Source organism: Lampetra planeri, chromosome 32, assembly GCF_965212315.1.
Source record: "Lampetra planeri chromosome 32, kcLamPlan1.2.h2, whole genome shotgun sequence".
NCBI classification, from domain to species: Eukaryota; Metazoa; Chordata; class Hyperoartia; order Petromyzontiformes; family Petromyzontidae; genus Lampetra; species Lampetra planeri.
Window position 1 is genome coordinate 6,706,633 of NC_136138.1, and position 115,848 is coordinate 6,822,480.

The 115,848-nt window shown below is 46.8% G+C and overlaps 3 protein-coding genes and 1 long non-coding RNA gene across 13 annotated transcripts; all 4 read left to right on the forward strand.

Moving 5' to 3' along the window:
• Positions 1 to 13,658: 13,658 nt before the first annotated feature.
• LOC144729379 (adiponectin receptor protein 1-like) lies at positions 13,659 to 53,711 on the forward strand. Of its 3 annotated transcripts, none has more exons than XM_078609609.1 (8): positions 13,659 to 13,763; positions 18,822 to 19,005; positions 30,432 to 30,575; positions 34,507 to 34,678; positions 39,547 to 39,733; positions 44,953 to 45,140; positions 48,918 to 49,111; positions 49,813 to 53,711. In XM_078609609.1, the coding sequence occupies exons 1-8, from the start codon at positions 13,747 to 13,749 to the stop codon at positions 49,939 to 49,941; spliced, it is 1,215 nt and encodes a 404-aa protein (XP_078465735.1). In that variant the 5' UTR covers positions 13,659 to 13,746; the 3' UTR covers positions 49,942 to 53,711. The 3 variants fall into 3 exon arrangements, with proteins under 3 accessions (XP_078465735.1, XP_078465733.1, XP_078465736.1); XM_078609607.1 differs by having other exon boundaries at positions 13,705 to 13,772; XM_078609610.1 differs by lacking the exon at positions 13,659 to 13,763 and adding an exon at positions 16,646 to 16,855.
• A 3,591-nt stretch (positions 53,712 to 57,302) lies between these two features.
• Positions 57,303 to 58,417, forward strand: LOC144729250 (uncharacterized). The gene is made up of 2 exons (XR_013587671.1): positions 57,303 to 57,467; positions 57,953 to 58,417. It is a non-coding gene; the product is annotated as an uncharacterized LOC144729250 (long non-coding RNA).
• A 2,100-nt stretch (positions 58,418 to 60,517) lies between these two features.
• LOC144729380 (protein FAM3A-like) lies at positions 60,518 to 77,523 on the forward strand. 3 transcript variants are annotated; one of them, XM_078609611.1, is made up of 10 exons: positions 60,518 to 60,669; positions 65,520 to 65,607; positions 66,906 to 67,016; positions 67,672 to 67,701; positions 68,442 to 68,562; positions 69,435 to 69,493; positions 71,950 to 72,000; positions 73,504 to 73,588; positions 75,705 to 75,831; positions 77,324 to 77,523. In XM_078609611.1, the coding sequence occupies exons 2-10, from the start codon at positions 65,595 to 65,597 to the stop codon at positions 77,426 to 77,428; spliced, it is 702 nt and encodes a 233-aa protein (XP_078465737.1). In that variant the 5' UTR covers positions 60,518 to 60,669; positions 65,520 to 65,594; the 3' UTR covers positions 77,429 to 77,523. The 3 variants fall into 3 exon arrangements, with proteins under 3 accessions (XP_078465737.1, XP_078465739.1, XP_078465738.1); XM_078609612.1 differs by lacking the exon at positions 60,518 to 60,669 and adding an exon at positions 60,697 to 60,788; XM_078609613.1 differs by lacking the exon at positions 66,906 to 67,016 and having other exon boundaries at positions 60,568 to 60,669.
• Positions 77,524 to 87,542: 10,019 nt separating this feature from the next.
• Positions 87,543 to 108,403, forward strand: LOC144729381 (protein FAM3C-like). Of its 6 annotated transcripts, none has more exons than XM_078609614.1 (10): positions 87,543 to 87,674; positions 94,062 to 94,155; positions 94,773 to 94,883; positions 97,515 to 97,544; positions 99,424 to 99,568; positions 101,950 to 102,008; positions 102,823 to 102,873; positions 103,542 to 103,626; positions 104,813 to 104,939; positions 108,124 to 108,403. In XM_078609614.1, exons 2-10 carry the CDS (start codon positions 94,143 to 94,145, stop codon positions 108,211 to 108,213), a joined length of 711 nt encoding a protein of 236 aa, XP_078465740.1. In that variant the 5' UTR covers positions 87,543 to 87,674; positions 94,062 to 94,142; the 3' UTR covers positions 108,214 to 108,403. The 6 variants fall into 6 exon arrangements, with proteins under 6 accessions (XP_078465740.1, XP_078465746.1, XP_078465741.1 ...); XM_078609620.1 differs by having other exon boundaries at positions 87,614 to 87,670; XM_078609615.1 differs by having other exon boundaries at positions 87,625 to 87,699.
• The last annotated feature ends 7,445 nt before the right edge of the window (positions 108,404 to 115,848 follow it).

Here is a 115,848-nt window from a genome sequence, read left to right on the forward strand (position 1 = left end):
TGCAAGGCCCGCGGGCCACCGGCTGTCCCTCGTGGCCTCTTCCATTGCGGGCCCCTCACGATACACACATGTGAAACCACCCCCATCGTATCACGTGACCTTTATGTCAGTATCAAAGTATAAGGAGTGAGAGTAGGTTTTACCCTTTCTGGCAGTAAAGCAGGTTGATAAGATGTGCAGGCACTTTTTTCAAGAATACCTTTAGTAGGCCAATCGGCTACAAACACAATCCGTGCATATTCAGAGCACGTTTGTTTGCATGCTCACCGCAAGTGCTGTGTGTGTGGTTAACGCAAACCTGATTCCTCGCGAAATGTATCTGTTTTGTGTTTGAATATCTTAACACATCCTGTTTTATTGCCAGGAAGGGTAAAGCCTATTCTTATTTTCACCTCTATCGTGCTGTCAAACCCCCAATGGTTTCAAATGTGTGGTGGTCCTCACACGGATGTCGTATCGGTGAAAGTGCCCCCCCTCTGAAAACGAGTGAAGAACACTGCCTTACAGTCTGACGAGTAGTCATGTAATTGAGCCTGCTTAGCCTCACTGAGCTTTATGGATAAATTTTTTTCAGGATCGCCCTGCATTGGGACGTCTGGCCAATTCCAATGTCAAGAGTGCCGCTTTTCACGTGTGAGAAGAAGCTGCAATGTCTGGTGAGAGAAAAAAAAGGATAGGTTAAATAAACCCACTTTCTGCACTGCCATCTCCTGGACAAATCACAGCCCACCACAGTTTTTTTGGCAGTTTCACAATTATCGACGTGACTCGCCGCGGAGATGGAGCAATGAGAATCGGCTCGTGTCCAGGTGCTGGGTGGATTTTCACGTCGCGGGACTGTGACGGATGGCGACGGCTTGGGGGAGGCGTTCATCCAGCAGTGGATAAACCATGGCTGGCGATGGACATGATGATGACGACGGTGATGATTTGAGCGATGGGATCACCTGCGCGTTTCGCGTTACGGATCCCAAAAAAAAAACCCCAGGGGAATGGGTCAAAGGTTGTGAAGCCCTCTTGCAAAGAAACGCTCGGTGACCCAAATTCAATTCCGCTGCCTGGCCAGGTCCTGCGCTCAAGTGTGAAATTAGGTGGGGTTTTAGTCGTGTTTGCGCGTGTGTGTGTGTGTACCAGTGCATGTCTATGTATGTTTGTATCTTTGTGATAGTGCAGTGGTTAGCGCAATGTGCGGCCCGAGTTCGATTTCCGCTCACAGGCCAAGATCAGTGGCGAGCTATATAAACCGGTCCTGGGCTTCCCCTAGGTCCACTCAGCCTGAGATTAACACAGTACCTTGTGAAATTTTGACTTAAAACAATCGTGACTGCAGGAATTCATATCATTGGTTATTTCGGTAAAGTCACGTAGATAAAAAATAAATAAATAAAAATTAAAAAATTTATTTTGTTGCGATCGAAACGTCGTGGTTTTTTGCTTTTAATTTTAACTAAAACAAATTTCTTAAATTTTTATATCTACGTGACTTTACCGAGAATACAGTACCTGGTGATTCTGATATAAAGGCATCTGAGCTTGGCGCTGGCCACCGATCCACCGCCTCGTGTGCCGTGCCGGCCTTCGTAGGTGCTCGCTAACAGCACTTGCCCCAGCAGTATGTTGATGCTATATGGGGGACATGTGGCGTGGTGTGTTTATGAAAGCCAGGTATGCTCGGGCTACGCGCCTTGGCCTTGTATTCACTACAAATCCGCCGCTGAACTGGGAATGACCTAAAAAGCAGGGGCAGCTGTGAACACATTTCTCCATGAATGGGATTTTCATTCGCGGTGTTTTCTTAATATTTATATTATAATTACTGAAATAATATTACTGCGACTAACTACTTATTACTTTTTTTTTCATTATTTTACTTAATTATACTCCGCCGAGTTTTTACTTACAAAAAATAAAACTGCATGGCCGACACGACACCTTCCCCTCCGCCTGAAATCAATAAGCCCACTGTTTCTGTACAGCGCCCTTACCTTGAGACGTGGTCGCGTTCAGCCGCGGTATAAATCTACATTCGTGTGCCATTAAAATATGCTTGTGCTCGCAATCCACCACAACGCTGCGGGGTTTTTTTTACATAAAAAGTAAATACCGCAATTACTTGCACGTGTCTGCTGCAATCGTAACTGGCAAAGGCATCGCCCTGCAAATGTCTTGCTCGCGTCTTTGCTTGTGGGAGAACGTCCGCCACTAGAGAAAGGCCCTCGAGAAATGGGTAAGACGTCCACGGTCTTCTTGGTTCTTTCGGTAAAGTCACGTAGAAGGGAAGTAATAAAATGATAAAAATAAAACATAATAAAATAAAATAATTCTCACGACGTTTCGGCTACAACGCAAGCAGCCGTCTTCAGGTGAAGGTCCACGGATTAATGCACAGCTGGGTCGATGAGTCGATACATGCGATTGGTAATTCAAAGGTAGAAGGTCTCGTCTGTTTGTCTATCCCCGGTTTTTCGTAGCTGCGTTTCCATTATTTCCTCTGTTAAACTAATTATTTGATGATGATGATGATGCTGCATTGGACGTGCTGCACAAGCACAATAAACAACAACAAACCTACCCAACACATTCCTCAGTAACACTGTGTGCGGCCTTGAAGGAAAAACACATCTAATAGGCGACGTTTCGGGCAATGGCCCACCCTCGTAGCACATAAATATAGAGGCCAGAGAGAGAGCGATATATAATAAGGGTTGGAGATTGAACTTTACATGCTGCACTCAGGCCCAATTGTGCTAAGTGCAGTCTCTAACCCGTATGAACTCTCTCTCTGTGTGTGGCTTCTCTACGTGATATGACCAAGGGCCATTTCCCGAAAGAACGACGCCTTTAATATATTTGTTATTTATTTTAAGGCCACGCAGTCTTTTTGGACGAACGCGTTAGGGGTTAGAGAGTAGTTGTGTGGGGTTTTTTTTAATTCTCTCGTGTCACACACAAAGTCACCACTCCAAGACGCGGTCGCTCGTATTCCATCTGCAAACAATCACCTAACTGGACCTCTCCTCCCCGTGTTCACACACACGGCGGACACATCAGGATTTGAATCTCGGAAGTAGCTCTGAGAGATCTGCTTCTGCGGACCGTTCTCCATCTCGTGGCGTGACGCCGATCGCTCAATCGGGGTCAAATGTGGCGACAAATTGCCAAAAGAATGTAAGATATAATTTATTATAAAAGTTAAAAAAAGAAAAAAACCCTTGAAATGATTGATGTCACTTCAAGCGGTCCATATACAGAAATAACTTAGCTTCACGAGGGTCACGCATTGCTTTATATTTCAACCCACACGGAAGTTTCAACCGCACCTCCGATTAAGCACGGCTGGCTACGTACGGTGCGAAAGAGGAGCGACATACAGTCCATACACACGCACCACGCAATTGCGTTGTGAATACCACGCTCAACTGCGATTGCCCCAGTAGGGGGCGACACTGGCCTTTAGATGGATGATTCTGGTTGCACGGTTCCGTGATGCGCTTTTGGATTGTACCGCGTGATGTTTGGCATGATGTCCGACGTTCCGCTCCAATTGCGGGCGACTTCTTGCCAAAGAAGCTCAATTCGTGCATCGATTCCTAATTGCCAATTGGGCGACGTGCGCTTTGAGTGACTTAGTGGTTTAAGAAGCGAGACAGGGTGTTCTTATGGGCAGAGGTTGGGATGGTTCAGAGCTCAAATTACTGAGCCGGCACCGCTGAAACGTCGGACATCATGCCGAATACCACGTGGTGCAACTATGGTTGCCAACTCTGACTGAAGCTATTCCGAAGAGATTGATATTTATTTATTTATTTTCATTTTTGTCTTTAAATCTACCGGATTACTTTCAATCGTCACCGGGAGATCGATGCCAATTCCAGTGAACACTCCCGGTACAACCAGAAAAAAAAACAACACAGCAACACAGCCGAGACAATCTACGCATTATTAAAAATTGTGGCTGTGTACGAGACTTGTTTGTTCGTGAGCCAAACCACACATCACGAGTAATGCATGACCTCTCCCGGCTGGTTCGCGGTTTGGCCACGGGTGAGGGACACGGGGACACATTTAATTGGGCGAAAGTTATGGAACTTTACCCAGGGCCCAAACATCTCCAGAGGGATCCCATAAACAAAAAACATTGCACTTGTTTTTTTTTTTCAACATGTCTGAACGTGGACGCACGTCTCCTGGAAGGGATGAGGGCCGATGGGAATAACTACTGAGTGGCAGATGAAGAAGTTACTACAGTACCCCTATTTACATTTTACGAGGTAAGGCCCACTGAGCTATATATAGCTCTTTTTCAGAAGTGACCTGGCCACAAATGATAGCTCAACGAAGTGGCTTCCTATCACGTGGAAATTTACAGCAGCCAAATACTCTCAACGAGAACCCGCAGAGAAATCCACGAGACCACGCGGAGACAGCATGCAAACGTCAAATACACAGGCGTCGGGGTCGGCATCAAAAAACACGACACCCTGTGTACAAATCGACGCATTTAACATCTCGCCACCGTGGCGCCCCAGTTGAATGGACGACCCCTGCTTTGGGTTACCCAGGGACAAAGACGCCTCCCACGCGGGAATACAGTTCCTGTGTCGAGAATCGGACCATCACGGCCGATCGGCGTGCGTGCCCGAGTCGATATCCGGCTCTCTCTCTCTCTCTCTAGCCTTGAACTCTGCGCGCTGATAACCGCTCACGCCTGCCGATAACCGCCCATCACGCCATACACGGACGACCGAACAGGCGGTGGGGAAATCGGGGTAAAGGTGCAAGCCCCTGCAATTGCTCGCACACGCCACTGCTGGAGGAAGGGCCTCTGCTCGGAGGAGTCCTACATGTACGTTGGACTTCTTTCGCACCGTACTAATCGGAGGCGCGGGGGAAGGACAACAAACTGAACACAAAAAATCAGTTCGAAAGAAACGAGTTTTCAAATTCGATTTTAATGTGCATGGCTCCAGTGGCTTCCCAGTAAAGAGCCCATGTGAAGGGTATTTGGTCTCTTTTGCCCACGCTAGCAAGATGTCTTCGGAAGAGGCAGACGACTTGGGGCAAGTTTGTTAAATTCCCAACCAGCCCACCTTGCCCGACCCATCGGCAGGCCGCGTGCGGTGCTGTAAGACGTGGGTACTCCCACTGCATCTTGGCGAGATGTGAACTCCCTCGCCTGGTACGCAGTAGGTCGTGGGTTCGATCCCGACCCTGACGCCTGTTGTATATTTGGAGTTTGCGTGTCTCTCTCCCCGTGATCGCGTGGATTTTTCTGAAGCTCCTCCCCTTGTTCCCTCTACATTTAGAAACATGCCTTTGAGAGTATTTGGCTGCTACATATTTCCACGCGATAAGCCACATCGTTGATCTACCATGTGTGGCCAGGTTGCTTCTGAAACATAGGCATATAACTCAGTGGGCCTTCATCTTCTTGGTTCTTTCGGTAAAGTCACGTAGAAGGGAAATAATAAAATAATACAAATAAAACATAATAAAATTATTCTCACGACGTTTCGGCCACAACGCAATCAGCCGTCCTCAGGTGAAGAACAGGTCTGTCGGAAAGACAGCGTCTGAATGAACACCACCAGGCTTGGCAACCCAGCTTAAATATACGCTACCAAGCCTGGTGGTGTTCATTCAGACGCATTCAGACGCTGTCTTTCCGACAGACCTGTTCTTAACCTGAGGACGGCTGCTTGCGTTGTGGCCGAAACGTCGTGAGAATTATTTTATTATGTTTTATTTTTATTATTTTATTATTTCCCTTCTACGTGACTTTACCGAAAGAACCAAGAAGACGAATCCCTGCAAGTCACGAAAGCTTTAAATCGAAATTCAGTGGGCCTTACTTGGTGAAATAAAAATAGGGTTATTTTAGTCTGGCCAGCGTAGCAGAATAGGCCGAATGCCTTCTCGAAGGGCTCCCTCTGGTGGAGGCTCTGTTGCCAGCAGTAGCGTGAGCAAACAATTGCAGGGCTGAACCTTTACCTCCTTTTCACCCTTTCAGTTTCCAAAAAAAAAAACGAATCTAACACGTGCCATGTTATTTCATTGCAGTCGTTGGTGCCCGGGCTGAGAGACCGTCGATTTTTAACGCTCCAGAACCCAATTGAATCATCAACCACTAAGAACCTGGTGATTCAATTGTGTTCTCGAACCCAGGTTCTCAGTAGTGCTGGGCCTCAGCGTCTCTCACCCCTGTGCCACTCGGCCACGTCACGTCTAGTATTCGTGTTGAGCATTGGCTTAAGATCTCGGAGCCCAGAGCAACAATGCGTTCACTTGATATGAACTCGTTGTTGCAAGCAGTATAATGCATTTCCACGCTATACCATAATGCAGTGGCTTTTCAATGGTGCAGAGAATAATACAGCGGATGCACATTTATAACATTAAACATGGCTCATTTGATAAAATACAATAAATTAATTACGCTCCAAATCTCCGGTGTGCGACGGTGAACGATGCAAATTAATGTCGACGTGCGCGAAAATGAACTAATTGGCTGTTGTGTGATTTTTGTCATTTGTTCCTGAATTTATTATTAATGAATAAATTATAAATAAATTCCTGAAATGATAATAAATTAGTAATGATGATGATTACGGCGTCTTTGTAAGCTAAAATGTTCACAATCAATTAATGCATTTATAATTGCATATTGTCGCGACACATTTTGAGTAATGGGTTATATCGAAATGTGTTTCTAGAAATAAATAAAGAACATGGTCTTAAAAAAAATAAGAGATTGAACCTAGGGCAATTATTGAGTGTGACTGAGAGATAATAAATGTCTAGGCTCATTTCTGAGGATGGGTCGGCATTCAACTGCTTACATGAAATGTATTATTATAATAATGAGCACGTATTTATACAGGAAAGTCACACTGATTCCAAGGACAATTTGTCAGGAGCGTCCTGGTTTTATATTACGACGAGAATTAATAAAAAGGAACCTCTATTTTATAAAGCACTGTACGCAAAAATGAAATTACACTCACATAATGTAGACACAATCGAAGCGAAATGGAAAGCTGATAAAAACAATATCAATGACCACCAACAAAATGAAGAACTACGATGAAAGCGACTATTCATAATAATAATAATTGCAGAGCAACGCAAATTAGACAACAACATTGTTTTTTTAATCTTAAGCTCCAGGGGAAGCCTGCAGTACAAAGAGGTGAGTTTTAAGACGTGATTTAGGAAGTGAAACAGACTCATAATCTTCTTGGTTCTTTCGGTAAAGTCACGTAGAAGGGAAATAATAATAAATTAATAAAAAATAAACATAATAAATACAATTCTCAGGTGAGAATTGTATTTTATTATGTTTTATTTTTATTATTTTATTATTTCCTTCTACGTGACTTTACCGAAAGAACCAAGAAGATGAATCCCTGCAGTCACGAAAACTTTAAATCGAAATTTTGAATATTAAATAATAAATGTGTTCAGTTTGGGCGGGGCGTTGTCTCCCCCCCGTTCCGTGCCCCCCCCCCCCCCCCAAAACTTCGCCATGAATAATTGTAAATTACATTTATAAAGTGCATTTGAACGAAGGTGCTCAAAGTGATGGACGTCACAAAACAAATAAACACATTTATGGCAAGGAGTTCATTGAGACCCAAAGGCACGGGGAACGTAGTGCGTGGAAAGTGCACATTATAAGAGACGCAGAGAGGAACGGACATTTAGTGATTGATGTGCGATGAGCACTCTTGGCAGGGCACATTTAAGGAGTGCTCCAGAGTGGTCGGTTGAAGTGACTTCAGAAATCAGAGTATTTCTTTATTTACTCGCCTTTTGCCCGTCCAAGGACGGGTGTATTGCAGTAAATCTAAAATTTGCAAGCAAAAAGCAGACCGCGACGTGATTTTCACTGCATCAATTCGCGTGTAATTTGTAAGGGCGCGGTGACACAGACTTATTTCATTTAAAAGTTATAATCCCTTGTTCATCACGACGTCCTTTTTACTTTGATGTCTCAACAGCGTTACGGAGATCACGTGACGTGAACGTTCTGCCTCTGCGGTGAGGACTGTAAGTTGATGCCGATGAGGTGGGAGGAGCCCCCCCCCCCCATGTGGAGTGACGTCACGGGGTCCATTTGGAGGATCTCACCTGCTCATGAATATTAATTACGGGGGCTGGTCCACGTGAAGTGACGTCACGAGCGTTAAGGACAGACATTGCTGGGTGATTATAGTAGGTATACTCAGGGCCGGCCCGAGGCATAAGCGAACTAAGCGGCTGCTTGGGGCCCCCTGGCCACCAGGGGGCCCCCGAATCGTTTTTTTTTACAATTAAATAACTTAAACAAGTGAAAACCTCACTGTATTCGTTTATAATATTCGCTATAACATTATAGTGTGACATTTGTGTCAATAATCTTCTAGCACAGATGAGTCTGCGTGGTGGGAGGGGGGCCCCCAAATCAAATTCTGCTTAGGGCCCCCAAGAGGCTCGGGCCAGCACTGGGTATACTGGAGAGAATCCGATGAGCGATAAAGTTTTTTGTTCCACAGATGTCGAAGAGGGGCTGGTCAGAACGTTTCACCAACAATTAACAGGACAAGAAAACACACGATCGGAGTGCAACTAAGAGAAAAGGTAAACAAATCACACAAAAATATACAGTTCTGTGACAGTCTTTCGTTTTGAAACTGTGAAACGTTGACCTACATCTCATGAGATAATGCCACTAATCGCGCAGTCTTACACTCTATGTTTGGGGCCGTCCATAAATGACGTCACGCGATTTTGGACGATTTTTTACCACCCCCCCCCCCCTTCGTCACACGGCGTCACATAATGTCAGACCCCCCCTCAAAACCTCTGCCCCCCCCCAAATAAAACATGCTTCAAATCGCTTTAAACTATTGTCATTGTAGTGCGTATTTAATGTGGCGCTGCACTCTGACGTTGTAGGAGAAAACATTTATTTAAAAGTCTATTTAATTAAGTAGAAGGCGTTGTCTATATTTATTAAAAGTTGCGCATTTTGATGTGACGTCACATTTCTCAACCCCCCTCCCCCCATCGTCACACATCGTTTTATATGTCTGACCCCCCCCCCCCCCCAGGTGCGTGACGTCATTTATGGACGGCCCCTTAGCACGAGTGCTTAGGAATGCCATACTTATCAGATATGATCTATCCACTGCTGGATGAAGGTCCTCCCAGACCATGTCAGTCATTGGGATTGTTCAGCCATACTTCACCATGCTGGTCAGTAAATATGGGGGTGGGGGGGGGGGCCGCGGAAGAGGTTGGGATATGACGTGTCACTGGTGTTAGCCGCGGTAGGGACTCAGGTGATCCAGGTTCATAGTGCCACCGCTGCATGTACATGTTGTGCGGGTCACGCGTGGGCTTTTATTTAACAATAATTTACCACGTTGGTCTTGGTGAGAAGGTGGGGAAGGAAGGGTGTGTGTACCTGGGAGCTTGGTAGTGTACCGTACAACAATGTTGTATGTTTGGCTTTTACTGCCCTCTGCTGCCCACAATTTAGTATTTGCTGCGACAGTACAAATACCATATCCAAGCGGTAGCCCCTAAGGGGGAGAGATTAAACCATAACTCGAAATAGGAATACCAGCTGTAGCTTAGTGCGAGGAATCTTATGCAGATATCTCTCTATAGCAAATGAAATGCATGTAGGCCAGGAATGATAGCGTCTCAGATGAGGATGAAGTTCCAGATGGCAAACGTACAATTACAATGGGGGCAAAAAACACGCGAATGCATCGATGCATTCCCATTGCGAATAGCATGCCTTGCGGCGGTTGTGCTTTAGAATTAATATCTAAACAATGGTGGGTGAGGAGAGATCTCAACTGGAAGATACATCTCCAACCCGTGGGGTCATTTCACCTGCGGACGTTTCAACAGCCAATCACGACGATGCCAGTAATAATGATGACAATAACAGGGCTGCAATTTTCATGACGCGCGGCGAAATATTTCACGGAGACGAAAAATAACCGCGACCTCCGGGGCACGAAGCCAGTCTCCGTTGAGCTCAAACGCCGGGCTAGAAAGTGCGGTGCGGCGGTCATCATTGCAAGGCCCCACGGGTTACTGACAGCCCCTGGTGGCCTTTAGTGCGGCCGCTTGACGTGCGGCCCACCGGCTATAGACAACAAATGTTAAAACACACCCCCCCCCCCCGCACACCCCGTGGTGCTGTCAAACCCCCAAATGTGTGACGGCCCTCACGCCCTGACGTTTTATCGGCGAAAGTGGCCTCCATCCGAATATCCGTGAGGAGCACTCGCGCAGAGCCTTTAAGTGTCTCAAGTGCCCTCGAGAAGGGCCGTCCTTTCCCAGCCCATGGATCGTGCACCCCATGGATGCTGGGTGGCCGGGTCTTCTCGAGTGCCACTTCCTCGGACCTGCAATGCATTGCCCGCTAGCTCCCAGTCTCCGTGTGTTCGTTCAGAAGTGAGTGCGAGACCCACTGTATTGCTTTCTCCCTAAAGTGCATTTTATCGTTCCGTGTTTTACCTGATTATATCTGGGCATTTGTTTGTACAATATGTTTTGGATATCCCCCTTGAGTGCGGGTGATATTACGTTTCAAATAAAAAACCTTTCAAACCTGTTTTTTTCCCCAACCTTTAAAAGTACGCGTTGTAGATTGAATGCTGTCGCGAAAATGGATCAGGGTGGAATTCCAAACGTCGGCGGGCTGCCACGGAAGAAAAAATACTACGATCGGCAGTGACAGGGCCATGTCCTTGGTAGCGAGATATAAGAAGAAGGTATAATCATGAGACCTTTAATTGAATACCTGCTGAGCATTAACCCCTGGGAAGTGGCCTGGAACGGCAGGAATTAAAGGTCCCCAGGATTGGTTGTTAAAATGTTCAAAGATGACATGGCCATGGTTGGAGAAGCATCTTGTGGTGAGATCTCCCCCTACCCTAAATCAAACTCAACGCATTCGTCAATAACACTGTGGCCTTAAAAGTATTTTTTTATATAGACGTCGTTTCGGGCAATGACCCTTCATACCACGTGAAAAGGACAATGGCCCCCAAACATTTATGTATTATGAAAGAGGTCCATTGCCTAAACCGTCGCCTAGTATATGTATTCTTCAGTTTAAGCCAGTGTTATTGACGAATGTGTTATTTTTCGATTTAAAGCTTTCGTGACTGCAGGGATTCATCTTCTTGGTTCTTTCGGTAAAGTCACGTAGAAGGGAAATAATAAAATAATAAAAATACACACTGTCTCCCCGACAGACCTGGTCTTCACCTGAGGACGGCTGCTTGCGTTGTGGCCGAAACGTCGTGAGAATTATTTTATTGTGTTTTATTTTTATTATTTTATTACTTCCCTTCTACGTGACTTTACCGAAAGAACCAAGAAGATGAATGTGCTATTGTTGTTGTCATTATTCGTACTTGTACAGCACTGCCAACGCAGCAGCAGCAGCGTCACCAGACAATGTTTCATTGCCCCTTAGCTATCGCCTTAAATTGCTTAGATATTAGTTATCGAACGTATACGGTACAACACTCGAATGTCTCGAGACTCAGAGGGCCACCTGACCTGGCTTGACTGTTCCCTGAGACTCCAAAAAAACGCACGTGGCACTTTACTCATGCGGAATCACTGTACTGGAATGGGACTGAGTGACCTTTTGATGGCAATGCTTTCTCACCCACTCGTGATTTCAACATCACTTTGCTCAGCGGCGGCCTCCCTCTTTCATATCCCAAATCTTTTAGAGGAGCACGTGTGCAATTCTGGTAACGGGAAACTAGGCAAACCCGCAGAGTCAAGAAGCAGTGACGCAACTCCGTTTTCGTTCACGTAATCTCCAAATGCCTCATTGAGGAGAGGCGTTGACATTGGCGGTCGGGACGGTACCATGCATCCGCAGTGACCTAATGATTATTTAATACTGTACTTCATATGTATAATAACCAATTTTTATGTCTTGTGTTATGATAATTTTCATATATTTAAAAGCTCATTTGTGTATTTACTTAAGGTCATTCATGAAAAAAAGATAGGTTTTAATAGGCCAATACCATTATCCGCGAGATGTTCTATTCACAAGCGTGCCCGGAACGTATCCCTCGCGAATAACGAAGGAATCCTGGTGTGCACGTTAAAATAATGGTTTACTTATTTATTCATGAGAACCACACCCGGTCGTTTGACTCGTTTTCAGGAGGGCGCTCCCTGCTACAATGGGTCTTTATGTGAAAATATTTGCAGCCAATTAATGAGTTGTTTATAAAGGTGGGAGTGAAACCGGATCAACGGGAGAAAACGCCCCGTACAGATGAACACAGATGGCGACTTGCTGCACTGCCTTCTCCCGGCGAGCCAGGGTTATGGAAATCCCCTCGGGAAGGGAGTTTCGCAACGTTGATCCAACGTTGCGTGCCTCCTGCATACAGTTTGGTCATTTTTAACGAGCAACGCGAATGAATCTGCAGGAAACTATTGAAGAACTGAATTGAGGAGGGCAAGGCTGCATAGGTTGGGCTCAAGATAAATATGAGCGAAACAAAAATCATAAGCAACAATTTTGTAAAGCGAATGAAGATACGCGTCAGAGGGACAACACGTCAAAATCAGTGCCGGATTAAACTAGTGCGGGCCTGTAGCATATGTTAAAAAGGGGCCGTCAATAAATAAACACATAATCATTAAAACACAATTTTTTTTACTTGCATAGCAAAGTAATTGTATTTTTTTATTTGCTATGCAGCCAGATAATACGACAAATCGCTAATTTAAACACCCAGTCGTTCATAAAAGTTGAAGGCAGTATAGTACTATAGCAATAGAGCAAGTGCAGAATCACTGAACCGGAATTTATCATTTGAAAGCATTTAGCGCGGGGCCCTTCAAAGTGCGGGGCCCGTAGCTACATGTGCAACTTATCCAGCGCTGATCAGAGTATGAATACCATGAGTCAACGTGGTACGTTGGGTCAATGTTGGTCCAACGGTACCAGCCAAATGCCAACGTTGACCCAACGTGTGCATGCTTACTAGGATGGTGTTAAATAGCGCCGCTAACTCGTCTTGTCCACTGTATCTCTCTGGCATCACTGTTACTGTGCTATGAAGAAGGGCCATTGCCCGAAACGTCGTCTGTTTTATTATTATTTCATTTGAATGTCACACAGTGTCATTGACAAATGTGTCGAGTTTTGGTTTTGCTGTTTGTTCAACACTGCCAATGCTGCAGCAGCAGCAGCTGAATAACAGACAAATAATCCCCCATATAGCCTTAACAGACTGTTGGGGCAAGTGCTGTTAGCGAGTAGTAACATAGGAAGCCCGGCGCGGTGCACGAGAAGGGTGGGTGGCCCCAGTAGCGATGTTTTTAGACATCGCACCAGGTACTGATTTGAGGCTGAGTCGACCTAGGGGGAGGCCAAGGACCGGTTCAGATAATCGTCACCGGTGTTGGTGGCCGTGAGCGGGAATCGATCTCGGGTACGCCGGGTTGGTTAGCGCACGCGAGCTAACCGCTACCCTACCGCATCACGAACACCACCACCACCACATTTGTTTACTGTTGACAAAGTCACATTTTTTAAATGACAACAACAATAAATAAATAATGTTGAATAACCCCCTCCCTCCAGTAGGCGCTTCTCCTATTGGCCAATCCGCTCCAGCCTTAAGCCCCGCCCTCGCGACCACGCCGACCAATGATAGGCGCGCCCAGGCCAGTCGGCGCTTTCAGTCGCCGGGAGAGATGGAGGCGAGAGGCCGGTGGGTTCCGTGAGTGTCCCCCCCCCTCCCCGCGTCTCCCTAGCAACAACATCCTACAGCGTATAACCATTGTAATCACCCTTATTTAGTTTATGTACTAAGCGACTAATTCCGATAGACCCCCCCCCTTCGTCAATTGTCGTTAGCGGCGTCGTTTGTTTGTTAGTAAGCTTCTCCCCCCCCTCACCGCCCATGTAGCGTGCGCTTGTTGATATCCTGTAGGGGTAGGCCCCTGGCTAAATTGTTTGTTAAGTTTCCCGTTGCAGTTGTTACGAATCGCATCATCCTCTCTCTGATGGCGAGAGGATGATGAGCGGCTTGCACGAGGGCGTTAAGAAGCGAATGCGTTGGGAATTCCACATTCGTACGGCGAGCACGAATTAGTGATATACGTACTTGTAAATTAGTACCTGCTTTATCGACCATGGGGTGATTAAGAGCTGAGTGGATGTCACGCCCGGATTTGAACTTGAATCCCTGTGAGTTGTCAGGCCGTCGTGAATGTACCGCACAGCCAGAGACACAATAATAGTCACTTTAAAGGTGTATTTTTTACTGGGCTATCTATATTCCACGTGTGTTCTCCCTGCCTCCATCTGACCGGCGTGGTGAGGTATGGTGAAAGTTACCAGGGGAGTGAAGTATGATCTTAATTTTAGAACTTTTAGTATGAGCCATTAACCCCCACGTAATCCGCAGGATGTGGGAAGCCACTGAATCCAACAGTGAATTGATTAAAAGGGCTGCTGTACATGTACTTTATTTATGAGAGGTGATAAGTTGAAGTGTTTGCTGAAATTAAATCAAGGTATGTCTAAGCATATTTTATGTGTTAGAATACGCATTACAAATTCATTACAGTCGAAGGTTATCGCATGAAATGCAGGGAAAACTACATCGTGTTTAGGTTCAGGATGTGTACATTAAGGCTGTAATTTTGCATAGCTGTGAGGTTTGAATTGTATTATGAGTAATTCAGTCATGCCAGGACATGGGTCCATCGCTGTTCGTTTTAAAAGTATATTACTTGATTGCTGTTTCAAAGCAGATTTTTTTTTAAGTAGAAAACTCTTGATAACTTTCTGCATCACGTCAACACTTAAACAACTGATGTGTGATTTGGACAGCGCAGGCTACATACAGAACGTTACATAGTGTGTATTTTTTTTTTATAATTCTTAAAATTTCGCAATCGAGTGGAGTGGTGGCGCAGTGGTTTGAGCACTGCTCTATGAACTCCGCGACTCGTGTGAGTTTCAATCCTCGCCATGACAATCGGCAGCGGTGAATGAGATTCCACACTGTGACCATCCTGGTGAAGTATGGTCAGATCTCTCATGGCCCTTCATTCAGCAGGGCATTGACAAAGCGGCTGTGAAAATATCTGTAGTTGAATTTTAAGCGGTAATAGTATTGTTGGTACTGAATGTTTCAAATTATTTTTCAAACCCTCATGGTAAGCTCTTGCCGAACTTGGTGAGCAGGTTTAGGCGGATGGTTGAGTGGTTTTGCAGCAAGCTTATATAACAAGATTGGCGTTTTAAGCGATTGTGAGTACATTGTGTTCAAGTACATTGTGTGTACACGATGTGTAGATGTTACAGTCCCTTTTGCCATTCCACTGCTGGATGATTCCCCCCCCAAGTCGTGGAGATTATTATTCTAATTCTCTGCCAAAGGAACTGGTTGAATGTAAACATCTCCCTCCCAAGAATTCCAACGTTACCTATAAACTCACTCGTCGTGTCTCGCCATTTACTTTTATTAAATCCGTCCCATCAATGATGGAACATGAATCCCTGCAGTCACGAAAGCTTTAAGTCAAGATGTAATGCTCTGTGTGTTTGTATCAAATGTGAGCACCTGTTTTCGCATTTAATTCGTGTTTGTGAGCACTTGTTTTCGCATTTAATTCGTGTTTGCGTCGGCTTAAAAGCCTCGCCGCTTGAATGCCACTCGAATGCCACTCGAGAGGCAAACGACGACGATGTTGATGAAGTACGGAACCCGGACAAATCGCTGGGCATAAAATTACACTCGAAAACAAGTACAGTGGTACTTTACGTAGGTTAAAAGCCACCACACATACCTAGTGGGGGTGGCTTCAGTTTCACAAGCGGCCGGCATGGGACGGCAGCTATTTATAACGAGACTTCAGGAGCCCACTCACCGTGTCTGTCATCGGCACCAGTGTGTTTATTCGTGGCGAATGTTTTTCATTGGTGAAGTTGAATGTTACTAATCGAGGGGGGAGTTATCACCAGCAGCAACTATGATCTATCCACTCCTGGATGAAGGCTGCCTCAAGCCATCACCATCCATCATGGTCATGTGATGCAACCATCCACCTAGATTTATGGTCACGGCTAAAGTCATTGGCAAGTGCTGTCTGAACTGATTTGTTGGTTCACCTTCATGCTCGCACTGACCAGCGTGGCGAAGTATGGACAAAACACTCTCATGGGCCCACAGCCGTGGGGCTGTGATTGGAGAGAATCGTGATAAAAAGAGACATTTCCAAGTTTCGAATTAATTGTTTCTTTGCAGTGTGGGATTACGATAGTGAATGTTGTTAAACTGAAACAGTTCAACATTTGTCATCACAACACTCTTGAAGTGTTTTTCTCATGACCGAAATGTTCTTTGATATTAAAAAAAACATTTACCCTTTGACCCAATTCTTCGCATACACTGCCCGAGGTGAAGCAATAGTATATACTGCAGACTTCCTTATAGCCCAATGGAAAGCCTATTTCTCTTCGTTTGTACCAGACAGCCTTTCATTGTTATGCAATATATACTCTTAGATCTACATCAAACATCGTTATTTTCAGTTCGCTCGAACGACAGTGCTATTGTCCACTGTGATTTGGTGATTGACGCAAACTGGAAATTTGAGAAATGAAGTGGTTGTGACAATACATTTTTGTACACGTCACACTCGTTCAAATGGCTTTTGCCCCCATTTATCTCGGCCTCCAATTAAATAGCTTGTCACGAGTGACGCTTATTGCAAGGACCTTCCCATAAGCGTTGATTTTTTTCTCAGAAGTGCATTTTAGTGTGTGGGTGTTGTGCTGCTGCATGTCCACGTAAGTGTTCGATTCTACTGCGTTCACGTTTTACTATTTGTGTGTGAGTGTAAAGACAGCAGCTTTAGAATGTTGCCAAATAAAAACATAAACCGCAGTTTTATTTCGTCTTGCGTTCCATTCGCAAACAAGTTTTGTTGAGTGGAATTCAAGCCTGATTGTTTATGTGAAGTTGAAAAAAATGTCACAGATTCTGCTAAAAGAAATACGATCTTTTGCTAAGTGTTCTTACATCTTCGTAAATTGTTGATGTTTTAAGTAATACATTATATTTTTAGGTTTTTTCGGTAAAGTCACGGTACCACCTGAAGACGGAAGCTTGTGTTGCCTCCGAAACGTCGAGATTTTTATTTTATTTTACTTTTTAATGTTTTTACCTACGTGACTTTACCGAAAAAACCTAAGGATATGAATCATTGCAGTCACGAAAGCTTCAAATCTAGAATACATTATATTTGTTTGTTGAACTTATGTTGCACCGTACGTACGTAGCCAACCGTGCTAATTGGAGGTGCGAACACAGCGTTAGTTGAGTGAAGCCTCTTTATGTTGTTTCCATTGTGCATTTATATCCCAATTATATTGCAATTAAATGCTCCCATGGGAAATACTCCTCGATAAAATGTAATATTGTGCTTGATAATTCGACATTTTAGTAAATTGTTAATTTTCGGGATTGAACAAAAAGTACATTGGAAGCAAACTTGTTGTTCTGTTGCATCTTTTCTGCATCCTAACGAACCATTTTCATGTACCTGATATAGTGTAATACATGCAATGTTCTCCGATCCAAGCTTCACCCACACCTAACATCAAGTTTCTCCAGTCCCCTTAAAATCCTTTTTGCCCAGGTTTCACTGTCCAAATAAGCCTTGTATAACCAGCAGAGTCCTATCAAACGTATGTGTTATGTTTGTCAGGGTAGACCCGATTGAACTTAATCACATACATTTATGAACTTTATTGTGAGTAGTTTTCTATTATTTGGGGAATTGCGCTATTAAAGCCAAACGTATTGATCTCATGCGTGTAATTGCACAGGCTCTTAAAACATCTGCTGTGCTGAAGATGGCATGCTTAAACACACCAGAGTTGAAGCTCCGACTCTCGAATCACCACTTCAGCTTTGAAAAGAGCTTGAATTTGAATATGATTTCTGAATTTGTCCCCAAAGTACCAGGGGTGAGGAGGGCTATGTAACATTAGCCTATCTGGCACTTTATTAAATCGCACGTGCAGAGCACAGGCCCAAAGGTCAGCAGAGACAAAAAATACTATTAAAGTCATCATAGATAACAAGTTGATAGATTTCTTAAATTGAGCAAGGTTATGACGGTGACCTGGGAACGGAGACGATGGGAGGGGATTCAAACGTTAAAGGGTGCTAGGGAAGAATTAGTGTGGTGGTTGTGACAAATGACCAGAAACATTCCAGCTGGTAGACAGAGTCCTCAAAATAGCTATAGTAATCAATGAGTGAAGTTCATGGAAATGGCAACCATGGTAGAAGCGATTAAGGAGTGATAACCAATCGCAGCACTCGGCAATAATGGCTTTACAGGTTTCCCTCGCTTTATGCGGGTTCGGTTTGTGCGATTTGGTGTATATGTGGCTAACCTATTTCGACCAAAAATACGCTATATGCGGTTTCAATTCACGCATGTGTAGAGCACCTCCAAAAGGTATTTGGCCTACTCTTCTTTTGTTGGCCAGACATCTTGGAAAACGTGGGAGTACCCACACTCGATCACACCACACGTGACCTTCCGATCAACTCGCTGTGGGGAATTAAAGAGCTTGGTCATTGCTTCAACTGCCAAGCTAGGATATCGGATCAAACCGGGCCACCTCTGGATTTCAAATCGTGTGCAAACTATTACACCGTGGTGTCGTTCTCTGGGAAATTGGCAAAAAAAAGTGTTTGAAATGTGTGTGTGTGCGCATGTTGCTGACTATGCACGTGTAGGGGAGCAGAGGACTTGAGGCCCCAGTGCCAAATGGATACCGCGCAAGTCAACGGAGTGCGGAGGAGATTGCCGCCATCGGCTGGGACCGATGGCCTGCAGGGAGACGCGTCGACCCAGGTGTCGGACAGGAGGAGGTTGGAAGATGACTTGCCAACTTCATCGTCCGCAGCCTCTCCAGACCCTGTAAATATCACGCGTCGTAAATGGTGGCGGGTTTTAACTTCTCACAAAAAAGCTGTGTTGAAACGTTTCATTTTTAACTGTGCGCTTCACGTGGTTTAATGAATGCACTTTTAAAAAATTGCGTTTTTGGCCCTTGGCAATACAAAGAAATGAAGATGTACGTGTGTGTGTGTGTTTTTTCAAAGCGGTTGAGTAGCGGTTTGCACATTACGCTACAAATCTGGCAACCTGAGGTCCATTCTCGGCCACAGAAAACGGTCGTGGTGATTTTCTGAACTGGTCCTGTGCCTCCCCTAGGTCGACTCAGCCTTCAAATGAGTACCTGGTGCAGTGTGTAAACATCAGCACTTTGGAGTCAAATTCGGCCAGGTGTGGTCCCGACCATGAAGGCCTGCCATGCAGGCCTGCCATGCAGGCCTGCCGTGCAGGCCTTCATGGGTGCTCCCAAATAATACCTGCCCCAACAGCCTGTGTAAGACTACACGGGGGATATTTGTCTTTTTTCTAAGCAATAGTAATGTTTTACAGTGCTGCGGTTCCCCGTTTTGGCAGCCAAATTGCACCATGAACGATCATCGTAACAGGACACAGTCTAACAACCCATCGTCAGCCGCACGTTATTTTCGCAGTAAAATAAGCATTTCAACACAAACAATCACGTGAGTAACATGGTTCATCACCGTGGACTGCTGACACTGATGAAAGCTTTTTTTACTGCCTAATTTTTTTATTGTCTTTCATTTTGTCTTTTTTTATACATCTGATAACACGAACGCTTTCGAAGGGGTTATTTAAAGTTGACTGCTCTCTTATCATTTTACTGCTTTGTTATGTAAATTGTGTTGGTTTCAAAGGGCACTGGAGCCTACCACGGACCTCTCAAGATGAGGTGACGTTTGTGCTGGAAATGTTCTTTTACAACCACGTTTTATGTTAGAGAAGGGTGCGTTTTAGGAATATTCATGCCTGTGCACAAGGTAAACATGCAGCACTGCAGTTGCTTGCTCTCGTTACTGCTGATTGAAGGGCCACCGCTAGATGGAGCTCTAGAGAGCCTCTAGCAGGTAGTTTCAGACATACGCTTGTCAGACATCGGTACAATTTGCGCCATCGCACGTGACCTGCTAATCCGCTAACTTTGGTGTACCCGTTCATATTTCGGGGTGCAAGAGCGTAAATGTCCACCCCAACTGAAAAACCTTGGGGGGGGGTGGGGGGCGGGGAAACCCAAGAAATTGAGGCAGCCATTCAAGAAACCGAGAAACCCAAAAAGCTTGATGTACAGAACCATTTAACCCTGTCCTGTTTCGAGACGTCTGCAAGTTTGCAGGTTGGGTCCCATTCACCGTTGAATTTCGGAATGTGCAAGCGGTTAGAGTTAATTTTATTTAGAGAAGCATAGCACCGTTGTTTTCAAAGACGTTGTACTCAAGGCAGGTAGCGACACGACCGCACTCTGATAGCTGGCGCCAAACTGTGCCACGCTGCCCCGCATGGCCTTGTGGGAGCCTCAGTAACGTCTTACGACCTGAAGCCATACCGATAAAGTAATTTTATTTTACTTTTATTCCAATTCCATACGTCATCAGAATGGGAAACGGTCAATTGTCACGTACGCATTGGGCGAGTCTACTTTATGAGAAAATGTGGGCGGGGGTCAGTTATGAAATGAGTTTTCATAGCAGCAATGGACTTAATGTCCACCACTTAGTGAACCACCCCCATAGGAAATTAAATAATACAAACACCTGCCAAGCATTCGCAGCTGTTGGTGCACTAAATAGAGCTGAATATTATTATTTTTGGTCAAACCAGAAATGTGGGAAATCATTTGCACAGCTGTGAGAGACTCAAAATTCGGTTTAAAAAGACAACTCATGGGTCCCAAGGGGTAATCCTTGAGGCTTGATCTGCGCGAGTCAAGGGTGGATGGATTTAAGACACATGCCCCCCATTATTTTAACTTTCGCACTGGGAGACCGAACCCAGCAACCTCTGTGTATTGCAATTCCAAAATGCTAGCCATCACACCACGGCAGCATCCCCATGCGTGCATGTATATTTAATTCATCTTAGTTGTTCTGACCGGTTAATTCGTGTTTGTAAAAGATAATTACTTCCTTGGTAAGGTAGCACCTTAAAGCTGGCTATAATTCAGTTGGCTACGTACGGTGCGAAGAAGTTCAACAGACATGCATGCAAACGTCTCAACAAATGGGTAACTTGGGAACAAAATGCTATCCAAAATTAGAATGTTGCTCAGCAACTGGAACTGCGTTGTCTCATGCAATGGGACGACTTTGGAAACGCACATAAAAATTAATGTGACGGCAGCCGTGCTGTTGAAGAGTAAATTGGCGTTTAAAAATAAGAAATTAAAAACACATTTGTAATGTTTGAGTCGAACACAGATTTTGAAGGAGACCACGGTATAACAGTACACTGGACTTGCAATCCAGAGGTCACCGGTTTGATTTGATCTCTCGGCGCGGCAGCTGAAACTATTGGCGATAACCCAGCAATAGATATATGGCTACACTACCACAGTGCGTCGTTTGGCAGGTTGTATGTGGTGGGAATAGTGTGGGTTACTCTCCCACCTCTTCCAAAATTCCTCGTCAGTGTGGCAGAGTAGGCCAGACTATCCTACAGATGGGGCTATGCAGAGCTACTGCCAAGGGGGGAAACCCTTTCAACCAAAAGTGGCCTGAACAAGAAGTTACAGGGCTTCACCTTTCCCTACCAAGTGACAGAAATCTGAATTGGTGACTGTTATTCACTATTGCGCAGAATTGTTCTAACCATTCATAATTAAAAATTGTGGGGGCTGGTGTGTGTTGTTTTTTTATGATCCTGCGAGGTTAAGAGCTCCAATTTGCATCGATAATCTTGACAGATGCTCCGTTTCCTTGCCACGTCAAGTTTAGATGTCTTTTGTTAGATATGCCCTCCTCCATAGCCCCCCCCACCATCAACATGGCAAGCTTGACATTTGAGATTACCCATTCGGTGCATTTGTGTTACATTTCACAAAGTCACGCAGGGATGCTGCATTGTCCGGTATCTTGGTTAGCGCACTGGACTTGCAGTCCAGAGATAGATATATCAATGTTAGCTCCTGGCGTGGCAGCTTAAACAATGCGCAAGTTTCTTAAATCCCCCCCACCGCCTCTTGCCTCTGTCCAGCCAACATTATATAAACGGCTACGTTGAAGTTGGTTGATCAGCAGGTCGCTCGTTGCAGGGTAAAGTGTGGGTGACTCCCCACCTCTGATAAGACGTCTAGCCAGCATAGAAGAGTAGGCCAAAAATACTCCCCCAAGAGACACATTGGAGAGCTCCCTCTAGTGGTGATCCTGCCGCCAGCAGTGGCTGAAGTTTACCCAACAAAGCCATGCAGTGGAGTGTTATACCTGCAGTGATTATTGATATTCTTAGGCTGTGATCTCATCTCTGCCTGACTCGGATTGTGTTGTAACTGTATGTTTGTATGGTTGTGTGGCCATGTGCTTTGAGTCATGTCTCGCACGATGATAGTTACGATACACCTTAAGTAGATTGCCAGTTGTCACAGACAGGTTATTGTCTGCCCCTGGGCGACCTTCACGGGCAACATCAAGCCAGCTGTCCCGTCTTCTCGCGAGTGTGAAATATGTCGTAGGCACTATCCCTCGCAAACACAGGGTTACTGGGTGACCGTAAAAGATAAAGGAACAGCCCTGAAGTTCCTAGTTAATGCCACTGCGTGTATAAAAGACCTTCACTCTCTATAGAAGAGAGCCCCTGCTATAGGAGGGTATTTGGCCTACTCTTCCAGCCTGGTCAATGCCCTGGAAGAGGTAGGAGTGCCCACACTTTAATCAACCACATGCACCCCGCCAATTGACTCTCTGTGGTGGACCCATTTATTTCCTGCTGAGTGGACACATGCGGGATGGATTTAAGAACCTTGCCCATTGATTCAACTGCCGCGCCTGGAAACTGAATAGAACTGGTGTCCTCTAGATTCCAGTGTGCTAACCATTCCACTATGGTAGCTTCGCTTGAACAATCGTACATACCAAAGTGAAACTTACCCTATCTGCAGCACTTGTGTTATTTGTAAAATGTGAAAGTATATACTCGGTCATGGTGGTATTGAGCAATCGTAAAAAAAGAAAAAATGCGCAATATCGCAGAGCTTGTGCGTATCGTCCTACACTGGAGCTGACAGTAGCATGGCCTTGGCTAAACCAGCTGCCATTTATCTTCTTGGTTCTTTTGGTAAAGTCGCATAGAAGGTAAGTAATAAAATAATAAAAATAAAACATAATAAAGCAGCCGTCCTCACCTGATGACGGCTGCTTGCGTTGTGGCCGAAACTTCGTGAGAATTATTTTATTATGTTTTCTTTTTATTATTTTATTACTTCCCTTCTACGTGATTTTACCGAAAGAACCAAGAAGATGAATCCCTGCAGTCACGAAAGCTTTAAATCGAAATTCAGCTGCCATTTGTGCTATCTAAAAATATATAACCAGAACAATTCATTTTCCTCGTTACACAGCGAATCCTGAACATAAACTACCTCTTGTATTTTCAGCCCGTTTTCTCACAGTTAATGATTAAATACATCGAACTGGTGTGCCGAAGAAAGAAAGTCTTGATTCGGTATATTGATTGTATCTTGTATAAACTACTATGACAAGGGGGTGGAAATATAAACACTTGGCAAGGAAAATAATAGGAGCTGAAAAGTGTGCAAAGAAGCAGGTCGAGGTGTATTTGGGTAACCAAAGAGGCACGCGTGGGTCACACAAGTTAGAGACATGTTGACTTTTCAGTAAAGTAAGTGGGCTTGGAAAGGACACGTCACCGGACGGGATTGACAGCAGGTGATAGAGTGGCTGGAGCGGCTGCCAAAGGAGGAGACGCGATCCGGGAATACTTCTATACGGAAATACACGAAAGCTACATGGATAGTTGCATCGCGCGAAAACCGTGACGGATGGCAACGACTTTGGGAGGCAATGCTTGATTGGAATTTGGCGGTCACATTTCCACGCTCAAGTAGACGGAGTTGAACGGTGCAATTTTATTTTCGCGTAACTTTGTTGCATTGTTCAAATGTTACGCAAAATCCGCTCCGTTACACACCGCAGCAACTTTTGTCGGCTATGTTGTTCAACTCGGTTTGCGCACTTCTGAGCCCATTAAACTCGATCACACCGGCCATGTCTATGTAATAAATCAAAAGTTAGGAGTCCAGAGTCTCTCATCCTCCCTAGTTGCCTGGGGATTTGTAAATGGAGGGGAAAGAGGGGTTGGGAGTGAGGGTGTGACCCGGGACTTATTCAGTTGTCACTCGCCAATGACGTTAGCCTTGGCCGGGAATCATATTTGGGTCCGCGGGTTCATACCACGTTGCACTTAACGCTATGCCGTGGCTCCGCATGCAATATAAGTATAGCTTGCCACTTTCTTGTTTTGTGCTTGCGAAGATTAAAATGAAATAAAAATGCTTGCGTGTGTGCTCATAGGCTATTGCCCCAAGGGTAGACTGGTTTAACTGGATGATATGTCTTGGCATGTTTGAGCCAATTATAGACACTGTACATTGCACACTACAGTATTGTTGCTTGGCATAATATACAATGTAAGCATTTCATCCTTAACAACGTTGTGTATTGCGAAGCAGAATGTAGTTTTGAGTATTAAAAGTACAAACCGTTTATTTTTTTAACACACGGTTAATATTTACAAGTTACCGAATGCTTTTAAGATTGAAGCAAAGGAATGCTTTATTTAAAACTCTTTTTTTAACCATTATTTTAGTGTTGAGATGGAGCTCCGTTTAATGTCCTAAGTAATGGAACAGTTGGGCTTCTCTTCAAATGAATAGTGAAAATGGAAAATGCCGCTGTTAAATTTTTTATGAAGGGACGGTGTGTTGTCTTGGTGTGATTCGGGACTGTTTTTGCTGTTGTTTTACTGCCTTTCCGAAGCTTGGGAATTGATGATGCAATTTGAATTTGTATGCTTTTCTTAAGGGGCACCGCGGTGGTGTGATGTTCTCTTCCTTCCCCTGGTATGCAGGAGGTCGGGGGTTCCATCCCGACCCTGATGCCTGTATATTTGAAGTTTCCATGTTCTCCCCGTGATCACGTGGATTTTTTTCTCCGGGTCCTCCGGTTTTCCTCTCCAAATGTTTTAAACATTCATTGAGACTTCATGGTACCTCCTTTGCCAGTACCAAAATATGAGAATAGCTTTTCCCCTTTTTTCTGGCAACAAAACAGGAGTTGAGATGTTAAAACACTCAACTGATACCTTTTACAAGGAATCATGTCTGCATTAACCACAATACTTGTGGTCAGAATGCAAACAAAAAACATACTCTGACCAATCAGTACGCCTTTGGCGTCCTCTGGTCTAACACCGTTTGAGACTAGGCTCGAAAGAAAGCTGTCTCTGGTGTGGACCAACCACAAGTATTGTGGTTAATGCAGACAGGATTCCTTGTAAAAGGTTCCAGTTTGGTGTTTTAACAGCTTAACACCTGTTTTGTTGCCAGAAAAACGGGGAAAACCTATTCTCATGCGTTGGGACTATTTAGGTGATTTTGCTGCTCTCAATGTCAAAATGATGAGTCACTTTGTTGAGCTTCCATTAGTGGCCAGGTCGCTTTTGAAAATAAGTTAATACCTTGGTGGACTTTGTCTGGTAGGATGGGGATGGTTTCGTTTCATTTGTATGTGTTTCAGTCATTTGTTTACCTTTCTTGTACTTTAGACTCCTATCGTGTTTCTGTATTGTTTGTTGTTTGTTTAACATTATTTCCAGCTCCTCCTTGACGTTTCTGACAAATAGCTTTGTAGCTCATCGGATTTTCCAGTATAAATACATTTTCTTAAGCTGCTCGTAGCCTGCGGCATGAGAAAGAGGCAACTCAAGAAGGACCGCCCTTCTCTCGTTTTACCACCTTTGTTCACTGTACTCTCAGCCTGAAAGGGTTTAAATCGCTGCCTTTTTAATAGGCTTACATAACAAGGGCACTAATTACCATTTCACTTTAAAAACCTACATGCTTGTATTGTGAACATTGCATCTGGATGAAGGCGGATATATAAGGAGGTTGTTGTTTTTTGTGTCTAGGTTATTCATTTATTTTCAGTGTCACGTGGGCTTTTTTTTTGTCGTGCATTGGAGACTGCACACTGGGGACCGTTTCACGCGAGCGCCCAAATTGCCGCTGGTGTGACATCGCAGGGTCGGCGGCGTGATCATCATCTTGTCTCCTTGCGAATTTCGCCCTTGTAACACTCGTAGCACTCGCGTGCGGTGGATTTAACAGCACGGGAAGGCGCGCGCCGGTTCCCAAACGGCAGAAAGGTGCCGGCTCCTGTGATGCCTTGCGTGCACGTCATGTGATCGCCCACACTGCACGTGCAACGCTGTCAGTCTTGTGTCGGCACACCAGCTCGATAGAGCTGAACGTGTGGCCGTGTTATTGTTTGGGGCCACCAACTCAAGCACACCTTTGTGTGTTGTGTGTGTTTTTATACTTTTTTTTATTGAACAAGACCCCGGGAGGGAAGGGCAATTTTGCTGCGGTATTTTTCAGGGGGGGAGAGGGAGGGGGACAGAATATACTCAAACATAACTGTAAAAAAAATAACATACATGCACGGAGTGCACTTGTCATTATTATGGGAACACTTTTTGCGTGTTGTTAAATCACCTTGATTCCATCCTGCAAGCATATTCCCGTCGTGATGGGTTTTCTCATCATTTTTGGAAAGTGTTGGATTTTAACTCCTTGTCTGTACTAGTTGAAAAAAGAAAAAAGCGATAACATCCACTTGCTTACCAAGGAAATCCTCGCTGAGTCTCAAGAGTAAAATTTTTTTCATTAATCCTGCGACAGATCTCCGACATTTTTTGCGTGTTGTACCGCATCTTTCTTGGCATGGCCGACATTTCGCTCCACGTTCTGAAAGCTGCTTCCGAGATCTGTTCCAGCGCAACCACGAAAACGTGCGCAGTACCAGGGTGCTGCTACATTGGGATGGTTTGGCCATTTCCATTATCAAGAGATTTAGCTTCACTTGGGAGGAAACTGGAGAACCAATATTACGCTCACCATTCACACGCGAGGGGGGGAGGCTGAGACCTCATCCTTTAATTTCCACTCCACACCTCGCGGCCCCAAACCTCCAGCACCTGGAAAGTGCTGCACAATCCCAAGTGCTCCGCAATTCCAAGTGCTGAACCAAGCTCAAACTTTGCTTGGCCTTCAAGATGTGATGACATTGGGTGCATTCCGGGTTGTCTGTGGTAACAACCCCTTCCATGCCAGGTTACCGCTCAATTACAAGTTTGGTTTCTAGGCTCTCAGGATTGCAAACTTATAAATCTATTGAAAGCAAGACACCCGAAATAACAGGTAATAATTCTGCCTTCCCCGTGCAATTCTATGAAATGTCACGATTCTGAATTCCAATTGCATCCGCAATTTCATTTTTGTTTGCCATTGCAGTGCAGGCAGATTCTGCAGGTTTTATTTGAACCTGTTCACATGCAAAAGTATACAGACAGAAAATATCGATTCTTGAATTTTAGTGTTTGATGAGCGCGTCATGAGCATAAGAGAATCGTCTTTATTTTGATGTGTCGCTCTGCTTTGCTCTCGTATTGTAGATGCACGCCCAGGCTGTGTGTCCCCAGGCTGTCCGCCTGACTTGAGTCTCAAAGCGTCATTAACGGGCGAGGAAAAACTTCCAAGTCTCATCGAGCACTGCTGTCACAGCACGCTCGAGTACAGTGCCTTGAGATGCGGTGGCAATTAGGAACTTTAAATAAATTCACTTACAGCTCTCTTGTCAACCCACTGCTGGATGATAGCCTCCCCACGCCATGTGCTTTGTGAGGGATGTTTGACCATACTTACCATGCTGGTCAGTGCGGGTTGGTAAATGCGGGGAGCATAGACTTGGGAGCATAGAAGCCCAGTACTACAATGGATTTTATTGCAATGCTCTCTGATGCCCGCTACATAGCCCCACAGCCGATAATACCTGTTACCCCATGGCATTCACCATTTTTTATAGATTTTTTTTTTCTTTACTCGTAATATACCCACTCAGCATTTATAGGGGGCGGCCGCTTGAATACGCAACCCGTAGGAAATTAGAAGAAGAAGTTCAGTGAAAGATGTGTGTGACGATATCTCGCAATGTCAACTGGGAATGCTGGGATCGGATTGGGCCGGTTCATTTGGACAACACATTTCAGGCCGCGCGGGGGCCCGGGTGCATTGTCTGCGAGCGCCCGAGTCCGTGCTTGCGACGGGGTCGCGCGGGACGCTGTCTATCGCCGAGACAATGCTCCCGGAATCTCCCCGTAGTCCTGACGGGAACTCTCTCTGTGCACGTGGTGTGATATTTTTTTCAGCTGGATACCGTCATTTAAAAATAAAGTACGAGTAAAGGTCAGGCAAGATACAATCCTGGCAGCGTGCCAGATAAACTGGCCCAGGCTGCGTGGTTGCAATGGCTGCATTGCATTACAGTTCAGCAACCCGGCTGTATCCAAAATAAACTTACATGGCCAAACCAAAACCTGCCAACGACATTCTTCAGCTTTTGATAGGTGAAACGAGAGTGCCGTTCTCCGCCTACAGCTGTTGCGTTGGTTTAAAAACGCAGCTAGCGTTTTGAAGGTGTGCAGCTTTCTCTGTGTGTGTGTGCATTGCAAAGTAATCCACAGTCAAGGTTTGAGATGAACAGAGCAAACAACGGAAATGAATAAAAAATAGTCCATTGCTCACAAAATCGATGGCTTTGTGAAGTAAATACGCCCCACTGTTGTACAGCGCATTATATAAATACGCATTGCAATTCTAATTCACTTGCCAAATGTATTCACTTGCCAAATTTACATCGTTTCTCGTTGAACCTTTCCTCGGGGGTTAATGCTCATGTGCTGAGCTAGCGAGAGAGAGAGCCCGTTGGGTCGTAACTGATGCCATTAAAGCCCCTCGCAAGTAGAATATGATAATGTGTTTGTGTCTATGCGATCCTCTTGTTGTCTAGTTATATCTAGTTACCATCAGGATAGGGAAATGAAAACCCGTTAACGGTTGCAAGTACCACACCCAGCAGCTGCAGTGCTTGGTATTGGTTCATTGTACTCGGGCAATGTAATGAGAATTTACTGTATAATAGTAAGCTAATATATTTGTATGTTCGGAGAACTCATCCGAGACCACTCGTTGAATATGGAGTCATTTAAAAGCTTATGTGCGATTTGTAGTTCATACAAGCAAGGTCAAAGATACAAAGGTGTGGTATGTATGTGGTATGTATGTTCTACATATGTATGTTCAACATACATACATACATACCGTTTCTCCGATTGGCACAGTTGGCTACATATAATGCGAAAGATGTTCAACATACATACAAAAACATTTAAACTTCCACTCGATGATTTGGTAATCAGCCCCGGTGCGCTCTGCTCCACCGTTTACAATAGCCCAAGCACGTGATACAGCTCTTGCTTCAAAATCATACAACGCATGGGCATAAACCTGGCACGATTAAATGTCAACGTGCTTCCCACGAGTTTAAGATGTCATTGGCCGATGGCTCTGAGCATGTTACTCAACTCATCCCTCAAAGTCTCAACAGTCTCTAAGGGCTGAATGAAACATGTTCTTTGATTGTCTTTTGTATTTGTGTGCGCATATGTGTGGTGGTGTCGTGGTAGTGTGGGGAGCGGTGGTGTATGGGTTAGCCTGCTGTGCTATGAACCTGGCGACCCGAGTTCTATTCCCGCTCACAGCCAACACCAGTGACGATTATCTAAGCTGGTCCAGGACCTTCCCTAGGTCGACTAAGCCTCAAATGAGTACCTGGTGCAGAGTGTAAACAACGCCACTATGGAAACAAAGGTGGTTGGGCGTGATGCTGGCCACTCACCCCCTCGTGTGCTGTACCGTCCTTCATAGGTGCTTGCTTACAGCACTTGCCCCGATAGTCTGTTAAAGCCACCCGGGGGATCTTTGTCTTTGGAGCGGTTACCGAACGCACTGCGTTACGAACCCAACCACCCAAGTTGTATTCCTATCAACAGCTAATGTCATTAGCGAGTGATATCAGAACTGATCCTAGGCCTCACCTATGTCGACTCAGCCTTAAATGAGCACCTAATGCAGTATCTAAGCACCAGCACTGGAGATAGCAATGCAGCTAGACGTGGCGCTGGCCACACCATCGTCTGAAGTGGCGTTCAGGCCTTAATAGGTGCTCGCTAACAGCACTTTTCCTGAGAGTCTGTAACGCTAGACAATAAATGTATGGTTTTGTTTGTATTTTCTGTATGTGTGCCTGCTCTCTCGGGACACGGCATGTATTTTTTTAACTCTGGTGACCTTCATTTTGCAGGCCGCCACCGTCTCCTCGAAAGAGAGCGAGGAGGAGGAGGTGGTGGAGGAGGTGGAGGACAAACGAGACAACATCCTTCGTCTGATCCACATCCCTCAGCAGGCGCACCAGGCGATGGAGAGGGTGGAGGAGTTTGTGTGCAAGGTGAGATTGCGTGCCGCGCTGCGCAAAGTCGAACGCGTTGCGATTACCTGTCCGTCACTCGGCCTCAGCTCAATGGCCAATCGTTGATTTTCTGCTGCTGCTGCCCATGTGGTCTGGTATTCCCTTCCCCCACCCCCCCTTTTCGTTTGCCCCACGAACTCAAGTTCACGCTTCTGCACTTTGTTATCACTGCCTATGCCTGTATCGGCTGTGAAATGAATTTTTTTCTTTAATATTCTGTTGTCTAGTTTGTGTCTCTCTGCCCCGGAGCCCCCTAACCATTCCTCCATCCTCTCTAAAAACAACAAGGCAAGAAAGAACCCTTCCTTTTTCGCCAATTATTTTCGATGTGCTGTGGATGTACTCTATATGCACTGCATTTACACCTACCGTCACACTGCTGTCTACTTTTACCTCTATGCCCTGTCACCTCCAAAATAACCTTGACTCCCATCTGTTCCAAATTCACTTTGAAAGCAAAAGCCTTCCCTTTCACCAAGTTACTTTCAAGATGCGCCGTGTCCATCTTTCAGCTTGCTTGTACTGCAGCTTGAGACACGGTGGTATTTTAGTTAAGGCCCTTTATACATCCACAGTGTGTTGTTTTTGCTTCTTGCCCACAAAATGGCATCAGAGGCCCAAGCATTAATTAAATTGCCCAAGCATGAATGTCGTTTGCTGATATCGGCACATAGGCGCGCTGTAGGGTGCCGCGGTGATGAGATGTTAACTACCTCACCTGGTATGCATGAGGTCATGGATTCAATCCCGGTATACTTGGAGTTGCATGTTTTCCCTGTGGTGGCATAGATTTTTCTCCGGGTCCTCCAGTTTTCTCCCTCCGCATTTAGAATCAGCATGCATTCAAAGTATTTGGCTGCTATAAATGTCCACGCAATACGCCGCTTCGTTGCTATCATTTGTGATGGCCAGGTCGATTATGAAAAAGAGCGAAATGGCTCAGTGGGCCTTACCTGGTAAAACATAATACAGTTTTATAGTTTGTACAGCTGTGCTTCAGACAAAGCGAATTTGCGGTGCCTGTGTTTTTGCGTAGCTAATCGGAAAATATTTTCCAGTCATTTTTCGGTTGAGCCCTTTCTCTGTGTTCCCGACGGATCCGCGCTTCTGCCGGGCGAACGCTTTTTTTTCCTCCCCCCCCTTCCCCCCCACGAGGGTAATAGCGCTGACGCGGAGAAAATATAATTTAGCATTCGCCCGCTGTACATTCGCCGGTGTAGCGGCGGAGCAGTTGAGCGAGGAAGCGTGATAAGCGGAAAGGAGATAATTCGTGGCAAAGTAATTGCAGAGCCGCCTGCTTTTGATGGTCCCTCGGCTAGCGGAGTTAACCCATTCCTCATCCGGCAGAGTGGGTTTTTTTTTTGTTATGAAATAAATTACCGTTTTATCTGTCATGAAAGCAAAAAAAGTATTGTCGGTTGTAATGTAATTTGTTTCCTGTTTTATTCCTGAAAGGGGATGATTTATTATTAGGCGTGTGTAAAAGATGCACTCCTTTCAACCGGCAAGAGATTTTATGAATTGCCACGATTCTGGATTGCGATTCAATCCAACGATTTATTATTTTAGTCAAATTTTTACCACATCAATTATATTGTTTCTAATTTGTTTGCTTTATTTGTACAATTTGGTCGCTGCACAGAAAAGGGTGGGCATTATTATTATTGTGTCGAAGGAAGAAGTCCGTCATAGGAAGAGGGAAAAATAAACGTCTCGAGCTTAGACTCAGGCGAGCAGTTCAGAGCATGGGAAGGGAGTTCCGGATCATGATGGCAGCGCAGGAACATACGTAAGCGATGTCCCTACTGAGTGAAGGTTGGCTGGCGGCTCGGACAGGAAGCCTTGCTTTTTGGAGCAGGGAGAGTGTTGGAGGGGCATCGAGATTAATTTCTCACGTTCATAAAATGATGGGTGTTTCAAGATCGTTCGGGATTCGTGATTGATTTTAATTGATGAAATGATGCGTCAATTCGTGCTTGTTTATTGGTAGCGGTTTCTTTCCTCCTCTCACAATGATTGTTTTTCCGACATTCGCATCATGCTAAATGTGTAGCCCTGCAAATTACTTTTTTACAACTCTACTGGCGGAAGGAGTCTCTCCACTTGGGGGGATTTCTAGAGTGCTCATCTCAAGGCGATTTGGCCTTCTCTTCCGTGCAACGCAGACCTCTAGGAAGTGGTAATAGTATCCACATTCTATCCCACCACATTCCACCTGCCACCTGCCAATCGACTAACTGGTGTACCTGGTTACAATGTTGGGTGGATAGAAGCACCTGGATTTAAGAAACCTACCCGATGTTTCAACTCCCACCTGGGGAAATAGAACCGGCGAACTTTGGATTATGAGCACAGTGAATAAGTAACATGTTTTTTATTGTTAATGTTTATTACATGCACTCGTGGCACATTGTCTCTTTCATTCATGATGAATGTGGGAAGGCAGGGTTTCATCGCTTGACAGGCCGTCTCCGGTTAGCATTTAGAAGAGCGGTGGTGAAAACCAACGCCGACATCACAACATATATCCTCACCATAGCATCCTGTGAAAAAGATGAGCCAAGTCAGCGTGGCGTATAACAAGCCTGTCGTGAAGTCATATGTCCTAAACCCATTGGATTGAAAACGTCCATCAATCACCTTTTGAAAGCGTTTGGGGGTTAAAGATTACACGGGGTTTTAAGTCGGCTCGTGTTTTTTTTTACGTGGCTCAGCTAAGGTTATATCAGGGTGCCAATGTGGTGCCGTAGAGCGTTAAACCAGCGCTCCAGAGATCCTGGATTAAAATCCTGGTTTCAGCCGCCTTTGAATATAAACTGGTTTCTCAAGTGGAGCGAGTTGATGGGTTGCGCTCGGTTACCAATAATTGCACAATTTTAGTTTCTATTTAAAACATAATTCTGTACACTGCAGCTCTGAGGATTCTAAATTGAGAATTGAAGTGCACTTCTATTGGGCATAAGAGGCGTCTTGAAGGGACTTGAGAAGTAGTTCAGTTCTGTTCTCGGACAGCAGTTCAATACTGTGCACGTTGCTAGAATTCTGGATGAAGTAGAAGTTTCTTCGTCGTGACACTTGGAGAGGACATTGGTGGTGTAAAAAAAAAAAGTCGAGTAGAAATTTACTGAAAAAATATTTCTTTGTACGCAGTGTTTTTTTTTGTTCACCGGTGTACTGGATTTACCGTTGTGCTGTGCGATTCTGCCTTCCCATAGTCTTGCGAGCGCACATGTTTTGGGATGGCGTTTCATGTGCTGCTGAAATGTTAATGCTCATGTCAGGCCACGAGGGAACTGATAGCGTTGCCATCATTACAGGTGGCAGCTGCACTCTCAAGGGCTTTGACACCCTGTGTGGTCATTACAAGATTTATATACGGTTATATAGAAACGTCTGACGTAAACGTTGTCCAGGAACATAATTGCTCTTAACAAATGAATACAGTTTGCTCTCTTGTGGTTTTTAAATCTGCCGAGTTAATTCTTTGGTTGGAGCAGTGGTGAAGTGGTTAGCACACTGCGTTGCTATCCTGGTTGAAGAAGTATGGCAGTGGATTGATATAATTATTCGTTCATTCTTATACTTTGATACAAATATGAGCTAAGTTTGCATAAATATCATGTTAAGCTTTGAAGGTAAATGGCAGTAATATTTTAGAAAAACGTTTCACAGTAAACGGAGAGACAAAAAAAATCATATGTGCCCTTAAAATCGAGATGTGCCAAAATATGAAGACCATCAGCCCATTTTCAACTAGGGGTGGACAGACGGAAACCCATATAAAAAAAAAATCGCCAAATTGTTGACCACACTTATTATGCCACCCTCATTTGCATTTTAATTCCGTCGTCGCTAATGGAAGGGGAACGCTTAGGGGCACACGCGGGAATTGACGTGTCCCTCCCCGTAGGTGTGGGAGGGGAGGTGGCCCGTCCTTTCGCACGACCTTCTCCCCGATTGGCTCAAGGACAACGACTACTTGCTGCACGGCCACCGCCCGCCGATGCCGTCGTTCCGCGCGTGCTTCAGGAGCATCTTCCGCATCCACACGGAGACCGGCAACATCTGGACGCACCTCATCGGTCAGCTGACGGTGGCGCGATACCCTGCCCTGCCCCCGATTTACCTCTGCCTAAAGGGGGACTTGTGACGCTACGATTGAAATTGTTTAAACTATGTTTACTGTGCGCTATGTTTATTTTAGCTGACCGAGATAAGTTATTGGCTTTCTAAATGTGTAGCTAGAGAGGATACTGCCATGTAAGCTGGACCCAAAGAAGGACCAACGTGAAAGTAAGAAAAGGTTGCGCGTAGAAGACGACCTGATGCAGGCAGTGATGAGAAGGACACATGTCAGACTAACAACCGGAAAATGTAAAGTGTTATTCGTGAAAATGGGAAGAACTGGAATGAGAGGAAGACCTATCGGAGAATGGCTTGACCGACGACGTAACAGATTGGTGCCAGAAAGATGTGGCCACTACTTGAGCACATTGGCGCAAGACAGAAGAAAGTGGAGACAAATGACGAAAATGTGCAGTGAACACCTCTACAGGCTTATCTGCCCATGGATCGTGATGATGATATTTTTTTGGATGCAATGATTGATTCGCTCACTTGTTGTGTATTCTCTTATGTAGGTGGTTCACAACCTATTTTGGCCCCTCGGGAGCCGATGTCAGCTCTCCAATAATTATCGCGGACTGCCGTGCAGTCAGAAAAGGAAAAATATATGGTGTTTTGTGAAAATAATTGGTAACTGCAACAGTTTCGCAGGCCACTTCCCGCAGACAGAGATCCCCCCCACAGTGGTCCATGGACCACAGGTTGTGAAACGCTTCTACCGTGTTGTATTTTAACCTTGCATTTGCTCTGAAATTATTTCCTTACTGAGTAATTACCTCAAATACTCGTATCCTCTGGCGCCTCGATGTACTGGCTGGGAAACGTATTATAAATATTAGATGCTGATGATGATGAATGTGTGGTTAGCGTACTGCACTATGTCCCGGCCACCTGAATTTAATTCGTGTCCATGGTTAACATAAGTGGCCAATGAATTAATGTGACCCCTTGGCTTCAAGTGGCTTCTACATTCACTGCAGTTCATCAACTTTCCGGGATGCAGGGGAGATGGTGGTGGGGTGGGTATATCGTTACAACCCTCTATACATGTACACGAGGAGGAGGAGGAGCAGTGGCACAACAAACCCAGTGACCAGAGTTGTATTCCCGGTTCTCGCTGATGTCAGTGGCAAGTGATGTCTGTGCCATTCCTGGGCTTCCCTCTCCCTTCACCAACTGGCAGTGACCAACTTGATGAAGTATGGTGGTGTGCAAAACATGAAACTCGTGAAAATTATCTTGAGACTCGGTGAGGCTTTCCAAAATAAATAACTACATTTATTGTGTAGGTTTTAGTTACTCTACATTTTAAAGATTCCTGTAACTATAGGTTTTTTTAGATTCATACCACTATGCACCACAAGGGAAAATATATAATTGATTTGTGATTTTTGAATCAAGAGTCAAAATCATGACAACGATGTGAATTACGGAGGGAAGCAATAATTGTGTACAGCCCTTTGTCAATCTACCCTAGGCCATGCCATCATTGGCATCATTGTTTTGAGAGGCGTAACTGGGAGAAAAACCCCGCATCGCAACTCGACCGATTTGGAACTTCCACGAATAAATACGGCCCAGCAAACTCTTGCTTCCAAAGTGTTGAACTACGGTAAAAACAGATAGAGTCTTACATACGCAGTACAATTTATGTATTGTTGAACGTAAATAGAGCTTCATCAGTGAATGGTCTACGTCCGTGATATTTTTCGACTGGTGTGGCGACGCATGCCAGCAAGACGGCTACTTGGAGGCGATGTTTGTAGCGTGCACGTCGGCCCCTTAGGGCCCCATAGTGAGACCCCTCTAACTGAAAAACCTTGTGGGGAAAACCCAAGAAACTAAGAGGAACTGAGGCACAGAAACATTACATTTTCACGCAGGCAGAGGAGAGTCTACTGTTACGTAAAACGGGCGGGATGTTTGCGAAATGAGTTTGCGTAACAGCAGTAGGAGGCGAATAAAAACCAAACTATTTTTATTCTGCCAGCTAAATTCCAATAAGCTACATACCTCATTTTCAGAAGCGACCTCGCCAAAAGTGATAGCCCAACTTAGTGGTTTATCGTGTAAAAATAAATTTTGCAGCCAAATATTCACAACACCTGTTACCTGGCGAAAAATCCACACGATGCAGGCATCAGGGTCAGGATCGAACCCACGACCTGTATACCAAGCAAGCTCGTTAACATCTCGCCACCGTGGCACCCCTTAGTAAATTAAATGAACACCCCCTATCATACGTTAAATAATAATGGCCTGGGATAGTTGTTATTGGTTCCCACTTATTTCTCATAGAAGGACTGTGAGTAAAGACAACACTTTTCCAGCTGACCCATACATGAGACCTGACCCATCGACAGCTGCCGGTAAGATACTGCAATGAACGGGACTGATTGTATTATTTTCAGGTAAACAGCAAAAAACGTGAAAATCCATTGCACGACTGCAAGACACTCAAAATCGTGAAAACCGTGAGTGTCAAGGGGAATCCTTGAGACTTGACACGTATGTTGTAGGCGGACACCTGCAATACAAGCTGCCTGCGTGATGCAGTACAGCAAGTAGGTTGTTTATGCACTTGTCCGCTAAATATGTAGCCACGCAACAGCCTACACTGTCTGTTTTATTAACAGTCACGGGTCGGCAACCAGAATAACAGGATGAGCAATTTTTTCGCGAATTCGGTCAACAAATCTACAATTCAAGAGCCGCGATGCATGTGAATAACGTCATGAAACAGACCGTAAAGAATCGCGTGTGGCTCCAGTGCCGCTTGTTGCCGAACCCTGTGCATTGTGGCCACTCGTTTATGCTGGTTGCTGATATTGCCAAGACATTCCAAATGCTGACAAATTACCCAGAAAGTTACTCAATGGGGATTACACAAAGCAAAGTCGCCCTCCTCCTGGGAACTTGGCAGAACCCTGCTGAAAACAAGCCTTGAGACTTGGTGAGGCTTTCTTGGTTCAACAAGCGAAGTAATAATCCAATCATTATCCAGGCCCAATTGGCCTGGCTTCCGAGATGGGCACATTTTGGCTAATTTAACCATGGGCATCTATTGTTAACTGTACTGTAATTTTAAGATAATTCGGGTTGTATAGCAGAATCAATATACATGTTCAGGATTTGTTTGCATACGCAGACACTTTGTTAAGTCTTTGCTTAACAAAACATTGCTTTATACAAGACAGAAAAATGGCTTTTCTCTTACAGCCAGAAGCAATAAGATAACTACGAAGCAAACTCCGTATGTGCAAATATGTAAACGATGGCATTGTGGCACTGTCAGCTGATAGTTTAATGTGCATGACCTCTGAGGCAGTTGAAGGTTTTAGGGTGAGTAGGGTAGCTGGTCGACACACATGCCACTGGGCCAGAGTGGACAACGGCTTGATAACTCCCAGCTGCTAAATCTCTGTGCACAATTACCAATGCCCACCCCTCCGCTTTAGGCAGAACAGCGTGTGACTGTGTCACAGTTGAGATAAACACTTTTGAAAACTGGCATCGGCTGAAGTTTTATGGCGTGTTAACGAAAACGATCATGCTGCCGGAGGGTAATCGTTAGCACGCTGAACTTACAACCCAGAGGTCACGGGTTCGATTTAGTCTTACTGCGCAGCAATTGAGAATTTGGACAAGTTTCTTAAATTCCCGTGCCCCCCCCCCCCTTTCCTCTGTCCACCCAGCAGTATGAATGGGGTACACAGACGATCGACAACTTGCGTGCGGTGGTGCAATGCGTGGAAGAGTAGGCCAAATAACCTCTAATGTAGGCCCCTTCTGCCAGCAGTGGCATGAGCAAGAAGTCACTGCAGTTTTGCACCTTTACCACCTTTGTAAAGGCCAACTGGGCCTAACTTTCCGCAATTACTAAAGTTGTACCTCCCACCGCAAGCGTAACGAATCGCAATTGCGTGGGCAAACAAGTGATACATATTTGTGTTCCTGATGATTGAGCATACGTGTTGGGGGTGGCTCGAGAGAGGACGGGAGTGATATTGCTGATGGGCTCGGGCGTCCAATTCGCTCGTGTTTGTCGCAAAAGGTGGCTCAAGTTGTGTTGTTATAAAAGTTGGTGCGATCATTGTTGTTTGATAATTTAGTAACTCTCCGGCAATCCATTACATTTACTGCTGGGATGTGGTGCTTGGGTGCAAATAATCCTCTCGGAGGTGACGCTGTAAATGCTTAAAATGAAAAATGGCCAAATAACCGAAACTGGTCCTACATTCCATTGCAAACGGCATTGGAATGGAGCACACTAGGTACCAGATGCTTAATCTAGTTGTATCCCTGAACCAACGAGTATTATGCTCCTTAATATTTGTGCTGCACTTTCCCATGCAATAAATATTGAGGCGCCCTGTGGCAATCTATGCAAGGGGGGATACCAGTGGTAGTATATCCCTGTGTGGCACAAGGTGGGAGGGGGGACAATGTTGCTACACACCATTTTCCAATTAAGTAATTTGCGAGTAACTTGTGAAATTTGTTAAATTTGGAGCATGACGCCGGCACGCTTGGCCTAGTCTTTGCGGAATCGCGTCGGAGATCTCACAATGCTCACCATGATGCAGACGGCGTGTATTTTATGGTTAATTATTCCGGCCATGTTAACCAGGGCAGACGCTGGGCTCGAACTGAGAACTTGTACAGCCGGCTGCAATGACGTCACCGCTGGGCCACGTAGCAGGCTGCCCCGCTAGTCATGAAATCTGTAAATCACAACAATAAAATATCGGCAGTTCTTCAGGAGTTGCTGATAATTTTCTGTGCACGTCCCCCTCCCCCTCGCTATTGTTTGTCATTATCACAGGCTTCCTGCTGTTCCTCATCCTGGGCACCATCTACTTGCTGAGGCCCAACATCGCGTTCATCGCACCGCTCCAGGAGAAGGTGGTCTTTGGCACGTTCTTCCTGGGCGCCATCCTGTGCCTCTGCTTCTCCTGGCTCTTCCACACGGTCTACTGCCACTCGGAAAGCGTCTCCAAGATCTTCTCCAAGTCAGTAGCCTCCGCTCAGCCCTTCTAGCATTGACCCTATTTCACCCTTTCCCATTCCGATGGCGTACGTGTACGAAGGCGTACGTACACATTGGGTTTTTCTTCAGATTCCGTTCTGTACGTGTACGTCATCGGAACTGAATCGGAAGAAAAACTAACAAAGAATAACTTTATCAGTACGCCTTCAGGTTGGAAGATGTGTGTACCGAAGCTCCAGCTATCATGGCCGTGTTGCTGCAGTTCTCTGCGTTGTCTTTAAAAACAACGGCGCCATGCTTCTCTCAATAAAATTTACGCGAACTGCTTGCGCGTTCCGAGATTCAGATGTGAACCCACCCTGAAACTTGCAGACATCTCGGGACGGGAAAGGGGGGTGGGGTGCTTAATTCATCATCATCATCATCTCCCAACACCATCACCACTCTGCAGTCAACAAAATCTGTGCTACTTAGTGGATAGCCAACAGTGGTTGCTTGTTCTGTGGATTTAGACTACCGCCCTTGGCCCGCCGTAGCCGGGCAGTGGTGGCGGTGCACGCGACTGCCTGTCGTCCAGCACTGCGGACGGAGGCAGCGCGGCTTGGTGGATCACCGCACGTAATGTTGTGAAACTCTTTTCGTGGGCGTGGAGGAGGTGCCACACCCTGGCTCCCCAGGAGAAGGCATTACAGCAAGTGGACTAATCGACATCTCTTTCCGTCTGTATGGGGATAGATCGTTATCACAACCCCCCCGCGTGCGTCGATTTTCTGCAGGTGCTTCGATTTCCTCCCACTTGTATAATGAATACAACTCATCATAAATTGGCTGAAACATCTTGGAAATAAAAACCCAATGTAGCAGCAGGACACTCCTAAATAGTAGTCATCCGACTCTGTGTGGCCTTCCTCTATAAATAAGTAAATTATAATTTTACGACCCTGCAGAGTGACCTTGTTAAAGGGGTGGTGGGGAGTGGTAGCGGAAATAAAATCTTAGAGTTGGCACTACACAGTCACTGTTATACAAGCGTTGAGCATTTGTTTAAAGCTACGTGTTTTGTCTGGAGCATTATGCCTTGGCTCTCACCTTTACCCCCCCCTCCGTGTGTATATGTGTACCTTTCATTGTATTGCAGAGGAAGAGGGGGATGGTAAATCGTCATTGTGTGGTCATGATTTGATTCAGCTGACCTTCCCTCTAGCACGTTTCAGGGTCACGGTCCAATTCAAGAGATGGTCTCGTTTCTACCGCGTTGTTTGCGCTGTCTTTCCCCCGTCCACCGTGCTCTTTGCCTCATTTGTATAGTCTGCCTCGTTGATAGTTTTTTCATTTGCCTGGTCTGTTTCTAATTTGTAGTGTGTATCATTCATATAGGCTCAGTTGTCCTAACTATCGTGACTTTCCGTGTCATCTGTACGGGCCCGACTTCTGTCTCATCCCTGCTCGGTGTCTTATTCCTTCCCCCGTCTCCGTTGTGCTAAATCGGTTCGAAGATTCCACCACGTCCATTCCTGTCGGTATACTAACTTTGCGCGAAAACCAAAATAGTACGTTTCCTTACACGCACTCGCAATTCGATGCGTGCGCCGTCGTGAGCGCAGCCAGAGTCGATTTTAACCGATGAAAGCAGTGGATCATTAACTTGCCTGGCTGGTCCCGGCTTGTGGGAGGGCAGGTATGTGAAATAATCTTTCGCTCGACTCTGGCAGGTTAAAACATTACGGAGCGCAGGTCACAGCCCATGCCATTAGCTGTGTGCCGTGCCATTAGCTGTGTGCCGTGTGCTTGTTCATATTGGCTCAGACGGACCCATGGTCACGTGACGTAGCACCTCCCGCTCATTGTATTTCTGGCTTCACAAAGGCCGATCTGCCCTCGACTGTTTTTTTTTCTTCTTGGTTCTTTCGGTAAAGTCACGTAGAAGGAAAATAATAAAATAATAAAAATAAAACATAATAAAATAATTCTCACGACGTTTCGGCCACAACGCTGCTTGCGTTGTGGCCGAGAAGGCAGAGTCTGAATTCAGACTCTGCCTTCTCGACAGACCTGTTCTCCACCTGAAGACGGCTGCTTGCGTTGTGGCCGAAACGTTGTGAGAATTATTTTATTATGTTTTATTTTTATTATTTTATTATTTTCCTTCTACGTGACTTTACCGAAAGAACCAAGAAGATGAATCCCTGCAGTCACGAAAGCTTTAAATCGAAATGTTTTTTTTTTTTATCGACTGCCTACGGTGTTGGGTGGTTGAGAAGTTTTGGTTCCAAGGTGAAGAAGGCTTTCTCCGCCCCCATGGTGCATTTCTTCATCACTTGCTTGCTGGTGGCGGTATTTTTTTGCCTGCCGCGTGAGGTAATTGAACAACTGCTGTCTTTTTATGGGAGTGTTAAAACACAATGCGTTCAGTTAATATTCATCTTCGCATACCCCAGCTGATGAACAAAGCTCGTGTTCTCCAATACAATTCTTAGCTGTCATTTTCTCTCCATAATGTTTACGCTCATGTTTTTATATATATGACAAAGACAAAGATCTCCCATGTAGCCTCAACATACTGTTTGGGGCAAGTGCTGTTGGCGAGCACCTATAAAGGCCGGCACGGCTGCCTTTGTCCTCCTCATAGCGCACCAGGTACTCATTTGAGGCTGAGTCGACCTAGTGGAGCGGGAATTAAACTGGTCGCCGGGTTCATAGCGCAATGCGCTAACCACTACACTACCGCTCTCTGCAATATACACACACACACATGTATAGCAAAAAGCCTTGCAACATTTACATGGCAGAGGTATGATAACAAAAAAGTGGGGGGGGGGGGGGGAATGTAACCGGGTTAAAATATTAATTGACCCTTTCACTGGAGGTCACGTGGTTCAAGGGAACGCACGTCGTCGCCCGACAGATGTTGATTTTTTATTTGGTAATGCTCCCACAGTGATGTCCCCCTGATGAATGAATGGTGTCAGAGGACAGAGGACGCTTGATGGAAATTGACCTCACCGTTCGCTCTTGCTGGTGCTCTCTGATGGAACCAAACACGTCTTTGGTTTGCCCCCGCCAAAATATTTTCGCGCAAAACGCAAAGTCTCACTGCGGCGTGTACAGTCCAATTTGGCAATGAGTATGCTGGCGAACGAGGTACGTGATTTGATGGTCTGGCCGTTTTTTTTACACCTGGATTATTGTTTTAATTACCCATACGTTTACACTTGGGTACAGTTAAAGGTGCAGCCCTGCAATTGCATGCTTGCTCCATTGCTGACAGAAGGGCCTCCCCCTTTCATGGGTATTTTTCATCTCACTCTTCCGCACTAGCCAGACTCTTGGAAGAGGTGAGGGTTACCCACACTTCATCCCACCACACACGACCAGAGGTTGCAAACGGGTTTTGATTCCTTACCCGTACCCATACCCGGCCACACCAGGGTCGCAAACGGGTACCCGTACCCGGCCGGGTACGGGTAGCCGGGTATCGGGTAGGGTACGGGTATCGGGTACCCAGTTGCGACCTCTGCACATGACCTGCCCATCGACTAACCGTCGTGTGCCCGTTCGTACTGCCGTGTGGACAGACGCCGGGGAGGTCTTAAGAAATGTGCCCATTTATTTGAGCTGTCGCGATGGGTACATCGAACCAGCGATCTCTGGGTGGGAAGTCCAGTGTGCTAACCATTTAAACAATGGCAGCACGCATCCCCGAACCTTATTTTCTGCACAGTGCTCTTCTATTACATGGCTACATATCTTATGTAAAGATAGCGCTTCCAATTTTGCCCACCATGAGGATACCTGTTGGAAGCCTTAGACACGCTCCTCAAGAATGTAAACACTTTCAACATTAGGATTGTGTTGTTCACAAAACACACTAACCTCCGAGCGTCGCTCATTCCATTAGCAATATAGCCACTGGACATGTGCGCTGGTATGTTCCAGGTCATTCGAGTGAATGTCGGACAACACATCTTACGCTGTCATGGTGGTTTGTGTGTGATGAAATAATAAATAAGCAAAGGGTAATGTATAATACGTGACACTGAATTCAAGTAGCATTGTGGTCCGTCAGCCTATTATGGGCCTTCTAAAAAATAAAAGTAGATTATAAAACACGATGACGATAATGATGATGATGATGGTCATATGAACAAATGCGACCTTGGAACAAAGACAGCCTTTATAAAAGACAAAGCCAGCGTATGAAAAGTTAAGGGACTGTTGGAAAGTGGTGTACAAATGTAAATGTATTTATTTTTAAACAAGCATGCCTTATGACAGACAGTCTAATTTTTTGACACATATTTCACATGGTTTAATGGGTGAGCATTCACACAAACGCTTCAGAATATCAAAATCTCCACGCCAAGTCACGTCAGAAACCAGACCAGCTCTGTTCAAATGTCATGTCGGAAGATGTCGTGAATCAAGTTTCTGCATCATAAATCGATCCATGGTGGCATTGTATGCACGCCTACTGTTGGGGCAGCGGTCCTCCTCCAGGGAAGATGTGAAGCGTAACGTTCTAAGTTTGAGATGATGTTTCATGGAGCTCGTGGCTTGAAACCGCTGTGGAAATTCAAGCTGATGCGTAGTTTGGCAACGACGTGAACAACCATTTTGAGTCGATATTACAAAAGTTTTGAAATATGACGCGCACAGTTTTCACATTTTTTGGAGTATTAACAGTTTACAATTTGACGTTCTATCATTTGATGAGTGTCCTCTGGGAAAACTCCATAACCCATACATTGTCACTGTACAGAACATTGCGGTCTTTTGTTGATATAAGGCAGATTAACTCGACGTTTTTTATTCAGTTTATCGTGCGGCCATCTCTCCAGAGATGATACAATACAATCTATCAAAAGTGGACTGCATTAGTTATTCTATAAGCACATGCATGGGTTGTTGTGTTTTTCCTGGACACACTTCAATTTCGGCTTTACATTCACAGTTTTGACGTGTCACCTGCTGTCAATGCAACAACGTTCATGGCCGACTAGTAACGTTGAATTGACATTCGAACACATTTCAATGTAAGCGTCGGCAGTTTCAAATCGGACGCACGAACGCTCGCAGCGATTTGATATTATTATCAATATCATTATTAACAGCGTCGTATGCTTTTGCTTGACCGTTGCACTCACCACAGCAGCTGAGCGCGAATTCGCCCGCCGTTCGTGAAGCTTAGCAGTGCTCACACACTCCCCCCTCCGCTCTCTCTGCTCTCTCCCCGTGGCGCAGGCTCGACTACTCGGGCATCGCGCTGCTCATCATGGGCAGCTTCGTGCCGTGGCTCTACTACTCGTTCTACTGCTCGCCCCAGCCGCGCATCATCTACATGGTGACGACGAGCGTGCTGGGCGTCGCGGCCATCGTCGTGTCACAGTGGGATCGCTTCGCCACGCCGGAGTACCGGGCCGTGCGTGCCGGTACGTGGCTCGGCTTGCCTCCGCGCCGATCCTACAAACTCCCAAACCCCTGAACCGCTGAACTGCCAAACTCCTGAACTCCTGAACCCCTGGACTGCCAAATTCCAAAAAAGTGCTGAACCACTGAACTGAACCACATCTCGTCCCTCCGTTAGTTTGTTGATGCTCCTCAACTGCTGTTGAGAGCTTTTGTGCTTTGTTAGCTTTGTCCATCTGTGACGGCCGGTGAGGGGGCAGGATAACTGTCGCAAAGATGATCCAAAAGGAACAAACTTAAGTGGAAATTTGTGTTCCTACCGGGAACTCGCTCTGGAAATTTGGCCAAAGACATCAAAGGGTTAGCATAGTTGGCTCCCTACGGTGTGAAAAAAGTTCTACATACATGCATACAAAGGGTTGCCCGAAACTTAGAAAGGGTGGAAAAGAAAACAGCGTTAAAAAGGACCATGTTCGGCGTTGGTGAAGTATGGTCATATAACCGCCATGGCCGACTTGGCTTAGGCAGAGGCCTTCATCCAGCAGTGTATTGACAATGGGCTGAACATTTGTTTTCTATTATTTCTCCAATGCACGACACGACCCCGATAGCACAAAATTGGTCTATAATTAGGATAAAATGTTCAGTGTTAGCCGAGCCCATCCGTTGGTTTTTGGCATCAAGCACGGGTGCCACGTGGCAGGCGATATTGTCTTGCGGTGCAGTCCCATTTGCCGCCCTCGTCACACTTACGCCAGCCACGCCACCAATAGCGGCATTGGAAAGTGGTCTAGCGCCACCTAGCCGCAATCCCTGTGTGACACCACCACCGGGGTGGGGGGGGACTGCCAACCTGACCGCGTGAAATGAAACGAATTGTGCATAATAGAGGGGGGGGTTTTGTTAAGATTGAGTAAAATTAATGGGTAATTAAACCTGGCACCACACGACACAGCCAATTAGTAAGGTTTGTCACGTAAACAGAACATGTAAATTCGTTATTTGTTCAGCACACAGCTGTGTTGGAGGGTAAACCCACAACATTTTACAATTCGAGTACGATGTTTTGGCTGTGTCGGGTCGCTGTGGGTTTAACGACATGTATTTACGCGATCTAACCCACGAAAAAACCTCTTGTGGATAATATCGGTCGCGAAAGCCCTACAGCGTGTTAAACTGAAACGAATGGTTTCACGATGCAGCATTGGCAATGGTACAAGGACGCGTAGCAAATAAACTCCCCAACAAGTTCGTCAATAACACCGTGGCCTTAAAAGGGGACAAATGTATAACGGGCAGCGTTTCGGGCAATGGCCCTTATTTTGTGCTCTTGCATGCCATGAAAAAATGCCAATTCCTCCCAAGGTCACCCATTCTATACATTTCCTCTTAAGGCAGCGTTGTTGATGAATGTGAATATTTAGCTAGTTCAGTGTCGTAATTGGCACAAATTGCTGAACTCCAGTCCTCGCGATTCCCCACAGTTTGTCATTTTGCGATTACCAGACTTTTATGTCCATCTGCAAATTAACTCGCCGCACACGGACTCAATGCACCTGATGGCTGGCAATCGTGGAGAGCTGCCCTGTGGGCAGTCACGAACGACGACTGGAGTTGAGTAGCAAGTGTGGGCAGTCGGGCTTGAACGTGGCATTGTTTGGCCACACACTGTCCTCTTGTTGTGTTTGATGCATCCTATACACTTTACGTAAGACTAAGATGTCATTCATTACGATGTAATCCCCACGCGTGTTTATACATTAATGCGGTGACATGATTAGAGCGTTTAACATAGTGCCTGGCCGCCACCCATGTGAAGTATTTTTTTCTGATCGTTTTTTCTCATCAAAAGTAGCTTCAAGTACCTGGCCAATTCGCTTACGCCTATAGCATAGGTGTGTACCTACAAGATAAGAGCTGCTGTTTGTCTTATTGGTTGCGTAATTCATTTAACAGCCCAGCCTGCGAATTCATTTTATACATCCTGCAAAACAGACTTTATTTTAACTGATAAGTTGAGCTAAGCAGCTCTATTGAAAGGTTGACTGCAGCCCAACACCTTCAGAAGTGACAGCAGGTGCAGGCTGGGAATGTGAAAACTAACTAGAGCAAAAAAAAATACATTATTTACACGAATAATGCCAAAACAGGTGCACGCTTTAGAAACAATCCACGTGGGCGTGGCAAGCAGCACAACCAAAGCCTTTGGCACACAAGATTGCGTGCGTGTGGGTGTCAAATTTGCGGTACTTTGTGAGCCCTGTAAAAAGTCTATACTTCAGATATTTCACGTTGAAAGCGTGCACATACCATGAAATGAAATGCACATCATTATCAAGATGAGCTGCGATTCAAAGATATCCTGAAACGTATGTATGCGTGTTGAACTTATTTCGCACTGTATGTAGCCAACCATGCTTAGTCGGAGGTGCGGGAAACGCGTTTCTCTAGTGCACCCTATTGTTCTGCCGTGCTCTACTGCAGCGGGTTGTGCAACATTCCAATTTCACTTCCTCGATGTATATCGATAACTCAACAGAGAGCAGCATCAGTTCTGAATAATCACTGCAAACAGTGCAGCGAAACTTCGAGCTAAAACGTTGATGCTGAATTTCAAGACACATGGGATATTTACTGAAGCTACTCTGCTAAGCAAACAATGGTCACAACAGTCTGCCACTCGCACACTCTGCTGGAGTACCGGGTAGGTGGTCGACGTTTTAAAGGGACAACCCCTGACCTGGCTGCATCAGATGCCCCTTGTCCACTGGTACATTTGAGCCAAACCGGCACGGCACTCTCACATTAGAGGGGTGGTTTTCCACTGGGATATTTGCAGAGCTGAGCCACAACCCAACCGTGTTACATTGCCTTAACCAGAAGACATCTGAATCTGGCTCAGGGGCCAAGCAGGGTCAGGGGCGATACTACTGACTCGTTCATTGCTCGTGACGTCAGTCAGTACAACTCAAGCACAGCAGCACTGCGTAGTCTACAAACGTCTCAACTCGATGGTTGTGTAGCGCCATGAACAGTGGTAACTTACCTGCAGTAGCAGACATACGTCAGCAGGGGGTGGTATGTGGGCCGCTAGGGTTCCCCAGACCCCAGGACGGGGGCTGGGGGAATATTCCAGGATCCCCGAGAACATTCTGGAAGAGAGGCGTGGCCAGGGGCGGAGGGTGTATAAAAGCCGGAACCTTGAACGGGTTCAGCAGTCGTCCTCAAGCCGAAGACAGAGTAGAACCCTGGGTACCCCCAGACCCCGCTGTCCTTCTAAGGGCCGGGACTGAGTGGGCCAGTGGTCGGGACCCGAAGACCTTGGCTGGGTATGGTCAGGATAGCCTCCCCTCTAGGGCCCCTAGCCGGAGGGCTGAGTGTAGAGTGGGCCCCAGTGTTAGGAGGCACGATAGCCCGGAGGCCATACCCCTTTGTGTTAGGGACCTTGTATTGAGTTATTTGTTCAATAAAAGTGTTGCCTCAAGTACCGGCTCTCCCGCATCTTTGGGCTCACTACAGTTGTGTGATATCTCGGCTCAGATTTGGCAGTGGAAACACAACCTGACGCTTCCTGGCCTGGCTCTGTTGTATAGTGGACAACTGGCAAGATTTGACGGCTCCTGTCCAGAGTTAGGAATGGGAAGGGGACGTCCGCTGGGAATGTTGTGCCACGAGAGAGCGGGGCTGAGCTCTTCCGCTGCAGCTACACGCTCACATCCAGACGTGAGCGGCGTGCGCGCTCCCAAACTTGACCCGTTTTCCTCGTCTTCCTCCTCCTCCTTTTCACACCCTCCCCCCAGGTGTGTTCCTGGGCCTCGGCTTGAGCGGCATCGTGCCGACGATACACTTTATGATCGCCGAGGGCTTCATCAAGGCGGCCACGGTGGGCCAGATCGGCTGGCTCTTCCTCATGGCGGTGCTGTACATCACGGGCGCGGCACTCTACGCCGCGCGCATACCCGAGCGGTTCTTCCCGGGAAAGTGTGACATATGGGTCCGTACGCACGCGCACGCACATGCACGCACACGCACGATGCACTATCACCGCCCGCTATCATCACCGGCCCATCGGCGGCGACCTCTTTGACGGTCGTGATGGCGTGCGCGGCTGGGAGTCCTTGATGCTGCCAGCACCGGGCAGTGCGGCGAAATCGAATCGTCGTACTGCGGGCTGTGCCCCACCGCTCCCCTCCTCTTCCTTCACCAGCTCTCGCGAAGTATGGTGAACTAAGCCCCAAGATTGACACGGTGGTGGGGAGGCAGTGTTCCAGTAGCGGATTGACAAAGGGCTGTACGTGTACATGCACAACGTTGATTTTTATTGAACATACTGAAAGCTATGAATGCTGCAAAGATCTGTCGCTAGTATCGCTTTGTCCGTGCCATTCTACCCGCACCTCTGATTAGCATGGTTGGCTATGTACGGTGCGAAAGAAGTTCAGCATACATACAACTGTGAGTCAAAAGCACTCCGTAACAGCCAAGGCATTACTAGTCATCAATAACAGTTGTGCTGAAGATTATCACAAGTCATTGCTTCAAACATTGATAAAAAAACAATTGTGTTTAAGATGATAATCATTATCAGATAACATTGATAACAGTGATGACGATGACGACGACGACGACGATTGCTGTTATTTATTAAACGTGTGCGCCACTTTCCCTCTTTAATTCCATGCTGCCCCCCCACAGTTCCACTCGCACCAAATATTCCACGTCCTGGTGGTGGCGGCGGCCTTCGTGCACTTCCACGGCGTGTCCAACCTGCAGGAGTTCCGCTACACACTGGGCGGGGGCTGTTCTGACGACTCGCTGCTGTAACGCCGTGGGGACACCCCGCGGAGAAACCCCCCGCGGAAAAATCCCGTGGAGAAACTCCGCAGAGAATCCCGGCGAAGAAACTCTGGCGGAGAAATTCTGGCGGAGAAACTTCCGCGGAGAAAATCTTGCAGAGGAACTCCGCAGAGAATCCCCCCGCGGAGAGACCCCTGCAGACGCGATCGCGGCTTGGACGAGCGTGGAGAACAACGCTCTCTAATTCATTTTTGTTGACGAACTGTGTAGGCGTCGTAGAATCACATTGGGCACCGCTGGTGTAAAATTAATGCTGCTCTGTGTGCGTGCGTGTGAGCGTGTGTGAGTGCTTGCGAGCGTGTGTGCGCGTGTGTGCGCGAGTGTGTGTGCGCGTGTACCCTTGCATTTACAATCGGAGGAAGCACTTTTTGTTTTTGGAGGTAATTCACGTTGCTTGACGAGGATGAGAATTGTAGGCGCCGGTCTGGCCCCGTGTGCTGGGGTTCTGTCTGCTGGAGAAACCTTTGGCTGAAAATGAGCGGCGGCGCGCATTGGAATATTTCGCCCAAAGTGAACGTAGGTTTAACGCTCTTTAGCTGCACGTGGGTTCGGCATTCTTAAGGCCGTTGTTTAAGAAGAAGAAATAAGAGAATATATTTGTATCTATGGCTGTCGATCGACGTCTTTTTTTAAACGATAGAAATTATATTTTTTTGTTTAACCGGAGACGTTACTGAAGTTTGGACTTGAAATGGGGGCAGCGGGTAGGGGTGGGCCTGGGTGGTGGTGGTGGTAGGGGGTGTTTTGGATATCTGCTCAAGGTGCATTTACAGCCGCCGCAGGGCTCCGTCACCAGCCACCGAAGGTGTTCTGGAGGCATTTTTAGCTCTTTTCTTTTGTCTTGAAGCCGCGGCACACTTGGCCAGTAATTTAACAAATATACATTTTTGGCTTAAATTTTGAGATGCTTTTAAGGGATTGGTGTTTCTTTTTTTATTCTCGTCACAGCCATGAACCACAGTTTGACGACCTACCTAAAAAAAAGCCACCAGTCGTTTCTACAAACAACGTAATTTGTGAACGTCTTACAATTTATACTCTCATATCTTTGAATGACTACATTAAAGAGCTTTTCTGTATTATACCTACAATGAAATAGTAATTATACTAATAAAACAAATATACACGCGCCAACAAAATGAACTCGGCGGAAGTCTGAACGTTGCCGTTGTTTGAAACCGTGTTTGTGAGACCATTGTCCCCACCCCCTCCTGTTGTACTGTGAGCTTGTCTACATTCTGACTCCAGAGCATCCGCGTTGACTGTCCATACCGGATCACGCCCGCCGCGGCACATTTTCCTCGCCGTCAAGTCATGCCGAGGACAGCGGCCAGTTTTATCACGGCAGAGAAAACGCGCGTCATCCCACTCTCATTTTTCCGCCGCCTCGTGGCGGGTGCGAAGACGATGTCGCTTCGTCGAGCAATTTTTCACAACGGACTCTAATTTTTTTTTATTGCCTTTTTACGTTCATAATAATTGCGGTTTGCCTTTTTGTGGCACCGCGTGGTCGGTCATCTCGGGGCGCCGGTGCAATCGGGTGATGTGATTTTTGTTGGCTGTTGGTGTGCCGTCTGTTAGGTACACGGGGTGAAAGCTCAATAAAGCTCACCCGCTACAATGTTTTAACAGCCTGGCATGCGCGAGCCACGGCTCGCAAAATGGCACGTGTTCATCTTTGAACGTCGTCTGCCCAATTCCTTTGTTTTTTGGACCATTAACAATCATGAAAAGTAGCAACTTGCAGACCCAATGTGTCTCTACCAATGCAGGCATCAGTACCCCTACCTTACCTGCTGTAGTGGCGGTGCAAGGCTCCAGTTTATAAAGGTCCTTGGTTTTTTCAAATATACAAATCGTACAAATATGGTGCTCGGTTTCAGGCATATCGTTTGCCTTTTTTCTTCACTTTACACTTTGGCCTTTGGGTGCTGTGTCTGTCGTCGGCGTGCATGTCATCACATCCACTGCGAGATTCGAGCCGTTGGTGACGTAGCCTTATCGTAAAAGAGTAGCGTAAGATTAAAGTACTTTTGAAACAAACACTTGTTATGCATTGGCTAACAGATAATTATATACCAATATGGAACAAATACCTAAGAGGTTTTTAATGTTTCGATACATCTGCAATTGACGGGACTGCTGCAATTTTTTCTCCCAATTAGCACGGTTGGCTATGTACGGTGCGAAAGAAGTTCAACGTGCATACATGTTGCAGCAAAACGTCTGTGGTATTGCTGTGTGTTTACCAGTCGAATTTTAACACGGCTGTTGCCAAGAGGGGTGGGGGAATAAGAGCCACACTCTTCACCCGAGTAGGGGTGTTGCTATTCCCAGATGCCCCTCGCCCCTTAAAAGGGACAGCAAAATAGTCTGCGACGATGTCACTCACAAGAGCAAACCGTTGTGCCATTTTTTTCACGGTCCAAAATTAATATTATACAATATGCCCGCGGTACCTATGGATACTGAGGTTTTCCTTGCAAAAAGTGACGGTGAATCTCCTCGAAATAAAGACTTTTTAAGTTGGAAAAAAAAACTCAGCTCTGGCTGTGATTTTTAGTAAATGCCTGTGTCCTTACCCGTTTGGTTTAAGGGTCGGAGATGTTTATCCGCCAACTGCCGAGAATTTCCTGCGCTTGATTCCAGGTTTCGATCGCTCGTGATGAAACCGCCGTCAAGATTGGCGAGTTGATGGCCTCAGCCTGGTCTTCAAATGACAGCACCAAAACAACGCAACTCCGAATTTGTTTTGAGTTTATTCTGATGAATAAACAAAAAAATGTTGTTTTAATGTTAATTGACATTTGTAAGGCGCATTTCATCAACGCATCATCCCAACGGTTGGCGTGGTGAATAATCTTGGCAGCGCGTTTAGAGGGTTGTGCCCTCCGTGTGACTAACGAGGAGTGACTTCAGAGGGAGGGTCGGTGATGTTATTTTCAAAGGGTGTTTAAATTAGCAATGCAGTTCCTCATCTCATCTCGTGGCGTGGCTCCAGAAGCACAATCACAAACATAATTGGAGGAGAGACATTCATAAAACGCCCGTACATTGATCTAAGGTGTTTCATGTTTTGCCTCTAGCGTCTCATTGATGGACAATTGCTGCCCTGAAGGCCTCGATTCCAGCTCGTGTACAAATTCGTCCGGTGGGGTCTGGTGGGTGGCATTAGTCGGGCGCATGCGCAATTGCATACGCTGCGTATGGAGGACGTCTTCAGACGTACGTGCGTGTGTATCCATACAACGGAGTTCGGACAAATAAGCACACGGTCTGATTGAATGAAGATGTAACACGTTCTTGAAATGCATACTACACAACAATGGAGTCCAGTAAAATGCTTTATTTTGATATACGCCGGAGGAGGTTGGAATGATTTGAGAATTGCAAAGTCGCATCGGCTAACGTTCAGCTTATTTTGAAGCTTAACTTTATACCGTGTGTTCAACGAAGTGGTGTGTCGGTGATGAATGTGACGGACTAATGAACGTTGTTAAAGACTTTATTTTATTGTTCTCAAAACAATTTGGGTCGCCCTCTTGTGTTCATGTAGTCGCCAGTAAATATATATATATAACTCGAGTGTTCGTATATATGATGATGCTGTATATGTACACAACACACTATTCCAGATGGGATCTTTTGGGACGTTGGTAGTACGTTTATTTTTTTAAATGCTGTAAAGTTGTCAACGTTCGCATAAAAACAACAAAAAATCGACAACAACAACAAAACTCGTAGCCTGAATGCTGTGTTTCAAAATGTGTGCGTTTCTTTTTTAATCACCGCATCGTCAATTGCTCTTTTGTTACCGCGTTCCTTCAAATGCGTTTTCATTGCATCGTGGCACGGCGCGCGTCATTGCGCGTTGCCTCTCGCGACTGCGATTTTCCACGGAATCTTTTGAAGCCGCCTGCATTCGAACCGCCCGCAACCAATGCCACGGGGCTCCCCCCACACAGCGCCTCGTTGGATGGCCACCGACCGACCGCAAGACCTCTGAACAAGCGCTTTGATATTATAATATAATAGTTCAATTTATAACGCGTGCAAATTTGCAGACGTAGTGGCCGCAACTCAGAGGCGCGGAGCCAAGCTCAGAGTCGCTCGAAAGCATGATTGTAGAGGTGAGTTTTTAAGTGTCTCTTGAAGGAGGCGATTGAGGTGATACTGCTTCGATCACCGTTGCAAAATGCATTGCGATCCATTTACAGATCGATCGCCGGCACAAAATGCACTGCGATCCATTAACAGATACGCCACCCTCCCACTCCCACAGTCTACGCGATCTAACCCAAAAAAAACCTACATTATGGACCGCGCACTGCCTTGTAATTATCTTCTTTTGAAGCGGCTCCACACCCCCCAGCGATTGGTTGCGTGCAACCGAGTCGCTTTATACACGGTTGCAACCGGTTGCTTGTGGTAGGGACGGACTCGACTCGAGCCGCGACCATTCGTGAGCGACGCATTTTTGCAAAAGCTCCGGCTCGCTGCGTTCTTGATGCGGTTGGAGGCGGCGGTGGGGGTGGATCATTATAATTGTCCAGAATATTTGGCCAGTGACGGCTATGCTGTGAAAGCGCAAGCCCAAACTCGCTCGTGCCACTACGCCTCGGTAAGGTAATTTACCCTTTTTACCGGGTGTAAAGGTAAAGGGTAAAGGTGTCGACATGCCAAGGTAAAGGGTAGGGTAAAAGTAGCGCGAAGTATTACCCGGTAAATACGGTACCTTTACCACTAAAAGCTCAGTGGCGCAGTCCGTGACCTCCATTTAATAAGTAATATTAAAAATAACTTTCTTTTTAAACACGCTTTTATGAAATGTACTAGTAATGGCAGAACTCCAGGAAGTGGCCCCGAAGCTTGCCACAACGTCAGGGGCCGTGGCCAATTACAGCCAACGTCAGTTGACCGTGGACAATTAGACCCAAGCCAAAACATAACATAAAAAATAATGTTTAAAAACATTTTGTATGATATAATATAGTGTTGTCATCAGTATGACATAAGTATACCAAGTTTGCAGTCGATACCACATTGGGAAGTGGGTTAAAATTGAGTTACAAGATTTGAGGATACAACAACAACAACAACAGACAGAGTGAGTTCAAAGAAAGCGTGTAAAATTGGAATCTAGAGTATTCTATATGTATAAAGCGCCCTACCTAGCATTTACCGTTATAAACCTTGTTCATGTGTAGTAGTACCCCAGTAATTACCCTGTAATCGGGTAATTTGTATGGGGTAAGGGTAAAAGGTAGGGTAAAGGTAGGCTCGTTGCTCTTTACCTTACCTGCTAAAGGTAGGGTAGAGTGATTGTATTGTGGTAAGGTAAAGGTAGAGTAAAGGTAGGCTCGTTGTTTTTACCTTACCTTGCCGAGGCCTACGTGCTACGACGTGGCGCAACCACTCGATCAGGTGGTGGACAAAGCCGTTGCAAGCGATGATCAAATCGCGCGATGTCAATAGCGCTTTGCTTGGGGCGGGGGTGACTCGTTGAGGTGTTGGGGCCTCGGCGTGTCCGCTGCCGTTACTACGTCCTTCTCAACAGGCTGTTGAATATTCTTGACTTAAAGCTTTCGTGACTGCAGGAATTCATGTTTTTTGGGTCTTTCGGTAAAGCCACGTGGATAGAAAAAAAAATAGCAAAAATCTAAATCACGACGTTTCCATCGCAACACAAGCAATCGTCTGTTGAATGTCGCTAAAGGAACGGCTCCTTATCTTACAGAGCGAACTGGCGAGGAAGGTGGTGGGGGCACTCTGACTTGTAGTAAACACACAACGTCTATTTACAATGTTGCTTGAAACTGCATCTCATTTCTGCCGCTTGTACAGCGTCCACAGTCCAGTTCCGGCTGCAAACCTTTTAAACTCTGCGAATTTGACGTCATCGGCCATAACGCCAATGGGTCGACCAATGGTGTTGGTGTCATAACCAAAAGCGTCGCGATTCAAATACTGTATTCACCATCGACTACATTGTACGTGCACAGCGGCGGTGTCCCTTGCCATCCACTGCCGGATGAGAGCCTCCCCGCGCTGTGCGAGTTTGTTGAGAATTCGTTTGACCATACTTCACCATGGTGGTCAGTATGGGTCGGTACATCGGGCGTACAATTTTAGCAATTCCTTTGGTGGCATTGGCCCTGTGTGGTGGCCACCCAACCAACCGGTTTTCCAGGCTATTTTCTCTCCCTGCTGAGCTTGCCTTGTTCTCCCTTCACCTTGCACATCACCAGGTCGCTTGGTTCATCGGATGCAACTATAGGGACTTCAAATCGTCCCATGGTTACTGCATATTGCAAATGACAAAATAGATATGCGAACAACGTCTCCTCCTCATCGGCAGTCAGACTTCCTTTAATCAATGCTGGTGGAACTGCCAGATGTTACAGGCAAGGGACCCCCCCACTTTGACCTGTGGGTACGAGTTCGTCGCAAATGTATATAATACGTGATTATATTTGTAAAACAAATGTAGGATGCGTAACTCGCCACGCGAGTGTTGCAAACGAGGTCAATTCATTGGACTCGCGCCTTGTCCCGCAAACTGGATCGGTAAAGCTCCTAGGTCCGGAGGTTCGCGTTGGGCCCACGTTGGTCTCATTTTTCCAAGCTTCTGCAGCGTGCCACTCATTGACATGCTAATTTCTCTAACCCCTCCCTCTCTCTCCGCCCCCGCACCCCTCTCTCTATTGAATGCCTCGACACAGAGGCGTGGTTTCTCTGTGTGCCTATGTATCTCTGTGATATCTGTCTCTACTTATGTCTGTCTATATGTCTCTGGTTCTGTGTTTTATCTCTCTCTCAAATTTAGCATTCTCAGGAAGAACGTAATCAACCAGGTAGGGTGTCGACTGTTATGTTATCCGACTCTCTGTTGTATTACATTACATTTCTAAGTATACTAGATTTGTGTTTCTATTTCATTTATACCTGATGACGATTGCTTGTGTTGCAATCGAAACGTCGTATGCTAGTATTTAATTTATTATTTTATCTTTATACGTGACTTTACCGAAAGAACCAAAGAGTAATTCCTGCAGTCACGAAAGCTCCAAATTAAGTATACTCATTGATGCCTATTGCGCTTCCACATCTTCGATGTGGCCGACCCGTGTTCCAAAACCAATGGCAAATTTTCACCGACCACCCCGAGACGGCACTGCACGAATACCAATCCGTACGTTTTGTAGTTTGCACGAAATTCATTTTTTTGCTATTATTGCGTGGACCGGCTCCGATTGGCTTAAATCAACAGATCGCACGGCTCGTCACTGCGTGTGCGCGCGCTGTGTAAAGTTTGCAGCGGCTGTGACCTTTGTTCTGGTCTCAATCATCGGGAACCTCCGGGGTGATAAGTTCTCGCAGAATAATGTCCGGGTCGCTGGTCGACTTCACTCGGAGGCGCGTGACGAGACAGCCGTGGCGAGATGCACGTTGGATGTGGTTTGCCGGGTGCGTAATGATGTTTCGGGTTGCAGGTAACAACTGGCATTGGTGACGCGTCACTACGAGTAGCCATAGCGAGGGAGTAAAACTTGTCGTGATATGCCGGGTGCGTCACATTGCTTCGGGTCGCTGGCAGACTGCAGTAGGTGGTGGTACGTGACTAGCAGCCACAGCCATAGCGAAAGGTATACTTAGTGGCTGTCTAGTGCAGCGGTGCAGAACTGCTTTTGCGGGTCACCGCCCCTGAATGGCCCGTCTCAAAAGGGGGGCACTGGTGGGTTGGACCTCGCGCGTCAATCTGGCCTCTGCGTTCGTCAGCGGTAATGTCCTGTCCGTGGATCTCGTCGCATTGTTGAGGCTTTGCAATGTTTTGTCTGACGGTGTTTGCAATAGTCCATCTCATGTCGTCAAGGGTGGCACAGTCGGGTTTTTTTACAATCGGGTTTAATTGTCTTTTTATATGAAACCCGATCATCTGAGATTGGGAGAAATCCGGTTTAATTGGTTCTAATTGCAGAACCGCACTTCGCCAACTTCTCAACGATGGGCTTCATCCATTCCAAGCGAAGGAACTCACTGGCGGTGCCCACGATTGTGGAGGAGAAGCTCGTGTTCATCAAGACCAACCTGCCCGCCGCATTCTACGACTAGCCCGTGCCCGACGGCCCCCCGAGTACGATAGCAGCACCGACGAGGAAGCAGCCTAAGCCTTGGATCAGAGTTTCGTATTCATTAAACCAGCTTTTAATTCCCCGAAATCGGGTTTAATTGTATTAAAGAAAAAACCCGATGCCTGCCGCTGGAAAAATCGTTTTTTTTTCCACCCATGCATGTCGTCATAGTGCACTTGGGGGGGTGGGGGAGGGGGGGACAAATCACCAAACTGAACTTTGTTTTGTTGTGCGCCATTCGACGCGTGAAGGAAGCTGATCCATCAATTGATGCGAGGGCTGAATGTGAATAAATAATGTCACTATCGTACCTTCTTGTTTCATGGAAATTGTGTCGCCTCGTTTCGCTTCCTGGACATCTGTGGCATAGAGCTTCATAGCTCATCGGATTCCTCCAGGTATAAATGCACCTATTTATTCTGACTTTGTGCCTCATAGGGACAGCTGCCACTGACGGTCTCCCGCCTGAGTGTGTCTCGATGTACCTCCGATTAGCACGGTGGGCTACGCACGGTGTGAAAGAAGTTCACCGTTCATATATGTACTGCATGACAGGCGCCGTGTAGATAATTAAGCGATGATGATGATGAGCGCATGGGTTAAATACATGGCCACGGTACAATCAGCCCCATCATCATCATCTTTCTAGGGTCAATAAAACGAGTACCATCTTGTGAAGTTGCACTCATTCATTGGACGTGACTTTACTCCGTTTGGAAAACGATTTGGTGATGCTGCGTTGGCAGTGGTGCACATTTAACAATCATAAATATTTTGATTTAAAGCTTTCGTGACTGCAGGGATTCATATTTTTGGTTATTTCACAGCATGTGGATTTCACACCTGATTATGATTGCTTGTGTTGCAGTCGAAACGTCGTGAGAATTTTTCTTGGTTTATATTTGTATTTTATTATTTCCCTTCTACGTGACTTTACCGAAAGAACCAAGAATATGAACCATAAATACATAACAAAACATTTTTTTCGGCAGTCTTGTTGAGTTTTTTTTAATTTTCTCAGCAAAGCCCAGAGGGGGAGGGGGTAATTAACACGCATTTCTCACAAGCTGCACATACGTGCAGATTTTGTGAGAACTGATTTCATTGTACAGGTCTCCCTCTCATTGGTTCGGTGTGTGCGATTTCGCTCATGTGTGGCTGACCTATTTCTACTCAAGATTCGCTTGAATACACTCGTGCGGCTATACGGTCGCACTTGCGGCAACGTCGTGTGTGTGTGTGTACTGTATGCGCTACTTCGGCAGGTAGCTGTCTCGTGCAGTTTCGCTTTGTGCCCTCTGTTGTTGTTTTTTTTAGAACGCATCTGCTACCGCATAACGCGAGAGGAACCTGGATATATATTTGTTGCATGGAGTGAGTGGTGGCAAAAGTTGGTTCACCCCTCCCCGAGCGATCAACCGGGCGATCTGAATTTAATTCCTAACAATCGATATCGGAACCGGTCCTGGGCTAACCCTTCCCTCCTCGGCCCCACACTCTGCAGTGTGGTGAAGTATGGTTAACAGAGGTGGGACAAAGTCATTGTTGTGCAAGTCACAAGTAAGTCTCAAGTCTTTGCTCTCGAGTCCCTAGTCAAGTCGAATCAAAGATGAGGCAAGTCCAAGTCGAGTCTGAAGTCATCAAAATCATGACTCGAGTCTGACTCGAGTCCAAGTCGCATGACTCGAGTCCACACCTCTGATGGTTAAACCCCCCTCCCCTCCCCATGAGTGTTACAGCGTGGACGGGTGGCGGGAGAGACGTTTAATCCACCAGTGGATGGACAAAATGCACACAGAACAGCGATGATAATCTAGGGCCCCCTTGAGCATCTGGCAGGGTCCTAACCCTGCTGTGTTTTGATTTGAAGCTTTCGTGACTGCAGGAATCCATAGAAAAACAAAATAAAAAAAATATTTCGATTTAAAGCTTTCGTGACTGCAGGGATTCATCTTCTTGGTTCTTTCGGTAAAGTCACGTAGAAGGGAAATAATAAAATAATAAAAATACAATAAAAATAATTAAGTAATATAACATATTAATTTAATTATTATTTGTATTTTTATTATTTTATTATTTCCATTCTACGTGGCTTTACCGAAAGACCCAAGAAAAAAAAAATCACGACGTTTCGATCGCAACACGAGCAGGTCATCCTCAGGCGGAAAAATAATCCAGTGGAACTGCTGGATCATTTGACGTGACTTTACCGAAAGACCAAAAGAGTACCGTTGTGTTTACTTGGGGGGGGGGGGGAGGTGCGTTTGCCTAACACCACCCCTCATGGGGTAAGTAGAGGACGTTACCACGGCCACGATAACTAACGAGGATAACCGCGGACGATCCGAAAGAAGACCCATGAATATTTATCGGTTCCAATAACCTCCCGGGTATGGAGAAAACCAGCCCCCAAATAGGCGGTGCCCTGAAGCCTCGTTGGGTGTTACTCGGCTGTCCAAACCGGTTTGAGTCGCCCGAGTGAGCGAGGAGACGTTACAGGATGCGAATGCGACACGGCGAGCGGGCGTGAAACGTCGTGGGGGTGGAAAGGAAGCCTCGTGAGGTATGCAACGCGCATTTGTGGCAACGTCGTCCGCGGATTGTAAGACGCAAGTGTTGGGGGGGTGGGGGGGGTCCCTGTAAATTTCGAGCAAACTTTGGGGAGGCGCGTCTTATATTCCGGTAGGTACGTACGTGTGGATGTGTGTGTGTGTCACCTGTGGGGAGCGGTAGTGTAGCGGTTAGCGCGCTGCGCTATGAACCTGGCGACCCGGGTTCGATTCCCGCTCACGGCCAACAACAGTGACGATTATCTGAACCGGTCCCGGGCCTCCCCTAGGTCGACTCAGCCTCTAACAACACTTGCCCCTACAGTCTGTTAAGGCTATACGGGGGATCTTTGTCTTTGTCTTGTGTGTGTCACCAGACTTTGTACAACTCATTAAGAGCGCTCGCGCCGGCCTGTACGCGTGCCCTATCGCACCCTCGCTCATAATCTCGCAACCTACTTGCTCGTCTCGGATCAAGGCATTCGTTTCTCTGCGTCCCTGAAGACGCGACGCGTCTTCCGACTCGCACGGGGTTGCCCGCGCGTTCGTTCTCGCCTCGAGGCTCCCGTGGCAATGCAACTCCCCCGTACCCCCACGCGTCTTCTCCCTGACCGAGCGGCTGTTATTGATGTCTTCAAGGCACGTCTCAAAACTCGCATAGGGCTTTTATGTTTTTTTTTTACTGCTGCTGCTTTTGGTTCTCCACTTCCTCGCCGCAACCCCCGTGTGTGTTACTTGCTCCTACGCGACTCTCTCTCTCTCTTAGCCGTATGACCTTGGGTGCTACGGTGGCGAAATGTTAACCACCTCGCCTGGTATACAGGAAGTCGTGCGTTCGATCCCGACCCTGACGCCTGTTGTATATTTGTAGTTTGCGTGTCTCTCTCTCTCTCTCTCCCCGTGGTCGCGTGGCATTTTCTCCGGGTCCTCTGGTTTACAAAAACGCGTTTAGAGCAGAGGGTCGGCAAACCTGCTACTCCCCAGCCGCATGCGACCCTTTAAGGACCGCTTCGTGGCTCGTCTTCACCACAGTGCAATGCGGCTCTTGAAATATTTAGGGGCTTTTTACCAAATTAAAAAAAACGTCGCTCTTCATGTTGTGTTGGTTGCCGGACCCCTGCTATAAATTTCCACGTGATAAGCCACTTCGTTGAGCTATCATTTGTGGCCAGGTCGCTTCTGAAAATGAAGAGCTATATAGGTCAGTGGGCCTTACCTGGTAAATTCTTAATTAAAACAATTCTAAAACTGCCTCTCACGTGGCCGTAGTACTGCTGCGTAATTGCTCAACGCGCTTCTAAATTTCTTATTTGATAAACACTATTTTTTAACTAATGTGTTACTGTTATTATTTAGGTGCGTCTTATAATCCGGTAGATGCGTGTGTGACCAGTTTGTACTTCATTGAGCTGCGTCTTATAAGCCGGTAGGTGTGTGTGTGTGACCAGATGTCTCCAACTCTATTGAGCTACGTCTTATAATCCGGTATGTTCATTGGTGTGTGATCCAGATTTGTACAACTTTATTGAGCTGCGTCTTATAATCCGGTATGTTTTTGTGTGCGACCCAGATTTTGTACAACTTTATTCGCACATGGCACAACGTTTGAGGTGCGTTTTACTTTCCGGAGCGCCTTATAGTCGCGTATAAGCTGAACGAATGCCAATTGACTGTTTTGGATCTAATAATAGGGGTTTTCCCCTTTTTTCTGGCAAAAAAACGGAAACCTTTTTACAAGGAATCATGTCTGCATTAACCACAATATTTGTGGTCAGAATGCAAACAAAAACACAACCGGTAATATGTGCATTGTCTTTTAAACTGATTGGTCCACACCAGAGACAGCTTTCAGAGTAATGAGAGCTCGGGGTGAGCAGCTACATAATGGGACCTCCTTTGCCAGTACCAAAATATAAGATTAGGGTTTTTCCTCTTTTTTTATGGCAACAAAACGTTTGAGACGAGGCTCAAAAGAAAGCTGTCTCTGGTGTGGACCAATACAGTTTCAAGGACAATGCATATATTTTCAGTGTGTTTTTTGTTTGCATTCTGACCACAAGTATTGGTGTCAATGCAGACATGATTCCTTGTAAAAAGGTTTCAGTTTTGTTGCCAGAAAAAAGGATGAAAAAACCCTAGTCTTGTATTTTGGTACTGGCAAAGGAGGTCTAATGATCTTTTGGATCTTATCAGTCCATCTCATCGGTCTCACGGGACAGGTATGTGTTTTCCCGTGTGCAATCGACAAGTTTCATATTTAAAATGTTTCGAGTCTGGCAATTCAGCAGCTGCAGCACGATACCATCGAATTGGTGTGCAACAATTATCATCCTTCTTGCCTTTGGCGTGTTGCAGGAGTGGGCAACTCGCGCTTTGTTCACGGCAACACTAATTTCGGAATCGACGTCTGGGTTCTTGAGCCAGCTGGCAGACTGCATCGGTATCTACCGCTAAATAGTCGTGTGCTATGAAGAAGGGCGGTTGCCTGAAACGTTGCCTTTTATATATATTGCATATTTAATGCCCACAGTGTGTTATATTGACGAATATGTTGAGTGTTTTTTTTTATTGATGGCCAGCAGTTCACATTATGATTATTCCCCATTGATCCACTCCATCGGCGCGCGAGAGAGCGCATTGGTGTTATTAATAAAAGCACGCGACTTGATTTTTAAAGGTCGACGGATATTAATAATACCACAGCGTGCGTTAAGGAGGTTTTCAGTGAACGCCTACTACTTGCTTTGACGTGCCTTAGAAGAAACACAATTGGGCTTAATTGGAAATAAAGACATGAAAGTGTGCTCAGAAGCAGGCAGCAAACGTCTGCGTGGCGTTACACCACCCGAACTCTTGCGTTCCATGGCAGCAGCGTGTTGTTCACGAGCTCGATGCCAATGTCCGAGGTCTGTTGACCACTACGAGAAGGCTTCAGTAGAGAGACAGAGAGAGAGAGAGAGAGAGTTCGTGTCGTATTGCTGTCCCTCCGTTGAAGGACCGCAGACCACAGCGGGTTTGTTTTTTAATTCACGATACAAATGACTGCGAGGCAGAGAGAGAGGAACTCGCGGGTTTGGGGAACACGTGTGGGTTAATTGCGTCATCCGAACGATTGAGAAAAGTGAGAGGGGCTTGGGACAGGACACGTCGTGTGGAGACGGTGAAGGGTGGTCAGGGAGTGGCAGCCAAGCAATGGAAATGCATCCGAGAGGACAGTCGACGCAGGGAGATGGAGCGATGCAATCGGTTCGTGTGCAGTAGGTGCCTGGGTGGACTGCTACAGCACAATGGGGAGCGGTGGTGCAGTGGCTAGCGCGCTTCGAACCCGGCGACCCGAGTTCGATTATCTTAACCGGTGCTGGGGCTCCCCTAGGTCGACTCGGCCTCAAACTAGTGGCTGGTGCGGTGTGTAAACATCGCCACCATCTCTCTCACAATTCTTCGACGTAACAAAGGCAAAGATCCCCCGTATAACCTGAACACACTTTTGGGGGCAAGTGCTGGTAGCGAGCACCTATGAAGGCCGGCACGGCACACGACGGGGTGGTTAGCAGCAAATAAATAGTAATGATGACTATTAAATTAAATATTAACTTAAAAATTACGCGATTTTAATGTTTTAATGCGAGTGTTAAAATAAACGAAATAGCCCATATGTGTCGCGACTTTTGGGCCACGTTGGATAATCAGGAGGAAGTTTGTGACGGGTGACAGATGCGCGCAGGATGGAGACGAAAGGCAGGTGACCCACTGTGGACTTTTTTTGAGTGACATTTTGGATGTTGACTGTGCAACCGATATGGCTTCACGGAGCAGGATGTGATGGCGGAGTGCGTCCCCTTGACGATCGTGAATGCGTTTCGTTCAGCTTGACACGTTGGACTCATTCGAGGGCAAAAGGTCTCCCTCCACTCGTATGTAGGGCACGTGACGCAGACCTCCGGAGAGGTCTCATCTCACCTCACCAACCACACCTCACCAACCTTGCCTCACCAACCTCACCACACCTCGCCTCACCAACTACACCTCGCCTCACTTGACCCACCACACCTCACCTCACCACAAGCCCTTCCCGTCCTGTTCTGATGTCTGCTCATACAATCCACAGGCACGGCGCGACGCGGAGCCATCGTCATTCAGCAGTGGATTGACAAAAGACATTGTGTGTACACCGCACGTGGACGCCGTTGCTGTACTACCCACGGAGACGCGTCCATCTCGATTGAAAACGAATTTCTTCTGAACTGCTTAGTTTTGTGTGTTTAGTTTTCTTGTCCTTCCCCCACGCTCCCGATTAGCACGGTTGGCTACGTACGGTGCAAATGAAATTCAACATAGATGCATTGGCATGATGCCAATGTTTTGATTGCTGATAACACTTGCCCCAACAGTCTATTTAATCATATACGGGCGACCTTTGTGTATCTTTGAGTGTGTACGTATGTATGTTGAACTTCTTTCACACCGTGCTAATCGAAGGCGAGGTCATGAACATGAGCAGACTACGATTATTTGAACCGGTCCTGGGTCTCACCTAGGTCGACTCAGCCTCAAATGAGTACCTGTTGCGGTGTGTACACGCTGAGGAGACAAAGACGGCCAGGTATTGCGCTGGCCACCCACACCCCCCTATATTGTGCCCCGCTGACCTTCACAGGTGCTCGCTAACAGCACTTGCCCCAAACGTCCGTTAGGGGATCTTAGTCTAGTGAAACACAGGCACATGTTCTCCCCGCAGTAGCTAGTGCCAGAATGCTGGTGGGGGGGGGGGGGGCGGTGGGGGGGACATGGCAGGATATTTCAGAGCAACGCAAGGCACTTTATTTCACGCCGAATGGTAACTCTTGCCGTTTACGTCTTGCAGTTTGTCCTCAAGTGCGGCGAAGTCCGACATCGCGCTCGTCACAAAGCGTCCACGCGGCACGCCCGAGCAGCGACGATGAGAGGCGACGGTAACTGACATGCCCACGTGCAACGAGTTTGGCGCGGTGGCGGTGGTGGCGGTGGTGGCGGTGGCGGTGGTGGCGGTGGCGGTGGTGGTGGCAGTGGCGGTGGTGGCGGTGGTGGTGGTGGCGGTGGTGGCGGTGGTGGCGGTGGCGGTGATGGCGGTGGTGGCGGTGGTGGTGGCGGTGGTGGCGGTGGTGGTGGTGGCGGTGGTGGCGGTGGCGGTGGTAGCGGTGGCGGTGGTGGTGGTGGTGGCAGTGGCGGTGGTGGCGGTGGTGGTGGTGGTGGTGGCGGCGGTGGCGGTGGTGGCAGTGGTGGTGGTGGTGGCGGTGGTGGCGGTGGTGGTGGTGGTGGCGGTGGTGGTGATGGTGGTGGTGGCATAACGATTGTGCATCACAGCTACAAGTGTCTGGGTTCGATTCCCTCTCTCTCTCTCTCTCTCCCGTCTCTGTGTGGAGTTTGCATGTTGTATGTTCTCTCCCCATGTTCTGCGTGGGCTTTCTTCAGGGGGCTGGCTCAAGTGGCCCCTCGGTCGCGAGTCATTTTGTTGTCGGGTGACTTGAATGCCCAAGTGGGTTGTGATGATGCGGGCACCTGGGCTGGAGTGATTGGAAGGCACGGGCCAGATCAGCTCAATAACAACGATGGGAGGCCGCGAGACGTCACGGGCTTGTAATCACCAACACGCCGATCCGACATCGGCGCATCCACACAACATCGTAATGGATGCACGATAGTGCGGATGCGGGGTTGGGGGGGGGGAGCATAGGGGCTTTAAATAAACTTGCACCACGGTTTCAACTGCCACGCCGGGAAATCATATCAGACCAGTGACCTCTGGATTGCAAGTCCAGTGCACTGTGCACCATATTCGTTTTCTTTTCGTCCTTACCCCGCACCTTCGATGAGCACGGTTGGCTACGTACATAGTATGCTATTATTTAATTTATTATTTTATCTTTATACGTGACTTTACCGAAAGAACCAAAGAATAATTCCTGCATATCAGACCAGTGACCTCTGGATTGCAAGTCCAGTGCACTGTGCACCATATTCGTTTTCTTTTCGTCCTTACCCCGCACCTTCGATGAGCACGGTTGGCTACGTACATAGTATGCTATTATTTAATTTATTATTTTATCTTTATACGTGACTTTACCGAAAGAACCAAAGAATAATTCCTGCAGTCACGATTGGCTACGTACAGTGCGAAACACGTTCAACGTACATATGTACGTAAACAGCGGCATCCCATAAAAAAAAATATTGCTCTCAGTAATTTTGTTATGCCCTCTCTTGGTGGCAGTAATCTTCAAAGTGTCGGTGATCGGAGTCTTATTTATCGTCGGCGTTTACTGGGTGAACAGCATGATAGAGCTCAAACTGGAACGGAGGCTTTGGGACGTCTTCTCCAAAGGTAAGACTCCAGGAGTCCCTTCGCGACAAGAGACACGCACGTCCGTTTTTCCACGGGCACAACCGAGCCATGCAGCACGGGACACCTCCGAGTGGCGCGGGTTGACCACGTACGGTGCGAAAGAAGTTCAACATACGTGCAGTACATACGTACGTACTGACACTCATGGGGGTGGTTTTCCATTGGCCGGTCCCCGTGCCGAACCAGAACCAATTCGTGTAACGATTAAATGACCCCCCCCCCCCGCCACTGGCCCCCCCCTTCGCCCCCAATCCTCGCCCCCCCCGCCCCCCCCCCCAACGATTTAAGGTGAAATGGGAGGGGGGGCGATATTGATTGTGATTTCATTCAACAATATTTATATATTTTATATTACCGGCACTTTTGTTTTGCTTCGAGGTTGTTTTTTCTGACTTTTACGGTTTTGTTCACACCATTAACTCAGATGTAACGTGAGTAAATCATGTGGCATTCATTTTCATAAATTGTATATGTACGTGTGGATGTTGAACCTCTTTTGCAATGTACACAACCAACCATTCTACTTTTACACACAAACTTGAATGCATCATGTATCATGGACATTTTTTTTTATGATGTAGCCTTTAGAAAGTTTATCGACATTTCTTATTGCTCTTTTGTGTGTGGCCTGCAGAAAAAGTGAAAGCTACCTTCACAGTGGCAGGTTCGTACGTGTGACTAATAGGCTCCTCATGAACACATCACATGGGAAGGTGGCTGGGTGGATGGGTGGGTGGCTGGATGTGTGGATGTGTGGCTGGGTGGCTGTGTGGATGTGTGGCTGGGTGGCTGTGTGGATGTGTGGGTGTGTGGCTGGGTGGCTATGTGGATGGGTATCTGGGTGGATGTGTATGTAAATGGATGGTTGGGTGGATGGGAATCTGGGTGGATTTGTGGCCGGGTGGGTGGGTGGCTGGGTGGGTGGCTTGGTGGGTGGGTGGGTGGCTGAGTGGGTGGGTGGGTGGCTGGTTGGGTGGCTGGGTGAGTGGCTGGGTGGGTGGCTGGGTGGCTGGGTGGCTGGGTGGGTGGGTGGCTGGCTGGGTGGGTGGCTGGGTGGCTGGGTGGGTGGGTGGCTGGGTGGGTGGGTGGCTGGGTGGGTGGGTGGCTGGGTGGGTGGTTGGCTGGGTGGGTGGCACAAGGGTCAGAGCATTGAGTCTGCACCGCTAAGACCCTAGGTTCGGATCTGGGTTTTAGCTGCTTGTAATTAAAACTGATTCTCAAGTAACCTTAATTTGTGCTGGAAGTACAGCGCAGCACAAACACCGTACAATGCAATTGTGACGTACAGTAAAAACAAACGTTACGAGACTCTGACATCATCACATCGTAGGAAATTCATCGCATCGTGGCAAATTAACTTAACGCGACCGCCATATCCGTGCTCCCGGTTGCCGTTGTGTGCAGCGGCGACGACGAAGGGCAAGTGCGGGAGAGCAGAGGCGTGCCCGCCAGGCCACCTGGCGTTCAGGATGGCGAGCGGAGAGAACACCTTCATCGGGCCACACATTTGCATCGAGGATCGAATGTGAGTCGTGCCGCCGCCTAGGGACTCGGTCTCCCGTGCAGCCGCAGCGGCTCTCTCCACGATGGTTGGTCTGCGGGGGGGGCGGGGAGTGGATGTGGTGGTGGCCGTGGTGAGCGCGTCCGCGTGCGAGTGCGTCGTTTTCTGTGACGGAGTCCCCGACGTTTTCGCTCCGTGTGCGCCGACCGCGATTCGGTTCCTAAAGAAGCTCCCAGAACGAGGAGCGGAACGTCGGACAACATGCCGGAGAGCGTATTGTTAAATAAATACAATTACAATTCCTTATAAGGGAAACAAATACCAATGAATAACAATTGAATGATTACCAATCTATATATAATTACAATACCCTCCCCCTCTTTGCCTCGAATCACTGCACCAGATTGAATTGACTTAAATGATGACGTCACCCTGATGCTGCTCTATTTTAGACCGGAAGCAACAGGAGAGCTTCACCATTCTTGCCCGATGAGGCTGATTGTAATTATCAGCGAAACGTTGTACTCAAATTCCAAAATGCTGTTGATTCCCTCTTCAGCACACCGGTGGGCTAAATAAGTGAATTATTTTGTCCTTTGAAAAACGTGGCACATTTTTTACTGTTTGGCCGTGTCGGGTGGTGGAGGGTTACGACACATTTATAAATAACGCGATCTGACCCAAAAACCTCTATTATGAATAATATTGGTCGCGAAAGCCTACGTGTTAAATTGAGCTCGACTGTGTGTTCAACATGACAACCACTGGGGTGCTGTGCTTATATCGACTGACCGAATATAAAATTTCGATTTAAAGCTTTCGTGACTGCAGGGATTCATGTGGCTTTACCGAAAGAACCAAGAAGATGACCGAATATTGTTTTGCCCTGTATGCAGAGTTATGGATGGCAACTTATACAATGTGGGGCTTGGACTAAACGTTGCTGTTGTGAATGGTAAGTGGCCGTATTTGTTTATTTTCATGCTTAATTTGTTATATTTTTAATGTGTGACAAAAACGAATTCACCCCCACCCCCTGCATTTTATTCCTGGTGCCCTATCAGCGTCATTGTTACGAGACAAAGCATCCATTCGGAAATCTCCCAATAGCCCAATAAATTTTCACAGAAATACTTATGAAAATCTCTTAAAATCACCTTGCGTTTATCTCCGCGCGTCATGAAGAAGGGCCATTGCCCAAAACGTCACCAATTATATATATTTTTACAGTCACAATGTTATTAAAAGAGAGGTTTTTTTTTGCTTATCTTTACACGTGGGATTTATACTTGTCACACGGCAGCCAAATGGATATATAAACTCTCAGCGCAGACATTTAGCCAAATTCGTAAAAAAAAAACGTGAATATGATGACACCATCAACTCGCTGTACTTAAAGGCACCACGGTGGCTAGGAGATGTTAACCACCTCGCCTGGTATGCAGGAGGTCGCGGGTTCAAGCCCGACCGTGCCGCCTATATAGCATGTTATCCCCGTGTTCGCGTGGAACTTTCTCTGGGTTCTCCGATTTTTCCCTCCACATTGCAGAATCAACATCCGCTTGTTATAGTTATCTGCTCTAAATTTTTGCGTAATAAGCCACTTTCGTCGCACTACCATCTGTGGCCAGGTCACATCTGAAAAATAACTATATAGCTCAGTGGGCCTTACCCTGTTAAAATAAACCATAGTTTAATAATTCTTTAGAGAATTTCAGAGGTCGCCGGTTTGATTCCATCTCCTGGCGCTGACAGTTGAGACAATGGTGCAAGTTTCTTAATCCCCCGACTGCCACCGCCTCTGACCACACAGCAGTGCACGTGGGTTCGCCACAATTAGTGAGTCGGCAAATCACACGTGGTGGGGTAAAGTGTGGGCACTCACACGTACAGCCAGTGTGGAAGAGTAGGCCATAATTCGCTGTAGAGGGGCTCTCTAGAGCTCCCTCTAGCGGAGGCTCTTCCACCAGCAGTGGGATGAGCAAGGAATTGCAGGGCTGCACCATTACCCTTTGTTAATTGTAATACAGGTTACAATCGTTGTACTTTATTGTTTTTAGCCCAGATCTATGTTGAAAAAATATACGTTGGCTCTCCTCTGCTCATAAATAAAATGTTTATAAATAAATTGTTTGATGATGAAAGTAACGATGAATTCATGCGTTGAACTAATTGCGTTTGAGAATTTAAGAGGACTAAAACATATCTATCAAGTTTCGATTTAAAGCTTTCGTGACTGCAGCAGGGATTCATCTTCTTGGTTCTTTCGGTAAAGTCACGTAGAAGGGAAATAATAAAATAATAATATTAAAGTCACGTAGAAGGGAAATAATAAAATAATAATATTATTTCCCTTCTACGTGACTTTACCGAAAGAACCAAGAAGATATCTATCAAGCTCAACACTCCCGTAAGTCACGTGACTTCTACGTGACTACACCCTGGACATGCGTTTCGATCCTGACCCTGGCGCATATTTGGCTGCTATAAGCTCCCACGTGATAAGCCACTTCGTTGAGCTATCATTTGTGGCAAGGTCGCTCATGAAAAATAAGCTAATAGCTCAGTGGGCTTTACCTGGTAAGAAAAAAAATAGTTTAGTTTTAATTGTTTCTATTTTTTAAGTGATTTGTTTACCTTCCCTCTACTTTGCACTCATATCGTGTTTTTATATTGTTTATTGTTGTGACGTTATTACTCGCCACTACAGGACATCCGTGAAAAAGAGCTTCATAGCTCATCGGATTCCTCCAGTATAAATACATTTTCTTATTCTGAAAACAGACACTGCTTCCCCATGCACCTCACTTCTCGCTCGCTCCTTCCTACCTTCTCCCTCCCTCTCTTCTTCCCTCGCCTCTCATCACCACCACCACCCTCTAGCTCCCGACATCATTCCATCTCCCCGTCCTCCCCTTACAGCACCAGTGCCCCTCCTCCTCCTCTCTCCCTCCTCCTCCTCTCTCCCTGCTCCTTTTTTTTTTACGATCAGTGGAAACAAGAAGATGCTCGGTGTATTCGGCACTTTGTTTCGTTCATCATTTAGTAAATTTTCTTTTTTATTAAATTAACATTTTTAAACTCTGCTTTATGTAAAGCCCCACCTCTCGCTCACTCTCTCGTTCACTCTCTCGCTCGCTCTCTCTCTCGTTCTGCACGCAGCTATCTCCTCCTCCTCCTCTCTCGCTGCTGCTCATCACGAGCCCCCCTCCGCTTTGTCCGTCTTGGGGGAGGCGACTTCCACCCCGGCCTCATTTCCCTCTCCCGTTCCTCTCTCTTCTACCCGTGCATTGCATCCTCCACTCTGCTGCCCCTTCCACTTTGGCGTGCCGCGGCTACCACGTTGCTATCGCGTTCAAACCAATTGCACGTCTCATTTTTAACTTTAAAAAAATTCCTCTCGTTGCACAGGAGCAACGGGCGCTGTGATACACACGGAAGTGTTTGATACGTTCGAAGGTGGTAAGTTTGGCGTGCCCACGTGCCTCAATACATGCATTTGTGTGCACGGCTACATGCCTACATCGCAGTTACATGCCCATGTCGTAGCCGGGGTGACCAACCGCATCAGAAGGTCAGAATGCGCGTGTCTCCTTCATGAGTGGAAAATTAAGAGACAGGCCACGGGACGGCTGTGCTCAAGCACACCCAAACTGTGGACCACACGGTCCATGTTGTAGCAGAATGTCAAAACTGCTACAACTTAATAGCTCGTTGGTGTAACAAACAAAAAAAACATCATCGAAGAACCTGGTTTTGTCTTATTGAGAACGCGCCTATCTCGTCGGCTGAGATTGCAATGGCTTTGCCACAGTTCGTCCCACACATTTGGGTGCCACTTTGAATTGATGCTGAGGGTGTTTTGCAGTGGCGATGAGGGATCAATACGACCCGAAGGTTCAGAGTGCCGGGCTGCCACCGCTGCGATGTAACATGACGTGCGATTCAACCTCCGGCCACGGTTCGCGCGAATCGCACGAACGACCGTCACGGCTCCGTACGAAATGTTGTTTACGAGCGCAGTTTCGGGAACGGGGAGGCTCGGGGATAACCGCGGACAAGCGCCGCGAAGGCGGTCAGAACCGGCGCGGCCAACAATTGCCCAGGATCTTTGGCCTCCAATAAACAGGGGGGGGTGGGGGGGTGATACTTGCCAATGTATAATGCCAATTGATTCATTTGAGAGATTGTTCTGAAATCTGGGACAAATGTGGACCACGACGCCGGCACAGGCGATGGCCTCTGCTTGCGGATACGCGATGGCCTGCGCTCAGATCCCATGGTTGCAATCCTTCCCGTGATTGCACCGCGTTCTCAAGCGTGGCGGGTTCGTGGTGGTCTCAGCCCAGACCACCAATGATGGACACCAACCACCGGAAAAAAAGCTGTCCAACGCGCAGACACGTCACTGTGAATCACCACGGACCTGAAAACTATTTGTGGGGGGTGAACACTTCCCGCTCGCCTCCGTGTGGATCAGAGAAGCCACTTGAATGGATCTAGGAAGCTGTTTAGTCATACCCGCTTCAGTGGAACTTTGTATAACACAGAAAGCAAACATTCCATCCCAACGTTGCGCTAACGTTGGTCCAACATTCACTGGGATTCTTTCTTCCACGCGCCAATTTGTTCATAAGCTAAATGCCGACGAGAGGGCTTTGTGGGAACGTTTTTTGACCTACCCAAGGTCCTGTTTTCGGCATTTCAGCTGTCCTGACCATCATCTCGATTGAGAATCAGAATATGCGTTTGAGAATCAGAACATTTACTTATACTCGAGGAATCCGATGAGCTATAAAGCTCTTTTTCACAGATGCCCAGTAGAAAGACGGCCATTTTCACCTAGACGATGGCCATTGGTGGTGTTGAAGGTGACACGAATTCGCGTAACAGGTGAGAAGCCTACAAACCCCCAACCCACCGGCTTAACATTGACGTTTCGGCGGATGTCGCTCTATATTTCAGATATCACAGAACTCATCAACCTCCTGAAGATCGTAACGGACGGCTCCTTGCTGCTGATTGCTTCGTTTGATGAACCAGCCTCCAAGTAAGTCCCTTGGCCAACAAGTTGTGTACACACCCAGGGCTCAATGCCGCAGAGTTTAAAGTTTATTTTGTTTGGCCAGGCGAGAACTCAAGAGACCAGGATTATAGTCTACTTTGTAAGAGCGATGACCTTGGGGCTTTAGTCTGCCACGAGGACGCAGCGATTGCTGCTGTGTGTATACAGGGACTCCTCTACTTAAGAACGTTTGACTTGGGAACTTTCAGAGATACGAACAAACCTGTCCCTATGTCCAGTTTCCTGTTCGGACCGAGAGTCGTAAGTTCAACCGCTGCACAATAGATGGCGGTGGTGGCATCTACATCTGCAGAACGTGAAGAAGCAGTGGCATCTACATCTGCAGGAGATGATACAACTTGTAAAGCCATTCCCCGTGTTTAGTGTACATGCCGTAACAACGTGTTTGGAATGGACAGGAGTAAAGTTGGACCTACGAACAAATCGAATTACGAACAGACCTCGTTCGTAAGTAGAGGAGTCCCGGTAATCCCAATCGCAGTGAATCTGCGGTGTAACTTTTATTCAAATGTGGCAAATTTGGATTGTGACACCTGCACGCGATTGACCTAACGCTTGCAGATGACGTCACGGGATCTTTAACGTCCCCCCGTGACGCAGACGGCGCGGGGATCCTAGGGTGGGGGGAGGGGGGGCGGCGGTGGCAAGGTGGGGAACGGCAGCCACGGTGCCCTCGGCATTAGGCGTCAATTATTCAAGGTTCATGACAGCTAAACGCGAGCATCGGTGGGTGCAGTTGGCAACGGGGACCGAAGCTGCTCCCCCAATCTGCTGAACGAAGGCAAAGCGCGGGGTCCCCGCCGTTTCACGGGAGGAGGAGGTGGTGGAAGGGGGGGGGGGGGGGCGCGGGGGTGCCCGGGGGGTGGGGGGGGCAGCAGAATTGTATTGCGCAATTGCCTGCACTCACGGGCCCACCGTTTGGGGTTGCCAACCGTCCCGGCCAAATCCGGAAGGGTTTGCAACTCCAGCACCGGCCCTGACTCTGTCGGTGGAGAGCAGTCGTGGGCCTTTGCGGAAACTGGACTTTAGCTCGTCTTAAAATAACTCAGGAATGCTTTGTTCGTACTCTGGGGTTGTGCCGGTTTTGTTGGGCATGCGATAGGTAGCACTCGCGTTGAACTGGTTCATCCTCGATAGGTTTCTAGCGAGCCGCGCTTAAGACGCGCCTCCGATTAGCACCTCCTGGTTAGCACGGCTGGCACGGAGCGCGTTGCGAAAGAAAGTTCAGCGTACGTTGTGCGCGTGTGTGTGCGTGTACGTGCGTACGGGGCCATCCATTTAGTACGTCCAGATTCAGACACAGACCCATGTACTCACATAGAGGCACGTAGACTCATAGAGAGACCCGCAGGCTCATCCCACTGGGATTTTTGCGCACAGCGTTGGTGTATGGTGCTTTTTCTGCAATATTTCTTGGATTTTCTGTTAGCACTTAGTCACATAGTCACTTTAAGATGTTTTCTTGTTCATGTTTTAGTTTTTTGTCTGTTGCGGTTGCACCCGATTCAAGAGCCAAATGGCTCACAGGGCTATACCAAATAAATGAAACTAAACTAAAAACTAAAACTAATATAGAGACAGACTCACAGAGACTTCAAATACTCATATAGCGCCCGTAGACTCGCATGTTCCCCCCTTAGACTCGCATAGAGACCCATATACGCTACTCACTCACAGAAATACTCATAAACTCGTATTGAGACCCATAGACTTACATAGAGACCCATATACACTTCTCACTAATAGACTCGTATAGAGGCCCATACACACTACTCACTCATATGAAGACCCATAGATTCGTATAGAAACCCACAGAATCACACAGAGAGCCATAAACACACATATACACATAGACTCATGGAGACCCAACCCATAAAAAGCCTGTAGACTTATATAGACATCGGTAGACTCACACACACAAACACCCATAGACACGCGGAGACCCAAAGACTCGCAGAGACCCCGTGTGTGTTCAAACACGTGAAATAACCCCGATGTTTCCCTGGCCTTTGTGGGCCAGCCCTGTTTTATAAACCCAACGTCTTCCATCGTGCTGGGCGGGTCTCTGTGTCCCCTGCAGACTGAACGCAGAAGCTCGCAACATGTTTGCCGCGATGGGAAGCCGCTTTATAAAGAATGTCGCCTACCGGGACACGTGGGTCTTCGTGGGCACGAAAGGCAACGCGAACAGCTCTCTGTTCGAAGCGGTAAGCTCGGGGTGGGGGTTCTTTTTTCTATTTTTATCGACGGGGCTGTTTTAACGTTAGCTGCACGTGCACTTTGAACTTCTTTCGCACCGCACGTTGCCAACCGCGCTCATCGGGGGGCAGGAAGGACAACAAACTAACCACAAAAAATCGGTTCTAAAGAAATGAGTTTGTCAAGCCAGACCAGGGGTGGGGAACGGCCGGCCTGCGGGCCGTATGAGGTTACCCGCGAAATCATTTGGTGAGGCCTTGCCAAGGCAACCGCAGGCGGGACTCGGAATTCAACAAATCTAGGAGCAAACCTGGAAAAGCAGTTGCGAGTAGCAGCAACATCATCAACACCAGCTAACATCACCCCACGCCTCACCAAAGAGAAGCAGTTCCAGACATCGCATTAGGGGCGAGTTAATTATATATTTGACCAAATATAACAGGATAATTTTTTTAGTTGATCATTTTGTATGGCCCGCGAATGACGTTCTAAATATCCAAATGGCCCTTGGCAGATAAAAGGGTCCCCGCCCCTGATCTAGACGATTTCAAAGTTCACAGCCTCCAGTGGCTTCCTGCTAGCGGAAGGAGGAGCGTTTCCAGACAGCCGCAGAAGAGCATCTGAAAGCGCGCGGTGCGGTGTTCGATGGCCAGTCAAAAGCTGCGGCCATTGCTGCTGCTGCTGCTGCTGCAAGGATGACCGATTAAATAATTGCCACACTGAAGAGGAGACCAAGTGGCTCAGTGGGCAGAGCGCCGAGCCTAAGCACCGCCGATGAGATCCTGGGTTCACATCCGGCTTTGCATTTAGAAGTCTTTTTTTGTCGCGAGATAAGCTGCTTCGTCGCGCTAATCATTTGCGATCGCCAGGTCGCTTCTGAAAAGTGGCTGTATAGCTCAGTGGGCTTTACCTGGTAAAATGGTGTAAATGCTTACCCCGAGCTCTCATACTCTGATGGTGCATTGTCTTTGAGTTGTGCGCCTTTTATCGTCATCTGGTCCAACCCATGTGAGACTACGCTCTAAGGAAAGCTGTCTCGGGTGTGGACCAATCAACTTCAAGGACAGTGCATACATTATCAGAGTTATGTTTTTTGTTTGCATTACGACTGCAGGTATTGTGGTCTATGCAAACATGACTCGTTGTAAAAAAGGTGTCAGTTTTGTTGCCAGATAGAAGGGTAAAAAACCAATTATCTAAATAAAATGAGTTCAGTTCAAATCTATGATTTTTTTTCTTTCACTTTTTTCAAATTTTATTGCTGTGGATTTCACACCTGATGATGATTGCTTTGTTTGCAGTTGAAACGTCGTGAGACTTTTTATTGTTTTATGTTTCTATTATTGTATTATTCCCCTTCTACGTGACTTTACCGAAAGAACCAAGAATATCGATGATTTTTGTTGTGCCAGGCGCACGCACGCCTCGTGTTTCCTCGTGTTTGAAAGTAAACTCGCGAGTTTGTTCTTTATCATTTCCCTTCCCTCGTGCCTTTTGTAGCACACGAAGAACAACGAGGAAACCAACAAGTACCAGGGGTGGCCGGAGCGCGTGGAGATCGACGGCTGCATTCCGCTGAGGAAAAGCGGTGGCGTGACGCTCTGAACGCACACGCACGCACACACACGAACACACACACACGAACACACACACGTACACACACACACACGCACACACACACACGAACACACACACACGAACACACACACGTACACACACACACACGCACGTACACACACGCACACACACACACGAACACACACACGTACACATGCACACGCACGCAGACGCGCACGCAGACACGCACACACACACACACGTACACACACACGCACGCACACACACGCGCACACATACACACGCACACACACACACATACACACACATACATACGTACACATACACGCACACGCACACAAACACATACGCTCGCACACACGCACGCCCACACGCGCACACCCACACGCACACAACAACCGCCATTCGCCACTAAGTGGCGGTGACGTCACCACGACGCTTGTGCCAGGCCATGTGCACCCTGAGGCCACGTGAAGTGTCGAACGCCCGCTGGCAGGAGGTCACGGGGCAGACCCAGGTGCCACGGGTCGACTGACCGAGATGACCGAGACGACTGGCTGATGCACCACCTGTGCCCCCTACTGTGCCAACTTGCTGTGCTTTAGCCACCCGGCGCTCCGCTCGTTGTTGTGAGCGTCGCTCCTCCGCCCTCCGTTGTTGTTGGAGGGCGACTGCCTCCAACCGCCCAGTAGCGTCCCCCACGAGCCTCCTCCACCGAGGCCGATCCCGACACCGCTGGCACCAGTCACCGGCAAGTCCACTCAGCTCCACGTCCTCCTGCACCACATCACTCCATCTCCTCCGTAGCCCGTGCCGCGCCCGCCCAGCCCCCTCGATCCGGCCGAACAAAAGCCGCCTAGGCATGCGGTGGCTGGGCATGCGGGCCACACGACCCAGCCAACGCAGCCCCGCCTGCCGGAGGAGCTCACCGATGGGACTCCGCCCAGATCCCTCAAGGACCTGTGAGCTCCCCACACAATCCAGCCTGGCCAAACCCAGGATGGATCGTAGGCAGGCCAGCCCAAATGTCCCCAACCGGCGAAGACGCTCCACCAGGGGGGTCCACGACACACACAACACACACGCACGCGCACACACACACACACGCACACACACACAACACGCACGCGCACACACACGCACGCGCGCACGCACGCACGCACACACACACACGCACGCACACACGTGCACACACACACACGCGCACACACACACGCATGCACACGCACAAAACACACGCGCGCGTGGGGAGCGGTAGTGTAGCAGTTGACAGCGCTGCGCTACAAACCTGGCGACCCGGGTTCGATTCCCGCTCACGGCCAACACCGGTGACGATTATCTGAACCGGTCCTGGACCTCCGCTAGGTCGACTCAGCCTCAAAATGAGTACCTGGTTCGATGTGTAAACATCGCCACTAGGGAGAGAAAGGCGGCCGGGCGTGTTGTTGGCCACATTCCCCATTTGTGTACCGTGACGGCCTTCTAAGGTGCCGCTCGCTAACAGCACTTGCCCCCAAAAGTCTTTTAAAGGATATATGGGGGATCTTTGCCTTTTATGAGTATGCATAGGTGCTCGTTAACAGCACTTGTCCCAACCGTCCATTATCTCTACGGGGATCTTTATCTTTGGATGCACGCATGCATGGGGGGCAGCGGGGGGGGGCGTGCCTGCATGCATGGGTACATTTTTACGAGTACCCAAATAAATGTGAACAGTAAACAGAAAGTCAGGAGACAATCTATCAGGTTTTGTCATCTTCAAACCCCAAAATCTCCCCCCCCCCCTTACCCTCTTCCCCCCACCCTCCCATCCCTCAGCCTCACCTTAGTCACCAACCCGCATTGACCAGCGTGGTGAAGTAGGGTCAAATGAATGACTCACATTCACCGATTCAGTGCTTCTCAGTCGGTGGTTAAACGGGTCCCCTGGGGGGTAACTTGGCAATGTCCCAGGCGTGTACGTGTGGTGATTTATAAACGTGTGAAATTATATCATACATGGGAATCATTGGTGAATAATCGCGTTTGAATCTGCCAATATAAATTAATAGCAATACAATCTAAATCCACGTGGTGGCCTAGAACAATATAAAAGATCTGTATAAACTCAATGATTGTAAACAATGTTGTCTTACGATTTAGTTAGTTAGTTAGTTAAAATTTAAGAAGGTGGTAAGTAGCCCAACAATATGTTAACAAAACATGTTTTTAATGCAAACACTTTTATTTTCACTCAAAAGTATGAAATAAATCATTTTGACCCCCCATAATTTATCAAATTTGATGTGCTGAATGAAAGTGGGTGGTTTCCTTTCGATGTGTTTAATTTTATTTTTGCAAGCCACCCACTTTTATTCAACACATCACATTTTATTAAATCTGGGGTAAAAAAAAAATTCTACTTTTGAGTACAAATAAAGTGTGTGCATTGAAAAAACGTGTTTTTTTACCACAATTTATTTTATTTCAATATTTTAAAAATAATTTGTATATGTATATATTCATTCTAAGATCTCAGTCCAGACAATAACACTGATCAACAAAAAAAAAACTTTTCTGGCCTGGACTTTTGCAGCTGTTTTAGACTAATTTCAGGGTGCTGATTCCAAATCTGATCTCAGATTTGCTCTATCACATCTCATTTTATGCTATCGGCATACCCCATTTTCATTTATATTACCCGAAATTAACTCTGTCACTTATGATTGCAAGTTGTTGCGAATCAGTGACTGCTTTAGTGTTAAAATATGGTGCTGTATTTTTAGGATAGTGTGTTTATAATATCATTTTATGTAGATATCCACATTTATTTAATATTTTTCTTTTGCAGTTTTTATTGAAAATTCAATATTTGATATCTCAAAAACCGTATGTGATAGACAAAAACTGGAATCAGCACCCCAAAATTACCTTAAAACCGTTGGAATACCTTATGCCAGAAAAAGTGTGTTGACCAGTGTATAATCAAACTAGTGTTATTGTATGGATAATTCTAATATATTTGAGACAGTGCAATCACATTTTAAGTAAAAAAAAAATAAAACGATGAAGCATAGGATGGGCGGGACCCGGATCGGTTCTTTAAATGAATTCTTGACTTGTCACGCGAGAGGCGACCACGAGTCTGTGTGCACAACATGTCAGCTCGTTCGGCTTCGTAGATCCCAAGATATTGCGCGTCAACGATTTGAAAGAATATAAACAGACGACAGGGCAAGTTAAATAAAAGTGTAGATCTTGACTTAAAGCTTTCGTGACTGCAGGAATTCATTTTCCTGAAGACGACTGCTTGCGTTGCGATCGCAACGTCGTAGTTTTCTGTTACCTTTGATTACTTTCTTTGAACCTATCTGCGTGACGTTACCGACAGACCCAAGAATATGAAATAATGATAAAAGTGTCTAATATTATATATTTTTTAAAACGTTGAGAACCACGTGCTCTGATTGCTAAATGTACGCTCGCTCGAGTTTAAACCGCACTCTGCCTGGCTGGGCTGGCAGATGAAGCGGAGGGTGGCTGGCCGAATGATGATGTCTACGTGACTTTACCGAAAGAACCAGAAAGTATGGATTCCTGCAGTCACGAAAGCTTCAAATCAAGACCGAGTGATTATCGTTCCCGAGTGGGCACAACTCAGACGGTGGCTCCAAATCCTGTTTCAGCCGCCCGCGATTAAACCGGTCACTGCAAGGGGTAGCGAGCCAGCCCGCTCGCAGATGGAGTGCGCTGGAGAAACCTTGAATCTGCCCTGCCACGTGGATAGGCATTTCTCTGTCGTGGTGCGTGTGGGAGAGAGAATTAGAGAGTGCACCCTGGTGGCTGAATAAGAAAGGTGGCTTTTTAAAAAAAAAATCCTGCAGACATTTGAAGGGGTCTCAAAGACTGTGCTGTCAACCCATACGGTGAACCCGTATTCTTGTACAGGGAAATTGAGTACAAAAAATGGTTTGTGTATCTCTCTTGTGATGGGACTTTGAAGAATGAACGTTGAGATTTATAAGGGCACGAGGTGACTAATAAGATCTGAATTGGTCTGTAATAGGGCAGGGCACTGATCAAAGGTTGACAGCTATGACCTCTTGACTTAAAGCTTTCGTGACTGCAGGAATTCATATGCATTGCGTCTTTCGGTATAAGTCACGTAGATAGGTTCAAATTCATCAAAATAAAACAAACAAAAAAACTACGACGTTTCGATCACAACACAAGCGATCGTCATCAGGAGGAAGAAAGGGGGGGGAGGGGTGGGAAGCTGCTGAGGCAGACTGCTTTAAAGTTTTTTTTTTAAATGACCTCCTTCCAAGGGCCCGTTCTCGAGCACACGCAAGCTGGTGCAATGCTCCGCGAGCGTTCCGAACGGACGCCCCATCAGGTCGTGACGGGTCTCCTTTTCTCATCCCTGATGCTCTCTCCCCCGCTCCCCCACACCCTGCATCGTCCCCGTCCTGCTGTAAATGTGATCCGATGCCTGCACAGCCGAGGGCCATATTGGCACGTCAAATATAGACTGGCTGATCGAGTTGCACGATGTCGATACGGCGGAGAGTGTAAGAAAAGTTTACGTGGGGGAAAAGGTCAATTTCTGAAAATTGCTCTGTTTGAAGATGAATGCTGTCGATGTTCGCCGTGCCCTAAGATGACGCTGCCGACTGTCTCGTGTCTTGTGTGTGCAGCGGCTGTGTGGACCGATGCGTGAGTGACACTCTTTCTCTCTCTTTCTCTCTCTTCCTCTCTTCCCTCACGTTGGTTGCGCGTGGAGCCTCGCTGTTTGAAGGAAGGCGGGTTTTCTGCCGAGAATTTAATTGTTTACGAAGTGGTCTCCAAATGTGTCGATCGTGGAGCCAAGACCTGTCTCAAACCGAGGCACGGCGGGTCTTACCCGCTGGTCACCGGCGTGGCCTATGAAGTGCTCATGACTCCTCGCTTCCAGGAGGATTAATATCGTCACTTGTATCTATTGGGGGGGGGGGAAGTGGGCTACGTGGATTAGCACGGTGGGCTACGTACGGTGCGAACGAAGTTCAGCATGCAAGTTTCAAGCAATGATTTTGCTTAAAAATTCTATGCAATGATGTATTGTAGTTCGTGTGCGTCGAGTACTTGCCCCATGGTGTGTGGGCTCTGGTGATGGTGGGGGTTCGTGTGAAATAAACAAATAAATAAAGGTGCCAAGGAGTTTTGCTCAATTCAAGTTGATCTCAGAAGTAGGTCTGTGATGTCTCCTTCCACGCGCTGTTCTCTGATGCAATAGTGGTGTCATTTAAATGGCACGAGCCGCACCAATCTATCGTGATACAACAACATATGTAGAGAGAGAGAGAGGTCTGAATTGCACGCACACAGCCAAGGTGTCAATCCGATCTTGGATGAGCCCCCCCCCCCCCCCATACCTTTGTGAGACATTAATGGATATTTTCACCATACTTCACCACGCCGGTCACTGCGGGCTGGTTGAAGTTGAGTGACACAACAACGGTGGACTTTTTCGATTTAAAGCTTTCGTGACTGCAGGGATTCATCTTCTTGGTTCTTTCGGTAAAGTCACGTAGAAGGGAAGTAATAAAATAATAAAAATAAAACATAATAAAATGCTTTAATTTAATAAAACATAATAAAATGCTTTTATTTTATTATGTTTTATTTTTATTATTTTATTACTTCCCTTCTACGTGACTTTACCGAAAGAACCAAGAAGAAAAAAACGGTGGACTTTGCCGCAATGCTCTCTCTCAGCAACGTGGTTGGTAGTCACCCATTCCGAGCGCTGTCCAGGCTCAACCTCTTGCTTAGCTTCCGACCTGTGACCAGATCGGACTCGTTGCAGGTGATTTTTTTTTGCCGTCGGCAAATTGGGTACGGTCACGCGAATCAAAGCGCAACAATTTACACAACCGCGGTGGTGATTGGCGGCTGGAGGCCACGTACGAATGAAAAATCGAGCACATTTAACGTTGACACATGCCCTGTGTCGAGACACATATTCCGGGTGAACATTCAGACAATGTTCTTGGTTCTTTCGGTAAAATCACGTAGAAGGGAAATAATAAAAGAATAAAAATAAAACATAATAAAATATTGTATTATTTCCCTTCTACGTGCCTTTACCGAAAGAACCCAGAATATGAATACCTGCAGTCACGAAAGCTTTAAATTGAAATTCAGACAATGCATAAGAATAGGGTTTTCCCCATTTCTGGCAAACAACACAGGTGTTAAGATGTTATAACACAAAAACCTAATCTTATATTTTGATACTGGCAAGGGAGGTCCCATTATTCAGACAATGGTTCGAAGGGTGAAACAATGCCAGGCAAGATCATCCTATTATACAATCACCCTTTTCACCATAAAGTTAGATCCCATGAATATAAATGTGTTATTAACTCGCCACACCCGACGTAACCAATTCGCAAGGGTCGCCGCGTGAACAAAACGCGCCAATTAGTTACTACTTGAGCACACCGGTGTGTTGGAGAGTAAACCCACAACATTTGAGTTCGACGTTTCGCTGGCGGCTACAACAACCAGCTTCGTCAGGCGATTTGACGGAATTGGGTTAACCGACACGTTTATATTTACGCGATCTAACCCCCCCCCCCCCCCCCAAAAAAAAACCTCTTTGTAAGGATTATATTGGTCACGAACCGGACCCTTTTTTAACACGTATTAACTTACCACGAACCTTATCTTGTTTACGTTTGCCCACCGTCCGTCACCCGTTCTTGATTCAACAGACTCAACAGGACGCGATCGCTCGGCTGGACAGATTTATTTAAATGCTTCTATTTTGTTTCGCTGCCGCTCAAATATTGACAGGAACTCGATGGCAGTCCGAGCGCTGAGCAAATAAGCCACGTGCGTGCGCAGCTAAAAAGTCCGAAACATTTGTTTAACCGAACTCTCACAATGGATCCAGTCCATCACGAACGTGCCCACGCTGAGCATACACAGAGTGAGCTCTTTGCAATAACAACAACAGCAACAATAACCCCGTTTTAAATGTTGCAAAAACTGGCTCAGACTCAACGATGGCTCTGCGAACAGGTTACACTGGGCGCCACGGTGGTGAGATGTTAACTACCTCGCCTGGTATACAGAAGGGTCGTGGGTTTGATCACGACTCAGGCGCCTATTTGGCTGCTATAAACTCCCACGCGATAAGCCACTTCGTTGAGCTATCATTTGTTGGCAAAGTCGCTTCTGACAAAAAGAGATCCATGTAGCTCAGTGTGCCTTGCCTGTTTAAACAATTTAAAATAGTAAACACCTAAAATCAATCTTGATTTGAAGCTTTCGTGACTGCAGGAATCCATACACTTTGGTTCTTTCGGTAAAGTCACGTAGGCAGATTTTTCTTGCTGTGGTTGTCCCACCTGATGACGATTGCTTGTGTTGCGATCGAAACGTCGTGCAGATCAATTAATTTTTTTGTTGCGGTTGCACCCGATTCAAGAGCCGAATGGCTCACAGGGCTATACCTAATAAATGAACTTTGAACCTAAAATCAGTTTATCTGCAATCTCGGTCGTTAGTCTTAACCATCTGCCACCTTCCCTTCTTGTGATGTGGCCTGACCAAGCCCGCCGGCTATATCGCTCAATGAGCTTTGCCTGTTCAAATAAAAAAAAAATGAATATCTTCATGTTTTCGTCCGCCAGTCACTGGTTCAATGGTGGTGGTGGGCATGTGATGTTCTTGGGAGTCCGATGTCATTCTGACCACGTTTGGCCAGAAAAAAGGAACGCGACGCGAGGTGTCAAACTCCACGAGCATTCGTCCGCCTGCTGCCGCCTTCATTTCGCTCCACCTGGCCGCAGTGTCACGATAAGCCGCGTCATTCACAGTCAGTGGCCGCTGATTGATTCAAGTAGCTGCGTCCGTGTGTAGACGACACGCCTCATTCAGACGTGAGGCTTCTGAATGCATTGTGGCTGTCCTAGACGTGGCAATGTCTGGGCGCGATTTGCATTAACCGCGGAGCAAGGAATTAAATGCCCCCCCACCACCAGCCCCCCCCCCCCCCTTCCCGACGCGGGGCACCCGGCGCAGTTGCACCGCCTGCACACCAACAGTGGCGATATATCTTCTTGGTTCTTTCGGTAAAGTCACGTAGAAGGGAAGTAATACAATAATAAAAATAAAACATAATAAAATCATTCTCACGACGTTTCGGCCACATCGCAAGCAGCCGTCCTCAGGTGAAGACCAGGTCTGTCGGGGAGACAGCGTCTGAATGAAACACCACCCTTCCAACCCAGCTTAAATATACGCTCCAAGCGTGGTAGTGTTTCATTCAGACTCTGTCTCCCCGACAGACCTGGTCTTCACCTGAGGACGGCTGCTTGCGTTGTGGCCGAAACGTCGTGAGAATTATTTTATTATGTTTTATTTTTATAATTTTATTACTTCCCTTCTACGTGACTTTACCGAAAGAACCAAGAAGATGAATCCCTGCAGTCACGAAAGCTTTAAATCGAAATTTAGTAGCGATATAATTTCCTTGAGGGTAATACGAATACAGAGAGCAGTGCGCTCCAAAGAATTGTACAATGGACGTTGCGCAGTGCTCGAGTGTGTGGACGCGGAGTGTATGTGCAATCTGAAGTAATTATAAACAAATACAACTTGACGATTTTTTATTAATTAACTTTCAACGTTGCGACGTTACAGTGTTACCATTAATACGTTGGCTCCCAAAAGGCACCGCGTGACATTTTGTTGGATGTTTCTTTTATTACTTAAGCGGATTAAATCGTGGTTTGAAATCCCATTCACCCATCAAGGGGATGCTCAATTGACATTTGCACAGGACTGTATGATATCACGTTCTGTAGATACTTACCCTGTATACATAATGGACAAATCTCGTCCTAGAGTGAGCCCGATCACATCAGATTGTTGCAAACTCGGCAGGCTGCGACCCGGCTTCGTGAGGTCACGGATGCACGACGGACCACGGTGCATAACAGTTGCTATAGGCTACGCGAGGGTTACGCGGTAGGCAGCACATTGAGGTGTAGCAAAATAATATAATAGATATAATAATGTACACCTCTAAAGCGTATTTCGGCCGGAGATCACAAGGCGCTCTATAAACAAAGACAAAGATCCCCCGTATAGCCTGGACAGGCCGTTGGGGCAAGTGCTGTTAGCGAGCAACTGTGAAAGCCGGCACGGCACACGAAGGGGTGGGTGACCAGCACCACGCCCGGCCGCCTTTGTCTCCCTAGTGGTGATGTTTACACACCGCACCAGGTACTCATTTGAACTCGGGTCGCCGGGTCCATAGCGCAGCGCGCTAAACGCTCCAATGCCGCTGTATAACACACACACACAGCACACGTGTGCAGGCTGATTCTTGTACCGTACTAACTTATAAACGGCTCTCCTACTTCACCAACACCCGCGTGGTGAAGATTGGTCAAACAATGCAAACGCCGAGCGGGAACGTGGGAATTCAGCCCCTCGTCCAACAGTTGATAGGTCATGGCTGTATTGATGATGATGATTTGCACTTCAATGCCCCATTAAACAGAGTACCATTGAATGGCAATTGCATCTTGCGCATCACAGCTCTGCACTTATAGACGCATTACAGATTGTGCAGTTGCAATTATTCGATAAATACTGAATAAATAAGAAATGTTAAGTCGAGTGAAGTGCAGTTTAATCGCGACTGTGGGGGCAATATTTACGTCTTTGTACATCGAATTTGAACGTTCACGTGTGAACGTGCACACAACTCTACTGTCACCGATGTTGGTGGCCGGGGACACGTCCGTAGCGCTAACCACTGCGCCACCGCTTCCCATTCACTCACTCACAAAGACGGAGATTCTCCGCGTAGCCTCAATAGGCTGTTGGGGCAAGCGATGCTAGCGTGAGGCACCGATGAAGGTCAGTACGGCACACGAGGTGGGCAGGTGGCCAGCACCACGCCCGGTCACCTTTGTCTCCCGAGAAAGCAATGGTTGTGTACACACTGCACGAGCTACTCATTTGAGGCCGAGTCGACCTCGGGGAGTCCCAGGACCGGCCAGTTCAGATAATCGTCACTCCGGGGTCGCCGGGTTCGTGGGCAGAACGCGCTAACCACTGCGCCACCACTCCCTACACACACACACACGCGTACGCACGCGCGCACACATGACAACACGCGGCACCTGCTGGAACCGTGTCGTCATTGACCACGTAGGAGAGAGAGATAATCTGCTTCCTCCACTTCCGACTCGAGCGAACCGAGCACACCTGGGGCAGGCAGAGGAGGCAGGTTCGTGGTGCGCACGCGACCAGGTGTGAGTGAGCCCCCCCCCGCCCCCCTCGCCCCCCTCGCCCCCCTCGCCAAGGTGTATTCAAAATCCGTTCCCACAGGTGAGGCGACAGTTGCGAGTTACCGAAACTGCACCGAACCGTACGTACGTTAACATCCGCAGTGAAGTCGAGCAGCCTATAACGTGATCGCATCGCTTGCCCTCTTGCTTGCCATCGGAGGCCGCAGCGCCGTCTCTCGTTATCAGCCCGCCATAAGCCGGCGGGTGGAAATTCCACGTTCCTATGACGGGTACGTTGCGCGTCGAGTTCCTCCATCGAGACGACAACTTGTTGACTTCCCCAAACTTATCGGGGGTGCGGGGTCGGTGGGGGAGGGGGGGTTGCTGCCATCATCCAGCAGTGGATTTGACCTTCGGCTGGTGGTGGTGGTGATAACGATGGTGATGATGAGTTACCAAAACATATATACACGAACGAGCGGTGCGATGGAAGTTTATGACGTCCATAATACTGTGGTGGTTGGTGGTCTAGAGCGTCACAGCCTCTGTACGTACGTGGTAGTTTGGTGACTGTGCCCTCATCCTCACCTTACTGGGGTAGAGCCCTCGCCGCCCCCTACAATCCCCCCCCCGCGCGATCCGTAAATCCATTCAGCACACCCGCAAAACACACCCCATTAATTTGGCACAATTATACGACCCGTGTCACAGGTCAGCTGGCCACTGATGAATCTGTCGTCTCAATGATATTGTTTTTGTATGGACAGTGTACGTTGAAGTAGACATAATCGACCGGGAATGTTTTGCGTTCCTGCAAACGGAGAAATAGAGGCACAACTACATGGACGAACCTCCCTGCTGGAGCCTTCTCCGTCGTGGCCTTTAGCGGACGTCGACGTTGGCATCGAGCACAATATCGCTGCCATCGTAGCAAGACTGGTATAGCATGCGTACAGGCATGAATAACGCGATGTCAAATGAAACTTATTATTCTTACAGTATTGTCGCCTGGTTCAACGAGAGTTCAAATGTGTATCGAGGTGAAGGGTGCAGCCCTGCAATTCCCTGCTCATCCCACTGCTGGCGGAAGGGCCTCCGCTCTCGAGAGAATCTCTCTTAGAGGGAGCCCCCCCCCTCCCCCGCCTCTCTATCTGGTACTTTGGCCTACTCTTCCACGCTGACCAGACGTCTCGCAAGGAAAGAGGTGTGACGCCCCACACGTTACCCAGCCACACGCGGGCACGAGCAGCCGATCAACATTTTCGACCGCTGGGCGGACAGAGGTGGGGGTTGCCACGGTGGCGAAATGTTGACTATCTCGCCTGCTATACAAGAGGCCGTGGGTTTGATCCTGACGCTTACCCCTTGATGTATATTTGGAGTTTTTGCATGTCTGTCTCCCCGTGGTCGCGTGGATTTTTCTCTTCCGGGGCCTCCGTTTGTTCCCTCCACATTTCGAGTATTTGTCCGCTGTAAATGACCTACTTGATAAGCCACTTCGTTGACCTGTCATTATTTATGGCCCATGCCCCTTCTGAAAAAGAGCTATATATACACACACAGGGTGCTTCAAAACAATGTTGACACTTACATGGAACTATCGTTTTAAATGGAAAAAGAGCGGATAATGCACTGTAACATGATAACGATTGTAATGTTAATAGCTTCAAAAAATCCCAAGAGTCTCCACTTGTTCGCCATCGTTGTCAACACGTGCCTAGAATCTTCTCCAGGTGGTATCTCCAGAGCCCGAAGGCACATTGCTTGTGGTTATTGTTACAAATTATCAGAAGTGTTAAAAAAAATGTTAAGCACCCTGTGTGTTTCTATATATAGCTCAGTTGGCCTGACCTGGTGAAATACAAACATGTAATTAATAGTTTTTTCTTATTGAGACCACGTGTTCAAAGACGTTGTTCATCCTTTCCCTACTGCCACGTCGGCCGCCTCTGGCAATGTGACATGTACCAGCGTGCTCGCCAATGTCACCCCTGGGGCAGCGTCCTTCGTCTCGTGCAGTGCGCACAGCAACCCGACAGAGTCAGAGGTGGAAGCAATGATATAACAGAGGGTTACGTTCCTGACCAAGGGTCCGATATGCAACTTTGTATAAGTATGAATACAAATAAAATATCGATTAGAAGCTTTCGTGACTGTAGGGATTCAACTTCTTGATTCTTTCGGTAATGTCACGTAGAGGGGAAATAATAAAATAATAAAAAATAAAACATAATAAAATACAATTGAATTGAACCAAGAAGACAAATAAAATATTTAATCAAGGCCCAATCATACAGTACAAACAATAGCCTTTAGAAAGTCCTTAACTTGATTCTTCGTAATTCCTGACTTATTTGGACTGAATATTTTGCAATTAAAGAGGTGGGGGGGGGGGGGCGGGGAATTACAGGGACCAGGCACCTGAGTTGGCATCGTGTTGTAAGTGCGGACCCTATCCTGGGAAACCCGGGACAGGTGGCAACTCCAGCCCCTTACCCCCATTTCCGTCGGATCCACACGGCGAGCGATTAAAAAGGGGACGTATGACGACCAATCAGTCAAGCGACAAATGTTGCGGAACGTGATGATGACACAACGCCGCCACGCAAAAAAATGTTGTCGAGCAGATCGCTGCTTGAGATTTCAATTTTTGTCTCGACCGTGAGCAGCAATCGGTTGCGCAACTGCTCCCTGCAACCGGTTGCAGAGACTTTCAACCGTGTTGCGCAACTGATGGCTCGGGTTTATGCACCAATGCAGTCCAATGCTTGTGGTGATCTGGATCATTATTTTTGTTCAGCAAAGGCCTCACACGGTGCAATATTTTATGGAGAGAGTAATTATAGTAGAACCTTGGATTGCGAGCATAATTCGTTCCGGAAATGTGTTTGTAATCCAAAGCACTCGTATATCAAAGCACTCGCATATCAGTTGTGATCACGTGACGCTCGGCAGACAAAGCGTACACACGTACTACTCGTATTGCAAGACCTCGCTCGTTTATCAAATTAATATTTATTTTAAAAAATTGCTCGTCTTGCAAAACACTCGCAGACCAAGTTACTCGCAATCCAAGGTTTTACTGTATTTCCTCGTCTGGCCCCTCCACCTCTTCCCGTCCCTCCCCTACCCTTTCCGTGACCCCTAAGTACCCTCTATCGCTGTCACTCATTCTTGAACCCTTGCACGCCCCGACCATCTGAATCATTATATTGTGTTTCTGTGATTTAAACTATGTCAAGCGCCTTAAGTGAAGGCACTCGGGCTCCATGAAGCCGCGAAACGTTGCGCTCGAAGGCCAGTCCAGTAATTATGTCGTTCAACCACACGCTTTTTTGCACATTGCCTACGGTGAGGCGTGATAAACAAAAGTGGGAATTAACGTGTTCACGAGGCGAGCACATTAACCACATTGCAAGCACTGCACTGCTGCTGCTGCAGGCTTCACCCCTTTAAAGGATGAATGAGCGGGAGATCCACGCTGCTTCTGAGCAAACAGTTGAGTGCATAGCGAATCGAACATTGTATCTTTAATCTGCTGTTATTAAAGCAATACAAAAAAAAGACCGTCTCTTTTGCAAGGGTCAAGGGTTCATCGTTTATTCGCAATGCAGCTGTAGTCTCTGAGTTTGTTTTGCACACTTGGTCAAGGAAGCCATTCCGGCCCTGCAAAAGCGGAATTTGGGTTAGCGTGATGAACAGGTTTGTTTTATTCTACAAGAAGAGCAGTGGGTTGACGAAACATCTCAAGATCAAATCTGCATATGTTCCAAACCCTGCTCCCTCCCCCCCCATCATGACGGTATATTAGTCCTCTGCCAAAGCCGAATGAAGGAATTATTTCACCGGAAGCATCGGACGACATTGGCGCATTGAGCCCTGGTCCACGCAGTGCAGCTGATTTCACGTTCACTATGAGACCTCCTTTACCAGCAGCAAAATATAGTAATAGGTTTTACCCTTTCAACTGGTACAAAAACTGACACCTTTATAGTGCGCTGTCTTTGAGTTGTACGCCTTTTGGCGTCATCTGGTCCAACACCAATGGAGACTAGGCTCTAAGAAAAGCTGTCTCGGGTGTGGACCAATTAACTTCAAGGACAGTGCATATCATTATCATCATCAGAGTTGTTTCTTTTTGTTTGCATTTTGACTCCTTGTGTTGTGGTTATTGCAAACATGATGCCTTGTATAAAGGTGTCAGTTTTTGTACCAGTTGAAAGGGTAAAAACCTATTACTATGATTTCACGTTGTTTAACCAGGTGGGAACTCAAGAGGCCTGGACGAACCACATCTGAAAGAGTCACTCGGGGTCATTTAGTCTGCCAGTCGGGGGGGGGGGGTCTGATTTGCGCTGTGTGTGATCCCAAATGAGTTGGGTGCGGGAGTGTAGCGGTTAGCCGCTACGCTGCACGACGAATCCGCCGAGCCCGAGTTGACTCGGCCTCAAATGAGCATGTACTGCATTGTGTAAACATCGCCACCGGGGAGACAAAGGCGGCCGGGCGTGGTGCTGACCACCCACCCCTTCATGTGCCGTGCCAGCTTTCACAGGTGCTCGCTAACAGCACTTGCCCCAACAGTCTGCTTTGATTCCGAATGAATAATTTGTCGCGAAAAATATTTCGACGTTGGCACGTGCGGGCCTCGGCGCCGGGCGGCACACACGGGGGTCTTCCACGTCCGCCGCGAAGCAGACGGGGCCGAGCGCTATTGTGACGGCCGGCGCACGCAACAACGCGGCGTTGACTAGGGCGGCCGCGGGATCCGAAGCTTCGAACCTCTGCGACAACGACAACAACGAGCGGCTTGCGCCAACTCGCGCGTGCGCAAGCGGTCGGTTTGCGCGACGGGCTGGCCACGGTTGCCCGGCGGAGCCGTTAGCAAGGGACAGCGATTAGCGACGTGTGTTGACAAGAGATGGAAGATGAGCAACGTGAGGCAGACAAGAGATGTGAAAGCTGTGGAAGGCGAGAGGTGCAGGTGGTTCGTGAATTGGGAGATGGAAGCAAGCCAGTACTATAGACTTAGAGACCTAATGAGACAACAACACTCAACACAACCCTCAATGACACCGTCTTAAATATGTATATAATAGGCGACGTTTTGGGTAATGGCGCATTAATTATTTATCTGCTATGGAGAAGGCCCATTGCCCGAAACGTCGCCGTTCATGATCCCACTTAAGGCCACACACACACACGCAGGGTTATGTCCGAATGTCTTTGAGGTGGCGGGCTTTGGTTGTTGTTCAGTGGAGCTCGTGCACCACTGACAACGCAGCAGCATCGCTAATTATAGAAACACAGAGACGTGGTGGAGCGACGACTGGCTAAAGGTTTGTCTACGTTACCGCGTGTGGTTCAATGTGATGTTTGTGATACTAAAAGAGGGGAGGGAGGCATTACCGGATTATCCGAGTAGCAAAAGTAGCTACAAATGCTATGGACCCGCACTTTCAAGGGCCCTGCGATAAATGCTTTTAAGCTATCAATTCCGGTTCAGTGATTTTGCACTTGCTCTATTACTATAGTACTATACTGCCTTCAACTTTTATGAACGATTGGGTGTTTAAGGTTAGCGATATTATCTGGCTGTATAGCAAATGAAAAAATACAATTACTTTACTGTGCAAGTTTATAATTAGTGTTGTAATATTGATGTTTTTTTTTTAGCATATGCTACAGGCCCTGCGCTTAATCCGGCACTGGGGGGGGGGGGGGTCTTGTACAGACGTTTGTCAGCCCACGGGGGGCGGGGGGGGGCGGAGGGAGAGGCCTTCACCCTGCAGTGAATTGACAAAGGGCTGTAAACGAAACTCATTCATTGGCCAGCCCGTCGCGCAGACATAGTCTATCCTGTGCCGGATGAAGGCCTCCCCAAAGCGTCGCCATCGCACGGTAATTAAACCAAAACTATCCTCATTTCTTTATCGATACAGAGGTGAGTACACAGCTTATGTGCTTCGTGTACAGGCTTGCCCAAAGGACAGGATAAGTGCGGTTGTTCTATATATTTAACACATCGGGGTTATTCCCATTTATTTCACGAACGTTCAAACGGACTTCACAATGACGCACGCGTGAATTCTCTTTAGAGCTGAATTTAGGGCTTTATTGTGACATTTCTGCCGGTGTCATCTTTGAACGTTCGCCAATGATGTTTTGTCGTCTCAATCCACTCGGGGGTTCTTCTTGGCCCAGTTTTAAAAACGGTGGATTTGTTGGTGACCTCTACAGGAAGAAGAAGAAGAAGACGAAAAAGAATGAAAAGGGAATAAAATGTTAACTTGGAGAATTAACAATAAAAATGTTTTCATGCCAGTGTTGAAATAATTTCAGTAACTCGATGTGTCCTGACTTTTGGGCCACCGTGTGTATTGCAGCTGACCCTGTGGTGACGTCCAGCAAGATCTTTGCATTGTGAGGCTCACTATTCTCAAGTGACAAGGACAACATCGCAGACAATGAGGATTCCAGGTGAGACCATTTGACACTGAGCACTCGGCATACGTGTGATATCACAATCACTCAATAAATACAATTGGGAAGTCAAATATTGGAGGTAAATTCAAGTAAGCAACGACAATAACGATATTGACCGAAACGACATCGGCTCGTACGGTACATCGTGAAAGCGGCCATATACTTTAAACGCGTGATGTCTATTCGTAAAAACCAGAGGACCCGGAGATACATCCATGCGACCACGGGGAGAGAGAGAACACGCATACTCCAAATGTAGAGCAGGCGTCAGGGTTGAGATCAAACCCACGACCTCCTGCATACCAGGCGAGGGAATTAACATCTCCAAGTCACCGCAGCGCCTCTGCGGTGGGGAAAAGAGGAGGCCGTCGGTCACGTTACAAAATTGGCAAATTTGAAACTTTACCTGAAATTTACTCAATTGGGTTGTGTAAACATCGCCGCTGCGGGAGATTAAGGCAGCTGCTGAGGTGCTGGCCACCCCACCCCCTCGTGTGCCGTGCCGGCCTTCCGAGGTGATCGCCAAGAGCCCTTGCCCCAACAGTCCGTTAAAGGCTATACAGGGGGGCGACACCTTTGTCTTTGTGCGATGCCTTGATCCGCGCGCGCAGCGTTCGTGCAGATCGTGGGGGTCGCCCTCTTTCTCATCGTGGTGCTGTACGTGGGAAACCGCACGCTGGAGCTCAACCTGGAGAAGAAGATTAAGGACATGTTGCCAGCCGGTGAGAGTTTAAGCCACAGGATAACTGGAATTCACACACACGCCCACACGGCAACGCCGCAGGTGCCTTGTTATTAAGAATAAAAGTCTTTTTGCTCTACTGAAGGTAATCTGATTAATTTTTGGGTCGGGTGGTGTATATTCGTCCGTTAACCTCAGCGGGTTGAATTCCTGCCCACGGTTCACATCAGTGGCGAGCGATATTCCGAAGTAATCCTGGGGCTCCCTGTTTACCAGTCGGCACTGACCAGCGTGGCGAAGTATGGTCAAACAAACTCTACGAATGACACTGCACAGACAGGTCGTCATCCAACCGTGGGTTGATAATAGCTGCAAATTATCACCTAATTTTGAATGAATTATTTCATTTATATTTAAACCTGGTGAGCCTCTTACCAATCGCCGTCTCTCGCCACACTGCAGGTCACCTCACTTCTGTTTCTGCTCCTTTTACCACGCTGCTCCACTCTGGAGTTCTCTCCCATAGTCTATTTAGCCAAATTCTTAACACAATAAAAAAAACTTGCTCAACTCAAGAATTGTATAACCATTGGAAGCTCATTTGCCAGTAAAAAATATGATAATTGTTTTTTTACCCTTCTATCTGGCAACAAAACTGAAAAAAAGAGGTGTCAGTGTTGTTGCCAGATAGAAGGGTAAAAAAACAATTATCACAATTGTATAACCGTCTATTTAGTGATACTGCTGCTGCGTTGATGGTGGTGTACAAGCACGAAATAACGACGACAACAAAAATGTCCAACGCGTTTGACGTTTCGGGCAATGGCCCTTTCATCGCGTGCGCCTCCTGCCATGTAATTTTCCTCCTGAGGTGGTGTTATTGACAGACGTGTTGGGTTTCTTTTTTTATCACGGTAACTTTGCTCAATTCAAGAAATGTGTTCCAAAAAAAAAAGTCAAAAGTCACTTTATTGTCAAGTGTGTTACATGCATGACATACAACACAGATGAAATTACAGTCCTCTCTCTTGGTCCCACGGTGCAACCAAGCAATTAAAAAATGAATCACAATTAACAGACGTAAATAAACAATAAACAATCGGCGATCAACACAAGATAAATAATCAAAAATGTAATAGACTTAAAATAAACAACAGTCAAGAATTATAAAATGTAAAATATTATTTAAATAAAATATTTAAATAAATAAGATATTCAAACCGGTGTGGTAGTGCGATGTGGTGCAATGTGCAGTCCAGAGATCAGGAAGTACGAGTGAATGTGTGTGTGGGGGTTGGGGTCAGGGGGCAAAGGGGGGAGGGTGGGCAGAGGGGGGGAGCGATGGTAGAGCAGGGAGGGAGTTGAGCCTCCTGACAGCCTGGTGAGAGAAACTGTCTTTGTTCACACTTCTGCTGGTACAACTACAAGTGGTGCTGTTTGTTGCTGCGCCCTTGGCGTTTTGGGCCGTTCGGCCTGTGCTCAGCAACCGTGGTTTTACAAAAAAAATATACAGTGCCAAAGGTACCTTTCTTTTGCCAGTATCAAAATATAAATATAACAATAGGTTATGTTTGCATGTTTACCACAAGTAGGCGTGGCGAATGCAGACAGGATGCCTTGCAAAAGGTTTTTGTTTGGTATTTTAACATCTTAACACCTGTTTTATTGCCAGAAAGGGTAAAACCTATTTTATGGTGCCAAAGGTATTAGTTTCCTCTTTTTTTGCATTTTGTCTGCTTGGTAAAGGAACAAGGTGAATTTTGGTTGTGTGGAAACAGGTTTCTTTTCAGTAAAAATAGGCAGGCATAACCGGACATTTAGTTTCCTTGGCAACCGTAATGGTTGACTTCAGGTTGAACGTTTGTTTGCACAGCCAGGTTGTGAAACGAGGCCCTAAGATTAGGCTTTACCTGGTTAAAACAGGAATGTGTCTGTTCTACATAAATTTCGCCTCATTTGCGTTGACAAAAGTACGCATGTCTAATAAATACGGAGCACACAAATGCCGTGGAAGACCATGTGACACCGAGTTTGATTTCCAGCCAGGGCCAACGTCAGTGGCGAGTGTTGTCTGAACCAGCCCTGTGTTGTGGCCACGCCTTCACCAATCCGCGCTGAACAGCGTGGTAAAGTTTGGTCAAAGAAACCCTTGAAAGCCACGTGGCAAAAGGAGGCCCTCGTCAGTAGAATATCCTCGTGTACAATGGGGCTTCTCTGGGCACGCCCTGGCACATGAGGCCAAACGCCCATTCACGGAATTGGCCAAACATCCCCAATGCGGGTTTTCTCCGGAAAAAAGACTCTGTGAGGCCTTCCTGGTTAACGACGTGATTGTCAACGGCATCATCATCATTTGGCTTTGTCTATCCACTGCTGGACACGTAGGCTTTTCGCGACAAATATTATTCATGATAAAGTTTTTTGTTGGGTTAGATGGCGTAAATATAAACGTGTTGTTAACCCACAGCACCCGGCACAGCCAATTAATAAGGTTTGTCACGGATACAAAACCTGCCAGTTAGTTACTGCCATTTGGTCGTGAAAGATGATGTAAAAATGTACTTTTATGAATTGTGAATGTAGGTAATGGTTAGTAATTGTTATTGTTAGTATGCACTAACGGACGTTTCATTTTGTTGTTGTTGTTTTTCATGTCACGTGATGAGTGCAGAAATTAAAATCGTGGCTGTCCAGAGAAAAGGTAATTGCACTCAGCGCAAGGCAATTACCCGTTTATACTTTTCAATTACAGTAATTTGAATCCTTCATCATTGTCATCAGACATAATCAGTCCACTGCTGGATGAAGCCCTCCCCAAGGGCCTTCGCCATTTGAGGGCAACCATGGTGGCGATATGTTAACTACCTCGCCTGGTATACAGGAGGTCGTGGGTACGATCCCGATGCTGATGCCTGCATATTAGGAGTTTGCATGCTCTCATGGTCACGGGGTATTTTCTTTGGCTCCGCTAGTTTATCCCTCCACATTTAGAATCGACATGCGTTTAGGGTTTTTGGCTGATGTAAATTCCCACATGTAAAAGCCACTTAATTGGGCTATCATTTGTGGCCACGTCGCTTCTGATTAAAGAGCTGTATAGCCCAGTGGACCTTAAAATAGTTGAGTTTCGTTGACATTTAGTCTTTGAATAATAAAAGCATCTCCAGTGTCTGTGCATCGCAACCCGCATAGTATAGACAAAGACAGCACAGGCAGAGATGGTGAACCACAGTGTAGTCGAAACTCTCATAGTAACTGGCTGCTGCAAATACATTGCTCTGGTGCAGAAGGGTGCATAGGCTGACGGACCAAAACGTTTTTAGTCAATACCATTTATTTTTCCGCCCATGCAAAATATTTGTTGTAAAAAAAAAATCACAGTCGCTAAGAGCAAGTCCTAAAAAGGCCCACAACGCCAAGCGGCCAGCGACAAACAGCAATCGTTAAATGGTTGACTGGAACACCAAGACGTTCTTGGTGTGTGTCTCTCTCTGCGTGTGTGTCTGCCTATGTTGTTGCCGTGTCTGTGTTTTATCTTTGTGTGTGTCTCTCTCCGCATGTTGTCTGCCTATGTTGTTTCCGTGTCTGTGTCTCCTTGGTGTGTGTCACGCTCGGTGTGTCTTTGTGTGTGTCTTTCTCTGCCTGTGTTGTTTCCGTATCTGTATTTTATCATTCATTCTTACCTGATGATGGTTGCTTGTGTTGCAACCGAAACGTCATATTCTATTATTTGATTTGATTTTCTACGAGACTTTACCCAAAAAACCAAAGAGTAATTCCTGCAGTCACGAAAGCTCCCAACCCTGTTGTCGTTGTTGTCGCATTGCTTTGTTCGTGTTTTATTTTTGCTGGAGTAGTAACCAGGTTGCTATGGTGTCACCAGGTCCCCGTTAAAATGTATCACTTATTGCCCAGTGGGTTTTACCTGCGCCACGAAAATGTAACCTCACAACCTATTCTTAGCCGTGACCGGGTATTGAACTCAGGACTCAGCGTTACTGGCCCATTAACCAGGTGCTCGTCAACTAAGGTGGTAAGTGGAGGCTATACAGCGGGTATCATATATTAACACATTCCTGCGGAGGGAGCTGGTAGTAACGTTGGGTTGCTCAGTCAATGGCCAGGGTCAATGGCGGCGTGGTGTATTCCGCAAATATGCCCGACTGTGAGGACGGGCACAAGCCGGCGTGAGTAGGTTAAACGTTGAGTTTTATAAGGGCACCACGGGGTGACCAGCCCCTCCCCTGCTCACCCAGCCCCTATCCCTCCTAACGACAGCTTGAGAGGTGTTTAACTTGATTGGAAGCTTTCGTGACTGCAGGAATCCATACTCGTTGGGTCTTTCGGTAAAGTCACGTAGGTAGAAATAAAATAATAGATCACGACGTGTCGGACGGACGCTTGTGTTGCGTCCGAAACGTCTTGATCTATTATTTTTCTACAGACGTGACTTTACCGAAAGACCCAGAGAGTATGTGTTTAACTCTGTGTGTGTGTGTGTGCTGGGTCTCGTAACTGTATAGCTGAGGAGGGGGGGGGGGGGTTATCTCTCTGTGTGCATGTGCCGGTTCTCATGGCAGAAGTCGAGAATAACTCTCCGGAGGAAAAGAAGCCGTATTTCAAGTGCGGCCTCCCAGAACCGTGCCCCGACAAGCACCTGCCCTTCCGAGTGCTCACGGGCGCGGCCAACATCGTCGGACCAAAGATCTGCCTGGACGATCAAATGTGAGGGGGTTGGCCGCGTGGCTCGGAGGGCCCCTCGTACCATGTCAGAGAGCGCGCACGTGTCACTCGTCACGTGTCACTCGTCATATGTCACGTGTCACTCGTCACATGTCACGTGTCACTCGTCACATGTCACGTGTCACTCGTCACATGTCACTCGTCACATGTCACATGTCACGTGTCACTCGTCACGTGTCACGTGTCACGCGCTGCACCACCCACACAACCCTCCTCCTCCCCTTCCTCCTGTCCAGTCTGCAGACCTCACCGCACCAGAAGCCACCACTGGCACGCTTCAGTTACCGTATTGTGCTGAAGCACTTTGGGACCTGCTTGAGTGTCCGAAGATTCACTCCTGCGCTGATTTTTTAAATGTTATTGTTTGGGGTGAAGTTCTCGCCAAGCCATCGCCATCTCTCTCAGTCTCACGATGCAACAATCCATCAATGCATGGACGTATGTTGAACTTCTTTCGCACCGCACATAGCCCACCGTGCTAATCAGAGGTGTGGGGGAACAACAACAAACTAAACACGAAAATAAATTCTAAAGAAATTATTTTTCAATCTCGATTTAAAAGTGCATAGCTCGAGCGTTCCAGACGGCCGCAGAAATGCACGAGCAAATCTCATGGCTCCACCATCGCTCCACCATTTCCACTGAGGTTGTCCTCTCACGGCTGTGTTCTTCCCTTTCCGTGTCTGATGTTCAACTTCCGCTTTCAATTTGTTCAATTGACGGCCTCCCCAAACTGTTGCCATTTGCCCCGGCATTGCGTTTAGCTGCCGTGCACGAGCTGATTTCATCTCTCTGTCTCCGTGGTGGATATCATTTTGGGCGCCATGGTGGCAAGATGTTAACTACCTCGCCTGGTATACAGGAGGTCGTAGGTTCGATCCGGACCCTGAGACTTGTATATTTGGAGTGTGCATGTTCTCCCCGTGGTCACGTGGACTTTTCTCCAGGTCCCCCGGATTTTCCCTCCACGTTTAGAAACATGCGTTTGTGAAAAAGAGCTAAATCGCTGAGTGGGCCTTATCGGCAACCTGCAACTCATTGGTGGTGCTGAAGCGGTAATAACTTGCCATTTTTGTTCACCCGTGTCGGGTAGAGGGAGGGTGTACGACACAAAATATTATAAGAAATCACTTATCAATCATGATATTGGTCGCGAAAGCCCACGTGTTGAATTTGTTTTAGATTTACATGGGAAGCAGAGTACCCGGACGAAAGCCGTACATACGAGGGGGATGACACGGGCGGTGAGGGGTGGGGGTGTAACGCTCAAAGGTTTGCAAAGACTGCCTCACGGATCCACTTGCTGTACTGCCCTCTGCCGGCCAACTTACTTCCCAGCGGGTGTGCTTCACAAATCTGTGCATGATCCACCAACCTTGCCTGCATATCCACCGCACCAGGCTAACTAAATCAACGTGCAAATGAAAAATGGGCAAAGAAGCGTGGGGAGATAGGAATGCACATGCTCATAATGAACGATGAGCAACTGAAAACGAGGGAACAAACGCAGGTGAAAGAGGAGACATCATTCTGACTTTTAAGAAAAGCTCGCTCGGGGCAGGTCACGTTGCGAGAAGGGATGCTGACCGATGGTCAAGGACAACGACGGTGTCGTAGACGCCGAGGAATGGAACGCGCCCGAGAGCACCGCCATGCCGGAGATGGAGCGATGAAATCAGCTCCTGTACGTGTACTAGATCAGGGGGTCGGCAGACGCGCGGCTCTATGAAGGAACTGCTTCGTGCATTGCTACGTGCATTGGGGCTCTTAAAATATCGAGTTTATTACGGAACTCGAAAAAAAATGTCTCTTTGTGTTATTTTGGTTGCCCCAGCCCTGCACTAGATGGATTGTTGTTGCATCGTGGAGGGATCTTGAATGATGGGGGACAGTGCCGGATTATCCTTGTAGCAAAAGTAACATATGTTACGGGCCCCGCACTTTCAAGGGCCCCGCGTTAAATTATTTCAAGCAATCAATTCTGGTTCAGTGATTCTGCACTTGCTCTATTACTATAGTACTATACTGCCTTACACTTTTACAAACGACTGGGTGTTTAAGGTTAGCGATTTGTCGTATTATCTGGCTGTATAGCAAATGAAAGAATACAATTACTTTACTGTGCAAGTTAAAAATGTATTTTTTCATATTAATGTTTGTTTTATTTAGGGCCCCTTTATAACAAATACTACAGGCCCCGCACTAGCTTAATCCGGCTCTAGGGACAGATTAGGGAGGCCTTCGTCCATTCGTGGATTGATCATGGCTGATGAGTAATAGTCGAAGGGACTGGCCGGTTACTGCAATAAATAGTTGCTCTACTGCTGCTGCTGATTGCTGTTTGCTACTGAATGCCGTCGCAGAATAATGAGCAGCGCCAGGAACAACGTGGGACGGGGATTCAACATCGTCAGTGTGGACGGTGAGTTTACTTCCATGTTGTCGTCTGTCTTGGTATATCAATGTGCGAACCGGTCCCGGGCCTCCCCGAGGTCGACTCGGCCTCAAACGAGTGCCCGGTGCGGTGTGTAAACATCGCCACCAAGGGAGATAGAGGCGGCCGGGCGTGGTGCTGGCCAGCCACCCCCTCGTGCGCCGTGCTGGCCTTCGTAGGTGCTTGCTAACAGCACTTGCCCCAACAGTCTGTTAAGTCTTTGTATTTGGGTGGAACGTTCCTAGCGGTTAGCACACGCAGTTCTTGGCAACCACGATGGTAGCAGCTGGGAGAAGCTCCACGTGAACTCTCATGGACATTTTGAGAATTATTTTCAGAATAAAAAAAATGTGGTTTTGCCTTTTAATAATTTGTACACGAGTGGGTTTAAGGAACTAAGGTAGCAGATTCTCAGCTTAAATTGATCACAGATCAGTCCATTAAGTCAGTCGGTCGACTAAAACTACTTTGTTGTCGCCGATTAATCGCGGCTTCCGTTAAAAACAGTGGCAGTCGACGCATCCTGCCTTCCGAAGGCCGGAAACCCCCCTACAAGCCACGCCCCACAGTGACGCGGAAAATTAGTATACCGATGACATCACCGAAAGCCCCCCCCTCTCTCATCCACAGGTGATGGGCAGGGTGAAACTTTTTTTAATCTTTTCCGCAACCACGTTTGTTACTTGATGAGCTGAGCAATTGAAGCGATAATCGGAAAGAGTTATCGGTTACTTGTGTAATTGACGAGCCCGGGTCTTGCTGTGTGTGTGTGCATTCTCCTCCGATTCGTGTTGATTCTCAGGAGCAAAGGGAAATGTTTTGGAAGTTCACACATCGGATGTGTACAATGGAGGTAAGAGAGTTCCCTTGGATGTCTCCTCTTCTTTACTCCTCTGCCCAACTCAAACTCCAACGCGAGCACTGTGTAGGTTTTCACGGTTGTGCCCGACAGTCCTCGTGAGGAGTGGTGGTGCAGCGGTTAGCGCGCTGCGCCACGAACCCAGCGACTCGGGTTCGATTTCCCGCTCACGGCCAACACCGGTGACTGATTGTCTGAACCGGTCCTGGGCCTCCCCTAGCTCGACTCAGCCTCAAATCAGTACCTGGTGCGATGTGTAAACATCGTCACTGGGGAGACAAAGGCGGCCGGGCGTGGTGGTGACCACTGTGCGCTGTGCAAGCCTTCATAGATGCTACTCGCTAACAGCACTTGCCCCAACAGTCTGTTACAGGCTATATGGGAGGTCTTTGTTTGTGGTACGGCCCTCCATTGCGTTTGTCTCGTCACCGCGTGCTGTGTGGCGCGATGACCGATGTTTCCCTCCACGTGCTGGGAGCTTCTTCAGGAGCAATTAGATCACGACGTTTTGCTCGAGACTACATCGAGCATCGTCAGGGCAAGATCCAGGACGTCACATTTAACAGATCCAGGACGCTGAGACTGTTGGGCAGATCATAAGGTGGCCCATCCCATGCAATGCTTTATTCCTTATACAAATGGATGTGTTTGTTTATTCCTAGAAATCGATAAACTCATCGCGTTCCTGAAGACCATAAAGGACGGCTCGATCGTAATCATCGCCTCGTTCGACGACGCGTCCACGAAGTGAGTCTCGCTGCGTTTCATCTCAACAGCAGCAGCAGCAGAAGCGCTAAACTGCTTCACGTCACTGCGCCTCTTTTTCATCGGATGCAGATGTTTTTCCGTTCGTTCCTCATCGCGTGCGCCGCACGCAGTCAGTCCTCGTTGAACGCGGTAGATGCCTTCCTGGAAAAATGCCGCGTTAAGTGAAAACACGCGTTAAGGCGAAAAAAACTTCACCATAAGCAATGTAATGATAAAGTGTTTGGTGCGATACGGTGTACGCGCACACACAGTGAGATGGCGGGACAAGTAACTTGGGGTAAGCCGCCACGTTGCCGTATCATTCTGCGTACCGTGTCGCACCGCTCAGCCGCTGCAGCTCAAGAGAGTAGTTGGCGTCATGCGCAATGTGTTCCCTCCTCGTGTAAGAACCGTGTGGATAGCAAAAACGCGTTAACGGTGGACTTGCCGCACACGGATACGCTTGTATGGGAGTGTATGTTGCGTTACATTGTCGGCAGAAGGCAGTGCGGACAACGATCCATTGTTGGACCCCCCCCCACCCCAACGACTTTGCTTGCACATTTAAAATGTTGCCACCTGTGACCCGCAACGGCGTGGGCAGGCCTCGTGGTAGAAGTATGTAACCCACCGTTCGTAACCGCAGCGCGACGTCCGCTGCCTCCGTCGGAAACGCCGTGGCACAGGGACAGGAACATGTGTGGGGTTCTGAGCAGTGGCGGGTACGGTGTGGTATTGGGTTATGGTGGGTACTGGTTACAATGGTATCGGTATGATGGTGCCGGGTATGGTGGCACTGGGTATGGTGCTATTGGGTATGGTGGTACCTGGTATTGTGGTACCAGTATGGTGGTTCCCTTCACATGGCAGCACGCCTCGATCACCGTGTGCATCTACGAAGACGGCGTCGTGTGCTCGCGACATCGGGCGGTGACGGGCACGACCATTGCCCGGCTCGCTGTGCCGCCGCGTAACCGACTTCGGCACAAAACATCCCAACGCTGGAAATAACCTGCAAAGAAATCGCTCGATTGAGATCGCACGTGGCTGGCAACAAACAACATCCGTCGCCCTCGACCGCAAAAAGATGACACACGACCTTGCTGAAAAGGAGTCTCGCGAATCCGTGATGCTTTCCTGGGAAGCACGCTTAATCACCTCTTTGTTTTACTTGTCCGCTCTGCAGCTTGAACGACGAGGCCCGGGGTCTGCTCGCGGACCTCGGAAGCAAGTTCATCAAGGACCTGGGCATGCGCGACAACTGGGTGTTTATTGGAGGCAAGGGGCTGAACCTCAAAACGTCCTACGAACGGGTAAGGGTTGACCCCTGTCGAAGCGCACTTACCGGTGAAACGCCGCACGACTCGCATTGTAAATGTTGTGGATTTACTCTCGAACACACAACCGGTGTGCTGAACTAGTAACGAATTGGAATGTTTTGTTTATGTGAATAAACCTTACTAATTGGCTGTGTCCGGTGGTGGCGGGTTTATCGACACATTTATATCATGGGACCTCTTTTGCCGGTATTAAAGTATGAAACATAAGAATAGGCAAAACAACAGGAGGTGTTAAGATGTTCAAACACCAAATAGAAACTTTTGCAAGGCAACAAGTCTGCATTAACCACATGTCCTTGTGGTGAACATGCAAACAAACATGCTCTGATAATTTCTGCATTTTCTTTGAAACTCATTGGCCAACACCAGACACTATTGATGTACTCTGGTCCTGACACTGGTGAGACCAGGACACATTTATATTCACGCGATCGAACTAAAAAAACCTCCATTATGGATAATATTTGTCGCGAAAGCCCACTACGTGTTTATCTGCACACGCTCTCCCAAGCCGATGGTCGTTCGTGGCTCCAGATTGAGTGGGCAACCGTGCAGGTGAATTATTGAGAAATTTGAACGCACTGGCAGTGGCTTTTCTTGCTTAGACCTACAGTGATATGTGAAGCGTCACTTGTCGACGAACAGAGGCCCGCTCACAACTCACTCATGGCTCTGCAAACTGTTCATCTGCAAAGATAAAAATGATGAAGCACAAAAAATATGTTCATATGAAGGGGGCGTTTAGTTCAGTCATTGGTATGGCTTCCAAATGTTTGCACGGCTCAACCAGGACACATTGGGAGCTGCAGCCCCCCTCCCTCTGTTAGCCCTGCCCACTTTCACACAGCCACTCCCACTCAACCACTATCCCCGCCCACTACTCAGATAATCCCCCCCACTACTCAGAATGCCCCGCCCACTACTCTACTGGACATCTGCGACTACCGAAAATGAGCTTCGTAGCTCATCAGATTCCCCCAGTCTAAATAAAGACTCGGATTGTGATTCCACTCAGGCGGGCCTGGCCTTTGCTCGCATCACGAGTCGAGCGCGAGGCCACAACATCTAAAACCAGCGACAAAATCCCACATTTCACAACGTCTCCATGGCAGACACAGTGACAGCCTTTCTGAAACTACCTGGACTATCCCAGCCAAACCGGAGTGTTTGGGTTGTTGGTTCATTAGTGACCTGGCTGAGACCATTGGTATTTTTGCACACAGCGTTGGTGTACAGTGCATTTTCTGCAATATTTTTCCTGTCTTTTCTTGGAATTTATGTTTGCACATAGTCACATTAAGATGTTTTCTGGTTCATGTTTTTGTTTTTTGTTTGTTGCGGTTGCACCCGATTCAAGAGCCGAATGGCTCACAGGGCCATACCTAATAATTGGCTCTTGCTCACGACTCTTGATGGCCGTCAGGACGTGTCGGGCGGACTGGCGACCTCTATATTGCAAGACGTTGCTGTGACATCATAGGGAATGACATCACTTATAATTTCGGTTCGATATGAAACACATTTTTGGATCCTCTGTTGGTTCGTATCTAGGTCCAATTTTCGGTCTATTCTGATTAAATCTGAAAATTGTGAACAGATCCCCTCCACGTGCTGGGGGAGGAGGCTGTCACGTGGCTCTGTGGCTACGTGGGCTGACGTCCACTCGCACGTACATGACATTGACAAACGTATTTTTGTTCTCGCATATCTGGCGCTCTGAACGATGTGGCAGTCACGTGCAAAAGCATTCGCGAAAGAAAGCAACCTCTGGACGTCAAGGAGAAGGGCGATGACCGTTAGCGACCGAGAGAGGGCGACATTGGCTTGAGCGAGTGCTTTTGTGTGGATTGCAAACGAAGCCACGCAAACAAATTCACCGCCCCAACATTCGATAAATTCTCTCTCACTATTCGAGGTCGCGATTCGGTGCAATAATATATATTTTTTCCCCCACCCTCGTTTTGACTCTCTCGTTTGTATTGGCTATCATTTGCGTGGTTTTGGTTTCCACCATGAGCCTTAATGCAACATGAGCTTACCGTTTGGATTTAATATGAATACATCGTAAATGTGCATCCATAAGCTCACGATTTGATGTCACAGCAATAAGGATACATTTTTTAAAATCTACGAATCGACGCGTCACCATGCCTATTAGGGCAGTGTCTCTGCTATGAAGTAGGGCCATTACCTGAAACGTCGCCTATATATTTTTGTTCTCTTTAGGACAGTGTTGTTGATGCATGTTTAGTTGTGGGTCACTACCTGTGCAGTATAAACAAAGTTTATTGTAGTTCGTGAGATCGGTACAGGGACTCCTCTCCTTACGAACGAGTTAGGTTCCAGAGGTCTGTTCGTAAGTCGATTTATTCGCAAGTCCAAATTTACTCCTGTCGATTGCAAACATGTTGTGCGGCATGTACACGAAACACGGGGAATGGCTTTAAAAGATGTAGACGCCACTGCTTCTTCACGTTCTACTGATGTAGATGCCACCACCGGCATCGATTGCGCCGCGGTTTAACTTGCGACTCTCGGTCCAAACAGGCAACTGGACATACGGGCAGGTTTGTTCGTAGCTCTGAAAGTTCGTAAGTCGAATGTTCGTAAGTAGAGAGGAGTCCCTGTATGCATGTGGCCACAATTTCCATGTAATATCCCACTGTAGTTGAAATTTCGATCATCAGGCGGTGCTCAGAGTAAGAGTGACAGAACAAAGGTACGGCCCCGAAATGTCTTTCTCGAGCCACTGCTGGCAGAAGTGCCTCCACTCGAGGGAGCTCTCGAGGGCGATGGGAGTACCCACACTTCATCCCACTGCACACATCCTTCTGATGGCCATCCCACTGTGGTGTAACACGGCTTATACCACTCGGTTGACAGATGCAGCCGGGGATATTATTATTTTTACTTGCACATTGCTTCAACTGCCGCACCGGGAGATGGAATCGAACTGGCGACCTCTGCATTGCAAGGCGTTGCCGTGACATCATGGAAGTGACGTCCCTTCCTGCGATGTAAAAATTTCGGGGTCGATCTTGAAACAATGTTATTGGATCTTTTGCGAGGTCGTATCTCCAGGGCCAATGTTCGGTCTTTTCTGAATAACCAGATGAGTCTGTTCACCGTTGTTGTTGTTGTCTTGTCACCCTGGCAGCACATCAAGAGCAACAAGGATACAAACAAGTACGAGGGCTGGCCTGAGCTTCTGGAACTTGAAGGCTGCATCCCTCTGAAGTTGGATTAAGGCTCGGCCACGTGTCTGTGTGGGAATCGACGGCAAATGTTGGGAAAGCACATCCGTATTTTCAAACTCATCTGAAACATGTATACGCAGAATTCGAAAATGTATTGCTTCAATATTGTTGTATTCTAAAAATGACTTGATGAAACCCAGATTACCCATTCAAATAAAGGCAATGCATCATGTTTCTCAACGGCCCTTTATTTCGTTTCCTAGTTAAAGAGTACAACTACATATATGTAAGTACAACTTTTTATTTATTAGGCCATTGGCCTCTATTGGCTTTCCAGGCCAACAGCGTTTGCTAGTAAACTCTGAAATGGTTTCGACCTTCTGGCCATCATCAGTAGGGCCGGGCCTATTTAAAACTAAATTTACAGCGTTGCTTTTGCATGCTGTCCACTTTTGGAGCTTCGGGTTGTGTGAATTTTCGTTGATGGATTTCCCAATGAACCGCGTTATATGCTTGGCATGGCAATTCCCCCCCATTATTCAGCAATAATGCTTGTTAAATAAATGCTGCAGAGTTGGAAGATTCCACAGGGAAGAGGCCCGGTTCAATATTAAACGCAATGTTGTATACAAAGTTGATTGAAGTTTTGCTTCAGAATAAAAACTTGAAAAAAATTATTTACCAGGTAAGGCCCCCACTGAGCTATTTAGCTCTTTTCAGAAGCGACTTGTCCACAAATGATAGCTCAACGAAGTGTTTTATCGTGTGGAAATGTCTATCAGCCAAATACTCTCAAACGTATGTTTCTGATTGTGGAGGGAAAAACCTGAGGACCCCAAGAGAAATGTACGCGACCACAGGGAGAACATGAAAACTCCAAATATACAGGCGGTCAGGGTCGGAATCAAACCACCCATCCCCTCCTGCATGCCAGGCGAGGTAGTTAACATCTCGTCACAATGGCGCCCCCATATGCTTTAACATATGCTTTTACCCATAATGTTTCACAAGGCATGCGTTTGTATATAAAACATGTGCACTCCAAATAAGACGTTTTAAGTGAGAAAAATAAGCGTGGGTTTTTTTTCATTTCAAAGTTAGGTAAATTATTCCACTTAGAAAAATAAATGATTATCCTTTTCCATTTTTTCTTTAAATAATATTGTAAATACGTGTGATGGTGTTCAATGGGATGTAATGCTTTTTAAGGAATATATTTTTAATCCATATGATTACATTTTCGCACACCTTTAAAAAATAAATCAAATGAAATAGTGCTTATCTTAAAGAAACCTGTTAATTCGAATACCAGTGGAGCATATTCATCCTCTCAGTACAGTATGGAATACTGTTCCAGGAATTGTGTTAGCACTCCATCTCACCTTATTTTATCCTCAGAGAGTACCGTAATATATAATAATATATTTCTTATGGGTAGGCATACCCTTGTATTCTAGTGGTAGTGCCTTACACCTGCTCCAAATCCAGCCCTAGCAGTGTTCCGTAAATTATCGAGCAATAAATTAAGCCCTGTTCACACTCTTGCTACTGCTGGCAAAGTATTTTAGATCAATACATACAGTACTTTTTGTCGGGGTGGGTTTGTATGTTTACATTAGAATTTGACCCTTCTGAAATGTTACACGATTGCGTTTATGAACGGAAAGTGTAAAAGTAAGATTAACAAAAATTGTCCCAAACACAACTCTGTTCCGTATATCTTGTTGGTTTACAAAGTTAAGAAAAGTCCGGCCGCAAAAGTCAGATTTGTTGTGTCCCGAAGATATTAAGGGTTGTAAACTCGTATGGTTTCTAAAGACGATTTATGGTGACAGGTGAAGGTATATGTATGTCTATTGAATAAGTGTCTTAATATTAAACATTTCTGTTCAGGACATGTGAATTTGAGCGTTGATTTTTAGACTGTCGAAATCATGGGTCATAATAATGATTTAGCACATCTGTTATTCGAGACAATCTTAAAAGCACAAGGATATCACTCGGGCTCTGTGTTTTTCAGACAATTATCGTCTCCCAGTAGTGAACGATGTTAATATTAGATTCTACCCAATTAAGCAATTTGCGAGCAATTTTTCAAATATGCAATTATTTCAATTGCGACGCTGGGATGTTGAACCTCTTTCGCACCTCACGACATGACATTGTCAACGTCCACTTTGAATCGGGTGGCATATAATTACGGATAATTATCCACAGCATTAACCAGGACGACCGTGCGTTTCCGAACCACGAACCTTTGCAACAAGCCGCGAATGCGCGTCCGGGTGACCGTGTCGTAGATAATAATCACCTATCGATGATACACGATCTAAAACGCATCGCATAGGCAATTATCCCTCATTGCTGCCAATGGAGGCGTAGGCTCACTTTCGCCGAAAACCAAATTCAAAGGAACTTTGTCTGAGAACCAGTAGTTCAAAGCGAACATTCATAACCACAGGAACTCCAGGCGGAGGGGGCGTCAAGATGATAAACACAGAGGGGTTGGTGGCAGCTCTCTCGCAAAAACACTGTCACGTGTACACGTACACGCACGCTCATCTCAATACGCGTTCCCCCTTGTGTCCCCCTCGTGTATCCCCTAGTGTGCCCCCCCACCCCCTCGTGTTCCCCATGAAGGGCACGTGGGAGGGGGTAGAGAGCCTGTTCCCCCACATTCCCTTTGCTTTCATCACGAGTCGTGTTCAACCACGACGGCTGAACTCCAAATGTGTCGCACGCACACTGAAGGGAGTGGTCACAAGAGCCCCCGGGGTCCGTGAGTTGGCGTCTCCTTTGAAACGAAACGTACTGAAAGTTGTGAGCATTTTTTAGAAAGATTTTTCTCGCTTTCTCTCTCTCGATAAACATTCCCGAGTTGTATGTGAGCAAGCGTTTGTACGTTCGTTTCAGAGGAGCATTGCATCAATTCTAGATTTGAAGCTTTCGTGACTGCAAGGAATCATATTCTAAGGTTTTTTCGGTAGTCACGTAGGTAAAACCGTAATGCTGTCCTTCATATGTCCCCGATAAATTACGGTTAAAGATTGCACAATAGCATAGTATTCGTGAATTTGCCTTGAAGATACGATGGGAGAAACATTTTGACTTACGTAATGTAGGGTCAAAATTGGAGGGCGAATGATTTAAAGGCCCAAAGCCTTACCCAGATTGCTGCGTATACCAACAAATCTCTGTGTGTGTGTTAATTGTGTTGCATGCCTCCGACTTAATCCTCTCCCCATCGCACCAAAGCCATTTTTAACAACAAAAGCGTAATGGTGCAGCTCTAAAATTGCTTACTCACTCAGGCCACTGCTGCTGGAACGGCCTCCACTGATAGTTGTAGAAATCGCCTCTGGGAGGGTACTTTTGAGCAGACGTCTTGGAAGAGGTGGGAGTAAACCCACACTTTCATAGGAGCCGTCCATAAATGACGTCACGCAATTTTGGACGATTTATGAGCGCCCCCCCCCCCTTCGTCACACGGCGTGTGTCAGACCCCCCCCCTCAAATATGACATCACAAAGCTCTGTCCCCCCAAAAAAAAACATGCTTCAAATCGCTTTAAACTATTGTCATTGTCGTGCGTATTTAATGTGGCGCTTCACTCTGATGTTGTAGGAGAAAACATTTATTAAAAAGTCTATTTAATTAAGTAGAACGTGTTGTCTATATTTATTTAAAGTTGCGCATTTTGATGTGATGTCGCATTTCTGAACCCCCCCCCTCGTCACACATCGTCACAAATGTCTGACCCCCCCCCCCCCCTTAGGTGCGTGACGTCATTTATGGATGGCCCCATAGCTGTCAGCCCCTTATCAGTGCCCACCTTATTACAGACCAATTCATATCTTATTGGTAGGGCTGAACGATTTGTGGAAAATATCTAATTGCGATTTGTCTGACAGATATTGCGATTTGATTTGTGATTTAATTTTTTAAAGTCAAGCTTCAGTTCAATATTCACTGTGTAATAGAATTAAAACATGTGATGGAGCATTACCACGTGATACCATCAAAATATTAACTGCTCTATATATTCTAATGCAAGGATGAGAACTTAAAATATATGAATTGCTTCCAACATGTATTTATTAAAATGCTTAATTGAAATATAGCAATCAAACATATAACAATTGTTAAGTTAAATAAATAAAGTTATGATAATGAAAAATAAAACAATTCCAATAAGAAATTGATAGGACTTTTTTTAATCGCAGCCTTGGCGATTTGCTAATCGCATTGTTTTAAATTGCGATTTCGATTTGAAATCGATTAATCGTTCAGCCCTACTTATTGGTCACCCCGTGCCCCTTATACATCTCAACGTTTATCTTCTTGGTTCTAAAGTCACGTAGAAGGGAAATAATAAAATAATAAAAATAAAACATTATACAATACAATTCTCACGACGTTTCGGCCACAACGCAAGCAGCCATCCTCAGGTGACTTAAAGCTTTCGTGACTGCAGAAATTCATATTCTTGGGTATTTCGGTAAAGTCACGTAGATAGGTTCAAAGAAAATAACAAAAAAATGTATTGTATGTTCATTCTACAAATTCCCATCACAAGGGAGAAACACAAACAAATAGACAATGTTTTTGTTGCCCGTATTAAAACGGCTGTGCGCCGTATGGACCTGAAAACTAAATTTCCCTGTACAAGAATACGGGGTAAACCGCATGGGTTGACAGGTATGCAATGTATCCCGCAACACTCTGGCGTACGCATTTATAATGCTGGGCGGGTAGAGGTAAGGTGTGGCGGGTGGGGAGGTATTTAAACACATTCCTGCGGAGGGAGCTGGTAGGAACGTTGGGTTGCTCGGTCAATGGCCAGGGTCAAAGGCGGCGTGGTGTGTTCCGCAAATATGCTCGACTGTGAGGGCGGGCACAAGCCGGCGTGAGTAGGTTAAACGTTGAGTTTTATAAGGGCACCACGGGGTGACCAGCCCCTCCCCACCCAGCCCCACCCATCCCACCCCCCACCCAGCCCCACCCTTCCCACTCAGCCCCTCCCCACCCTCCCCTCCCCACCCAGCCCCTCCCCACCCTGCCCCTCCCCACCCTCCCCTCTCCACCCTGCCCCACCCCTCCCATTTTTGGATGCACGACGGACGGACACAATAATCTCCTGTGGGCTGGTGTAACCAGGAGGCTCCTACCAGTAGAAAATTGCACAATGTATCGAGTGCCGTGTCTGGGTAATCAAATCGAACGCGCGACCTCCGGAAGGAAACAAACAATGACGACCCAACATCGTCGTCAATAAACACTGGATTGCAAAGTCCAGTGTGCAAAATGGGACCTTTTTTGCCAGTATGAAAGTATGATGAAAATGAGAATAGATGTTACCCTTTTCTGCATGTTCACCACAAGTGCGTGTGGTTAACGCAGACATGATTCCTTGCAAAATAAATATTTCGCGATTTAACATCTTAACAGCATCTGTTTAATTACCAGAAAGGGTAAAACCTTTTCTTATTTTTTTCATAGCCAGTGTGCAAACTGTTTATGCCACAGCAGCATGAAAAATTATGTAATTGAGGCACTGTAGTTCGGTTATTTGTGATGCAGCAGAGGGATAGTATTTGGGTGTCTATTACTTCTCTTGGTCTAATTTTTCCAGGCCTCACGTTGTTCGTGGGTGACAGCTCTTGCACAGAAAAGGACACTCGACAACAGCAGGTCATGCCATGCTTACGAGACGCTGTGTAAACGATGCCTTGTTCAAACAAATATAAAACTGCCACAAAACAATAGAAAGCTAACGTGCAATAAGACCAATGAATGGATGGGTGTCGCACGGATGCTATTTACCGTGTCAAAGAACCTAATTAACCAGCACTGCCAAGAACCTGGGTTTGAATCCAGGCTTCAAACTGGAACGAGGCTGCTGGTATTTGCCCAGTCACTAATTTCTGCATGTGAAAAATCCATAATAATTGTGGTTTTGTCCATAAATTTGGCATAAATCAGAATTAAACATTTTTCTTTGGCACGCGACGTATGATGTTTGCGAAACTTCAGGGTCGTATATTCCTCTCGGTGACATTTTATATATTTATTATAAAAACACGTATTTTTTTTCATTTACATTTTTTCCCTGTATACGCTTGATGGTTACTGGAACTTAATACACTGTCATTCCGTACATTTCGATTCATTGCTCATCGTGTTTTATCTGGCCACTCCAGTTTCCTCCTCCACATGACACACTCCAAAATTGTATTGGTCCAGAATTCCAGGCCGGAACCTTTTAAACAACATATAGCACAATCTTTTTTTTTGGCCTGAAAGCAAGGCTGATAAATACCTGAGGACAAATACTTATTGGAAATATTGAAGTCATCCCATGTAAATAGATGTGTTGTTACGTTAGACATAACAAGACCGGTTTTAGAAAATGCAAGCTGCCCATGTCTCCTTCACGTCAAATGCAAATAGCAATGTCTCAATCGACGCAAATTTTTTAACATGGCTTGGTTAAGCCAAATAAAGTTTCCTCTGAGCCAGCATTGGCACGGTGAAGTATGGTCAAACATATTATTGGTTCTTTCGGTAAAGTCACGTAGAAGGGAAATAATAAAATAATAAACATAATAAAATACAATTCTCACGACGTCCATTAGGACGCTGTCTTTCCGACAGCTCTGTTCTTCACCTGAGGACGGCTGCTTGTGTTGTGGCCGAAACGTCGTGAGAATTGTATTTTATTATGTTTTATTTTTATTATTTTATTATTTCCCTTCTACATGACTTTAGCGAAAGAACCAAGAAGATGAATCCCTGCAGTCACGAAAGCTTTAAATCGAAATGTATGGTCAACAGCCCCTATGACCAACACGGCATGGGGGAGGCCAATCATCCAGCAGTGGATTGACAAGAGGCTGCACACGTACACAGAGAGAACACATTTACACATTCCTGCGGAGGGAGCTGGTAGGAACGTTGGGTTGCTCAGTCAATTGCCACAGTCAACGGCGGCGTGGTGTATTCCGCAAATGTGCCCGACCGTGAGGGCGGGCACAAGCCGGCGTGAGTAGGTTAAACGTTGAGTTTTATAAGGGCCCCACGGGGTGACCAATAATCCCCTGTAGGCTGGTGTAACCAGGAGGTTCCCCTACCAGTATAAGTCCCGTGATATATGTTCATGCGGTTAAGTTCCCCGTCACGTAGAGACGACGAGTTGCTGACTCTGCTGTGAATGGGCTGGAAAAAAAAAGACTTGTTCAAGGCTTCCTCGTACTGTCTTTAAATTTATTCTTTATTTCTAACACGACTCCCAGAATGTATTAGAATAACATTTCCCACGCACCATCACTCCCACGTGCTCCGGATTGTAAGACGCGCTCCTCACCCCCTACACACCACCCACCGTGTCATGGATGAGTCGTATCGTCCCGTAGGGTAAGGCAAGTGTGACCAGGTTTGTACTACTTCTGTATTGACACCGGGTACAAGTTGGTGGGGGGTTGGGGGGAGGTGCGTGTTATAATCCGATATTGATTCGCGTGTGTGATTTGTATATCTTTATTGACACCAACAAAACATTGGTGGGATGGGGTTGGTGGTGGAGGGTGCGTCTTGGTGCGTCTTATAATCCGGTAAGGATTCGTGCGATTTGTATATCTTTATTGACACCAAAAACAATTGGTTGTGAGGGGGTGGGGTGATGCGTC

Coding starts and splice junctions, on each gene's coding strand:
- LOC144729379 (XM_078609607.1), top strand. CDS start 13,747: ATGGAGGCGAGAGGCCGGTGGGTTCC. Junction 19,006..30,431: donor CCGCAGCCTCTCCAGACCCT/GTAAATATCACG, acceptor TTCATTTTGCAG/GCCGCCACCGTCTCCTCGAA. Junction 34,679..39,546: donor CATCTGGACGCACCTCATCG/GTCAGCTGACGG, acceptor TCATTATCACAG/GCTTCCTGCTGTTCCTCATC.
- LOC144729380 (XM_078609611.1), top strand. Junction 69,494..71,949: donor AAACGTTGCTGTTGTGAATG/GTAAGTGGCCGT, acceptor CTCGTTGCACAG/GAGCAACGGGCGCTGTGATA. Junction 72,001..73,503: donor GTTTGATACGTTCGAAGGTG/GTAAGTTTGGCG, acceptor TCTATATTTCAG/ATATCACAGAACTCATCAAC.
- LOC144729381 (XM_078609614.1), top strand. Junction 99,569..101,949: donor ATCTGCCTGGACGATCAAAT/GTGAGGGGGTTG, acceptor ATGCCGTCGCAG/AATAATGAGCAGCGCCAGGA. Junction 103,627..104,812: donor TTCGACGACGCGTCCACGAA/GTGAGTCTCGCT, acceptor TCCGCTCTGCAG/CTTGAACGACGAGGCCCGGG.